Source organism: Erpetoichthys calabaricus, chromosome 1 (assembly GCF_900747795.2).
Source record: "Erpetoichthys calabaricus chromosome 1, fErpCal1.3, whole genome shotgun sequence".
Lineage (NCBI taxonomy): Eukaryota > Metazoa > Chordata > Cladistia > Polypteriformes > Polypteridae > Erpetoichthys > Erpetoichthys calabaricus.
The window spans coordinates 35,313,212-35,457,390 of record NC_041394.2 but is presented as its reverse complement, the minus strand read 5'-3'; the positions used below and the strand labels follow the sequence as shown (position 1 = coordinate 35,457,390).

Here is a 144,179-nt window from a genome sequence, read left to right as displayed (position 1 = left end):
ATAAAGCACATCCAACAGGACTCTTTCAACTTAATGAACATTAGAACACTCTAGACGAGAACAGGCCATTCAGCCCAACAAAGCTCGCCAGTCCTATCCACTTATTTCTTCCAAAAAAAACATCAAGTCAAGTTTTTTTCAAGTCCCTAAAGGTCTTACTGTCTACCACACTACTTGGTAGCTTATTCCAAGTGTCTATCATTCTTTGTGTAAAGAAAAACTTCCTAATGTTTGTGCGAAATTTCCCCTTAACAAGTTTCCAACTATCTCCCCGTGTTCTTGATGAACTCATTTTAAAATAACAGTCTCAATCCACTGAACTAATTCCCTTCATAATTTTAAACACTTCAGTCATGTCACCACTTAATCTTCTTTTGCTTAAACAGTAAAGGCTCAGCTCTTTTAATCTTTCCTCATAATTCAACCCCTGTAGCCCTGGAATCAGCCTAGTCGCTCTTCTCTGGACCTTTTCTAGTGCTGCAATGTCCATTTTGTAGCCTGGAGACCAAAACTGCACACAGTACTCCAGATGAGGCTTCACCAGTGCATTATAAAGGTTGAGCAGAACCTCCTGTGACTTGTACTCCACACATCAAGGCACTATATAACCTAACATTCTATTTGCCTTCTTAATGGCTTCTGCACACTGTCGGGAAGTCGATAGCTTAGAGTCCACTATGACTCCTAAATCCTTCTCATAAGGTGTACTCTCGATTTTCTGACCGCCCATTGTGTATTCAAACCTAACATTTTTACTTCCTATGTGTAATACTTTACATTTACTGACATTAAATTTCATCTGCCACAAATCTGCCCAAGCCTGTATGCTATCCAAGTCCTTCTGTAATGATATAACGGATTCCAAATTATCTGCTAATCCACCTATCTTGGTATCATCTGTAAACTTAACTAGCTTGTTACTTATATTCCTATCTAAATCATTTGTATATATTACAAATAGCAGTGACCCTAGCACTGACCCCTTCTGGTCACCACTCTTAACATCAGCCAGTTCTGATGAGGTTCCTCACACCATCACCCTCTGCTTCCTGTGTCTGTGCCAATTCTGCACCCATCTAAAAACATCACCCTGAACTCCCACTAATTTTAATTTGATACCCAACTTCTCATGTGGCACCTTATCAAATGCTTTCTGAAAGTCCAGATAAATAATATCATATGCTCCACTTTGATCATATCCTTTTGTTGCCTCCTCATAGAATTCCAGCATGTTAGTAAAACACGACCTCCCTCTTCTGAACCCATGTTGACTGTTCAGAATAACTCCTGTCCTTGCCAGGTGTTGCTCAATCGTATCCTTAATAATTCCTTCTATTAATTTTCCTGTGATGCATGTTAAGCTTACTGGCCTGTAGTTGCTTGGATCTGCCCTGTCATCCTTTTTATATAATGGGATGATATTTGCCATTTTCCAGTCCTTCGGAATCTCTCCAGTGCGCAGTGACTTCCTAAAAATATGTGTCAAGGGTTTATATATGTACTCGCTAGCCTCCTTAAGAACTCGAGGGTAAATATTATCTGGTCCTGGTGATTTGTTTGATTCAGCTTAATTAATCTCAGCAGCACTTCTACAATTTCCAAATCCCTCAGTACCTCCTTAGTAGTCCCTGTTACCTCTGGGAGGTTATCCACTTGTTCAGTTGTAAACACCTCAGAAAAAATTAAGTTTAGGGCATCCGCTATTTCACTGTCTGTATCTCTTAATTCCCCTTTACTATTTCTAATGCACTTGACCTCATCCTTGACTGTTCTTTTACTACTAAAATACTGAAACAATCTCTGCTATATTCCTCTCCAACTGTCTTTTAGCCTCCCTGATATCCTTCTTAATGGTTGTCCTCATGTTCTCATATGCTCTACGATTCACTTTGCGGTCATTAGTCTTATATGCCTTGTAAGCAGTTTTTTCCTTTGCAACTTCTTTTTTAAATCTTTCTTAATCCACCATGGAGTTTTTTTTAGTTTCCTATTAATTCCAAATTTAGCTATGCATCTGTCCTGCATTACATTTAACACATTTTTAAACCTGTTCCACTGCTCCTCGACTGTCTCCACACTTAAAAGCTTATCCCAGTGTAGCCTACTTAGACTTTGTCGCATCTGCTCAAAATTAGCCCAACCAAAGTTCAACTTAACAATTTTAGTCTTTGCATCTGCACTCTTACAAAATACTGAGAATTGTATTACATTATGGTCACTTGACCCGAGTGGTTCAATCACCTCTACACCCTCAATTCTATCCTGATTATTACAAAATACTAAATCCAGACAGGCTTAACCCCTTGTTGGTGCTTTAACATGCTGTGTTAAAAAACAGTCACTGATTACTTCTAAAAACTCCTCCATCTGCAAGGTTATCCCAGTTAATATTTGGATAATTAAAGTCCCCCATGACTATAATATCTCCCTGTAAACTTGCCTTTTTGATATTACTAGAATGGTGAATCACATACAGTACTTGAGGACACCAGTGGACATTAATGGGAGGTACATTTAGGACTGAAGCCAGGAAGCACTTTGTTACTCAAAGAGTTATAGAAGTCTGGAACAAACTACAATCATGTAGTTGCAGAAGAAACCTTAAGAACCTTTAAGAAGTACCTGAATGTGATACTGAGACAGCTCAGCTATTAGCTGAACAAATGAGCGACAAATGGAGGGAATGGTCTCCTCTCGTTTGTCAAATTTCTTATGTTCTTATGTTCAGTGTCATGCAAGGGTGAGCTAGCAGAGTCAGGAAAGCTCTCCATCTGCAGAATTTGCAAATTCACCTCCCTGACCATCTGGTTTGTACAGCAGGATTGGGGGACACATGTAAGGTATGAAAAACAAGTGGAGTCAGCAGCAATATTAACGTTAATATAGATGTTACATGGCTACAGTGTCTGGCATTGGACTTTAAGAGCTGCTTTTCATTTCCAATAATGGTTGAATTATATTTCAATAGTTCTATCCATTAACTGTGCCTGTTTAATACAATTTGGGATAGCTTATCTTGGCAACTTCAAGCCCTAGGCTGCACCCAACCCCAGAGGAGACACCAGTCACTAGTGGTGGACATTTATGCACACATCTGCATACAAAAGCATTGAGTCCTTTATTCAGTCACCATTTAACCTAAAACACATCTCTGGGACGTGGGAGCTAAACCAGAATAGACAGAATAAAATACACACATACACAGGAAGATCATGCAGACTCCACACATGGTTGGAATCAAACTCAGAACCTGTGAGTGCTAACCACTGCACCACCTTACCAGGCTGTAAAATGTGCATTTCATATATTTTATTTGAACTTTCTACAATTTTAACTGCCCATCCATAGTTGGGCAGTTATGTACCTAAATATGGCAGGATAGGCTCCAGCTTGCAGTTGTCATGATTATTCATTTTTTGCACATTAAATAATTTTCACCTGGTGAAATTCTGTTGATTTCTGATCATTTTAATGTCAGAGAAAACATTTGTGTTATTGGTTTCTTGTTTTTCGCTTCAAGGAAAAAATTAGAACTATTTGGCATTATGTTTTTTATTTTGTTTTACCTGTGAGTGCCACCATTTTGTGAAATTTGTTGCTGCGATGTGACAAGCCGTTGCTAGATGAATGGACCTGATTGAAACTGATTATGACTTAGTTATCATGCCACTTTATAAACCGGCACCAGATGGGGAACGCTTTCCAAATATGTGAATATTCCTTAAAAGTACTAAGACCATATCACACGTGACGACTTTTCCAGTGATTGTCAGTCGAAGACAGTCAATGGTGCACTCCTGTGAAGGCCAGTTGCATAGTGTTACATACCCAATGACTTGGTTCAACTAGTCAGCAACAGCCCTTAGTCATGGCATTTGATGTGCGTGCGTGAAAGCAGGCAACCAATGAATGCTCACCCAGAAGTACCATGCATTGAATGCCACAATGAGAAATAAAGAATGCTGGTATTTGGGACCTCACAAACAGAAGAGACGCTTGTCGGGCTGATGTCTCATGTTTTATTGTTCATACAACTACAAGGGGGAGAGAAGGGGGGCTGCACTCACTGTGACTATTAACCCTTCGTGCAACACCTGGGTCCATCATGAAGCATGTTATTAGCTTTCAGAAAAAGGGACGAGTAGGACTGCGCTAGAAAGTCTACACGCAGCCATTAAATTTGACATGATCAGCGATATTCAGTTGTGTGAATTGACATGGTCTGCTGACAAGATCAGGACTTTCAGTCGGCAGATCTGACATACTCTAAGACTACAAGTCACATAATGTGACACCAGTCTTAAACAATCCCATTATGTGTCAATTCTTAGTGTTTCAGTTTAACGACTTGCTCTGCTTCTTCAACTTAGATTCTTGCTTTTTGTTTTGGGTTTTGATGCATGTTGTTTAGTATTTGCAGTGTTGATCTCTGCTTGTTTCCTGATTTTGCCTCATCTCCTGATTGTCTCCAATCACCTTTTAGCCTGGCAACTACCATCTAATAGTAGAACAGCAGTGTATTCAGAAAATGTATTCACGAAAAGTATTCAATTCAATTAATTTTGGAGAAACATGCAATGCACATTTATTTAAGACAAGAACTCTTACACCCTAAACACAATCACATATCTGAGGTGGTATTAAATTAAGAAACCAACCTTGTGACTTGTGAGCTCCCTTCAAGTGCCGTTGTGGGTACCAACAAGGGTGACTGAGGAGAAGACTTACAGAAGGCCAGTAACAGCTGCTAAGGTTACCCTCACATCCTGTTACTAGGGGCAGTCAGTGTGAAAGTGGACAAGGTCTTTGGAATTCCATGACTATTTGGGTCACTAGAGGGAACTCAGTAAAGATGCCTGTAGCTCTTTCAGACTTCTCAGAGGTCTCTTGTGGTCTCCTCACTAGTATTCTTGCACAATTATTCAGATTTTGTGAACAACCTGCTATAGCAGATTTCCAGCTTTGTCATACTCTTTTCATTGGCTGATTTAAATGGACTCCAAGGGATATTCAGTGACTTGAACATTTTCTTATCTCCCCTGACTTGTGCTTCTCAGTCATTTTTCACACAATTAGTGTCTTGGAGTGTTCTTTTTGTCTTCATTGTGTAGGTTAGACCACCATACTGCATCATCACAAGCTGGTGCATTTGGTCTACAATCAAGTGTAATCTAGACAGGTGATCTCCATTAAACTAATTATGTGACTTCTAAAATGAATTGGGTGCACCAGTAATGATTTAGGTGTGTTCTTTTAAAGGGGGTGAACTCTTATGAGATCATAGACATGTTTCCAGTTTGACATAAGAGAGTATTTTCCTGCTGAAAACTTTCCTGTCTTCTTCTTCTTCTTCTTCTTCTTCTTCTTCTTCTTCTTCTTCTTCTTCTTCTTCTTCTTCTTCTTCTTCTTCTTCTTCTTCCACTTCTATGATGCGATTAATGTGATTGATCAACCTTCTCCATTCAGCTTGGTCCCTCACCTCCTCACCAATCAGGCCCTTTTCCTTCAGATCTTCTTTTACTTTATCCATCCATCTCCACATTGACCTCCCTCGCTTTCTCTTCCCCTGTCCTTCCATTCCCATCACTCTTTTGCCAACATATTCATTGTCTCTCTTCATCACATGTCCACACCTTTACCACCTACTTTTCTGTACTTTTTTAGATATCTCTCTTACTTTTGTTGTACCTTTAATTGTCTCATTTTTTATTTTGTCTTCTTTGCAATAACCACACATCCACCTCAACGTTCTCACTTCTGCTACATCAAGCTTCTCTGGCAGTTTCTCTAATGCCAATATCCGCAAATTGTTGCTTGTTTTACAACTATTTTAAAAGCTTTACCTTTATCCCTCACCTTGATTCTTTGATTTCATAATACTCGTGATAGCTCCATCCAATTGTTCCATCCACACTGCACTCTGTGGGTTATCTCTGCTTCCAATTCTTCATCTTTGGTTGCCACTGACCCTAGATATTTATCTGTTGATCAGCATCAAAAGATCAAATTAAATCCATTGTAATTCAATGTTGTATAACAATAAAATATTAATACTTATAAGGGGGTGAATACTTTTTATAGGCAAATTAGTTATCACATTTTCCAACTATTTTTTTTCAGGATACAATGACATAGGTAGGATAAAAAAAATCAAGCAGTGAATGGTTTATGCGGAACACGGGAAAGTCTAAACAATAAACCAGAATTGGTATTTCATTAAGGAAAGCCAGACCTGAACACACTACCATATACATCCAGGGATATTAGAAGAATGGCTGCACACCCTCAGATCTAAAACATGTAGAACAGAAGACATCCTCCGTGAAGGAGGCTTTACAGGTGTTGGGCAGCCTGGTGTTAACTGTTGGCTGCTGCCTGAACTTAATGGAGCCAAGAAATCATTATGGAGATTAATTGGGCTCCTCCATCTGCAGGGAGATTTCAGGTTGCAGCAGAATACTGGAAGTTCAATGCTGAACACAATGTGCTACACAAGAGTCAGATCAGCATCCCATTCACCCGCCAGACCACTAACCACATTTACATCCCACACCCTTCAGCCTTACAAGAACAAGTGAGCAAAGAAACAGTCATTGCCATTTGGCAATGCTTTCTGGATTTCTGGAAAGCAGCAGAACAGGAAGAACCCATGATACAATTTACAGCATATACTAGTCAAAAAATGGACAACAAAAGGCAAATGTATTCCATCAGGACCATGGAGTGAGGCAGGGCTCCATCATACGTTACATGCTTTTTAATGCAGTGGGTTCAGCACAGAATAAAGATCACAAGTGCCCCAATTTATCCTACCAATAGAACATTTTCTGTATGGCGTCATTTTTCCATATATCTGTGGCCAACAGGAGAACCTGAACATACTGACACAGTGGAGGAAAAACCTGGCCCTAGAAAATTCATGATTTGCCAAGAAAGAAACATCACCTCACCCAAATGATAACTCAGGAGGACAAATCTCCATATTATTGGAATGGGAGCTAACAGTCAGGACATTGATGAGCTTCCTTTTAGCTACCACATCTAACCAGGAAAAGACCTGCATAGCTTTGTATGCCAATAAGAGAAGGCCCTACCAAATAAAGCCTTATCTCTAAGAATTTGGTCAAAGATCTCACTGGCGCTCATAATATTAGTAAATTGTGGAACTCATGATTACAAGAGGTAGGTACAGCAGTTCCACGCAGAGCTAGTAGATCTACATCTAATTTAGATTTGTAAATTCCCACTCCGATTTCACTGGATCTCCAGTGAAAGCAAAATTTTACTGACTAAACCAACCAAGAGGAGTAAATTTGTATACCTGTGCCAAGTACCAAGAGTGCCTCCTGGGGCACTTTCCTAATATAGTGCAGAGAGATCATTAATAACATTTCCCAAGTGGAAAAGTTTTGGAATAAAACCAAGCTTATGATCTTCCCTGTACAAATAACGAATCTATACAAAATGTGGCTAAAATGGGTAAAATGGAGTGGATTTTATATACCCGATGGACACACATTCAGTTTTACACTTATAAGTCTTAACATTACACCCATCTGCCTAATATAATGTTGCTCCTCCTAATGCTACCAAGACAGCTCTGACTCATTTGGGCTTGGACTCTATAAGACCCCTGAATGTGTAACGTGGTATCCGATACAAGGAGATTACCAGCAGTTCATTTAACTCCTGTAAGTAGCAAGGTGAATTTGCAGTGGATCGTACTTGTTGTTCCAACACATCCCAAAAATGTTCAATTGGATTGAGATTCTGGGGAATTTGGAGGGTTGGCCAACATCTTGAATTATTGGTATTGTTTCTCAAATTGTTCCCAAACAATTTGTAGCAGGGCAAATTATCTTGCTGAAAGATACTACTTCCATCTGCAAATATCATTGCTATCAAAAGGTGTATTATTTTGCGACTATGTTACACACATCAAATTGACATTCAGACAAATGACCCAAGATTTCCTAGGAGCAGAGCATTGCCAAAAGCATCATACTCCCTTACTGGCTTGTCTTCTTCCTGTAATACATCCTGGTGCCATCTCTTTCCCATGGTAAATGACACACATGTATCTGGCTGTCCACATGATGCAACAGAAAATGGGATTCATCAAACCAGGCTACCTTCTTCCATAGATCCAAGGTCCAATTTCAACAATCTTGTGCCCATTGCAGGAGCCTTTAGCAGTGGACATGAATAGCATGGGAACTCTAACAGGTCTGTAGCTACACAGTCTCACATGCAGCAGGGACATTATTAAAATTACCTACAATTTGTGTGATAGTAGCTTCTCTATGGGTTCATACCACATGAGATAGTCTTCATTGACCTCTCACATTGATGAGTCTTGGCCACCCAACACCCTATGGGCGGCTCATGTTTTTCCCTCCTTGGACCACTGTTGGTAGGTGCTCATCATGGCTGACCATGAGCACCCCACACATCTTGCTATTTCATAAATGTCCAGTAAAATGGGGATCAAATCTTTACACCTGCCATATTTTCTGCATCCAACATGTCAATTACGAGTACTTTGTGTTAGTTTACTGTCTAATATATCTTTGATTTTGGCATGCCCCATTATTACAAGATTGTCACATTCATTTACTTCATATGGGAGTGGTCAGGATTTTTTGTTTCATCATTGTGTATATATATAAGATTTGTGATAGAATTTATACTCCAGTGTTCTAGCACTGGATGTGTCATGCCAATAAATGACATTTAATTTGATTTGCTAGCTGTAGGCAACTAACTGTCTTCCTTCCAATTTAAGTGTTGGTAACAAACAGCCAAACAAATCAATCTGCCACAAAGTCAGTTAGAGACACTTCTGTCTATCTAATACTGAACATAATGTCCCACAAATGTGTTTTTTTTATTATATAGCTCCAATCATATCTATATACATAGCTGTTTTCAGATTTTTCTGCCTAATAGTTGTAGCAGTATAAATGTTTTCACATGTGTAGAGCACAGGGAAGTTCTTACTTGCATGTTTGACCAACATGCATCACATCACCACTCTCCAGTGCCACGGTAAAAAAAAATGTTACATAACAGAGAATCTCATTTTTATTAATAGAAAATACAAATCAGCTTACCTGATAGATAGATAGATAGATAGATAGATAGATAGATAGATAGATAGATAGATAGATAGATAGATAGATAGATAGATAGATAGATAGATAGATAGATAGATAGATAGATAGATAGATAGATAGATAGATAGATAGATAGATAGATACTTTATTAATCCTGCACTCCATCTTCCTGTTTTTATGTTCCCATTCCCAGAAACTTAGTGGAAAATAAAAAAAACCTGCATCTGGACATTGAAGCAACATTTAACAGTATGACTCGTGCTCAATTACACTTTTAAACAGACCTTATTCCAGGGTGCTTCTGAGATCAGTCTTTTTGTGCTGGCGTTTTTACCTTCTGCACATCTGCATATATCCTCAGAGCAGACTTTGCCAAGAAGCCAAGTAACAGATGCTCATTTAAATAGATGATACATACTCAACATTGTTAAATGTGATAAAATAAATGAAAGTGGTCTTGAGACACAGCATGGAATTTAATGCATTTATAGTTGATTAAAGCTCTTAGTAGCCAAGATGCCATATAGTGTTCTTCAGATCTAGATACATATCTGTAAAATAGCTATTTTCTTTCTTTTCACATAATATATACTGCCCTTGAACTCTGTCTATCTACAGTATGTTTAACTTATTAGTACATTACATATATGTCTATCTATTTATTCATTACTAGCCGTCTGCTGCGGTGGGTTGGCACCCTGCCAGGGATTGGTTCCTGCCTTGTGCCCTGTGTTGGCTGGGATTGGCTCCAGCAGACCCCCGTGACCCTGTGTTTGAATTCAGCGGGTTGGAAAATGGATGGATGGATGGACTAGCCGTCTGCAGTGAAAAAGGACAAACTTTAAAAATCAATGAACAAACAGGTATCGCTAGCTAGTGAGGGAGAGGTACACTTCAACACATGGCGAGAGGTACAGCAACTCGAATGGAGGCTGGCGTGTGAGTGAGGAGGGCTCAGTGCAACTCCCCACTCCTGACATCATGCTTCCCCCTCCCCTTGGCCCGCAGCCTCTCTCTCAGATTAGCGCAAATAAAGCACTGCTGCAAGTGAACTATGATACTTAGCGCAATAAGAGAAGTCGGAAAATCAACCAGAACGTTCATGCAAATCATAGAAAAAAACTCGATCTAAATCCGTTAAGTAGTTCTATCGTGAAAAGCGGACAGATATACAGATAGACAGTTAAACGTTGGATGTTTAGAGAGATATATTGCAAACTTAATATTTCCCTATGGAACAAGCAAAGTTCTATCTATCTGTCTATCTATCTGTGATAGAGTGTCTTTCTTTATCTATCTATCTATCTATCTATCTATCTATCTATCTATCTATCTATCTATCTATCTATCTATCTATCTATCTATCTATCTATCTATCTATCTATCTATCAATCAATCATATGGTATTCTTCAAATCTATTTGTTTTATATCTAAATAGAAACAGCTATGTAAATCTATTTGTCTGAGATGAGGATAAAGAGAGTTAGGGTAATACATCTGGCTATCCATCACCTGTTCAAAAAAGCATCCATCCATTTTCTAACTCATTTAACCATTTTAGGCTCATGGTGGGCCAGTGCCAATACTTATACTATTGAACACAAGGCAACAACCAATCCTAGATGGGACACTGGTGAACTACATGGAATACTCTCCAATACTGTATATCCATATATATTCATATTTGTTTAATTAACCTCGCCTGAAGGCCTTTGAGATGATGAAGCGAAACTTAAATACCCATGCCAGCTCTACATAGGCAGCTGCTAGGCAAGGATATTGTGGCAAGATGAATTAACATTTAGAGAAACTTCATGAGATTCAGATATCTTAAAGCTCAGTTCACCTTTGAAGAGATCTGAAGCTCATTTCTAGATATCTCAAAATTCATTCCTTTCCATTTTAAGGCTTCTCCAATATATTTTGAGATATCTCAAAAGCATTTTGAAGTATCTCAAATACATTTTGAGATATCTCACATTGACCTTCAATGCATTTTAAGATATCTGAAATTCATTTTGAGATACCTTGAAAGCACACCAAGTAAAAGTTCCTATTCTTTAAATGGAACTTTCTGTCTATTTTAAAATATCTTGAAATGCATTTGAGATTTCTTAAAAAGACCACAAAGTTATTTTGAGACATCTTGAAATATATTTGTGATTTTTTTAATTGTATTGTAGATGTATAAAATGATATGCAGATACCTTGAAATCAGTTTATGTCTTTTAAAGATATCTTTGAGATATATTTGAGCTATTACGTGTGGTCGAGTAGGAGCAAGGACCAAGTCCAAAAAAAACCCATTTAATTCTGGTGTAAATAGGAATCAAAACAGGTGCCTGATGGTGCAGAATAACAGAAAACAAATTAACTTGCAGCCTTCCAGGCTCTATTTGATTAGCTCAGAGGAGCAGGTCTGGCCTGGTGGAGATCCATCTCGTGGTTGACTCAAAACCAAAATGAGATGGCTCCTTGTGCAGATGTCTAATCTTTATTACAGCTCGGACCAGAAGGGGAATGGTCAGTTGACCTCATTGGGCATCTTCTGTGGAGGAAGAAGGAGAGAGGTGGGAGGCTACAGCTCTCCCACTTGCCCCAGAGTGATATTACATATCTCTGATGAGCCTGATGAGCCTGAAAAGTGATATCTTGAAACACTTTTAATAATATCTGAAGTGGAGCAGAAAAACATTTTACAATATTATGAAATGAACAGAAAATATCTGAAAAGTTAGTCTAGATTTACATTTTCAGGTATCTTCAAATCACATCCTGAAGATCTAGAAATATATGACATGCATTTTAAGATATCTCAAAAATATTTCCAATTATATTAAAATGGCTTCATGTTCTTTTCCAGATATCTTCATTGCATTTCAAGGTATCTCAAAATAGACAGGAAGTCTCATTGAAAATATAGGGAATTTTACAGAACATCAAGATATCTACAATTGTGTCTCAAATACACAAAATGGCCAATAATATGTGAACCCCCCCTCCAGATTATTGAGTTCAGGGGTTTTAGTCACATCCATTATTAAAAGGTGCATAAACGTCTAAACTTATCCATGAAATCTCCATTGACAAACACTGACAGTAGAATTGGATGTGTTGAAGAGCTCGGTGACTTTAAATGTGGCATTGTCATATATTGCCACATATCAGTACATGAAATTTCTGCTCTGTTAGATCTAATCAACTGTAAGTGCTATTATTGTGAAATGTAATCATTGAAGATGAACAACAGCTCAGCCACAAAGTGCTAGACCATGCAAACTCACAGAGCAGGGCTAACAAGTGCTGAAAAGCATAGTACATACAAATCCCCAATCCTCTGTGGCATCACCCACAACAGAGTTCTAAACTGCCTCTGGAAACAACATCAACACAAGAACCATGAATCGAGAGCTTCAGGAGGTGGGTTTCCATGGCCAAGTAGCAGCAATCATAGCCTAAAATAACAGTACCAAGAGTTGGCTGGAGTAGTGTAAAACACATTGGACTCTGGACCAATGAAAACATGTTCTGTGGAGTGATGAATCAAACTTCACTATCTGGTAGTCTGTTGGATCAATCTAGGTTTGGGGCAGAAGGTACTAAGTGAACACTACCTTTAAGACCTCATAGTGCCTACTGTAAAGTTTGGTGAAGGAAGTATAATAGTTTGGAGCAGTGTTTCTGGGTTTCCAGGGGTTGGTCTAGGCCCCTTGGTTCCAATGAAGGGCACTATTAATGTTACAGCATACAAAGACATTTTCAACAATTGTGAGCTTCCAACTTTGTGGGCAGCAGTTCAGGCAAGACCATTTTCTGATCCAGCATGACTGAGCTCCTGTGCACAATGCCAGGTCCATAAAATCATGGAGGAACTTGAGTGGCCTGCATAGAGCCCTGATCTTAACTCTTATGAACATATTTGGATAAACTGGAATTCCAGTTGTGAACCCAACATCAGCACCTGACCTTACAAATGTTCTTTTGGCTGAATCTGTACAAACTGTACACACTTTAAGATCTTGTGGAAAGCTTTTCTAGAAGAGTGAAGGCTGTTGTAGCTACCAAAACTGTGGGTTTGACATATGGGTGGAACTCCATATTAATGCCCCTGGTTTTGGAATGGGATGTCTTTCAAGCTCACATAGGTGTGATGGTTAGGGTTTACAAAACATTGACAGCATAATGTATCTCTAAAAGTCTACAGAATTATGTTTGAGATATTTTGAATTGCAATCAATTATCTCAAAATGAACAATGTATAAATACAAGCTACCTTGTAATCAATTTCATTTATCTTTAAAAGCATTTAAAATAATGGGAAATAGGCATATTTTCAGGTACAGTATTTGTAATTCATTTAAATATATTTCGTAAATGCATTGCTAGGTATTTTAAAATTAATTTTGAGATATCTCTACATGTTAATTTGGCTTGCTTAAGGATATATAAGATGACGACTCTCAAGCTGAGTCCAAACAGCTAACTGATCTACCACCATACTACTCAATGGCCAGAGACAGCAAAACAAACCTGTTAGTCTGAGACCGGATTAGAGCCGGCTGTAGGGTTTATCGATTGAAGTTGATCAGAGACACTTATGGTCATTAATAGTGTCAATCTGGAAGACACAGGATCAGGTTATATGACAAATATATACTGTAGTGTGCAGCAAATATAATCAATAGTGATATAATCAATAATCAATCATTGGTACACCACTATGATTCATCTTTAAATGATTAAACAGACATATTTTATTTTTTCTATATGTAAATGTACAGTAGATTTCATTTGCATATATAAGAATTTCAGGATATACCAGAAGTTGTATGAACTGTAAAACAAAGGACCTGAAGTGTAAACATTCAATGAGAAATTAGGAAACAAGATTAGAGTTGAAGGCTTATGAATAACCAGAATGTATGCTTATATGGAATTATATTGTTTATTCTGTAAATGTTTCACACAGATTTTGAACAATATGATGAAAAGGAGTCAGCTACCAAAAGCTTCTACTGTCTAGTGTTACAGTGGTTTAAAATCTAAGTGCTAGATTGTTGGAAATCATCCAGTCACCCAACATTTTGAACTGTTTACATGATGCAAGTCAGACAGAGAGATAAAACATGAGCCTTAGACAAGAAACTGTCCTATGTTCCTGTTTTACCAGAGACTCTTGTTTGATGATTTTAATGCGCTCTCTTAAGTCAGAATCAGAAATCAAACTAAATGCCATTCTCCCCAGTGTTTAATAGTTTTGTGCTCCACTAGCCACCTGTTTTTAGACAGACAGACAGACAGACAGACAGACAGACAGACAGACAGACAGACAGACAGACAGACAGATAGATAGATAGATAGATAGATAGATAGATAGATAGATAGATAGATAGATAGATAGATAGATAGATAGATAGATAGATAGATAGATAGATACTGTTGCACGGAAGAAATGTAGCTTTTTACAGAAATTCAAGAAATATTCTAACAAACTATATCACTCCTCAAATACACACACAAGCATTACTGAGAAAGAACAAAATGTTTCTTTTGACTAATGATTAAAGAGCAGTCACACTGTATACAGGCATTTTGCTGTTGGTATAAAGGAGCCCCAGTCATGTTTCTTGACACACTTCTGCTGAATAATTCATTGGCCGAAAGTCCTAAGGCCTCATGTCTCAGAGAGAGGATGCACAGCATTGTTCACAATGACACTCAGTTTTGTCTTCATTCTTTTTTCTGCTATTACCTCTAGTGGGTCAAGAGTGCATCCCACATCTGAGCCTATCTTCTTCATCATCTTGTTTATTTAGTGGTTTTCTCTTGAAGTGATGTTACTGGCCCAACACACTAAACTAAAAAAATTGCACTGGTCAACACAGAGTTATAGAATATGTGAAGGATATCATTATTCTCATTAAAGGAACGCAGACTCTTAAGAAAAAATGAGACTGCTCTGTCCTTTTTTATAGTTCCTCTGTGCTACTAGGCTAGTCCGGCCTGTCACTGATGTGGAACCCCAAGTACTCGCAGCAGTCCACATGCACTCCTTAAATAGTGACCGGATGTAGAGGTTCTTTAGTGTGGTAATGGTCAATAACCGGGTCTTTGGTTTTCAGGTTGATAAGTTGCAGACAATTCTCAAAGTTCTCCACCTGACTCTGATACTTTGTCTCATCTCCCTTGTCAATACACCCCATCAATGCAGAATCACAGAGTTTCTGCAAATGGCATCACCTGGCTTTATCTTATAGTCTGAGTTGTGCAGGGTGAACAGAACAGGTGAAACAATTGTTCTTTGTGGTGCTATGTTATTGCTCACATCTACATCAGAGACACAAACTGTGGTCTGCCAAACAGATATTCCATCATTCATCAAACACCTGCATGTCCCTTAATAGGGATATGTGGATGGGACTGAAGAAAAGAAATTTGGATAATTTTGGAGAAATCCAAAAACATGATCTTAATAGTGCTTATAGAGAACCAGTTCTGCCAGATTCTTCAACAGCTTCTACCCTTTGGTGCTGCCCACCCGCCCTCAGATCTGCTCCTAGTAGCTTATTTATATGCAGTACATTTGTTACACTTATTAATACTGTTGTTTTTTATTAGTTGTATTTATTTATTTTAAATTGTTACTTTCTATTCACTTTTCTATGATGTATTAATGTCAGTCAGTCAGTCAGTCATTTTCCAGCCCGCTATTTCCTAACTACAGGGTCACGGGGGTCTGCTGGAGGCAATCCCAGCCAGCACAGGGCACAAGGCAGAAACAAACCCTGGGCAGGGCGCCAGCCCACCGCAGGATGTATTAATGTATTTATCTATTTATGGTATAGTATAGTATAGTATAGTATAGTATAGTATAGTATAGTATAGTATAGTATAGTATAGTATAGTATAGTATAGTTCTTTACCTGTCTTGCACTGTCCTGTGTTTATGTACTGCACATATTGCACCACAGTCCTGGATAATGTTATTTTGTCCCACTGTATGCTACAATACAGTGTTTAGATGATATGACAATTACGCCACTTGACTTGACTTGACTTGACTTGACTTGACTTTGTCCAGATGGAAATAAGCCTTGTGGAGCAGACAAGTAGTTGCATCTTCCATTTCAATCTTCATCCTATAAGCAAACAGCATTGGATCCAGGTGGTCTAACACACAAAGACTCACACAGTCCAGGAACAGCCTCTCAAAGTTCTTCACAGTATGGGAGGTAAGGGACATTGGTCTGTGGTTATTAGGTGAAAAGGCTCCTGTCTTCTTTGGAACAAAAACATGCAAGATGTTTTCCACAGCAGCCGCACATTCTGGAGCTGGACAGAACAGGTGACAGAGGGTACCACAATGTTCATCAGCACAGGCCTTAAGCACTCCAGGACTGACTCCACCTGGTCCTGACTGGCTTTTCCTGTGTGTGGCCTCCTCAGTTGTCTCCTCATTTGGTCATCAGTTATGGAAAGCTAAGTAGGAGCGGGTGAATTTCAGGGCTAGTATTAGACCTCAGAATAAAAGAATGTATTATTTAGAGAGTGTGTGTCCCCCCTGCCAAATACATCTACACACGGATATCTCACAATTGGAGGGCAGGCAGTGCATGTGGGGACTGAGCTGTCAGCCTTTCCTTTGAAAGTCCAGTATCCTATCCACTGCCTCATGTTTCCAGCAATTTATCGGTCAGCCGTGAGACGGTTAATATGGAGCACATCTATCTTTCTTTTCAATCGGACTGGAGAAATAAATGTACATATATTATATATATATATATATATATTTTTTTTGACAATACTTTAATCATGACTTTAAGAAATACTGATTTATAGAGGTGACAAGACTCAAATTTTGGGGACTCAGAACATGAAAATTACAAAGATTAATTCATTTTTTTTGCTGCTTTTGTTTTTTTTTTAACTTCTGTAACATTAACATCCGAGGCCATTTTAGAGGAATGTACGCTACAAATCTCCTTCTGTCTACCAATGCAGCTCCCAGTCCCCCTTGAATGAGGGATGTGCCTGGCCCTGCACGGTCACTAGACGCAGCCAGCTCATTTCCCAGAATACTTAGCAATGACTTAAACAGAGGGGGAGGGTGGTGTTGGGGAGGGGGAGACAGAGGAGCTCAGCTGAAAGCTCTGGACTTAATTCTATGCATCATTAAGCAGTCCCACTCAATGCAACATCCCCTATACATCATTCATGCTTAGTAAACACAACGATGACATTACATTAGCAACTGGAAATGAATTTTCTTTTTATAGGGAAATTGAGAATTCACACACACACGCAGAGCCTCAGCATACACACACACACTTGCACTCCACAAAATCCCAGCGCCAATTATCTCTGTGTTTATGAAGACTTTTATTTATTTTGTTTGCTTTGTTTTTTGGCCTTTCACACAGCTAATTCAGCAGAGGAAATGCAATCCTGTACATGGTGTGTCAGTGCAAACAGGTTCCCTGCCATTCGATTTTAGCCACTTGAGCAGCTTCCAGAGTATATAAATGCAGATTTGCATATATGTATTCCGGCAGGGCATTAAACCTGCACCAAGAGGTGATTGATCAAGTTTCCACTCAGAAGAGATCATTTTCTTTGTAGCGCTTGTCCATATCACCCTATAGGATATGAGATTTATTTTAAAATTCCATGCCTCACCCCCACACCCCCCCCCGCCCCCAACACCGCTACCTCTACACATCAAGCTAAACACACTGATGCCCAAACGTGAGACCACCACACGCCCTCCTAATAACACCTGCACCAATGCACCTTGGACTTTTTGTTCAAAAAACAACCAAAATGTAAGGGGATTGACCAGACACTAAGGTTTCATCCACACTACTATGTTTTCATTTTAAAATGGCATTTTGAAATAAAAACAATTTCTGTCCACTCTAGTGTTTTCACTTAATTTACAAAAGAATCTCCTGTCCACACTAATACGACCGAAAACGCATTTGGCACAAATGTTTGCCTGCACTTGGCCTGCGCATCAGCAGAGAAAGCCTTGAACAAGTAACGCTGCTGGTCACAAGATTTACTGTAATCTGAAAACTGTAGCAAGTGCTATATTATTTGTCTTTTGCACATACACGCAACATTCAAACTGTGCAAAACATAATTTACATGCATAGAGGTAAGCAACACAACAAGCTCCATAGAAAGAAACTCTTCTGTATCTGATATGGTGGAATATGGTTTTCTTCCATGAAAAGTGACCAATCAGAGAAAGAGATATTGTGATAAACAGGATCCAATCAGTGAAGGACTACACAATATGAACAAACAAATTAAGAGCTTGATTAGAGTCTGCATTTTAAAATGTCTTTACTTTCAAGAAAAGCAATCTTGACTCCTCCATTCTTTGACAATTTTAGACCAATTTCTAACCTGTCTTTAAGTAAAATTCTTGAAAAGGCAGTCATTAAACAGCTAAATGATTACTTGATTAAACATTTTATTCTTGACAGCTTTCAGTCAGGTTTTAAAACAAACCATAGTACAGAAATTGCACAGACTAAATTAGTAAATGATTTTCAAATTGGACAGAGGCCGTGAATCTGTTCTTGTTCTCTTCAACTTGAGTGCAGCATTTGACACCATACGCCATAGCATTCTTATAAATCACCTTAGACAATGGGTGGGCCTCTCCAACAGGGTCTTACATTGGTTTCAGTCTTACCTAACAGGTAGAAAATTCTTTGTTAGTTGTGGTGATTGTACTTTGGAGATATATGATATTGTATATGGTGTACCACAAGGATCTATTCTGGGTCCATTGCTCTTTTCAATCTATTTGCTTCTATTAGGTCAAATTATCGCAAAGCACAAGGTGAGCTACTACAGATATGCAGATGACACACAGCTGTATTTATCAATAGCACCTGATGACCCTGATGTTCTTGGATCTCTGGTCCAATGTCTTAGCAGTATTTCTGAATCATGTCAGGTCAGATCAAGTTGGGAGCATGCACTAGTACAGCACATTGCCACACCCGCCACACGACGAAACAGCTCAGGATCCCGGTTGGCAACCCCCGAGGCAGATACGCAGTCCAGGCCCACCCTCCAGAAATGACAATCTATCTTCCACAGCCAGGTGTTACTTAGGTGTCCCCTTGGCCTGGTCCAGCCACTCTGGTCCTAAACAGTGAGGATCCTTTCTTGCCGGGTCACCCTCAAGGAATTGCGCCACGTGGCTGTAGTGCTGTAACTGACGTCTCTCTCACAATGCAGGTAATGTGCCTCATTCGGGACTCCATGAGCAACCGCTCATTCAACAGAAAGTCAAACCAGCGATACCCAAGGATTCTCTGTAGAGACACAGTAGTGAAGGAGTCCAGTCTTTGTCTCAGGTCACTAGATAGCGTCCATGTCTCGCAACCATATAGCAAGACAGGAAGCACCAGGACTATAAAGACTTGGACCTTCATCCTTTTGCAAAGATATCGGGAGCACCACACACCCCTTTCCAGCGACCTCATGACCCCCCATGCTCTCCCAATCCGTCTACTGACTTCATCGGAAGAGTCACCAGAGACACGAATGTCACTGCCAAGGTATGTAAACCTCTCAACTCAGATGACACTCTCTGCAGACAGACACACTGCTGATGGCTGTGCCCAAGAGGTCATTAAAGGCCTGGATCTTGCTTTTTATCCAGAAACCCAGACACTCAGACTCCTTGCTCAATCTCTCGAGAGCAATGATCCAGAGCCTCCATTGACTCTGCGATGATCACAGCATTGCTGGCAAAGTCAAGATCATTTTTGGTGTTGGTAAAGAGGGTATTTCTGAATGGATGAGTAGAAAGTTTCTCAAACAAAATAAGGAATTAAACAGAAATCTTAGTGAATGACAAACATGGATATAGCAAGGGCAATAGAAATAAACTTGCTCCCTTAGGTTTAAAAATTAAGGCGGAGGTAAAGAGTTTAGGGGTAATCATTGACTCTGACCTAAACTTTAAATCACATATTAATGAAATTTTCTTTCACTCAAGGAATATACCAAAAGTTAGACCTCATATAACTTTACAAGACGCTGAAACATGAATGGGTGGCACAGTGGTGCAGTGGGTAGCGCTGCTGCCTGGCAGTTAGGAGACCCGGGTTCGCTTCCCAGGTCCTCCCTGCGTGGAGTTTGCATGTTCTTCCCGTGTCTGCGTGGGTTTCCTCCCACAGTCCAATGACATGCAGGTTAGGTGCATTGGCGATCCTAAATTGTGGATGTGTGTGCCCTGCGGTGGGCTGGTGCCCTGCCCAGGGTTTGTTTCCTGCCTTGCGCTCTGGGATTGGCTCTGTCAGACCCCCATGACCCTGTAGTTAGGATATAGTGGGTTGGATAATGGATGGATGGATGAAACATGAATTTATGCATTTGTTTTTAGTTGAATTCCTAACAGGACCATCTAACAAAGACACACATTGTTTGCAATTATTGCAAAATGCAGCAGCCAGAATTTAAACTAGACATAGAAAAAATAATCTTTCCCCACCCTATATTTTGGAATGCCTGTCCCCTTACACTCCAAGTCAAAACCTTAGATCTTCGATTGAAGGTCTGCTAATAATTTTGAGAGCCAAGCTTAAAAGAAGTGGTGAAGTGGCCTTTTGCTGTTATGCACCAGTTTTTAAAACTTGTTACTTAAATCGGGCTTTTTCATAGCTACTTTTCAGTTGTATTCTTAATAGATTATATAAGCACAGAATTGTCATATTCTTCAGGGATATGATATTTGTACGAATCCCCACTATTGTCTGCTGTTTCTTTCCAGTTCTTCTGTGGTGGCAATCTGTGCCACCACCACCTGATCAAGGCACCATGCAGTTTCCTGAGCTGATGGAATCCATATTACTAACCGAGAATGGTAAACCGGATATGGACGCAGGGACCTGCCCGTGGACGCAGGAGACATAGTGCGCAGGCGCCACACAAAGCCCCAACGCCCCAGAGTGAAACGGGAGAGAATACGAACCATCTGACATGCCACAAGCAGGATAAAGCGAGGTCAGAAATAAAACACAGAGTAGGAAAAAAGGTAAAACATCATAAAGAGGTTAAAGAACGGGGACAAACACATGGAGAGCAGGTTACAGATGATGAAAACTGGAATACAACAGCTTCAAACAAACCTAGGCACGAAACACATGCACAGCGAGATACAGAATATAAAAGCAGAAAAAACGACAGTTAAACGTCCACACCACACAGCAGAGGCAGACCCGGAAGGTGCAGGCGCCTACATCGTGCGTCGGAAGGCGCGGGAAAGTACGAAAGGCAAAGGCGCCTACACAGCATGGTAAAACCCGACATAATACAGAAGGCGCAGGCATTGCCGCCATATTGTGAGTGGCACTACTGCGTAGTGAAGGCGCAGGCGTCACCGCCATATTGTACGTGGCACTACTGCAGAGAGAAGTTAGGAATAATGTGCTGCTTGGGATCGTACAAAACGCTGAACGCGACCCACCGTCTGAAACTGCGGAAGCAAAGCAGGCACGGGTTCAAACCGAACGAGCTCGACTGACGGATATACGCCTACAACGCGCGTCTCAAACCGCAGAAGCAGGGCAAGCACGGATTCAAAACAACGCAAGCTCCTACAACGCGAGTCTGAAACTACGGCTGCCCAGCGGGCACGGGTTCAAAACACCGGGGGTAGGCGAGCGAAGCGAGCAGGGGGCGAAACCCCCTTGTGAAAGCAGAATCCTCAGCTGTCCACAAGATCAGCTTCATCAAATCCTATCATGTGAAGCATGAAAACTAAGAGGTTTGATTGAGAAATGTATATGTTAGGTAGAATGCCCAGTGGGGGCTGGGTGGTCTTTTGGCCTTGGATCCCCTGCAGATTTTTTTTTAATCCAGCCTCACTGGAGTTTTTTTTTGTTGTTGATTTTTCTATCCTCTTTGCCATTAGACCTTTCTTTGTTTTGTTGGTATTTATTCTTTAATATATATTGCCTAAACTTAAATTTCTCTTCTTGTAACCTTCTTTTGTCATCTTGTAAAGCACTTTGCTATATGACAATCTGCTATATAAATAAATGTTGTTGTTTGTTTTCATCAATCCAGCCAGTGTTATTAGAAGTATATAGCTCTGTAGATCATTTCTCCATGTCTCCATTTTTGACAATTAAAAACAGCATGGATGAACGGCAAAAAGGAGACTAATGTCTGCGTTTTCAAATGAAAATGTAATGGTGTGGAGGTAGCGTAACAGTGTGGAAGAAAACCCAGAAAGTGATGAGTTCCATTCACATCTTGGCCTCATTCTGTCTCGCCAAGCCAATAAAATTGCTTGACTATACTCTTGTTGAGAATGTGTAAGTAAAATGTATTATAATTCCAAACAAACAAGCTTTATTTATAGAGTTCCATTCTATAGAACACCACCAAAAAACAATTTACAGGCAGGTTATAGTGCAACTCTGCCCACAGCTCTACAATGTGAATCCTGGCAGATTAAGAGACGCGCTCAGAATCGCAAAGGAAGCCAGTGGTGGAGCTTTAAGTGATAACTTTTTGGTTAACTCTTCAATACCACTAGGGACCATAGTGGCAGCCACGTTTTCAGTAACATGTTCACATATTCACTTATTTCTTTCCAATAGAGGGTTTTGGGCCCAATGCACGTCCAGAGAGCATTGAATAGAAGGCACAAGGCAACTCTGGTTGGAAGGCCAGTCCATCACAACACACCCTCACTCTCACACCTACACTTATTCACAAGAGTATATTTTAGAGATGAATTTTAACCTAACTAGTGTGCCTGTGTTTGAATTTTTTCCTTGTGTCTTTTTCCATGGGTTTTTGTGCTGAGCATTTTAGTTTTCCTCCCACACCTCCAAGTTATATGGTGACTACTTCACATTGGCAAGAAAAATAATGTGAACACGTTGGAAATGGTTGCATCTGCTCTGATCTTCATCTAAGTTTCAATAATGAGCAAACAAAATCTGTTTTAACTAAATATTGTATTGTTCTTGTACATATTTAAAATATCATTCAAATATTCACAGGACGGGCGGCACGGTGGCGCAGTGGGTAGCGCTGCTGCCTCGCAGTTGGGAGATCTGGGGACCTGGGTTCGATTCCCGGGTCCTCCCTGCGTGGAGTTTGCATGTTCTCCCCGTGTCTGCGTGGGTTTCCTCCGGGCGCTCCGGTTTCCTCCCACAGTCCAAAGACATGAAGGTTAGGTGGATTGGCGATTCTAAATTGGCCCTAGTGTGTGCTTGGTGTGTGGGTGTGTTTGTGTGTGTCCTGCGGTGGGTTGGCACCCTGCCCAGGATTGTTTCCTGCCTTGTGCCCTGTGTTGGCTGGGATTGGCTCCAGCAGACCCCCGTGACCCTGTGTTCGGATTCAGCGGGTTGGAAAATGGATGGATGAAATATTCACAGGTATAGGTTGAAAAATGTATGTGAACCCCTAGGCTGATGACTTCAAAAACAGGTAAATGGAGTCAGCAGTTAGCAAAGCTGGAGTCTAACCACTGAAACAATATTGGAGTTGTGTTTTAGATAATACTTTGACCTATAAAAGAGGCTCAAACATTTTGAGTTTTCATTTCACAAAAAGCACCTGCTGATGTGAAGCACGCTTTGCAAAAAATCTAATCTTGGAAGATCAGTGATCAAGAACTGTCAGCTAGCATAATGATCAAAAGGGTTACAGAGTAATTTCAAAGAGTTTGGATATTCTTCAGTCCACAGTTAGACGTATTGTGTGTAAATGGAGACTATTTAGTATTGTGGCTGCTTTCCCTAGAAATGGGCACCAGCTAAAATTATTCAAAAGGCACCATCTAGAATGCTCAGGGAGGTAAAAGCGAACTCTAGAGTAACAGCTAAAGGATTGAAGGAATCATTGCAACAGGATAACATCTCTATTCATGAGTCTACCATAAGCAAGACATTGAACAGACTTAGTGTCGCTGCACACCTAAAGTTTGCCAATGACCATCTTGACACTCCTCAATGCCATTGGAAAAATGTTTGGTGGACTAATGAAACAGAACTGGCGCTATGTAAATAAAATGCTTTATTATTATTATTATTATTATTATTATTATTATTATTATTATTATTATTATTATTATTATTATTATAACTGTTCAGTAAGAACAAGTAACAATACATATGGTGGAAAAAAGGCTGCAAATACCAGCATGAAATCATCACCCCAACAATGAAGTATGGTGGTGGGACCATTATGGTTTGGGGCTGCTTTGCTGACTTAGGGCCTGTACAGTTTGCTGTCATAGATGGGAAAATTAATTCCTAAGTTTATCAAGGTATCTTAAACACTAAAAATCAAAATAAATCTACAACAGAATGGCTTGAAAAAAAAAACAAATCTGCCTTTTGAAGTGACCCGGTCAGAGTCCAGACCTTAACCGAATGGAGATGCTGTGGAATAGCCTCAAGAGAACCATTAACAATGAGCATCATAAGAATATGGTTAAGCTGAAGCAGTTCTGCAATAAAAAAATGGTCCATAATTCTCCCTGAACATTGTGCAGATCTGATCTGTAGCTACCAGAAGTGCTTATTAGAGGCTATTGCAGCCTAAGGAGATTTGACCAGTTCATTAATCCAAGGGTTCACTTACTTTTTCCACAGCACACTATGTTTGATGTATAGGTTCAATAAATACATGAAACATTATGTGTTATTAGCTTAAACATGTTGTGTTTGTCTGTACTTGTGACTTAGCAGACAATCAGATCACATTTTATGACCAAATAATATAGAAAGCAGGGTTATTCTTAAGGGTTCACGTATTTTCTACCCACTGTGTATCCTAGGTGGGCTAAATTTTGTTTTTACAAATGAACATCCTTGCTGAATGTTTGTACCCTATCCAAATGATCCTCATGCTGTTCTCTAAAAATATGTTGGAAAGCTTAAATAGTCAGTTTTGTTCTTTTATGTAGCAAGGTGGGAGATCTAGAAATAATATTTCCCAATGTCAACAGAAGCTGAACTTTCTTAAATTAAAAAAATACCAATAAGTGCCCATCTTCAGTTTTAGCTGGTTTCACATTGGAGCCTCACAATCAAAATTTCCTTCTCAAAATGTACTTTTCCTTCGAAAATTAACTCTTTCGAGGCGGGTGTCGGCTTACAACGACATATATTAGTCTCTTCCTAAGACTTTATGAACTTCTTCAATGAGAAAATTAAAAATATAAGATCCCAGATCTCTGCATCACACTACAAACCACATACTAGCTTAGCAGACCCTGTCTCACATTGCATTCAGCACTTTAGTAATTTTAATCCTGTAACTGAGCAGGAAGTCTTAACTTTACTTTCTAAAATGAAGTCCACTACTTGTTCCCTAGATCCAGTGCCAACAAAACTAGTAAAAAGTGCAATGAATGTTCTTGCAGCGCCTATTCTAAACATTTTTAGTAGCTCATTATTGCATGGCACAGTACCTGATACACTAAAAGTGTCAGTCATTAAACCATTACTTAAAAAGTCAGACCTAGACCCACACATACTAAATAATTATAGGCCTATTTCAAATCTACCGTTTCTCTCTAAAATACTAGAAAAAGTAGTCGCCAGTCAGCTTCAGTCACACCTTACGCATTACAATTTATTTGAGAAATTCCAGTCTGGTTTTCGCACTGGTCATAGTACAGAAACGGCACTAACACGGGTTGTAAACAACATTCTGATATCCTCCGATGAAGGAAACTCCACTGTAATTATGTTGTTGGACTTAAGTGCAGCATTCGACACCATCGACCATTCTATTTTACTACACAGGCTAGAAAATGATGTTGGGCTTACAGGCACCGTGCTCGCTTGGTTTAGTTCTTATTTATCAAATTGATTCCAATATGTACAGAAATGTGCTGACAGTACTCCATCATTATACACAGAAGTTCAATATGGTGTCCCGCAGGGCTCAGTACTGGGACCTCTACTGTTTTCACTTTACATGCTTCCACTGGGATCTATCATTAGGAAACATAATGTTAATTTTCACTAACACCCAGTTATACCTTTCATTTAAATCAGATGAAGTTTCTCCGATGTTGTCTTTAATTAGTTGTGTTAGTGAATTAAAGGAGTGGATGAATGAGAACTACTTGTCTTTAAATACAGATAAAACAGAGATGTTAATTGTTGGAAGGAATGACGCTGATCATAACAATATTTTGTCATCATTTAACTCAGTTGGAATCCCAATTAATTTTACTGAATCAGCCTGCAATCTAGGAGTTATCTTTGACTCTAGCATGTCATTTAAAGCGCATATTACAAAGTTGTCCAAAACATGTTTCTTCCATCTTAAAATGTTAGGAAATTAAGGCGCTTTCTAAATAAACAGGATTCTGAGAAATTAATTCATACATTTATTTCTAGTAGGATTGACTACTGCAATGCTGTGTTCACTGGATGTTCAAACTGTTCTTTATACAGCTGCCAGTTAATCCAAAATGCTGCTGCAAGAATTATTACAAGAACAAGAAAATACGAACACATAACTCCAGTTCTTAAATCCTTACACTGGCTCCCGGTTAAGTTTAGGGCAGATTTCAAAATCCTCCTTTTAACATATAAAGCATTAAATGGCCAAGATCCAGCTTACTTGTCTGAACTTATCATGGCTTACAAACCAGAGCGCACATTAAGATCTCAAGATGCTGGTCTGCTTATGGTTCCAAGGATTAATAAAATAACAGTAGGAGGTCGAGCTTTTAGTTACAGGGCCCCTAAACTGTGGAATGGTCTGCCTGCTACTATAAGAGATGCCCCTTCGGTCTCAGCTTTTAAATCCTAGCTGAAGACTCACTACTTCAGTTTAGCATATCCTGACTAGAGCTGCTGATTAACTGTACAGACAGCATCTCTGTTGTTAGTCATTAGCACTAAAACATAAGTAACATGATAGTTAGAATTGGATACTAACCCTCACCTATTCTGTTTCTCTTCTCGGTACTCAAATGTGGCACTTGGTGCCATGGCCTACCTGCCAAGTTGTTTTGCCTGCCTAAGGTAAAGTCATCCCTGATGGAGGATCGCAGGAATCGTGAGAAAGAGGGGTCCTTTCATCGGATTGGCTGGCCCAACACTGTTTCAGCCGTGGAATGGCCAAATGGGGGAGGCAGCTTGATGGATGAGGTCTCCAGGAGTCTAAAATTATCTAAATCTTATTATGTGATATCATCTACTGTTAAATTCTGCTCCGTACTACTAAAAATTTTTTAATTTTTTACTGAGGATTTGTTCTGTTCTGTGTATTGAATTGACCCCCTTCTTTTGACACCCACTGCACGCCCAGCCTACCTGGAAAGGGGTCTCTCTTTGAACTGCCTTTCCCAAGGTTTCTTCCATTTTTTTCCCTACTAGTTTTTTTTTTTGGGAGTTTTTCCTTGTCTTCTTAGAGAGTCAAGGCTGGGGGGCTGTCAAGAGGCAGGGCCTGTTAAAGCCAATTGCGGCACTTCCTGTGTGATTTTGGGCTATACAAAAATAAACTGTATTGTATTGTATTGTATTCCTGCTACACGAACACACTCGGCACTTCAATCAGCTGGGGACCGATTAGCTGATGCTGCTACATCTCTTTCGTTTTTGATCTCCAGATCACTTGCCTCAAATTTGGAGCGCAATAAGTCACAGTCCGATTCAGCAATAATACACAAAACGTTTTCTACAGAGTATTTTGCTTTGCGTATTCGCTTCGCTCTCTCGCCAGATCTGTCTTTAGCTCCGTACCTGCCTGAAGACAACTCAGGTGACCGGCAACTGCTCTGCTGTGTGTTCCTGCCAGCTGCCCGAAAAAATATTCAGCCCTCAAAGTGTTAAAATTAGTCAGAGATACTTTGCTGTATTGCTAGTTCATGTCTGATCTTCCTCAACTTGAAGTATCAGTTTAATGAGGACACCACTAAGCCCTTGAAGCTTGTTTAGATAGCTAATAACTAAGTTGTCCCTGCATCTCATCAAGATACTCCTTAAACGTTGTGAAGGTATCATCCCCAGCTACATGACTCTGTAATAGTATCCCGATTCTGACAAAAAGTGCTTCCTGAATTCCATCATGCACTTCCTGTTAATTTTCAATGGTGTCCTCAAGCACGGAAAGGAACTCTCATGGACATGAGAAGAATGTGCCTCTTCAATACAGGCAGAGGGAATATAAACCCAGAACTATGGACCACCAACTACAGCACCATTAGTTATGACTTATGCATTTCTGGATCTGTCATTCCAGAGTTAAACTACTGAAATGCAATCTGCACTGCTTTACTGTGCTACATTGTCTCTAGCGATAGCTGGTCTCCCTGATTCGGCAGTCTGTTCTTCTTTGGAGGAGTATAAAAGCATTCCTATCTTTTCTCATTGCTACCAGAACTCTTACTTTTGTTTCAATCTACTCCAATATTTGGCAATTTCAATATAGTAGTCTTGCTTACTTGTTTAGTCACCTTGCAGTGCTGCATGAGGTTAATTGCACATTTAAAATAGTAACTAACTCTTATAAACTGCTATGTCTGCCTCACACAGGCAAGAAAGAATTTTGATTTGATGGAATTAATTGTAAACAAAAAACAGGCCAAAAGGTAAAAACTAGTAGATCAGTCTATCTATCTATCTCTGTCTCTGTTAAGGGATTGAGGCACACGCTAAACTGTCATCGTCTATTTGCTTATATGTCTGTTTTGGGTTTATTTTGGTTTTGAATTACAAATGAACTGCTTCCCATGGTTTATTTTTGGATTCAAAATAAATTAAAAAAAAATATTTTCTGTTACTCTCTTCCTGTCTATAGTCATGTGAGGTTGAGCAGCAGGGCCATTGCATCATCAGGCGAGATGTATAAATAAGACTGCAGTTCATTTAGTCTTCACCCCTCAGTGGATTCTACGTTCTGAAGTTCATTGGTGTACTGTAGTTGGCCAGAGCTTTAGGATTGATTTTTGCTTTTCTTCTTCACTTCATAAAAATGCACTAGTAACTCAATAATTGCTCCTGACTGACTCTACAGCACTGATGGTAATCCCAGAAAACAAAATGGTGCCACAATGCAAACGAATCATAACATTATCAAAAATTGTTGTAGTTCAAAATTAATACATTGCACAAAATAATGATCCATTCTGAATATACAGGGTGCAAAACACGTGAAAAGTACTTCAGAGCATGAATTTAAAAAAAAGTTAAGGAAGTTGAGGGGAACGTACTCACGATTTTTTTTCTTTTTATTCCAAAATTACAAACTGCTTATGGTAAAAATCTACGGAGCATGAACTCACGTTTGTTAGAAAACAAAAAGAATGAACTTTAACCTGTTTAACATTTTCTTCTTCTTTAACATTCTGTTTCTTTAAGCCATCATTTACAAATAAGCACACAAGTGGGTAACACTGAAACAGTGGCCGTCCTTCAACATTTAACAGTTTGCTTACAACCGCGTCTTCTCCATGACACATTATTTATTAGTGTTTTGGACACAAGAAAGTGAACATCACAGAAAAAACTAAATTAAAAAGAAAACTACAAAACAGAGTTAAGTATTTAAACAAATGGTAAAAAATAAATGGGTTGTATTGTCAGATGTAAATCAACACAAATGCACTTTTCTAAATGCAAAATAATAGAAGATGGATTATGAAATTGGTTGAATCAAAAATCTGTATCCACAGGGAATTTTGAGAACTAAACTTGGGAACACCTGCTGTAGTCCTCTGAGACTTGGGGACATTGAGCCCCTGTTGTGCCATGCATATTACTGTATACTATACTCAGTCAATGGCACACAGACACATTATATCACATCACAGATAGATTCACAGGAAAACATGTAACCTGTCACACTCTGTATACTGACTCAAATGGACCCTTGGACCCACTGACACCCTGCCATGTTCCATAAACTAAGTTGTAGGGACACAAAAATGTAACTAACATACATGACCCTGCTGCACTCCATTGTCCAAGTCAGAGGGACACAATGACAAACTTTTAGGATAGACACACAATCTATACTATTGTCATAAATCAGTGTTTCCCAAACTGAGTCTTGAGGACCCCCTGTAGCTGCAGGTTTTTGTTCTGTTTTTAATTGAACTCCTGGGCTAATTAAATGAACTGTTATTTCCCAAATTCTGTGTTTTGGGAACAATATAGAAATTAGAAAACTAAGTTTGCTAAAAATATATATTAAAATGTACCAGTTATATGGGAATAATGTATTTTTTTTATTTTTAACTGTATTTTCATCTTGATTTTCCTTCTACTTTTCAAGGTCATCTAATTGTTTAATTAATCCATTGTTTACTAATTAGTGGGTCTTGCGCTAAAGTAGTTGCAGCCTTTGATTATTCAGTGCTGTTTTCCTGGGTGTCTGCTCTTTAGTTGTCATTAATAAGATACAATGAAGTGGGAAAACTACACAAAGAAGGGGCAAAATACAGTATAATGAAATAAAAGAGAGTTAAGCATTTAAATCTATAGAAAAAGCAGAAATATTTCTAAATGTCTTATAAATGGAAAAATCATGCTGCTGTGCTTTTCTGAATGTCGAATAAAAGAAAAATAATACCAGCTAATTAAATGAGATCAGTGTTATCAGGTGTTGTCACTGATAAGGAATCTGGTTGGAACAAAAACCTGCAGCCACAGTTGGTCCCCAGGACCGAGTTTGGGAAACACTGTCATAAATCAATGTCATTCCTTTTGTGTTTTGGGCTGGATAACAATTTGTTTTTGATGGAGAATCCATTTTGTGGTGTTTTAAGCTACTTTTTATGTATTTGGACAAAGTTTCATTTCTATTTTGCCATTACAATCTTTGTTTATGAAACACATAGCTAAGTGTCACCTGACCACGAGCGGTGCTTCAGTGATGTATGCAGAAGTTCTTCTGTAAATACGGTGTTTCCACAAAGTAGCTTTACTCTTCATTGGATAATATCTACCTAAAAACCTTCTGGAGTAGTTATTTTATTTATCGAGTAGTCTTAGCACTAGGTTTCATTTCAGTGGTTTTGTTCCTTCTGTTCCTAACTTCTCTTTGAATTTGCCTTTGTGTTTCGTTTGCTAAATATTGCAATCTATTTAGTTCAGACCTTTGCCCTCATTACAACTCTGCCTGGCTTGATATCTCCTGGTGTCCATTTCTGGTGACACTGTTCTTACAACTGCATTAGACAGACACACATGTTGTACTGCCTCAAAGGGACAGACAATTGTTTTTTTTATGAGAGAGGAACAGGAGATAAGCATTATCTAATAACAGGCAAAAGCAGTAACTAAGAAGTCTAATGTAACCAAGACTTTAAGCAAGAAAGAAATGTTGAGAAACATTAAATTTTAACCAAAACTGAAACCAAAATACACACAAAGTTTATCCACTCTTAATAATTATGGAAGGTGCATGCACAGTCTATCTGATTAAGACCCACAAAGGGCATTCCCAGATTCTTCAGGGAAAGGTTCCCATGAGTACAACCCACACAAAAATGCACAAAATGGTGGCACCCACAACAAAACAAAATGGCAAACTGAAATAATTTATACAATAAAACGCTAATGTGTGTATGTGTGTGTGTGTCCGGTTCCCCCAAGCAATCTGATTGCTCAAATGGTTAGTTTTGTTGTAGTTACTCAGGCAAATGCAATCGAGACAGAAAGTGCTGGGAAGTAAAGATAGGAAGATCGCTGAAAGTTGTCTTTCAGACACCGGACATATTTGCAAGAATTTTAATGATGTTTTCACAGTGCCCAGTGGGGGCCCATCTAATTGGTAGTAGTCAAAAAGTGGACAGGAACCAAGCAGTGCGCCTCAAAATCAGAGTCTGAGAAGAAGGCTTTACAGGAATGTGACAGCGAGGCAAAAGAGGTTGAGACATATGAGGTGTAATAAAGCACAGAAACAATCATAAAGATTTGAGGAATTCCACCCCGTATATTTGAAAATAAGTGACTTTTTTTTGTTAATTTTGTTACTCAATTAAGTAGGGACAGCCAAGCTGGTGCCCCATAATTTACTTGTGGGAACCTGCATTGCTTTATTCGACTGCAACCTTTAACAAAATGGTTTCTGAATAATGAATAAAAAATGAAAAAATCTCAAAACACACATGTCTGGTCACACTTCATATTATTATGATTTGTGCGCTGTCAAAATGGCAAAAAAATGTGAGGCCTCTAAAAGACCCATAAACCTGACCAGGGCATTCCCTAGCATGCCTGGAATAGAACTCACCCCAAGCAGTCTGAACCCATACTGCACAAGGAGGCTTTGACCTATTCAGGCCCCAAAAAAGAGGATCTGGCTTCAAATATTTACTTTAAACTTTCCAAAATATGCATGAATACCCAACAAAGGAGAGGAACTTAAAAAATAAACTCTGTCTTGAGAGAGAAATCCAATACACAATCTTTAGAAACATTTATTTTTTTTAATTAAACAAAACAAGAACAACCCAGCCACAGAGGATGCACAAACCAGTGTGTTTCTTTGTGCCGGTCCCAAGCCCGGATAAATGTGGAGGGTTACATCAGGAAGGGCATCTGGTGTAAAATTTTGCCAAATCCATATGCGGACAAATGATCCGCTGTGGCAACTCCTAATGGGAGCAGATGAAAGAAGAAGAAACAAAACAAGAACAAAAAATAGCACAAACGCAAAAATGAAAAGGCATAAAGGGTTTGCCTAACAAGGTAAACCACAGCAAAAAATCTAAATTTGCAAACCAGAGCTCAGAATCCAAGTATAGAAGCAAAATATCAAAGAAGCTAGAAGATTAATACTCATAAAAAACAACACTCTCCAAACATAAATGAACCACTGAATGATCCACTCCTCAGCCTCACAATATATAAGTGAGGGTGGTCCTTCAGCTGTGATGTCAGGATGGCCCCCACTCTTGGCATTTCACCTACAAAACACAAGGAACATAGAAGAACATGTAGTGCATAGATAGTAAATAAACATATCATTAGTAACAACAATACATAAAATATAACAAACAAACTAAAAATAATATGTTAAAATAAACAATAAAAACATAGAATAGGAAAATAAACATAAGCCAGGAAACACACCCTCACTGAAACATGCCAGATATACAGTCATCCTGCGGTTCACTATGTTGTTGACGTTGTTAAAATTGGAACTGGCAGCCATGTTCTTATCCAAGTTTTACAGATAATCCCTGTGTTACTGTTAGCAATTCTTTTGCTGATAATTAACTTTCTGGCTTTAGAACTCTGCTCTTGTTATGGCACCTCGATTTTTAATTAGTAACTTAAATTTGATGACTGATCAGCTTGACGTTTGGTTCTGATTTTGGCTTGTTCCTCAGCTGCGTTTCATCTCCTGATCCTTATCATTAAAACTTTTAGTGTCTAGCACTGAGCCGGTACAATATACTGAATAAAAGGAACACAGTGGCACCCTCATATATAATATCTCAGGTACGCAAATAACCTGTAGGCCACAATCTGCCAGGCACAGAAAAATCAAAGCCATGCAAACACTTTACCAAGTCAGGGTAAAATACATTAAACCAGAGGAGCACACTGAGATGGTGGAGCTTACACTGTGCTCTGAATTAGAAGAACACAATGAAATCCTGCCAGGTTTAACAGACACAATTTAACTAACAATATGGAATCTGCAGTACTGTAACACCCTGCCAGGAATCACATGCAGAATCAGAGGGACACAATGAGGCCATGTTAGCATAAACACTACAGTGCATCCAGAAAGTATTCACAGCGCATCACTTTTTCCACATTTTGTTACGTTACAGCCTTATTCCAAAATGGATTAAATTCATTTTTTCCTCAGAATTCTACACACAACACCCCATAATGACAATGTGAAAAAAGTTTACTTGAGGTTTTTGCAAATTTATTAAAAATAAAAAAACTGAGAAATCCCATAAGTATAAGTACATAAGTATTCACAGCCTTTGCTCAATACTTTGTCGATGCCCCTTTGGCAGCAATTAGAGCCTCAAGTCTTGTTGAATATGATGCCACAAGATTGGCACACCTATCCTTGGCCAGTTTCGCCCATTCCTCTTTGCAGCACCTCTTAAGCTCCATCAGGTTGGATGGGAAGCGTCAGTGCACAGCCATTTTAAGATCTCTCCAGAGATGTTCAATCGGATTCAAGTCTGGGCTCTGGCTGGGCCACTCAAGGACATTCACAGAGTTGTCCTGAAGCCACTCCTTTGATATCTTGGCTGTGTGCTTAGGGTCGTTGTCCTGCTGAAAGATGAACCATCGCCCCAGTCTGAAGTCAAGAGCGCTCTGGAGCAGGTTTTCATCCAGAATATCTCTGTACATTGCTGCAGTCATCTTTCCCTTTATCCTGACTAGTCTCCCAGTTCCTGCCACTGAAAAACATCCCCACAGCATGATTCTGCTACCACCATGCTTCACTGTAGGGATGGTGCCAGGTTTCCTCCAAACATGACGCCTGGCATTCACACCAAAGAGTTCAATCTTTGTCTCATCAGACCAGAAAATTTTCTTTCTCATGGTCTGAGAGTCCTTCAGGTGCCTTTTGGCAAACTCCAGGCGGGCTGCCATGTGCCTTTTACTAAGGAGTGGCTTCCGTCTGGCCACTCTACCATACAGGCCTGATTGGTGGATTGCTGCAGAGATGCTTGTCCTTCTGGGAGGTTCTTCTCTCTCCACAGAGGACCTCTGGAGCTCTGACAGAGTGACCATCGGGTTCTTGGTCACCTCCCTGACTAAGGCCCTTCTCCCCCGATCGCTCAGTTTAGATGGCTGGCCAGCTCTAGGAAGAGTCCTGGTGGTTTCGAACTTCTTCCACTTACGGAAGATGGAGGCCATTGTGCTCATTGGGACCTTCAAAGCAGCAGAAATTTTTCTGTATCCTTCCCCAGATATGTGCCTCGAGACAATCCTGTCTCGGAGGTCTACAGACAATTCCTTTGACTTCATGCTTGGTTTGTGCTCTGACATGAACTGTCAACTGTGGGACCTTATATAGACAGGTGTGTGCCTTTACAAATCATGTCCAGTCAACTGAATTTACCACAGGTGGACTCCAATTAAGCTGCAGAAACATCTCAAGGATGATCAGGGGAAACAGGATGCACCTGAGCTCAATTTTGAGCTTCATGGCAAAGGCTGTGAATACTTATGTACATGTGCTTTCTCAATTTTTTTATTTTTAATAAATTTGCAAAAACCTCAAGTAAACTTTTTTCACTTTGTCATTATGGGGTGTTGTGTGTAGAATTCTGAGGAAAAAAATGAATTTAATCCATTTTGGAATAAGGCTGTAACATAACAAAATGTGGAAAAAGTGATGTGCTGTGAATACTTTCCGGATGCACTGTATATACTTACTGGACAAACTGACATATTCCCTATCATTCTTCATGTATGGAGTCAGAAGAACACCTGCAGTCAACCTGCTTTGCTCTGCAGAATGTGATAGAGAAATATCCATACCCTGGCACAGTCCTTCTGAAGCAGGAGTGGGCAACAACGGTCCTGGAGGGCCACAGTGGCTGCAGGTTTTCGTTAACTAGAAGCCAATCTTTCCCAGTCTCAGACCTTATTTAATTTTATGGCTTGTTAGTCTGCAGTGTTAGGTTCTTATATTGTAGTTTTTGTCCTTCCAAGGATATCATCCAAATGATTTGAAGCCTAAAACGGATAATATTCAGTCACATTTTTTTGTTAAGTGCTTTATTAAAAGACACAGTGCAGGATGAATCCACACAGGTGTAAATAGGAACAAGTTAGACGAAGAAATGCTGGCTATTTTATCATTTGCATCTTATTGCTAATAAGGAGCCATTAAAAACATGTAATGCAGCTGTTTAAAACTAAAATATGCAATTAAGGGTGGGGAACCTTATCAAGCGAGACCACTAAGATGAAGCATCTAAACAATCAATTGAGCAATAAGCCCTTCATCAACAATAATTTGACTTCTCATTAAGAAACAGGGTTGGAATAAAAACCTGCAGGACCCTCCTGGACTGAAGATGCCCACCCCTGTTTTAAAGAATCATAGGAAGACACTGGGATTCTGATACACTATACTATGTAATCCATTTAAAAACCTTGTACATGATATGCATATGATGCAAATATAATATATAATATACATTTGCAAACCTTTCTGAAAACATGTTTCACTGTCATTATGAGTTATTGAGTGTCTATTGATGGGCAGAAATGGCAAACATATCCATTTAAAATGAAATCTACACCACAGTAAAGTGTGCAGAAAGTGGAGGGCTCTGAATACTTTCTGAATACACTGTACAAGTACACTGAGCCAAAACTATACAAACAACTCTCCAGGGCAGATACAGTACAGAATACAGTGGATCAGGGGAGCATATTGACTTCATACCTCCCTAAATATATGAGCTAAAGTGACAAACACACTCTGCCAGGCCTCACATACTGTATATAATGCAGCATGAGAAGATTGCACTGAGCCATCCCCCATATACTAAGCCTAAGGGGTGCACAGACAAGTTGAACCCCCCCCCCCCCCCCCATTTCTCTGTCTTCTCTCACCCCCTCTCTGCAGAACACATCTCCAGCCCACTTTCTCAAAAGCAAAGATAAACTCAGTCATCCCTCCCTTCCTAAAGCACAGCGACAAGGCCATTCATCTTACACAATCCCGGCATGGCTCTGACATTTCGCACACCAGTGTCCATGTCTCTGCTCAGCTGGGACTCCAAGGCAGCCTGTAAGAGTGGACAGGTCACACCATGGCTCTGCCCCAGTGCCGTCTCATCCAGCCCGGTGGGTACGCCGCTGGCCCTCACCTCTAATTGTAGCGTTAACTCTTTATTTAACCTGCCCTCCTGCCCTACAAAAGCCTGGCACCCCGCTGGCTTTACAAGGCTCCAGATTCATTAGCTATTGATCAGGAGTTGAGACGCTGATAAGCACCCCTGACCTGAACAGCAGGCCATCAGGATGAAAGGTGACTCTGCTAATTGATAAATAAACAATCAGAGAGCAGACTAAAGAAATGCAAAGGAAAGGAAGCTCTCTTAATTAAATGACCAACTTTCCCACTCACATGGAAGTGCGGAATCAAGCCTCTGTGGTCAGAGTGCCACTTGACAGTCCTGATTTACAGCCAAGGAGGCCCTGGGTTGAAAGAATGTTTCTCTAAGCAAATCTAGCAGTGTGTGTGAGTGTAGGTGTCACTTGATGCCATTTTATTCCCACCTTGCTCAGTAGTGAACTACAGCAGTGCAGACGTACACGAAGACAGTGTCATACTGAGGTCAAGTTTGTGCCCGTGCAATCCATTTTTTTTGTTTATCTGGAAATTGAACAAGGATGGACACCGTGGATAGCACTCTGCAATGTGTATCAGTTGTTTAAATGTTCATCATGTCCATCCAGTTTCTAAACCCTACCTATTCAAGTAAAAATAAACATCCAATCATCTATTTATTTTCAGACCCATTTAGCTCAATTCAAGGCTGTCAATCAAAATCAAATTAAGATAATATTATTAAATTACTTTTCCAGCGGTTTTTAGTTGAATATTTCATTTACATAATCTTAGTGATTCAGAGGCACTCGGTGGCACACTCCTATGAAGGGCAGCCATCTAGTCTGACATATCCAGCAACTCATAACAGCTAGTCTGCGACTCACTCCGATAAAATCAAACATTTTCTCTTTAGTCATAGTGCCGAGCTCTGTGTGCATTACAGGTGGCAACCAACGAATGCTCATCCGAAAGTACAATGCATATAATGCAGCGACAAGGAATAAGAAACACAGGTTTCATCTGTGAAGAAAAGTTTAGCCGTCTGATGTCTCATGTTTTACATACCAAGACAGAATGGAAAAAAAAAAACAAAAGGCAGAGATCATGCCTCAACTAGCCATACCTGCTAACTCTTTGTGTGGCACCGGCTCCGTCAGGCAGCACACTGTTGACTGTCAGAAAAGCAGGCGACCTCGGCTCTACTGGAAAGTCATGACTTGCCAAATTTAACATGCCGAGTAATTTTCAGTTGATGTGGTCTGACGAGGGGTTTAGCAACTGCCGTCGACAGGTCTGATATACCCAAGGACTAGAAAACGTGTAATGTGACATCAGCTTTAGTATGTAAGTTAAGGTCCAACAGCATACATTTAACAATAACAAGAATTACTTCCCATTCACTTCTTTTCAGCCAGATCTCTTCAAACTTCAGATAGAATATGAGTCTTCTTCTTCATTCAGCTGCTCCCGTTAGGGGTTGCCACAGTAGATCATCTTGTTTCATATCTTTCTGTCCTCGTCATCTTGTTCTGTCACACCCATCACCTGCATGTCCTCTCTCACCACATCCATAAACCTCCTATTAGGCCTTCCTCTTTTTCTCTTGCCTGGCAGCTCTATCTTTAACATCCTTCCCCCAATATTCCCAGCATCTCTCCTCTGCACATGTCCAAACCAACACAATCTCACCTCTCTGACTTTGTTTCCCAGCCGTCCAACCTGAGCTGACCCTCTGATGTAATGTACAAGGAGCCTTTCAGTTAAAAGGTCAGAGGGGGCCTCACAAAAATGAAACCAATTTCGCCTCGGAAGCTGATCCCAACGCAAATTATTGCTCTGTAAATGATAAAGTATGTGACATCTACTCAGCTGGTATAATAAAGTTATTAGATTTGATATCCTATAAATATAAGTAAACATCACAATTTGATTGTTTAACACACTTTTATTTGAAGTGTCTGTAGGCTGATTCTGGCTGACAGCAGGAGTTGTAGAATTGGGGCCCCATGTCACATTAGATCCAGGGCCTGTGGACTTGGCATCCATAAAGTAGTTTAACTGGAAAATCTAAAATGGCTCAGTAGGAATGAATTAGTGTGACTTGCAATGAACAGACTTCCAGGTCAGAGCTGATTTGTGCAGTTGCTGCCAGAGTAGGCTCTGGATCCTTAAGATCCTTTAGTTATTTAAATTGCCTTCAACTCTGTCCTCAAGTAATGCTAAGTCCAAATCTTAAATCTGACATGCAGTTTATATGGACCTCATACAGAGAAAGCTAATCTCTCCTCTGTATACACGTTCTGAACCTCCTGTCCCTGAGACACACTAGCATTGAGGACTTTTAGCCAACTCATTATTCAGCAGAAGTGTACTGGGGCTCTTCATACCTCCGGTAATTCACCGTTATTGTGCCTCACGGTGACTGCTCTCATATCTTTAGCCAAGTCAGAAGTTCTTTTTCTTCTTTTTTGAAATTCGTGTGTGTGTCTGAGGGCTTGAGCTTCTGTAAAATCTGCATTTCCACTTGGGACAAATTAAGCTCTATCTATCTGTTGTGATGGACGACCGGCTATGGACTCCGGTCGCCACCCCCAGGCCGCTAGGAGGAGCCCTCCGGATAGCATATTTGTGCCCCGAGTTCCAGCAGGGCCTCATGGACTTTGTAGTGTTGTGACACAGCCCTGCTGGATACCTTGGGGGCCGCCAGGAGTCGCTGTAGGGGGGCTAGTGGGCTCTTGCATGCCCTATAACCCGGGAGTGCGTCACAGTCACGTGACTGGAGGAAGCAGCGTGCTCCCGGGATGAAAAGGACTGTTTGCCCTGACCCGGAAGGAAATGGACTTGTGGGTTGTGCTTAGAACCACTTCCGGGTCAGGAGCTATAAAAGGACTATGGGTAAGCCCAGACATTTGAGCTGAGCTGGGAGGAAGGGTGGCAAAGTGTCTGGGAGTGTGGAGGATTGATTATTGATTGTTTGTTTATTATTGAGTATTGTGGAGAGGAGGGTGCTTTGTGCACTTATTTATATTAATAAATATTATATTTGGACTTTTACCTGGTGTCTGACATCTGATCTGAGGGTTCAAGGGGTCACGGAGACCTTAATCTATCTATCTATCTATCTATCTATCTATCTATCTATCTATCTATCTATCTATCTATCTATCTATCTATCTATCTATCTATCTATCTATCTATCTATCTATCTATCTATCTATCTATCTATCTATCTATCTGTCTATTGTGACACCCAGTCGGGGCTCACGCCCGGCCGGGACGCCCAGGAAGACAGGAGGAGGGCTCATTCCTCCTCCAGACCGCGAGGGGGCGTCCGCCCTGGTTGTATTGGGGGCCACGGGTACAGAGCTTGGAAGCTATACCCTGTAGGGGCCCGTGGCCACCGCCAGGGGGTGCCCTGATGCCTTGGGGACCCTGGACCCCAGCGCTTCTGCCACACCCGGAAGTGCTGGGGGGAAGAAAAGAGGGAACACCCGGAGTGCTTCCGGGTACGCAGCCGGCACTTCCGCCACACTGGGGAGTGCCAGTGGAAGATTGCTGGGGAGCACTTGAAGCACACCCAGGTGTGTATAAAAGGGGCCACCTCCCTCCAGTCATTGACAAGAGTCAGGAGGAAGTTGGATGATGTCGGGAGGAAGGCAAGGAGGCGGCCTGAAGAGAGAGAAGGCATCGTTGCGTGGCTAGGACTTTGGGGTCTGTGGGCACTTGGAATTTGTAAATATTGTAAATAAATGTGTGTTGGGTGACATGTGTGTGTCTGCCTGTCTGTGTCCGAGCCAGTCTCCACACTATCTATCTATCTATCTATCTATCTATCTATCTATCTATCTATCTATCTATCTATCTATCTATCTATCTATCTATCTATCTATCTATCTATCTATCTATCTATCACATCTTGGCCTGTCCAGTATCAGACCCATAGAACAAATCCAGGCTAAAATGTTTTATACCCTTTCAACCTTGCTGCGAAATCTGATGCCAGCTTTACCATTCCTACTGTGCTCCAAAACTTCAGTCCATGACATCCACAGTCCCCTTGTTCTTCCCATAACTTGCCATATAGATGTGGAAAGGAACAGGTGCACCTGCCACCCAAATTTTATAGTACACCTGTCCCTAAATTGCCCAATCATCTGCCAGCTTGCCCAGTTCCAAATTCTGCCAAAACCCACACCATAATGTCTGCACCCCCACCTCCATAATCTTTCAATAACTTGGACTTCCGCCTGTTCTATAACACCTCTATAGCAAAAGTTTGATCCAAATCTTATTCTGTCTTTGCTAATAGAGTGCCAAGTGTTTGGCCATTTCCACTTTATTCCATAAATCAACATCATACAATCACTAGTCCTCTGGTTTTTCTCAAGTCTTGCAGTTTACAGAGTCATTCCCACCCTAATTTGATTCTACACTTGCTGCCAATCTGCCCAGTCCTATGCAAGCTTGCTAGGCTTACCTCACCTGATCAGATATTCACATTGTAAGATCCACAGAACCCCACATCATAAAACATAACTCGCCTGTCTTGTACTACACCCACAGGACAAGTCCAACCTAAACCTTATTCTGTCTTTACAATCAGGATGCCTAGCATTCCTTGAACAAAAATGTTGCCCTTCTTTCCTACAGGCCTGATCATTTCTCAGTTACTTTCTGATTAAGTTGAATCATTACTCTAAGTCTGCCAAAGAAAATGAGACGCTTTCTATTGTCTAGAGCAATGTTTCCAGACCTTTTTTTCTGTAGTAGCACACATTTTGTGGTCAAAATCATCCCGTGGTATACCACTATCTTACTTACCATAAACACATTATATCTCATACAACTGCTCAAAAGTCCAAAGAGTGGGATTACCGGAGAAGCCAGTAAAAAAGGAGCCCTGAGATTAGAAATTCACAGACACGGCACTTAGTGAGCACTTTGGTGACAGCCAGGAGACAAGTCTGAAGTGCTCTAATATGGCGACTGCAGAGCTGGATTTATGTCAGCTTCTCCAGGTAGTCATGTCCTTGTCAGGCTTCGACCATCTGAGGAGGTTGTCTCTCTCAGGTTCAGACCCAGGTGCACCTGGGTAGTTCTCTCAGCGTTTCACTGTGCCGCAGCACACTGGTTGAAAAACACTTTTTTCATAGTTTGTTTAAAGTCTCGTACCGCCATTGTTGTTCACAACACTTCGACAAAGCAAATATTGAAAGCAGAAATAGGCATTTCTTACACCGCATCCATTAAGTAGTTCTTTGCATTTATATAGTGCTTTTCTCACTACTCAAAGCGCTCAGCAATTGTAGGTTAAGGGCCTTGCTTAAGGGCCCAACAGTGCAGAGTCCCTTTTTGGCATTTATGGGATTCGAACCAGCAACCATCTGATTGCCAGTGCAGATCTCTAGCCTCAAAGCCACCACTCCACCAATATTAATATATTAAGCCAATATTGTTTGTCATAACAAGAGTGGAAAAAGTCCGTGTGTAAGCTCGTCCTCAATCAATTGTTTCCTGCTGAATTCTTAAGTTATGCTGGGCTAGTCCAAGCTCCTTTTATTTTCTTTTTTTTTCTTTAAGTGAATGATTTATGAAGGGGTATTTAATTAAAGAATTAACCAAATTTTCTTTGATTTCTGAAGTTCCACTTGAAGATGCCATCTCCCTAAAGTCATGCTCACTCATCTGTATTTACGTTACTGACGAGTGTGAACTGTGAACCATTGACAGGAACATGAAAGAGTGTGTCAACGATTGTCCAATCGTTTTAGATTAAAAAACCTTAAATAATGCTAATTTATTGGCAGTAAATATAAGAATGTCCAGAGAGAGCTGCATCCCCAAAATTATCTGAAAGCAACCAATTAAAGAGCAGCCTCAGGTTACCTGCTTGCCAAAAGATCAAGGACTTGCATACACTCTCATTTGCCTGGCACCCTTCACTCAGGAAATATACGTATTGACTCAGAGATTAAACAAATAGGGGTCTAAACCAATTTTTAATGCATGTTGTGCAAATAAACAAATTTATTTCATGATTATTTTATATTTCATAAATAATTTAAGTAGAATTTTTTAAATATATGAAGGGAGGCGGTGCCCCAGCGCCCCACATTACAAACCACCACTAATCCTGAGGGATAACCCTTGGGTGCTTCATAAGGCTTCCACGTAACTCAGAAGTGCTTCTGCCATTCAGTGCTATGGCACCAGAAGAACACCCAAGTCCAACATAAAAGAAGCCGCTTGACCTCATCTGGATGAGTCAGAGTCAGGAGGCAGAGGGTGAAGCTCACCTGGAGGAGTAGAAGGAGTTACTGTGATTGGAGTGTGTGATGTGGACTTTGAAAAGGTATTTGTAAATAAAAAATGTTTATTTGCACCTGGGACTGTTTTGGTGTGGTTGTGTCTGGTGTTTGGGAGCTCGGTGATGCCCCCTGGAGATCACATGACCCAACCGAGGATCAAGCCTTATCTTGTGCCTATGTGGCACACTACACCCCACTTCTCCTGTCTTTAACTAAAGTTCTTTGTAGAGAAAAGCCAAGCAAAATGACACCTTTTATTGGCTAACTAAAAAGATTACAATATGCAAGCTTTTGAGGCAACTCGGGCCCCTTCTTCAGGCAAGATGTAATCATTACATCTTGCCTGAAGAAGGGGCATTACATCTTGCCTGAAGAAGGGGCCTGAGTTGCCTCGAAAGCTTGCATATTGTAATCTTTTTAGTTAGCCAATAAAAGGTGTCATTTTGCTTGGCTTTTCTCTACATTCATAATGGCTAACACGATACAACACCCTAGTACTACTTAAGTTCTTTCTAATGCCTCCATGCTGCTCTTAATGGCTCTTGCCCGGCTTACCTCTGTGATGGCCTCCATAGGCCCTACACTCTTAAAAATACTAGTTCTGAAATGTTTACTGGGTTTAAAGGTTCCTCATTGTTCAATTGCTTCAGAAAGACTGATTTCATTCTGGAAAGGGTGCTTTGCATATGAGGTTGACTCTTAGGGCTTTGAAAAGGTTCCTCAAATGTGGACAGAGCAAATCTTTAATGTAGATCCTAGCAGGATGCTAACAGATCAAGAAAACCTGAAATTAGCCTGTGCAATTGTATGCAGTGAGAATCCTTTTAAATCAGGTTCTGGAAGGTTTATGTGGACAGATGTTTTGGAAACCAAAAATGGTTCCTGTATGGTATCACTCTGAAGAATCACTTTGGCATCTTTATACCACTACTGTCAATTACCTTGTCCTCTTCCTCTGCCTCTGGTAGACATCAGTCATTTTCTCGTATTTTGCTTTTAGAACATTGTGACAAAAACAGGCCATTCAGCCCAACAAGTTCATCCATCCTATTCACCTATGATCGTAACCAGGGGTGTCACACTCGGATCCTGGAGGGCTGCAGTAACTTCAGGTTTTCATTCTTAACACTTTCTTAATTAGTAGCCAATTATTGCTGATTATTTTTTGTCTTCGTTGTAACTTGTGGCCACCAGGGGGCACACCAGCTCCCCAAAACCTGACACAGACAGACTCTAGGCACAAGTCTTTCCAACACAAACATTTTATTTAGCTGTGGGAAATGCTTTCCTATTGTTTCAGTACAAGTAACAGTACCAAGCACAGTCGATAACAGAAGTACACAGCAATGTCTTCTCTTCTTTCTTGTCCTTCCGCCTCCACTCCTCCTCCTCTGGCAAGCTTTGTCTCTCTCCCAAATCTGGCTTCTCAAGTAGTGGCAGGCAGCTCTTTTTATGTGATTCTCGAAATGCTTGACCCAAGAGCACTTCTGGGTAAGGCTGCAGCCCCACAAAATAGGGCACCCCAGTCCCCACAGCACCCTCTGGTGGCACCCACCGCACCCAACAGAGCTGAGTCACAGAACTCCAATTCCCAAGAAGCCCTGTAGGAAACGGTGGTGCTGCTGACTCCCAGGGGGACTGCCATTAAGAGGCACGAGGGAGGTACTGTCCTGTATATATTCTCTCCTCAAGTCCTTCCAGTTCACTGGGGTCACAGCTGGGTAAGTGCCACAGCCATCGCCACAATCTGTATAACTTTTTAAAATTCAGAACAATGAATTGTCTTTTTTCTTAATCAATACCAAACAATAAAGAAACGAAAGCAAGCCAATAGATAGCCAGCTAACTTCACCATGTATGCACTTTTGTGTCCATGCAATGTCTGTTTCAGTAAAACATTTGATATGAAAAAAGTGAAGGCCCACAAAATATTTGGACTCTGCTTTCAGAGAAAATGGTCATCAACAGTTCTGGAAATGTCTAGTGTACACTGACAATCTATATCCTTAAATAATGTGTGAACAGCAAGAGTTGGCCACTAATTAAGAAACTGGTGGGAGAGACATGATCACCTTTCAAGAACGGTGTTTGCGTCTCTGAGTTGGTTGGTTATTTTTTGGTTCATTTTGCAAGTCTTCGTGGTTTGGCTATTGGTTAAGGGAAAACTGAAACAACATGGAGTTATGAATGTTAAAAAGCAAGGCAATTAAAATTAAGACAAAATAAGTATTGCACCATCAGCAGCAGTAAATGGTTACTAATTAAGAAAATGGCTGGAATGAAAACTTGCAGCCTCACCATTGATCTTAACAATACTGGTTCTCTAATGGCACTTTACTGGGTTGTGTGGTTCCTCATAAAGCCTTTGCTTGACGAAGAACAATATCATTCTGGGAAGGGCTTGTTGCATATGGAAAGAGTTTTTTTGGCTTTGAAAAGTGTCCTATGTGTGGACAAAACAGAAACCTTTAATGTATAGTAGGCTATCTAGCAGGACACTGACAGAGCAAGGAAACCCAAACTTAGCCTGTGTGATTGCATGTTAAATCAGGAACCCACTGGTATTTCACAAATCTGTTATCATCTATTCATAGTTATTTATGGCATTGGTTACAGATTGAAATAAACAGAGGGTCTTTGTGGAACCTCCATGTTCTTTTGGGATGTAAACACAGTTCTCCTATGGTGTCGCTCTGCAGAACCACATTGGCACCTTTAATTTAAAGAGTGAAGATTGTCCAGACTAAGATCAAGTGGAGATTTAAAAGTCTTGCTCTCCACCACACTACTTAGTAATTCATTTCATGTGCCTATGGATCTCAGTGTGATAAAATCTAATATTTTTGTGATTTCTGTCCCTAACTTTCAAACCATGCCCTCATGTTCTTATGCTTTGTTTCTCTCCTGGGTCTCTTATGTCCTCTCCTCCCAAGGAACAGTGAGCTCAACCAGGATGAAGTGTTTCATGGCCTCAGAATCAAGAATAATATCTGATCTCAGCATTGTCCCGATTATGTGAGATGGTACATTCAGTTGCCTTTCGAGGTCAACTGACATCATCCAGTCTCATGCTGTATGCAACAAGCCCACAGACAACCCATTGTCTGCCTTGATTCCAACCCCTGCCTCCATGACAAAAACAACTCGGGGTCTTGGCTTGGTCATCATAGTGGTTAATGTTTCTGCTACACACAGCTCAGGTGACAGAGCTCATCTGGGCCCAGCATTGCCCCATCTGTGTGAGGTTTGCAGCTTTTTTCCCACATCCCAAACACGTGCAGCTTATGTTAATTAGTGACTTTAAATGGCTCCAGTATGAGTAACATTGGGTATTTGCCTAAGTGTGCTCTATGATGGACTGACATTCCAGAATCAGATATCTTTGAACTCTGAACTGGAATAGCAGGTCATGAAAATGGAGCAAAGGTTGGATTGTCTGACTGTAGGTTTAGTGACAGCTTTCTTTCACTGTGTAAAAGGAGTGTAAAGTATGTGGAAAAAATAGCCACTATAAAAGATGTGGAAAAAACAGCCACTATAAAAGATCCGCAGAATTTAAAGACTGACTGATTACATGGTGTATGATCACTTCATGTGTCTTGTAGCCATGCCTCTAAGCCCCCACCTAAGATCACGTAACAAATTCACCTCCTAGACAAGCAAGCCCTTTGTCAGCACTTAATCCTGCCTGCTCCTTTACTCATTGGTCAATGCGTGGTCATATGTGCGACCTGCAGGCATTCATCATTAAACGCGAGAGCAAATATCCTGCTGACTGTTCAAAGCCATCAGCGCGTCATTAGCAAGCCGAGGTGATGGCGCCATCTTGTGGAGAAAGAGTGGAATGTAACAAGTGCTTTTCCTCTGCTTACACTCGTTAAGCAACTTAAGAGCTGTAAGCCTCTTACAGAAACGTAATCTTATTATACATGTTACGTAAATATGACCACCTTAGTATTTGGCTTTCATGTTGATATTGACCGTTTGTATTTTCTCATTATTAAGTTATTGTTCCGACACAGTACGTATGCTCTCTGAATTTGACAATCTGATGGATTGAAAAGGATGCAGCAATTGCCCTCTCTCGAAAAATCACTGGAAATGGAGGTATAACTTGACTCCACAACATAAAGATATCCATTGTAATACAAAAAAAGCACTTTGATGTTCATCCAAAGGGTGAATCCCAACATTTGGAAGAAGGTCGTAACATTTGGTTACAGTTCAAGGAGCTGTAATGCAATGGAGGCGAATTCTGTGCTGTCAGCCAGCAATGGGCTCCAACTCTCAACAAACAATAAATACTTCCATCTATACATATCCTTAAAACGTCTATCCAGGGCAGGATCAGAGCAGGGGTCTACAGGGCCGCTGCTGGCCAAATGGGTGCCCTAAGCAGAAATTTACTTTTGTGCCCCCTCCCCCAAATATTAGGCAGCCGTAACAGAGGTGAGGGCGCACGCGTCATCACGTGTGCTTAGCCTACTCTGCGTTCACCGTAAAATGCAATATATACGTTTATATTTTTGTTTATTTGTATATGTATATTATTAATATTAATTGATTATTATAATATATAAAAACGATTTTTTTTTTTTGAGCAGCTGGGATGGTGCCCCCCTGGGAGTTGGTGCCCTACGCAGGCTGCGTACTCTGCGTATAGGGAGCGGCGGTACTGGGGGTCTACAGTATTCCATGTACAAACGACACCTGGACTGGGCGCCAGTTCATCACATGTTTAGCACACACATTCCAGGAGCCAAAAGAACAGCATCGCCCATTCACCGCAGGGAACACCCGGCACGGGGACTCCAGTCTCCTTATTTCGAGAGAGCAGAGCCAGCACTTGGCCAAAAAATATAAAAATGGTATATAAAAATGGTGGTCGGTTTAAATATAAGTGCAAAAAGAAATAGAAAAAGTCCTCATTTTAAAGAGGTTTGAGTCAAACAGTTTTAAATTTCTGTGCAAAACATTGACAAAAGGCTATAACACAAGCGATATACTGTAAATTCTTGGGTACTCAGACGTGATGTGTAGGCAGCTTGGACGCTGAGCGGTAAAGATCCCGTCACCCCAACCCCAAAACACACACGCACACACAACACACACACCTACACTAAAAGAATGATGAAGGACTTAAATGTCCCTGCATTGGTATCTTGTAGCGTTCCCTAAATGTCGCTCGTTAAGTTTTCGTCTGACTGCAGGAGTTTAAATAATGTCCCCTCACAAAGAGAGATGCGTCCATTTATAGAGCAGTAACACCACATTTGACCAGTCGTTTCTGGACGGACGTATACAGAGGGGTTTTTGACTTCTAATTGGTTTGTCCTACCGTATGTCTAAACTGATCTGTATTTTTATGTATAGATATGAATGTATAATTAGTAATTTCTCATGTCATTTTCTATCCTGCTATTCCATATCAATTTACGTAGGAACAAACCCTGCACAGGGCACTAGTCCATGGCGGGACGAACACACACACCAACCACACACCAGGGTCAATTTAGTGTCACCAATTGACTTAACCTGCATGTGTTTGAACAGTAGGAGGAAACCGGAGCATCCAAAGGAAAACATTCAATCTCCACGCATGCAGGAAGGACCCAGGATGTAAACCCTGGCTTACTTACTGCAAGACAGCAGCTGTACCTCTGTGCCATTCAATTCATAATTTGTAAAGTTTCTAACTGTATATAGCCTGTGAACATCATGCTGCGATCAAAGCCTGAGCTCAGTGCAGAGAACTATACAAAAATAAATGGAATTCAAAACGAACTGAATAATCAAGAAACTTTGAGGAAGGGAAAAAGCAGGAGGGGTTTTGGGGAGCTGGAGTCTCTCCTGAAAGCAAAGGGTACAATGGTGAAATCAAATCTGGACGGGATGGTATTCCATAAGTGACACTGGCCAATTCATGACTTTGAATAATGAATAAATGAAGCAGAATAAATACAGTAAATACTTCCCTCAAGTTGACTCTCATAAGCTTTCAGGTGTGTCTTACTGTCAATCCATCCTTTGTCTTTGTTCACTTTATTGGACTTTTGGAGTTTTTTCTGGTGTTCATTTAGGTCTGCTTTTACTGTGGTGCTGTTTGCTGTACGGCTGACCTGAATTATATTCTTGTGTGCTTTGGAAAGAAACTTGTGCTATATGAAAGATGCTATAAGATGTATGATTACATGATGGCAGGTTATTGCCCAAACCACTTTGTCCACTCCCCTGTGTGACTTTCTAACAGGGGCCAGTGAGCATGACACCCTGCTGTTAGTACACCCTAAATGTATTTTTCCTTACAGCGCAAGTCCCATGGGAACCGCTAGCAAAGCTCTCCTTAATTTGGTTTGCTGCTGCACGACACAATTACATTTTTATGAGGCATACATACTGTTAAGAATGAATTAAGTCCTTAATATATTTCGTTACGCACCAGCTATGACTAGTCTACAAGTGCTGGCCTAGACCTGCAGTGACACGTGGTGCTACAGCTCTTCAACTGGATCATGCAAAGGTCCCAAATGACCTCAAAATGCTGCAATATAGCCTCCTAGAACATCATTGTGGATGGCTCCTTACATGTAACTTGAGACATTTTTGTGACCAGGGCCTGAAGCAGAACTAAATTCCTCGTGGTACTCTGTTTATGGCAATACAATGACTACAATCAAATACAGTATTTGGATTGGGGAAAAAGGATCCCCTCTGAAGATTTCTGAAGGCCGGTACATAATGTCGATAATGGTGTGCGGAGTTTAGTTTTGGAGGGTTGCTACAAGAAGATTCCCATGTAATGGATGGTATGCAGAGACTGCCATCATGGCCAGGACTGAGCAAAAATTCTTACCCGGCCGGGAGGCCAGTATAAAGGAAGGACAGGGGAAGACAACTTATTCGGTGTATTTTCTTCTCCAAAGCACTAGGTGGCAGCATCCCTGGGTTACAGTACCTCTACTGATACCCACATGGCTAATTGGGAACTATAGTCCCATAGAACAGCCCTGTTGTGTTCTGTGGGTGCCACCAGGGTGCGGTGAATGGATTAATGAGCCCTGTTTTATGGGGCTTCAGCCTTACACAGAAGTGTTTATGACAGACAATCTTGTGACACCAAAAGTATTCCCGGGTTCTGTATTAAAGAAGTAGCTCCACTTCAGTACAGGGAACCAGTCAGGTGGGGGTGGATGAAATTTGCTTTGAGGAGAGGAGAAAACAAAGGAAAAGAGACTGAAGAAGTATAGCGTGTTGGCTTGTGCCTTCATGAAACCCTTGTACAAGGTAGAGATATAAGATTAAACCTTTTATTTAAATTTGCACTTGTGTCTCTGCAATTGTGTGGGGTTTGGGGTACTGCAACTTCCCCTGGTGGTCACACCTGGTATTCAGTGGTACGGTAAAAACAGGTGCCGGTACTCTGTGTTGAAACTTGAAGAGGTGCCAGAATTACATACCGGTGAGTACCGGCCAGTGGCGTTGGTTTGGGGCTTCTCAGGGCTTTAGCTCCTCATCTTCGACGGCCCAGCCTTTCTTCCTCCCATTTGGCGTTCTGAAATGCATGGATGACTGCGTGAAAAGACCTTTCTTTGACAGTGCGAAAACTTGAAGGGAACCCCACTTTTCCATCTGATAACAGATGCTAAAGTAACAGTATTATTTGGGGATAGATAGATAGATAGATAGATAGATAGATAGATAGATAGATAGATAGATAGATAGATAGATAGATAGATAGATAGATAGATAGATAGATAGATAGATAGATAGATAGATAGATAGATAGATAGATAGATAGATAGATAGATAGATAGATAGATAGATAGATAGATACTTTATTAATCCAAAGGGGAAATTCTAACCCCTAATAAATGTTAGAGCTAGCAATGGTCCTGATGCTGACCCACTTCAAGGACTGTGTGCAATGTTTTCAAACCCAATAACGTCAGGTGGTTCCTACAGAACACCACAGAGAACTGTCTCTCAAGGTCAGTTTGCAATGTTTGTATGTTGACCGTTAAAAATGTCACTAAACGTGGTAGAAGGTCTCCAACAAGTTATCTTAAGGCAAATTCAAACTTCGGTGATCACTTCAGGTGGATAGCAGAAAGCTGCCCTCTTCGCAAGCCACACCAAAAAGATAACTTAATCCCTTGAAAAGCTAATCATGTTTCAGACTGTGAGGTGGTGGTCTTGTCCCCACTTGAGCATTGCTACAATACTGCTGTATTCAAAACTGAACGATATAAGGGCCTGCAAAAAAAAAATAATAAAGCGGTTTATGCACTTTGATTCTCTGCCTTCAGACCCACTTGGGAACCCAATCCCTCAAGTGAGGAATCATTTTGCAGGATGTAATGTTCCAGTTTACACCTCCCAAAACTTAATAGGCTGGCTTAATTCGAGCAGCCTTTAAAAGTACAATATTATCATCCTTCTGCTCCTGAGAGGTATTGGTCAGCCCGCAACAGGTATGACGTAGGTCACATAACACCTACAACATCATGGAATGCCCACAACATCAGTCATAAAACGTTCATCGATCCCTCAAAGCAGCGATTCTCAAACTGTGGGGCGTGCCCCCCAAAGTAACAAAAAGGGGGGCGCGAATGTTGCCATATGTACCGTAATTTCACTATTCGTAGGAAGATTTTTAACTCGTAGCAGTGTATCGGCACCAAAAAATATGGGAATAAATTTTATTAGGGTTTCAAAAAAACATTAGGGGGGTGCGATTAAAACTGTTATGAAAACTCGGGTCGCAAATATTTAAAGGTTGAGAAACGCTGCCTCAGAGCAAGATAACCCTCCCACAATCTTATTCTAAACCGAAGTGTAACTGGGCATCCGATCGTGACTGACGTTGTAGGCATTATGTGATGTTGTGGACTGACCTCATTGGTAATGTGGGCTGCTGTTACACTCGATTGAAGTGGCCTGCTGTTACCCTGAAAGGAGCAAATCATGGTTGCCAGGTTTTTCAGTTAAAATCCCCAACCCCCCCCCCCCCCCCCCCCCCCCCCCATCCAACTGTAAGCCTGTTTTTGCTCTATTTTGTATTCTGAAAATCTAAAAATCTTAAGTATTGCTTACACATGTCTAATACAGGCTATTAAAAAAAAAGAAATATTGATCTATTGTAAAAAAAGGCCCTTCAATTGTACAAGTGCATTAAGTTAACTAACTTACTCAGGCAACCGTTATCTTCTTATATAATACACTACGCTACCATGGCTGTTTGTTTGTCTGTCCAGGATTTTAAATCACCTGTACCTGACATGAGTCTACTATCTGCTTTCGTGGCAATGATTGACCTCCAAGGTCAAAGGTCAACCCTGGAAGTTCAAATAATCTGTAGCCTGAAATTTGGACCACATATACTATGCTGAAACTCTGCACTACAGCTTTATATTAAAAGCGAAGAGTTCTGGAATTATGACTTTTTATTTTTATTTTTTTTATTGTAGAATCAACTCTCGGACAGTAGTGCTGCGCATGTGTATGGACACTGTTCTCATCGCTACCACCTTCGCCGTCACTTCCCCTACTTCTTCAAATCTTAAATCATTCTTGAGGCAGATTGAAGATGCAAGTGCCAGCTTAAGTGAAAAATTAAGGAAAACATACTAAGTAGGGAATCCATTCCCGGATGGGTTTATCCATTCACTGGAATTTGGGAATCCATGCATGTCATTCCCGGGAATTCCGGGTCCCGGGGATGACACAGTGCACAGGCATCTCACATGTGAATGGTTTTAGAACGACTGACACTTATTTTTAATAAAACTACTGCAATATGTTGACACAAATAAAAGACTAACCTTAACTACAAGCAGTTCATGCTGTCATATAAGTACATGTATCTTTAGTTACGGTAATATGAGTGTAGAAAGCACAACGTGTCCAGCGTGCGGTCGTCCAGGGGAGAGCGTACCTTCATGCAGAGTATGCCAGCCACAGAGAAAGCATACTCTGCCTCCACTGAAGTAGGCGGCACAATCATCAGATACCAATACACTTGTTCTAAACAACGCCCGTACTTGCCGTTGCTCTGAAACACCGCCATTTCAGCTTTTACTGATGCATCCAGTTTCTTGTCATCATTCTGTGATGGCAAGTTTCTTGCACAGATAATGCGGATGCAACAGACTGACGCATTGCAATTTCAAGTTGCTGTTCAAAGCTGTCAACAGCACAGACGTCAATGAACTCTGCCCCGTCCTGGCATTTGTGAGCTGCAAAGTGCGGACACCTCCCAGTCCACTGTGCTCAGTGTGCTTATTGGGAGCCGGGAGACTGACTGCTGCTGGTCTGTTGTTGAATGAATTAATGAGCAACACACTACACCGTGGGCCAAAAAACCGTGCCACTTAATTATTTTCAACTATAACACTGTTATTTCTTGATCGATTTTTACACTGTCACACACGTGTGCATGGGAGTCAGCTAAAGGGCTCGAGGGAAGGCAGTTCTGAGGCATGCCGGGATGTGGCAGAGTGCACTGATTCTTTTTTTCCCTTGCCTGTAGACCATTCCCGGGAGATCTCACCTGGCTCTCATGACGTCACTTCCGGGACCGAGCCAATGGAAGAAGACCTTATCGGCTCCGGCCCCTGTGATGTCATCTTCGGGCTTGAACCTATGGCAGATGATCCTGAGCCAGACCCATATGACCTCACTTCCTGTCTTCCCCTTTAAAAGTCTAACCGTTTCCCCTATGTGTCAGTCTTGTTGTGGACTCTGTTGTAAGCACATCAGTGCTCTATATTTTGCAATTACGACTTTGCAGCCAGGATACCTCATTATACGGGTGGCTGCCCCAAACCTTTATCTGTGTGATGTCCCGTTATTGCGACAACACTTTTACACACTATATATGCAAGCTTAGCCGTTCCCGTTTTCCCAGGAATTACAGCAGTTTCATTCCCAGGAATGCGGGGATAAAAAATGTCAGAGAATCCCGGGCTTCCGGTAATCGGGAGCCCAGGAATGGATTCCCTAGTAATAAATAATTGCAACACAAAACTGCATTAATCAGTTTTAACGCGAAAAGAAGAGAAGAAGCGGGCCGCTAGGGTGGAGAAAACAAGAGCTGCTCAGGAAGCAGCAAGCGCATCAACCTCTGAGCAAATGAATGCTAAACGTACAGAGAAAGAAAGTCAAGTGTATTCACTGCACGTTATTATGCAGTCCGTCATTACTGGTACTAAAATATTTCAAAACATTTTTAAAATTGTGGAAACCAGGGTTGTTTCAGCTGCCCCAACCCCGACACAGACAGGCACAGCAAGTTCAAGTTCAAGCACAGCACACGTTTATTTAAAAGTGGGGAAGTGCTTTTCCCTCTCCCCCCATAGCAGCACAGTACAACACAGAAAACACAATACACAGTCGTTCCTTTCTTTTCCGTGTTCCACCTCCATTCCTCCACAGTGAAGCTTTGTCCCTCTTCCTCCCGACTCTGGCTCCCCAAAGTAAGTGAGGAGGCTCCTTTTATTTTACACATGGGAGTGCTCCAGGTGGCTCATCAGGATTAACTGGAACTACTCCCTAGTATCATGGAAACCCAAAGTAGGGTTCTGCAGCTCCTTCTGGCGGCCCTCACAGAACCCAACAGGGCTGTACCAAACTCCAACTCCCAGTGTGCCCTGCAGGAATCTGTCGTGCCACAGCCGCTCAGGAGGGCTGCCCTATATAGTCCCAGGGAAGGTTATGCCTTGTGGATGCTCTCTCCCCAAGTCCTTCCATCCCTCTGCAATAGACTGCCATGTTTTTGTACTATATGAAAGATGTTCACAAATGATGGCCACCTTTTGTTACCCAAAACAAGTTGAAAATGTCACTTGTTAAAAAATCATGCTAAAGAAAAAACGCATTGAATGTGCTCTTTAATTATATTAAAGTTTAATTAAATTATTGCATATGAATTTCTCATAGCACACAGTCCAAAGATATGCGTTTCAGGTGGATTGGGGTTACTGAATTTGCCCTTGACTCCAGTCCTGGTGGGCCACAGTGGCTTCAGGTTTTCATTCTGACCCTTTTCCTAATCAGCAAGCAGTTTTCACTGCTAATTAACTCCTTTTCTCTTCATTTTAATAGCCCTGTTTTGAAGGATTCAGTCCTCTGACTTGATTTATTTCTTCATTAAATGGCAGCCAAGCAGAAATGAGATGTGAAACAAGCCAACAGATGACCAGCAAAATTGGAACATCAAACCAGCCAAATCCAGCCAATTTCACTCCAACCAGTTTCTTAATGAGAAGCCAATTCTTGCTGTTAATTAAAGCCGTTATTGAATATCATGACTTGTTGCTGCTCTCATTCTGCCACATCAGACTGTTGATTTTCTGGTTTTTATTAAGACCACCATTAAAATGTTTTGGTGATCTGAGCACACCAACATGACTGAGACCTTCACCCTTCTTTAATTTCGGGTGAGCTGGTCATGAGGCGGCTTGTTTTGTGTCTCATTATTGTTTGGCTGTTCATTAAGGAAAAAGAAAGAATCAAGGTGTTTGAGTCACGTCAATTAAAACTAAGGCAAAACAAGTTAATTGGCAGTAAAAACGGCTCACTAATTAAGAAGATGGTTAGAATGAAAACCTGCAGCCACTGCGGCCCACCAGTACCAGAGTTGGACACCCCTGATCTACATGAAAGGTCCCGAAACAACAGTTATTTAATCCATAAAAAGCCATGAACAAATAATAACAGATTTGTGATATTCCAGTGGGTTTATGAGTTTAAAGGACTGTTCTTGCACACAATCACACAGGCTATGTTCAGGTTTTCATGATCTGTAAGTACAAGTAACCTGATGGGTAGCCCACTAAAGGAACCACATAACCCTATTAAGTGCCATTTTACGAACAATAATTTTTAAGAGCAAGTGTAATATAATTTTCACCGCAATGTAGGCCACCAAAGCACAAAATAACAATATCTAATGTGTATTTAATGATATATTTTGCATGAATGTAAATCATTTTTCATATACAAGAACAAAGGGAGGCTAAAATTAAAATTCATGAAAGCTCCAAGGACATCCCCTCATAGCTGGGACATCACTTAAACTGTCCAGGCTCCAATTGTAATGTATCTTGATGGTATAAGTCACCTTGGGAAAGGATGTGTGCCAAAACTCTAATAAAATGATAACTTACACTGTCTGTTCTTGTAACAAGCCTAGGCCTGAGTCTCCGCTGACTGCAGGTCATTCTCCAGTCACGAGAGATTCTGCATACTGCAGATGTTCAGAATTGTGCCCTTGTCTGGCTGGATGAGTGGTGTTTCTGCATCAAGAGGCAGTGAAGCACCTGATATTGTACAAAATAACTAAAGATTCAATCAGTAGTTTAACATATTATTAAAATGTTCACAACCTCCTCATAGTCTTATTTAGCATTGTTTCTCCAATCTCTTATCATATGTTCAATGCAATTTGTTATCCAGAAAAACATTGCTTCTTGTAGTATACAAAACTGTATTTATGCTGAGGGTTGCAAGCCTATTTCTGGTTTCAAGGCTGGACCAACTGGCCTTGCAGTGTTCCATATACCCTTTGTTGTGTGTGTGTGTGTGCAACCTGAACCTTCTAGTCTAGCAATGGATCTTGAAGGCTTTGGTCCTAGATTCCCCACATTAAAATGAGAACCACCCTTTTTTGTTTTAAATTACAAGTCTGTCCAGTACACGCCACCGAAGGAGCGGGAAAAGTCCAGTACTATTTGCTTCCTTAAAGGTAGCCGCTATACTTTTTTTTTTTTTTAATGGAAGTAGTTATAAAAAATATTCCAAAAATGGATGGATGGGAATCCTTCAGGCTGCATGGTGGCACCACTCATTGTGTTTGCATCTCATGGTGCCTGGACCTGGAGATGTGCTCCCAAAATACAAAGAGATGCTTTCAAGTTCATTTGTCATTTTATATTGTTCTGGAGCAGGGTCAGCAGGTGGGGTGAGGCGACGAGGCGATTGCCTCAAATGGCTCTTTGGTAAGGGCAACATTTTCATGCAACAATATATTTTTTTTTTTTTTAACATCACAAAATAAGAACACAAACAAATTAGACTTAGGTATGAACCTTGAGAATTTAATTCATATTCAGCTCCTAATTTATATACCACCTTTAAAATAGATAAATATTTTCATTATAAAAGTTTCAAATTTTAGTTAGGATCTTGCAGGCTTTTTAGTTTCTAAGTGGCACATGTGAATTTTAAAGCAATATAATATCCGCACATAATATTGGAATTCAGTCTACTGATTTTCAGATTTCATATCAGGTATGTCTTAATTATATCATTTTGTAAAATTTTGTTAATTTCTGGAATGTTATTAAGGTGTTAGTCACACGTATATGTAAATGTCATAAATGTCTTTTGTATTTGCACCGTGAACATTTGATTAAAACAACATTTATTTACTGTATATAGCACCTTTCATACAAAACTTAAACCAAGGTCCTTTACAAATGGTAGTAAGTGGAAACAAAGAAAAACAACAATCAAATAAACTAATTATACTAAGAAGGGTCAGTGGGAAAAGGAGAAAACAAACCACTGGGGTTCCACAACCAATAGCCCACCCAGGCCCAGCTGAGTATTAGAACAATAGAACAATCTGGACAAGAACAGGCCATTCAGCCCAACAAAGTGTGCCAGTCCTATCCACTTAATTCTTCCAAAATAACATCAAGTCGAGTTTGAAAGTCTTTAGAGTCCTACTGTCTACCACACTACTTGGTAGCTTATTCCACGTGTTTGTGGTTCTCTGTGTAAAAAAAAAAACAAAAAAAAAAAACTTATTGATAACCTCATTTTAAAATAACAGTCTTGATCCACTGGACTAATTTCCTTCGGAATTTTAAATACTTCAGTCATTCCTCCTCTTCATCTTCTTTTCCTTAAACTGTAAAGGCTCCGCTCTTTTAATGTTTCCTCATAAATCATCCCCTGTAGCCCTGGAATCAGCCTAGTTAATCTTCTCTGGACTGGTTCCAGCTCTGCTATGTCCTTGTTGTAGCCTGGAGACTAAAAATGTACACAGTACTCCAGATGAGGCCTCACCAGCATGTTATAAAGCTTCACCAGAACCTCCTGTGACTTGTACTTCACACATCAGGGCGCTATATAACCTGACAGTCTGTTTGCCTTCTTAATGGCTTCTGATCACTATCTGAAATTCGATAGCTTAGAGTCCACTATGACTCCTAAAACCTTCTCATAAGGTGTACTCTTGATTTTCCGCCCGCCCATTGTGTATTCAAACCTAACCTTTTTATTTCCTATGTGTAATACTTTACATTTACTGACATTAAATCTACCCAATCTATCCACAAATCTACCCAAATTTATATGCTGTCCAAGTCCCTCTGTAATGATTCAATGGATTCAAGATTATCTGCCAATCCACCTAGCTTGGTATCATCTGCAAACTTAACCTGCCTGTTATTTAAACTCCTACCCAAATCATTTATACAGTATATATTTAAAAAATAACATCAGGCCTAGCACTGACCCCTGTGGGACACCACTTCTAAGATCAGCCAATTCTCTGCTTCCTGTGTCTGTCGTAATTTTGCACCAATCTACACACAACACCACAAACTGCCACTTCTTTCTTTTTCTATCATATCTAAGATACCAAAAAAGAATAAAAGAGAGAGTCAGCCAACGCAGACGTCATCATGGATAGGACCTCAGTGTTCTTTTTCCTTCCATCAGCCTCAGGGAATTTCATCCAGATGGCAGAGATACCATGAAGAGAAAACAAAAGCCAAACAATTCTGTAACAAAAAGTAAGATTTAGAAAGTAAGTCTTAAGAAGTGATTTAAACAACTCTACTGTGCCAACCTGACATCTCTATAGATAGATTATTCCATATTTTTGGAGCATAGAAACTAAACACAGTCTCCCCTATTCTTTTATGTTTTACTTTTGGAAAAGCAAGCAAAGCAGACTTTGAGAATCTAAGGTTACAATTGGGAGGGTGAAGGCAGGTGTTTTTTTAGGTTACAGGATAATTTGAAACTGCCAGGGCATTTGGAGAAACGTGCAGGATAAGCAAAACAACTGAGATTCATCTCATATTCAGTTCACAATTGCAAAACTAAAAGAAAAGAAAAAACATTTTTTGGGGGAAGGACGAGGTTAAACAGAAGCAGTGAAGAATTTATACATTAGTATTTGGATTTAGGAGAGGAAGATCCTACCAAAAAAAACTTTTACATTTTTTGAATGGGCAACTGGGATAGCTGACAAAAACAAAGCATATGACATATTTATTAGACTTTCAAAAAGCCTTTGATGAAGTTCCACACCGAAGATTAATTTTGAAACCAGAAGGCATCAGAGGTAACTTACAAAACTGGATGTCAAGCTGGTTAACTGACAGAAGACAAAAAGTTCAGATAAGAAGAGAATGAGGGGTCATCATTAGAGTCCCTCAAGGGTCTGCCATTGGGCCATTACTTTTTCTAAATTATATCAAAGACATTGATTCTGGTATAGTTAGTAAACTCGTGAAATTCGCAAATGATGCTAAAATTGGAGGAACAGCAGACACTGAGGAGGCAGCAAAAAGAGTTCAAAAAAGACTTACACAAGCTTCAGAACTGGACAAACGCTTAGAAAATACTGTTTTGTGTAGAAATGTGCAAAGTTTTACATGTGGGCAAAACGAATATCAACTACAAATACAAGATGGGAGACACTATCACACAGGAAGCAACCTCTGAAAAGGACTGTGGGGTTTATGTTGACAGTGTTTTCATTGTCTAAGGGATGTGCAGAAGCAATTGAAAAGGCAAATAAAATGTCTAGTTATATCATAAAAACTGAATATAAATCAGTGGATGTTATACTTGGACTGTATAATGCACTAGTGATACTGCATCTGGTGTATTGTGTACAGTTCTGGTCACCACGCTACAAAAAAGACAAAGCAGCACTTGAAGCCTTGCAGAGGAGAACAACCAGGAGCATCCCGGGACTTAAGGACATGTCCAACTATGACAAGCTCAGAGAATTAACCCTGTTTAGATCAGAGGAGACCGAGTGTGGACCTATTCCAGGTCTTTAAAATCCTGAAAAGCATTGATAAAGTACATCTTGGAGATAATGAATCACTTACTCAAGGACATCAGTGGAAATTAAGGGGAACTGCATTTAAGACTGAAGCCAGGAAGCACCTGTTTACGCAAAGAGTTGTGAGAGTCTGAAACAAACTACCGAGTCATGTAGTTGTAGCAGAAGCCTTCACAGCCTTTAAGAAGTATCTAGATGAGATATTGGAACAGCTCAGCTATTGTCTGAACAAATGAGTGACAAATGGACTGAATGGTCTCCTCTGCTCTCGTCAGATTTATTATGTTCTATTGTTTTTAATGTTAGTTTTGGGGGGCTTTATTGTTTTAAAGCTAATCTTTTTCATTTTCCCATATATTTTCCAAAAATAATATATATTTTTTCCATTGTATCAAGGGAATCTTGAATGATGAAGCCTGAAACGCAATATGGATTGCATCTGAATGAAGTGGAGTTATTTCAAGCCTATGCCAGTGTCCATCTCCAAAGGAAAAAAAGTTTAATCTTTAACTTTTTTCCTCTGAATTAAGTGTATCATCTCAAGGCAAGTAAGGTTGTACAGTCAGAGGCATAGCAATAAAACATGCAAGGCAGGCAATTGCCAGGGGCCATAAACTGGGTGGGGGCCCCGAAGACAAGTGCTTATTGCAATGTCAGATCTTCAGGAACCCCCCCCCCCCCCCTTGAAGTGTAGGATGGACACACTAGAATGACACAATCAAACCCCCCCTAAAAGGAGCTCCAATCCCTGTTGTGAGAGTGTTTTTGATTAACATTACTTTTTTAGTAACGTTAATTGTAATCAGCATAATTTTCATAAATCATGAAGATTATTACATGCCTGTAAGATAAAATTGAATTGACTTGGTTTGGTTAAACAATTCGGTCATTTCTGATTTCGCTTCAGTCAGTCTCTCCAGGCCCCACTGTCATCAGTGTGTGGGCAAAAATTAGCAGCACCATTCCAGCCACAGGGTGAGTGGGTGACAAAATTTAGCAGTCATTACTCTTCCTATCACTGTTGTCTTTAAAGCTGATTAAAACTTCCTTGAGATCTACAATGTGGCAGGAAAGGCTTTGAGCTCTAGCTCTAATTTAAGTAAAGCACAATGTTTAAAAGCCTTTGGCCCTAGTGGACACAGTGGCTGCATTTGCTGTAGCCAAACCTGCAAATAGCAATATTGAAAGTTATAGTAATACATTCACAAATTTTTTTGTTGTTGTTTGTTCCTATTATGTGCACTTTATTTTTTAAATATTATACTGTGCACTTTTTACTTTTTTTAATTTGCTTTATTGTTTTTCTGTTTTCTATACAAATGTATTTATTGTTTTGTTTATACAATGTCTTTCACAAAATCAAAATAAAGGATTTGGGTTTATTAATTTCTGCCTGTTAATTTTATTCATTTAGACAGTGCTATTAATAAAGTATATCAAATAAAGAAAGAAATAAAATAATGGTAACAAACTTTACCACATCTGGACTTGCAGGAGAGTGAGTTGGCGGGCCCCATGGAGTTTTTTGCCTATGATCCCCAGAGACCCTAGGACCGCCACTGTATCCTGTAAGTAGGAAGGCATCAAAAATGTGTATGATCTCAAGCATTAGTATTTAACGCTCTGGCCCTGATCTGGACTGAGCAACTGGAACTCCACTGTACCTGCTGAGGGAAGATTTGTCTCCCAGCGACTCTGGAAAAATCTATTATTCATTTCAAACTCCTGTTAAAAACACATATTTTCAATGAGTATTATTAATTTTCTTGTATGTAATTTCTACTGTCTTATTAATGTGTTTATTGAATTGTAAAGTGTCCTTGAGTATGTGAAAGGCACTACATAAATATAACTTATTATTATAACTATTATTATTATTATTATACAACGAGCGGATGTTCGATTAAAGATGTAAATGGAGCGCACGGTAAGAAATGAGTTTTTGCGCACCCAAAGAGGACATTAACATTAGGGACCTATAGGTAACTATGCTTCACCCCCACTAACTTTAACGTTAGTATTTGTGGTTGGGGTACGCCAGTTTAGTAATTTAAAACAGTGGGGGCCCACAGATTTGCGTCACGATAATAGAAAAGTACTGTGCCGGTTTTTTTTTTTTGTTACCTTGGCGCATTTCAGCAGGAAAAAGTCCTCAAGGAAGTAAATTCTCCCCAGTCATAGCAGTTTCAAGCCATTCTTAAAGGGTCACTCGACTCTTGTGTGCTCTAAATGCCGCTGACGTGTACCCACTACCTCAATTATTTATTCATTTACCTATCCTGGAAAATTCCATCGTGCAACTCGAATCACGTTTCGCAGGTAAACAAAGGAAAGCAGAACTGCCTCTGTCACCACTCTCACTGTTGGGCGTTAGCGCGTCTACGCCTGTCCAATAGGGGCGCTAGAGAGCGCCTGTTTACCTTGACGTCACGGCCTCCATGACTACGGAGGACTCAGCCGCTTGAGAGGGGTGGTGGTGGTGGTTATCGCTAGTGTGTACCGGGATCTGGCGTCATGGTGAGTGGGGTTTGAGTCGTTCCTCTGTTGGGAGGTTTTCATAACGCAAGCGGTTTTTCAGAGTTAAGCCGAAAGACTGAGAGGACTTCTGGGGTGTAAGGGGCTTGCGTCTGGTTCAACTTGTGGTGTGTGTGTGTGTGGAAAGCTGGGCCTAGGTCTGCGAAAGCGTGAGGTTGGGGGTCTTACAGGCCTGACGCTTAGCAGTCAGCCCAATGGGAATGTGGTTTTGAGAAAGTCACCGGCTTGGTATATTGAGCGGGACGTGTGTGTTAAACGGGCTTCTGGCGTGAGCATGACAGTCCGGAATGAATTAAGGGTTGTAGCGACGGTCAGCGGCTTATGATATTCACCCATAAAAGCCTGGCCTTCCAGCCACAGCAAGTGGGACTAATTCCCTGACTGATACCCGTTTTTCCTTTCCGGTTTGAGGGCACACATCATCCTGTAATTCGTAACGAGATGACCGTACTTGCTTCTAGTTATCCAGCACGAGACAATAAGACCCTGTCGTCGTTAGGCGCAGGGCGGACGGTGGTGATCCGGATTTAAGAAACGGCGCTGTGAGTAAGGTGGACGTGTCATCAGACAGAGATGTCCCACATATTGTTGTGCTCTCTAAAATGTAAGCTAAAGTGCGGAGGAAATCTGAGATGATACCGCCGCGTCATTAATTCCAAAGAATGAGGAGCAGACAATAGCGCATGCTAGTCATCTTTTGATGATAAGTGAAAGGGCAAAATATTGAAACGGCAGGTAAGGACATATATTTGACACGTAAATAGAGAATAGTGAACAAATATCCGCTCAAATATGTAATTTTCAATATATAATTGTATTCTATTATTTAACATAATTATGCATTGTTCCCACGCAGCTTTAATAAGTGTTTTATTTAATGGTCCCCTTAGTAGTCAAGGTCACCTTACAAAGAATAAAACAACAGTAATAAAGATAAAAGCAGATAGAACAATAAAATTAAAAAGCAATAAGGGTACAAATGTAGTAACAAACATAAAAGGCCACTGGCTATAACTGTGGTAAAATCATAGCTGGTATGTCAGTTTGGAAAAATGTTTTGAGAGCAGTTTTGAACTGTATTATTGATTCCAGCTAACGGATGTGAAAGGGAAAAGAATTCCACAGTTGAAAGGTACTATGAGAGAATGCTCCAGCTCCCATTGAACAGTCTGATGTGTGGTACAGAAAGTAAAGCTTCAGATAAGGATCTGAGGGAGTGTAAGTCCGTAGGAGACCTTTGAGGTATGGAGGAGCAAGATTGTGGAGAGCTTTAAATGTTAAGAGCAGTATTTTGAATTGTATTCAATAGTAGACAGGGAGCCCGTGAAGTATGGGAGAGAACAGGGGTGATATGTTCAGTGGACGTTTGAGCAGCAGCAGTTTTGTACAAGTCGAAGACAATGGATAAGTTTTGGGGAGTTTAGGGATGTCGGATAGAATGGTGTTGCAGTAATGTAGATGTAAAGCAACTAAGGCATTAACCGATACTTCAGTACTATGTTGTGTAAGAGCAGGAGGACAGAGTCTAAAAATGTTTTGAAGATGAAAGATGGCAGTCCACAAAACATTATTTATATGGGAAGAAAAGGTGAGAGTACTGTCTATAAAGACACCCAGGCTCTTGACCTGGGAAGAGATGTTTGTGAGTGTTGCTAATTAAAATGGAAGAACTGCTAACCTTATCAAGTGTAGATTTAGAACCATTGTGGAGTATCTCAGTTTTACTGCTATTTAGTTAGAGAAAATTATGAGTCATCCATGACTTAAGTGTTGGAGACGAGCCGTAAGAGTATTTGGAGGGATGACAGGAGTACTGTAGATTTAGTGGATAGATAAAGCTGTGTGTGGTCAGCATAACAGTGAAATTTAAAGGCATGGTGTCAAAAGGTATTGCCTAATGAGAGGATGCAGATGAGAAAAAGAAGTGGCCCTAAAACACAGCCCTGCGGAACCCCCATGAGTAACTAATAATAATAATAATAATACATTTTATTTAATATGCGCCTTTCTTAGCACTCAAGGCCACCTTACAATAAAACTAAACAACATTAGTAAAATAAAAGCAAGAGAATGATAAATCACAAAGCAATAATTAGCAAACAAACAAAGATAACAGGGAGTAACAGTGTAGAATTCACAATTGGTATGCCAGTTTGAAAAGATAAGTTTTGAGGGCAGTTTTAAAATTGTGTTATTGAATCGAGCTGACGTATATGAGAGGGAAGAGAATTCCAGAGTTGAGCACTATGAGAGACGCTCGAGCTCCCATAGAACTGAGTTTGATGTGCGGTACAGAAAGTAGAGCTGCAGATCAGGATCTGAGTGAGCGAGAGGGAGTGTAAGTCTGGAGGAAATCAGTGAGGTAGGGGGGAGCAAGGTGGTGGAGAGCTTTAAATGTTAGGAGCAGTATTTTGTATTGTATTCTGTAGTTAACAGGGAGCCAGTGAAGTTGAGAGAGAAGAGGTGTAATATGTTCAGTGGATTTAGAACAGCAGGTTATTATTCTGGCAGCAGAATTTTGAACAAGTTGTAAGCGATGGATAAGTTTTTGTGGGATGCCAGATAGAATAGCATTACAGTAATCTATACATGAGGTGACTAGGGCATTAACCAACACTTCAGTACTGTATTGCATAAGAACAGGACGAAGTCTAGAAATGTTTCGGAGATGGAAGAAGGCAGTCCGAGAAATGTTACTTATATGGGAAGAAAAAGAGAGAGTACTGTCAAGAATAACGCCCAGGCTCTTATCTTGGGAAGAGATGTTTGTGTTGATATTGTTAATTAAAATTGAAGAATGGTTAACCTTAGCAAGTGTAGATTTAGAGCCAATGAGGAGAACCTTCATTTCATTGCTGTTTAGTTGGAGAAAATTGTGAGTCTTCCATGTCTTGGCGACATGCCATAAGAGTATCTGGAGGGAAAACAGAAGTGGATTTATTGGATAGATATAGCTGAGTGTCATCAGCGTAACAATGAAACTTAATACCATGGCGCCGGAAGATATTACCTATTGGGAAGATATAAATGAGAAAAAGAAATGGCCCCAAAACAGAACCCTGCGGAACTCCCTGAGTAACGACTGCGTTCTCAGATTTAAAGCCCTTTATTTGAACAAATTTCTTCCTATCCGTGACCACTGGAGGACAAGGCCACAGACTCCAAAACTAGCTAGACGTTTCAAAAGTATCTGACGAGATATGGTATCAAATGCAGAGCTGAGGTCAAGAAGCACAAGAAGTGATAAATGTCCCATGTCAGCTGCCCAGAGAAGATCATTTGTGATTTTGACCAGGGCAGTTTCTGTGCTGTGTTTAGGGCAAAACCCAGATTGAAACTGTTCAAAAAGGTTATTTTTTGAAAGATGGGACTGGAGTTGGGAGGCAACTATCTTTTCGAGAACTTTAGATATAAATGGAACATTTGAAATAGGCCGATAATTGTACTACCATATCCTCTGACTTAAACCCCTTCGCTTGAACAAACTGCCTCTTGTCAGTGAGGTATTAAGAAAACCATTGGTGGAGAAGACTATAGACTCCTACAAGTTTCAAAAGTATCTGATGGGATATGGTGTCAAATGTGGAACTGAGGTCAAGAAGTACATGAATTGTTAAGAGTCCCATATCCGCTGCCTGGAGAAGATCATTTGTAATTTTAACCTGCACAGTGTATGTGCTGTGTTTAGGATGGAAGCCAGATTGAAACTGTTCAAAGAGGTTATTTTTTGAAAGATGGGACTGAAGTTGGGAGGCAGCTGTCTTTTCGAGAATTTTTGATATACATGGAAGATTTGAAATAGGCTGATAATTATTAAGGGTATCAGGGTCTAAGCCAGGTATTTTCAGAACTGGAGTAATTGAGGCTGTTTTTAATGACAGGGGGCCATGCCAGTGGGAAAGGAAGAGTTAACTATAGTAATTATCATGAGGGAGATATGTGGCAAATAGGACTTAACAAGGATTGTAGGTATTGGATCCAATTGGAAAGTGGAAAAATTAGATTTTGTTATGAGGTCAGAGATATCATGTTCAGCTGGTAAACTGAACCCTGAGAATGCGAAGGTTGGTAAGGGAATATGGGTGATAGTGGAAAGTATGTCATTTTCTACAGGGACAGAAGAAGCAAGTTGCTAGTGGATTTTTACAATTATTGATTTGAAGAAATCCATAAAAAAACACATCAATGCATAACAGTAAAGTTACAGTGAATAATATTTTTTGGTGGTATAATTAGCCTATTCACTGTGGGGGGGAAAAAAAGAGCTCTAATATTTCTCCTTCCTGTATTAATGATGTCAGAGTATTATACAGTTTTTGCAGCGAAGAGAGCATTTTTGTATTGTAACATATGACCTGTATACATTTTCTTATGTACAACAAGACCCATTTTCTTAGCTAGACACTCCAACTGCCAGTGCTTGATTTAAATGAATATAATCTGTTGCCAAGTCTCTGTAAGATATAAACAGTCCATCCTAGTGTCTGTAATAAAATCACCAATCAGCAGAGCTTTGTTAGAAATAGATTGAGTGTTAAATAATCCAAACTTCAAAGTGTCTGTGGACATATATTCCAATGACATTACCAAAGGAATCAGCATGTCAAGATCTACATGTCGTCCAGAAATATGTGGACGGTATTGTCTTTCAGATCAAAATGAAGGAATAGACCCACTGTTGTTCTTGCTGAAATAGAAACAACGACAAGATCCCCAGTGATTGTATTTTTGGATACCGAAGAATGCCACAGTGTAGCAGGCAGATCATGATTTTCAAACTTTAATGTTTAGAATAGCCCACCCCCACGCCCCCAAAACATTCTAGTATCTGTTCAGAACCCTTCAATATGAAGCAAATGTTGCAAAATACACTGCATGATTTATACAATAGTTGACCTATTAGTAGAGCAGATTATTGACACATATGTAATCAAATGTTGTGTGATATCTCAAGGCCAGGGGTGCTTAATCTTTTTTTCTTGGAGTACCCCTTCCAAGAACTGAATGTTTCGAAATAACACAATTTTGTGGTCTTAAAATTGTTAAGTGTTAAACTCTCATTAGGTACAAACAACTAAAGGTGGTGTTTCTTCAGTTCCTCACCCCATATGTGGCTTTTTGGGATTTTAACAAATGATTGTTGATAGTTTTCTTGAGTGTCTTTTTATTTTTTCTTATGTAAGACAAATTCCTTTTTAAATTATTTTTTAATGTAAGAATAGTACAGTACACCCCCAAAATTTACGGAGGGGTTACATTCCTAGAGTACCTGCGAATTGGGAAAAACCGCAAATTATGGATGTGGTTAAAAAAAAAAACGCCTATTTTTATAGTTTAAACCCTAAATATGCCCCCAAAGCACTTTAATTTCATTTCAACCTCAGTTTAATACATTACCTAAAAAAAGAATGTAAAGGTAAATCCGTATTCTGTACAGTACTGTTCTGGTATGTGAACCGCAGTGCTAGAATGTAAAATATCGATGTTACCGCTATATGTACTGTAATTCATGCAAGCGCGTTTTCATTGCCAGAAGCCTTAGAAGGTGCAGGGCGTTTTGGCGGCATCTTAAAGTGCCACATACTTGGGGGTTAATGCATCCCAGGACGCCAAATACTTTTTTGCTGCACTTTTTAAGTAGACGTCACAATTCACAAAGAAAAAGTGAAATTTTACTGGAACACATTTTTTTTCATGCAAAGAGCATCACAATTACTGCAACACTGATCATTTTACACACTGCCAATGAACTGTAAAAACTATTTTAAAAACTATTGGAACAATATATACAGGGTGCAACTGACACCATTGATGAAATTCAGTAAATCACCAAGCCAACTGACGCTTGAACTGGCTGCACGCAAGCACACAGAGGTAAATGCTGATGCCAACAGGCAAGTCTAGTGCAGCGGCTGAATCCCAGAGACAGTGAGGCTGCAGGGGCCGGCAGTGGTCATGAGCTGGCTGCTCAACAAATGTACAGCACTGACTGATTACCTCTGCCGTGCTGGGTTGCGGCTAGTTTTGGCGTTCAATGATTGTACGTCACCAAATATACTCGGCTGCTACGTGCTGGCAAATGGCACTGGGAAACGACTATAGCCGGTTTCAGTGGTTTAAGGATTAAGAAGAACAATGGAAAACACGATAACACTCAGCTGGAGATGCGTCACAGGGCAGCAGTCAATCAGCAGCAAGGAGAAATGAATAACACTGTAGCGGTCCGGTGCCAATAAGATTCACACCGTCGAGAAGACGGTGATTTATTTATTTTTTGGTGTAGATTCCAGAGATGCACCCAGCCTTGACCCGACCCGCACGCACTCATAGAGACAAAAACAAAGCAAACCAGTAATCAAACAGCAAATAAAGAATGTAATGAAAACGATGATACCACCCCTGTTCCCCTTACGGGGATTCTACATTAAATACCACAAAGCACCAACAAAACAAACACAGTAAAGTCCATGAAAAACGGCATTGGATGAAATGTAATGATGAAGATGGATAGACCAGAGATCTGCACGTTGAATGGGAATGTAAAGATAGTCCTACCAGTAGTTCATGAAATGGTGAAGACTGGTGGACAGGTTCAGGAGTGCTCCTTTCTTCGCAGGATGGCAATGAATCCACTTACAGTCCTCATGTACACAGGCAAACGATCCAGACCCCAACCAAGAAACAATCCAGGACAAAATGAATAAGTACATGTAACCCAACAGAAAGCAGGCAGAGAGACAGGAACTTGAAACTCAAATTAAGAAAAAACTTTTTTTTTTCTTTTGATCACCGGCCCCCCTTTTAAAAGCCGCGCTGACATCCTTTGACCCAACAGCCCCTGCACCCTTAGTAGAAGACCAATCAGAGCCACTGCTGGGAGTTCCAGTTTCAAATTCCAGTAGAGTACGCTCTCGGATTGGCTACTTTCACCATCCCAAGCCATGTTTTCCTCTGTGGTTGCTTCCTGTTCTCTCTACAGTGCAGTATTGCCACGAAAAAAGCCATAAAAAATTGCGGAGGATATTTGCGGTTTCTGCTAACAATTATTAGTTAGGTTCTAAGGAAAAATCTGTGAATGACTGAGGCCGCGAACCCTGAACCACATCTTCGCGGAGGTCTACTGTGTTAAGCAATATGGAAAATAGAAAGCCTAAAATTTATATACTTTTAAATTGCAAAAAATTTAACATTACATGTGAATTGAAATCGTAAGAGATATTCAAAAGTTACCTACTACTTCAGGTCAAAAAACAGCAAAATAACTCAAAAGTCAATGTGAAGCCTGCTTCTAGGTTCTCTCTGTTCCTGTACTTATTTTTAAAGGATGGATGAAGGTTCCTGAACATTGACAACACTGTCCAAAACAAATCTTCCAGTGTTGATTAATATTAGTAAACACTAAAATGAAATGTTAGATATGCCTATTTTGTTACTAATGTTTAACACTTATCTTTGTTCCTCATTGTATATTCTCCTGCATTAGTCTGACAGCTTTCTCCGCTGTTATGAAAATGATGGTGCGTTAAAAACCTTTACCAAAATTAAAAAACATTGTAATGTTTTGTAACAAGAGAAAAAGACGCATACAGTGTAAACCTTTGCCTGTCAAGGTGCTCTTTTTCACAAAAATCCCCCAGTTTTGACACATGGTCTCATTTCTAGTGTGGATGATCTCAAAAAGGTGGGGCGCGAACAGGAGTGAAATCTCAAAACAAGAACCCAGTGAGATAGAGCAGAGCAGTGGGCTTGAAGTGAAGCCAAGCATGGAGACATGGGTTCAGGCACTATGTGTGTTGTATTTTAAGGGCTACATTCTCCCCTTTTGGTTTGTTTGTCAATCTGTGTTCCCTGCAATATCACCTGAGATCTGCTCATGTATTGCACAGCTTGCGAGCCCGTAGCTCTAGTCAATAAATACATTGATACAGGGCTACTTTAAAGCAACAATTGAAGAACATTTTAAGTTATACTCTGTGACGATGCGGGTTCGCTCCACGCTCCCATCTTCCTTCCCGGAGCCCTGAACCAGACACCGTCAGTAATGTCACCGATGAGCTTGGCAGTGAAACATAACAATGAAACAATGGGATGGTACAAAAAGTGCAAAGCGCTTTTATTAAAACCAACAACAATCAAAAACAAAGTGTCCAAATAAAGTGCAGTGTATCAAAATCTTTTAAATAAATAATCCAATAAAAACAGAGGTGAAAAGTGGAGGTTAAAATTCAATAGAAAAAATCCTTTAAAAAAACGACGACGAAGTTAAAACAATGGCTGGAAGCAGTCTCTTTAAAAACACAAAGCCCGGTGCCTTCTATTACTGGTGACTCCCCTGTTCCTCCCATCCAGGCTATGCACCAGGGGAGTCACCCTACATGCAGCAGACCTTCTTTGCACTACTCGTCTGGTGGCCTTCCGATCCCTGGCTCCAGTTCTGCTCACCTAGACCGAGACTTGGGCTCTCCAGCAACCAGGATGCTCACACTGGGGCTTCAATTCCAAATCTCCGACTCTCTCTGCCTTCGCTGCGGCAACCCACCCTTCTCCTGGTCACTCCTGCTCCAAACAATTGCTCAGCAGGAGCAACCACTTCCGTCGGCCTTCGGGTGCCGGCCAAACACCCCACTCGGGCTCGCCTCTCCCAGCTGCTTGTTATCAGCGCGAGCCTGCACTCGCTCGTTCTCCTTCTCTCCTGCACCTGCTTTCTCCCTCCTGCTTCCTGCCGTCTTCTCCTCCTTAACCCCCATCCATCTTTTCTTTCTTTATCTCCCTACTAGCCACCTCGCGCTTCTATATATCGTGGGGTTGTGGATCAGCTGTGGCAATCAGCAGCTCCCGGGAACAATTATGGATGCGGACGACTCCTCACCTGTGCACTTAAATGAGAACCGCCCGCATCACGAACTCCCCGGGAACCGCTCGGCCACACTCATGCCACGCCTCCTCGCTAAGCAGCGATTATTTATTTTAAAAACTGGCCCTTTTGACATGAGCTGTGGATCCACTATATCACATACTCATTTTAAAACTATTTGAGATAATTAAAGACAATCTTTAAAATGTTACCTATTTTTATTTTTTATAAGAACATCAGCCTTGGCAGGGTTGCTGTGGATCCCCATGTGCATCATGGCGCCTTCCATTTTCAAAAACCCCTGCTCTAAAACAAAAAATAATAGCCAGGTAATGTAGTTGGATATTAAATTCTTATTTAATGTCTTGACAGATCCTTTGCATTAAATAAGAATTAAAAGCAGTGAGCTAAATTTTCAGAGGTCAGCTATTCCTAAAAGCTCATGGCACAGCAAATTCAAAATCCAGAAAACACAATAATTGTTAATACTGGTCAAATTTAAAAATAAATGTATATTTTTGATAGGATCCTTAGGCATGAAATTAAGCAGCATGAAATTAAGCAACATGGAAAGCATTTTTGGAAAAACGTGTAGTGAACAATTCAGTAAGTTGGTGCATTTCAAAAGACACTATGTAGTGGCAAATGGAAAAGTAATGCGCTGCAAAATGTACTTAAGCTGATATTTCAATGTATTGTAGAATTTAAACGTGTTGTTGGTTGACAGACAGACAATTACATTTTTTTTACATCTTGCTTTTTAGTTGTTACAGTGATCACATACTGATTTGAAAAAACTAGTCATTTATGTTTTACATCAGCTTTAAGTAGAGATTCTCAGGCTTGTATACATCATTATTACAAGTCAACAAGGTCGGCATGATTGTACACTGTCTTGCATGGCTGTGCTCAGGGCCTAATTTGGGATCCAGAAGTGGTTTGTTGTGTTGTGGGTGCAGCAACACACTGTATCAGTGCATGCTCCCAAATTCTAGTGGCCACCTCACTGATAAAGCCTCGCAGGATCAAATCCAGCCCCTGGTCATTGCATGTCTGAATTGTGTTTGTTTTTCCATGACCACGTTTCCTGCCTGATCCTCATAGATGTGCTTTTAGGATAAATTGAGATTCTAAACCAGCCCAGAGTCAGGGTGAGTGTGGATTCCAGAGTTACGGGTTTGAATCCCATAGCTGTTAAAGTTTTGTAGGAAAAACGCATGGTGAGTATCAAGGTCAGTCAGTGCATTTCAAAGCACTTTTCCATTCACTTCTATGTATTAAGCGTAACTTGCTTCAAAAGATATTTTAATGCAGTATTTAGAATTTAATATTAATGTTTTTGGCTTGTCAATAATCCAAACCCATTGCTACTTCACATGTTGTTGCTTCACATGGAGAATTAAATTTTTTTTTTTGTACCTCTTTTCAGTTATTACAGTGATCATATACTGTTTTGGAAAGACAAATCACTTATCTTTTACATCAGTGTTAAGAAGAGACCATCAGTCTCGTATACTTCATTAATATAAGTCAGCACGGTTGGCATCGTTGCACGCTGTCTAGTTGCAGCCTCACTGATACAGCATCCTGAGATCAATTCCAGCCCCTGGTCATTGTTGGATTGTTTGATTTCCTCGTGTCCATTTTTCCTCACAAATCTCCAAAGATTGTTAGAATTGATAGACTGTTAAAATAATTGGAGATTCTAAAGCAGCTGGGTGTGAGTGAGAGTGTGCCCAGTGACGAACTAGAGTTAGTTAGTATCTTGTGCCCAGTGCTACCATAGATATGCTTTGCTCTCAAACCCCCACCCTTACCACCCAAAAGAACCTTGAATTGGTGTAAGCAGGTTTTAGAATGTTATGTTAAACAAAACCAATACAGATGTGATCTGAAAAGTTGCCGATGTGAAGTTTGAAGAAACTGGCCTGATCATCATTTCAAGTGATACCCATTAATTAAAAAGGCATAAATGAGACTTTGAAAGAGGAAGCAGTCAAATCTAAAATTATAAGTATTCTTGAATGAACGTTCAAGTACCTCTTCAGTGTACACATGTATTTTAAAATGAATGATGCCTCAATGCTGATCACTGGCAGATGCTACATAGCTGAAAGGCTAAATTTAAAAAGATTATACATTTTGCTGTGGGTGCTTATGGGTAAACTTTAAGAAATTAACTGCAAACAGAATGCACTGTATTGATTTCAGTTCAAAGAATAGTTGTTTAACGCATGCAGTATAGCTGGAATGTTAAAGGGAAATAGAAATGCAGATAAACATGCAAAATGCATTCTTGTGTATAGAACCGTTAAAAAAGAAATGAGATGCTAACATGTTAAACCGTAGAACAATAGTGCCAAACAAACGTGACTGGAATAACTGGCTTTTCTTGTAAACTGAGACCACTTGACTTGTCCTTAATGACTAAACTTTAAATGCCAGTAGGTTTTCCTCTCCTACATTCTTAGATCCCAAAATTCATACTAAAACTAAATGTTTGCTGAAGTCTTCAGTCGGGATTCTGACAGCTACAAGGACTTGCCAGGGCCTTTATTTGCATTTAGATCTGTTGGTAATTGTTTCATATGCTATTCACACTTAGAATTATTTTTAATATATCTTTCTTGACTTAGGGTTTGCTGTCAATCCTGCGCAAACTGAAGAGTGCACCTGACCAAGAGGTGCGTATTTTACTTCTTGGACTAGACAATGCTGGCAAAACAACACTTCTCAAACAGCTTGCCTCTGAAGACATCAGTCATATCACCCCTACCCAGGTACGAAACCCCTTTAAACCAGATATGTAATTTAATTTCAATTTATTTATTTTCCTTGGCATTACAGGTTAGTCTGTAGTTTAAAATATAGCTGTCACATTTGTTGTCTGGTGTCTTTGGAAACTCCGGTTTGAATCTGAGCCATAATGCCTTCTATGGGATGTAATGTTCAGTGTTATACATGGGTTTCTCAGGCTGAGATTAAATTAATTTTATCATGCAGGCCATTATTTTAAATTGGTCAGTTTATGGAAAAAAAATGCTGTATAGTACATACTGCATTTATTCAATTCAGTTTGGTTATAGTCCCCTTCAGAGTACACTGGCTGAATGTTATCCTTAGACTGTCAAATGCCAAGTAACAACAATTAACTGAAAAAAAAAAAGATCCATTAATGTAAAAAAATCTCAATGGGGCACTGCGTCACTTGAAACCACCAGGGTATAGTTTTTGTGTCTTGACATAAGGATGGTATTAGAGGAATGCAACACCATTCTTCCATTAGAAGTTGTATCATTGTTTATTTTAATGATTGTAATGGAAAATCTTGTCTCGGGAGTTTCTTCAGTATCACCTGTAAGTGCTCATTTGTACATCTTGATCTAGTCCTGTCATGTCCAAAAGATTCTACTACCATCGGGACAGAAGCGTTTTACTGCTGGATAAATGATTCAGAATTTCTTTGTGTATATTTGTATTTATCTTTCCTGTGATAGGATACATTGCATCTAAACAGTTGCAAGAAAATGTGCCACAAACTGCGGGAAATACACATATTAAACAGTACTTTTAATGGACCCACTGCTCCTGCATGATCCAATGGTAGTAGCTGTACTTGTACTAAATTCTTTGATCTAAATTGAGTAATCCAGGAGATGGGTTCAACATATAGTACAGGTACATAAGGTGATGATTTTCAGTTTAACCCCCCTAGTTTTCTACAGAAACAGTAATTCATAAGAATAGACTTTTTAATTGTCAAAGAGTTTTAAGTTTGGCTCACTAAGAATTGGCATTATACTTTACAGAATTTTCTATTTTGTCTTGGTGTTTGTATTGTGAACAAATGAAAGTAAATTAAAAGGGAAAAATCAAATGGGCAAACCTTTAGTGTTAATAAATTAAATTAGATACTGTTTACTATTAAGAAAGAAAAAAGTCTTTTTCCTCTAAACATGAAGATATTGAAAACTGAAATCATCTATTTACACAGTAGAAAAATCTGAAGCTGACTTTGTGATGCATAGTGTTAGGCCCCTGATTTCTGAGACTTGGAGCTCCATACAATAAATGAAGAGAATGTACAAATAAGGACAATTGTAATTAATGATCCTGCATTTCCCATAGATTAGCAATGCACCTTACTCTGAAATTCAAAACGGAGAGAAAATGTGCTCCCTTTTCTTAGAAAACATCATAAACCCACGAACTTCTTGCTTTATTTTCCCTTGATTATTGATTACGTACATTTAGGGAGAACACCAGAGTATTCTGAAACCATTACCAAAACGGAGAGTTTAAGGTGCATTGGGCTGAAGCAGATACAAAATAGACGAAATAAGATGATAGCCACACTTAACATCAAAACCAATCTTTTTTTTTGGTCTCTACATTAAATATTTGTCAAACATAATTATTTTGTCCATTACAGTGATCCCTCGCTATATCGCGCTTCGCCTTTCGCGGCTTCACTCCATCGTGGATTTTATATGTAAGCATATTTAAATATATATCGTGGATTTTTTGCTGGTTCGCGGATTTCTACGGACAGTGGGTCTTTTAATTTCTGGTACATGCTTCCTCAGTTGGTTTGCCCAGTTGATTTCATACAAGGGACGCTATTGGCAGATGGCTGAGAAGCTACCCAACTTACCTTTCTCTGTCTCTCTTGCGCTGACTTTCTCTGATCCTGACGTAGGAGGATTGAGCAGGGGGGCTGTTCGCACGCCTAGACGATACGGACGCTCGTCTAAAAATGCTGAAAGATTATCTTCACGTTGCTATCTTTTGTGCAGCTGCTTCCTGAAACGACATGCTGAACGGTGCTTCGCATACTTAAAAGCTCGAAGGGCACGTATTGATTTTTAACTGAAAAACAAACTCTGTCTCTCTCTCTCTCTCTCTCTCTCCCTCCCTGCTCCTGACGGAGGGGGTGTGAGCTGCCTCCTTCAACAGCTTTGTGCCGCGGTGCTTCGCATACTTAAAAGCCAAACAGCCCTATTGATTTGTTTGCTAGAGATTGTTTTCTCTATCTATGTGACATTCTGTGCTCCTGACACGCACTCCTTTGAAGAGGAAGATATGTTTGCATTCTTTTAATTGTGAGATGGAACTGTCATCTCTGTCTTGTCATGGAGCACAGTTTAAACTTTTGAAAAAGAGACAAATGTTTGTTTGCAGTGTTTGAATAACGTTCCTGTCTCTCTACAACCTCCTGTGTTTCTGCGCAAATCTGTGACCCAAGCATGACAATATAAAAATAACCATATAAACATATGGTTTCTACTTCGCGGATTTTCTTATTTCGCGGGTGGCTCTGGAACGCAACCCCCGTGATGGAGGAGGGATTACTGTATAACTAGAAGGGTCATCCACACATTTTAGTATCTGCTGTGAATGACTGTCCATAGTAGTATGTTTATACAATGGTGCTTTGACACCTCTATTTTGTATTATGCATATTGAGATCATTTCTTGACATCTAAAAACACTTACACAGCATACAAATGTTTTCTGAAGTAGTTTAACAAACTGATAGAAAATATTTTATCCAGGTGAAGATCTTTCCCCTAAATATAACAAGTACTTTTCAATTGTTAGTTGTGTTTAGATCTTAAAATATTAATAAAATTAGCACAGATGACTGAGTATACATAAATAAAACAGGAATTTACAACGTAGGTGAACCTCAGTTGTGCTCAACGTATGCCAGTAAAATACTGTATATAATATAGTTGTTAAACAGCATGTCTTAAATACTGATACTATATGTATATGTATATGTATGTATGTATAATATATATATATATATATATATATATATATATATATATATATATATATATATATATATATATATATATATATATATATATATATATAATATATATGTGTGTGTGTGTGTGTGCATTTGCCACACAAAATTGTGTGGATAAAGCAGAGGCTAATAAGGCAAAGGGCACCACCTAAAAATTAAAGTCTAAAAACTTACAGATGAAGTGGCAAAAGTTTTGAAATAAGAAAACAATTTTGTGGTTCTTTTTTTTCTCATTGTACAGGTACATTTTCTATATGCATGTGCGAGTTCCCACATAAATACAGAAGTTAAAAACATAAAAAACCAGGTGGCATGAAAAGTTTACTGTGTTTTGGTCTTTCAAAATGAAATCAACCCTCAAGGTAGTGAAAGATTATTGCAGAAGAAGAGAAATTCTGAGATGGTGTGCACACAGATGCTCTTTTAAAATCGCTGAATCTCATAATATGTGCATTTTTTCATTTAAAAATGACATGCATAAACTATTTTACAATGTGCGTGTGTGTAATTGCAAGACACTGATCAATACTAAACAATGGTTTTTGACATATTTGGTAATATTTTAACCTTTTGTGTTCTGATGAAGCCCCATGCCTCATTAGCTTCCATTGTAAACCACAGGTGAGAGCAAGATATATATATTTTTTTAATTTATAAAAAATGATTAACTGCAGAAACACAATTTTCCATGCCAAATGTATATATACCATGTTTGTGAAGAAACAACCTCATTTTGAAAAATATGAACTTATCCTTTAAACACTGGGAAAGAGAGTAGTTTGTTCATAGAGTAGTTGGAGTCTTTTATAATCTACTGAGTCAGCAGTAGATCTCTTAACTTGTGTTAAGTCAGATCCTGTATTTTTTATCTGAACACACTGAATTACCCTTTTGTCTTGTTTCCTTCCGGTAATGCGCCTGGTCAGGAAACAATAATTACTTAAAAGTGTTATTTAATTCATCCTATGTTTCCTCTGGAAATGCCCAGAAAATTCTCTTAATCTTTTTCTCACAATGACCTCAGTCACTTCAAGTTGTTGAATATCTGCAATTACAGGAATCTGAAATGGCCAACATTTACTAAATAGGATGTGGCTTTGTGTGGTCTCCTAAAGTCCATAATGAGAAAATTTGACTTAGTAGTAGTCAGGGCCAGGTGTTTTTTTTTTTTTTCCTTTTTCACTACTCGATTGTATGTCAAATCTGCCATCTGAATTTCTGTATGAAGGCTCATTGTCGATGCTGGTCAGATCAATCACTACGTAGCACGTTTTTGTTATACTTTGCTACACAGTGTTGGATGAGGATTATAAGACCTGTATATTTCCGGAATAGTTTATAAGAAACAATAAATATGTAATTTCCTAAAACATTTTAATATATAGCTAGTTTATTTGAAGGTCAGTAGGAACAAGACAGAAAATAATTATGTGTAAATGAGAGGGAGGTCAGTGGAATGGTGAGGATGCAAGGAGTAGAGTTGGTGAAGGTGGATGAGTTTAAATACTTGTGATCAACAGTACAGAGTAATGGGGATTGTGGAAGAGAAGGGAAAAAGAGAGTGCAGGCAGGGTGGAGTGGGTGGAGAAGAGTGTCAGGAGTGATTTGTGACAGACGGGTATCAGCAAGAGTGAAAGGGAAGGTCTACAGGACGGTAGTGAGACCAGCTATGTTACATGGGTTGGAGACGGTGGAACTGACCAGAAAGCAGGAGACAGAGCTGGAGGTAGCAGAGTTAAAGATGTTAAGATTTGAAAATTCACATAACAAAGCTTATAGACAGCATTTATTAGCTCACAATTAATGAGTGGTGACACCCATTTAACACTTTAGTCCGGGAATCAAAGAATACCTTTACTTTAATGGACTTTGCTAGGAGTTGAAACCATCGATACTGACAATCAGTAAAAGCAAAAAATGTGATGCATCCTCAGCATCTACTTGGCTTTCACTCTTTTGGCCGTTTTTTAGCCATAGACTGTCACAGCCTTAACATTAACATTTGCCTTAAACAAGCAGCTCACTCCATTATTTGTAAATGAATCTCAGTACATCATCTGCATTCATAAAACTGTAGAACAAATTGCATGCTACAATTTATCGAAATTGTTTAATTTAAATGATTTTTGTATAGTGCTGTGATCAGGTGGATGCATGGACTGCCATGGAATGAGATTTGATGTTGTGCTGAGGTGAAACGGACAAAGGTTGTTTTGGTAGTTTTGAGTAGCTGGAGCAAAAGCCAGAGGATGAACATGTGCACCAAGTTGGAGGTATAGAGGATGTGCCCCCGATGGAGGCCTAGTTGAAGGTGGTGTCAGATGATATGAAAAAATCTTTCCCTAAAGGATGTCTTAGACCCTGGGAGTGAAGAATAAAGATGTGGGGGCCTCTAGCTAATCTGGGTAAACCCAGAATAGGGCTGTAAAACTGGTGATGACTATGGTTCTGAGTGCTTTTCATGGAGAGCAAGACCAAGGTATCTTTGCATATTTGCAGTCGTAATGCATTAACAGAATTACAAAATAGTACAACAATTACATGCAGACTGTATACACAGAACATTCCTATTGCATAAACACATTGCAAAATGATGAATGTCACGACAATTTAAAGTAGATGAACATTGTATTTGAGGTCTGACTAAAAATTGAGGAGACTAAAAACAAAAAGTAGGAGAAAATAAACCTCTGTCTTGGGAGTTTATGGTCAAAAAGTCAGTTCTGCTGACCTGGGCCAACTGGTGCCCACAGCTCAGACACTGATGCACGTAATTTATTTTGTATATGTCCACCAAGACAAATCTGAGGTGTACAAGGCTGCTTGAAGAAGAGAAAAAAAATCAAGGACATTATTCTCTAAATAAGTGCCCATTCACATCTATTCTCACACATCCTCTCCAAACTCCCTAAAAGAAAGGCACACTGCAAGAAGCGTATGGAGATATTTTAACAACAAAGGTTAGGTGGATTGGCCACACCAAATTGGCTCTGGTGGGTGAGCAGTGGGTTAATGAGTGTAGTCCTCTGTGTTGGACTGGCACCTTTTCCAGGTGATTGTTCCTTCCTTGCACCCTATGCTTGCTGGGACAGTCTCTAGCATCCCACAACTCTGCTCAGGATTAAGCAGGAAAGTTAAAAAGTGGTTTTGTCTTTTCCCTGTTGTAATACCCCTGTGAGTTTCAGCTCCTAGTCAAAATGATAGTTGCCTAAACATTTGTATGTCTGTTTTGCCGATTCTAGGCTATAAATGTCAATATCAATTTATTTATGTTACTTAAATATCTTGACATATATTTGTCAAAGAAGTTCTAGCTTTCAACCATGGTTAAATGCTGGTACTTTTATTGCAGGGTTTTAACATTAAAAGTGTGCAATCTCAAGGCTTTAAATTGAATGTTTGGGACATTGGAGGTCAGAGGAAGATCAGACCCTACTGGCGAAACTATTTTGAAAACACAGATGTTCTGGTAAGAAAATGTCTTTCTACTTTAATAAAAAAAAGTTAAGATTATTAATAAAAAAAGCATATTTGAAGAATGCAAAACTGACACAGTGGTTAATCCCATTGTCTGTTACTGAAGATGAATAGATAAATGAATATATTTGAGGAATGTGTTATAATGGGAGGAGCCAGAACTATGTTTTTATTACAGGCAAAATATCCGATCTTTTAAGATATAATGTGAAATTGTGCTTGTAATTGTTCTGAAGCAAGTTTCTCTCATTAAATCCTTGATCAATTGATGAAAAATATTTAAGGTAAGTCATATTTCAGGTCAACACTCTGTTTTTTTTCTTAATATATGTAATGCTTGGAAAAATAAACATATACTGTAGTTGCCTTTTTATAATCCATTTCATACTGTACATATATTGCCTTTTGTTTAATAGTTTGTGTCACCCCTGTTTGCAGCAAAGAGAAAATTCATTCAAATGAGCCTATGCAGGTTTTTAAACAATAGAAATTAAAGTGAAACATTTTAATTTTCTTTAAGTTGTTTTATGTGCATGTTCTGAAAATAATGTAACCATTACTGAGAAGAATGTACATGTGTGTCATTTAAATCTGTTCACTAGTATTCCCCTTCTCCACAGATTTATGTCATTGACAGTGCAGACAGAAAACGATTTGAAGAAACTGGCCAGGTAAAGTTGTTTAACTGACTTCAATGTTCTCATTTCTGCAGTCGTAACATGATTACTGTTAAGTGTGTGAGAGTTGAAAAATCAGAAGGCAAGGCTCCTCTCTGTGATTGCTAGGTATTTAGATATAGTGATATCACAATACCAGAATTTTTGTATTTGATATCAATACCAAAAACAGAAATCCCCTTCTTCAGCCTTTTCATTTAAAATAACTCTGTTGTTCAAGTGGATAATTTTCTGCCTGTTTGCTTTTTTCTGTAATATAATATAAAATATATAAATACTGATAATTGCAGCAAATTTAAAATAATGGTATATCATTTAAATAGTCATCCATCTGTAATGCAAGACTTGAATTTAACGTGTGATAGAAATGGAGATTCTCCCAATTAAACAATAGGTGTGGAGGGTGTTGTTATTTTGGGGAGATTTCAGCACAGGGTTTATATAGAATGATGTTGTCATGGAAGACCTGATTTATCTTACAATGTGCAAATTCTAATTTAATTCTCTGACATTTCACGACCTGTAAGTGAAAAATACTCGATCGATACTAAAAATAAAATTTCAAACATTATTATATCCGTATTGTTGTATTTGTGAATTCTGAGATTATTCAAGATATTTCCATTTAAACAAGCTCTTTATAGCTTTTTTTGTAACAGCATGCATTTAAAATCTGGTTTGTCAGTGAATCTCTGTGTTAGGAAACTTAACATTTTCTGTTGCAAGATTTATATTTTCATTATTAGCTGGTAAAAAAAAGAAGAGTGGTAGTAGTGAATTAGTGAATTAATTGGTGAATTAGTGAATTTCCCCCTAAGATTAATAAAGTATCTATCTATCTATCTATCTATCTATCTATCTATCTATCTATCTATCTATCTATCTATCTATCTATCTATCTATCTATCTATCTATCTATCTATCTATCTATCTATCAATCATACAGATACCTGCAACAGTGAAAGGGAGGGTCTTTAAAACAGTAGTGAGACCAGATATATTCTATGGTTTGGTGATGGCACACTGACAAAAACACAGGAGAAACAGTTGAAGATACTACGATTTTTGCCCAGGATAACGAGATATTAGATATGTTTACAAATTAATATATTAGAGGGGCATCAGAGATACTGCAGTTTGGTGACCAAGTGATTGATGCTAAACCGAGATGGTTTGGGCACAGGCAGAGGGGTACATCGGAAAAAGAATGTTGAGGGTGGAAGGCCAAAGAGGAGGTTTATGGATGCTGTGTGGGAAGACATGACGGCAGTCATTGTGGCAGAAAATGCTGAAAAATGCAGGGATAGATGGAAACGGATGATCTGCTATGGCGAACCTTAAATTGGAGCAGCCAAAATAAGAAGAGGACGAATCCTATTAATTACATTTTCAGAATCTCACAAACTCCTGCTGCTTTATTTTCTAAGTCTCACCCTTTTTATATGTTTGCCCCAACAACTTCCTGTGTGAAATCATACTTGTCGGTTTTAAATCAATCCATTATTCAAGAATTCTTGTTAAAACGACCTTTGTTGTACTGTTTTTTTAAGCACCTATGAGTTATCAGACTTTGTTATGGCTTACTGTGTACAAATCAACAATTAGAAAATTTACTTGACTAGCATTTAATTGTAATTAAAAGACTGTATTACATTCACCAATGTACCATTCAGATATGTGTTATATTGTATGTACTTTCACTACGTTTGTCACATGTTGGGGTTATTCTAACGAACATCGATTTGCCTTAACAACCACCCTAGCGTTTGTAGATTCATATACAGCATGCCATTTTATCTGTACTATTGTAACTCTGTGTCTGTGACTTGGTTCTCTTAATGCAGTACATGTCATATTACTAGAGAGACATGCTTTGTGGTTTGAAGCATCGATACACTAAAAAGATTTCAATTCAATTCTTTATTGTCATGTGTACAAGTACCATGTACAATGAAATTCTTGCTTGCATGTGCCCCCACAGACAGTGAACATAGACAAAAAAAACCCCACACACAGTAAATAAATGAATATAAATAAGTAAATAAATAAAACCAGAATCCAAGGAATAAATAGACAGTAGCAGAAGTATATGTGCAGGTAGCAGTTGAGGTGACACAAGGTTACTGATTGTTCATGAGTCTGATTGCAGTCTGACGTGGGCATGCCAAATAGCTGCATCATTTGAAAGTTGCCTCGATTTTTACTTGCTGCAACTGTTATTAGCACTGCCTGTGTGCAGTTTCCTCTGACATCCTACAGTCCTATATGAATGACCCTCACACCTCAGACGGATAACTATAGATAAACAATTGAAGAACTGCAAGGTAAACAATTACAACCCACACCTAATCAAAGTATGCACAAATCTATGTCTGCACAAACTCCATTATAGGATGTGCCCCCCCTTTTATTTTTAAATGATAAATGACATGACATGTGTTGCTTTGACTTTTCAAGATGTGTTAATGCAGTGCTTGTAGCACTATGACCCATTTCATATGTAGTTTTTACTCACACTTCATCATGTATTATTGTACTTTCCAAAGTAATACCTCTACTTGCAGTCACTCATCAGTGTGTTACCAACTTTCGCTTTGATACAGATACTGTTAAAAAAAAAAAAAAAAAAAAAAAAAAGCTAATATATTTACATTTTTCGCATTTTGGTATCAGCTTAGTAACAAGGTATTGGTTTATTTGACACTCTTTCTTGTGTACTAGCTGACCTTCCTCACTTTCTGTTTTGGTGTATGCCATTAATTTTGTGGAGTTCTTCATTATTTACATATAGGAATTGGCTGAACTTCTGGAAGAAGAAAAACTGAGTGGGGTTCCAGTTTTGATATTTGCAAACAAGCAGGATTTGATGACCGCAGCACCAGCTTCAGAAATTGCAGAGGGCCTGAATCTTCACATTATCCGGGATCGAATCTGGCAAATCCAAGCTTGCTCAGCAATGACTGGAGAAGGGGTACAGGTATGGATAATAAAATTATTATAAATGTTGGAAGGGTTTCCTCATTTATCTTTGCTAGCTTTTACATCTAAACTTATGTGCAGGGTGGCAGTCTTTCGAACTTTTGAGCTTGCATCCCGCACCAGGTCACTGAACCTATAGAATCTGCACATTTTTCCCATGTCTGAGTTGACTTTCCTTCAGATACTACTGTTTTCTTCCCACATCCTCAAAGACATGCCTGTTTGGTTATTTAGAACCTAAGAAATCTAACAGCCAAGAGGAGACTATTCAGTCCATCAGACTTGTTTGTTTTGCTAATAGTTAAGCTATCCCAATGTCTCATCCAGGCACTTCTTACAAGTTGTCAAGGTTTCGGCTTCAACTGCATGATTTGTAGTTTGTACAGATTCCCACATCCCTGTGTAAAGAAGTGCTTCCTGGCTTGAGTACTAAATGCACTTCCACTTAATTTTCACCAAGTATGCAATTCACCCTTAAGCTGAAACAATTCTGCTGGATCTACTTTATTAATGTCTTGGAGAATTTTGAAGATTTGGATTGGGTCCCTTGGCAGTCTCCTCTGCTTAAGACTAACAGGTTTAATTCTCTGCATCTGTCAGAGTACGACATGTTGTTAAGTCCTGGAATGCACCTGCTTGGTCTCCACTCCACAGCTTGAAGTGCTGCTATTTCTATATTGGTAGCGATGTGACCAGAACTGCACACGGTACTCTAGATGCAGGGTCATAGTGCATTGTATAGTCTAAGCATAGTATGATATAATGTTTTATTCGCCTTTTAATTGTTTTTGCTCATTGCTTAGAAGATAAAAATGTGTCAACATACAACCCCTAAATCCTTTTGCTTCCTTTAGGACAGTGTATCCCATCTTGTATTTATATTTCATGTTCCTTTTGCCCACATTTACAACTTGGTACATCTGTACATTAAAATGCATTTTCCAAATGTTTGCCCAGTTCTGAAGCATATCCAAGTCTTGAATTGTTTTTGCTACCTCCTCAGTGTCTTCCATTCCTCCAGTTTTAGTTTTTTCTGCAAATTAGCAATTTCAGATCGGTAACACAAGCCTTGCCATTTCAAAAATACTCTGACCCAGTTGTCTGGCCATTTGCACTGTCACTGTGGTCTTTTCACCTTCTTTTGTCTTCTGCTTTCAACATGTCGAAATGCCCTGTTGGTATGAAATAGTTGACATCAGTCACTTGGTATTGTAGTGGTCATAATGTTTTAGCTCACCTGTGGTATATCAAGAGAAGTAAAGTTTTGAAAGCCTTGTGGCTAAGGCAGTAGACTGTAACTTGGTGTTGGATCAGTACTAAACGTTTTATTTTATTATCTGCTTATGCACCTCAGTACTGGTACCAAATCTGTTTATTAAAAAACTAGTCATTTAGCCCGTTACAATAACGGGCGCTAGAACAGTAGTGCATAAACATTAGTAGGAACAGTCTATATTAAATGGCAAGGGACTTTGACCTCATTCTTTTTGTTGGTCGTATTTTTCTTTCTTTCAGCCTTTCTTTTGTTGATGTTTACTTGCTGAGCTGACCGTTCTTCGTGGGCTGCCGCCGTGTATTGTGTGTCTAATTTTCTGTGACAGTAATACTGTCTTGTACGGCTCTATTCAATAAGGGCACGCACAAAAAGACGAGCTTCAAAAGGGCAACTTCAATTGAGCGCGGCGAATAAAGGCGTTCGTAGATAATTTAGTTCAAATGGCTCTGGAATATGTGAAGAGCAACAAAGGTGCAGATCTTTATTTACGCGCGCCTTTATTCGCTGCGCCCAATTGAGGTTGCCCTTTTGAGGCTCGCCTTTTTGTGTGCGCCCTTATTGAAGGATGCCTGTGCGCGCCCTTATTGAAGGATACCGTCTTGTACGTCCGCTGGCTTGTACGTCCGTAATATACCTTTAATTTTCTCTGGCGGTAATACAGGCGTGCGCGTCAGTAATATGCCTTTAATCTCCTCTGACAGTAATACTGGCTTGTATGTGACTGTAATATGCGTCACTGTATTGTGTACCTTTAATTTCCTCTCGCAGTAATACTGGTTTGTATTTCCGTAAAACGCCTCTAACTTTCTCTGACAGTAATATCGCGAGTCGCACCGTGCCCCGCGCATGTGCACTTCACCAGAAGACACCCACACACGGACACCTGGACGCACATAGGGATTTTATATATATATATATATAGATAAATAAAAACACACCCATCTCACACCAGCCTTCCTGGTTGCACTACTGACTTCTTCTCTCTTGTTAGCAGTGAAGTCCTGATTGTGTTGAAGCAATAAAGGGGGGTTGTCCCACCATGAAGTCCAGATAGCATTGAAGCAATATGGATGGAGTGGTGGGAGGCATACCTTGAAATTCATATCACGTCAAAGCCTGTAGTTTTGTTCCATGAAGTTTATGAAACTGGTGTTTTTTCCACAACTGTAGTAGCGATTGTCCAGGTGGGGGTGGCAGGGGGAATTGAGAGGAACTCTGGTGTTTATTTCCAGTACTGAAAATTATGAAATGCTGGTACTGTACACTTTTAAAATTTGGGTATACCACACAACCTGTTCATTTGATCCTCACCCCTGAAAAACTGTGTGACCCTTAGCAAGTTGTTATCTGTCCAGTGATCTTGTTTTAGAACTATGGAAACAGTTCTACCTTTATTTGAAATTGTAAGTTGCAAAATATATGAAATGTAACTTCAGAAATACTGTAGGCAATTCTACTTTTTTTTTTTTTTTTTTAACGTACCATTTTATTTATTTATTTATTTATTTATTTTTTAACAGGATGGGATGTCTTGGGTCTGCAAGAACATAGCAACAAAGAAAAAATAGCCAGAACGAGAGAGAGAGCGAGCGAGCAAGCAGCACCAACAGGCAGGGAACTCTTCTGACGATTTTCTGACAAAAGGCAGCACAGTTGTATGATCACTGATGGTACTGGGAAGGCAGCATTGACTTATGTGGTGACTTTTAAATGCTGCTGGATAGACTATTGGTATTTCCAAGTTTAAAAAAAAAGCTCATCACAGATGCAGATTTGTAACTTTCTAGAATTAGAACTTTATTCCAAAAGAAGACCAGTGAATGACATTAAGTAGAGTGAGTACAGCTTCTGTCTGGATCCTACGACTGGCCCTCTCTGACAAATTAGGCAAATTTGTAACAGTAGACTTCAGGACTGAACATGCACTTGTCTGCATACCTCTAAGTATAAGGGGTCTACGGTGTAACTTAATCCATGACTACTGGATGTCCATTTCGTAGTCTTAAAAACACAAACAATGTGATCATATATAGTCTTCGGTTTAGTCAGTATTTAGGAGTGGCAGACTTTTTTTTAATTTTTTTTATTTGGGAATCTGTGTGCACAGTGGGTTGGGTAATGCTATGGACTTGGTCACATTTTTCAAATCTTTTTGAGTCTCTTGTGCATATCAGATGTCCCACTGCAGGCAAGTACACAGTTTTTCCTTCAGTCAGCCTCTGCTTCATGGCTGGAATGGCCAAACTTTGTAGAAACCAAAGCATGCTGAAGGGGAGCTATGAAACATTCCATATGGAATACTGTGCGTAATGAAATGTATAGTAGATGTCGCCACTTACAATAAGATTAGTACAAGGCCATGTGTGTATTACTGATCCTTTTTCAGAAACTTGTTAGTAAATCATCATGGTTAAGCATCTTGTGGCTAAAAGAGACATGAATATCTGTGACTCGGAAAGTGCAAGACACTTTACAGATGTTTTGTTTCCATGTAAAATTACTTTCCAGCTATAAAGGGCACCTTATTGTTGATGCTTGATTCAGTTTGTTTAAAAAATGTATTTATGTTTCATGTTCTGACCCAGAATTTGACATTAAAGATTTTTTTAGTAATCAGTATTAAATGTGTACTTTGATAGTGTCTTGTAAATTCAGATTATAATTAACTTAGCAGATATAAATAATGCCTTTTTTGTCAAATGCTACAATTCTATGAGGTGAGCACTGATAATGAAATATGGGCACACTTGTATCATCTTTATTTAAAGTGCATTACCTGCGCACTCTCATTCTTCACCTGCACTTAGTATGAAAGTCATAAACATTCATCATTGCTTAAGTCAGACCAGTGTTTTACTTAATCATTTTGCACACAGCAGTATGATTTATAAAATGACTATACAAAAAATCAACATCAAGTAATGTGTTCTGACTTCACTAAACTAGGGTTACAAACAGCAAATCCTGGACAAGTCAAAGTGCAGTTGGCAAGAGCCATATATGCATTTACAACATGCTTTCTTTGTTTCATCCACATGTAATAGCAGTAATATTGACACATATACAGAGTTCGGTAATATTCCTACCTACGTGCCTGACCAACATGTAATATATGTCCACTCTCTATAAACATTTCCAGAATGTTTGGACAGGATGTAAAAAGGCAAATAAAAACATAAAGGAATGATTTGTTAAATGCTCTTTTACTCATGTTTAATTAAAAACAGTATGAAGATGTATATCTATATTTTTTAGGTCAGTAGAGAGTTCTTTAGAGGTTCCCATGTTGCTACTCTCTAAGTGGGAACCAAGAACAAGCACAACTAGCATTTACCTATCTTAAATAACCTTTTTCATCTGTCTTTGTAGTTTAAGGTCTAATGAGCCGATCAAAGCAATTTTGTGCTGCAGCCTGTCAGCGTTAAATGACTACAGGTCTTATTTAAAAGGGTGCCCAAACTTTTACAAACCCCATTTTTTACATTTTGATTTATTTCATACAACTCAATAATGCTACACTGAGAATTTTGGTCTGATAAACATCCCCTTGTCTACATTTCTCTAGTAAAAAAATTGCTGTGATCTTCTCTTATGAAGACAGAGCAAATTATCATGCAACCTCAGAGGAGTGTCCAAACTTTTACATAGCACTGTATGTGTGTGTATATGTATATATGTATGTGTGTGTGTGTGTGTGTGTGTATGTATATATATATATATATATATATATTATATATATATATATATATATATATATATAATGTGTATTATTTTTTTTTTTATTATAAAGTCATTCTAAATGTGATGCCTGAAGCACGTCCCAAAAAAGTTAGGGCAGCAGCATGTTTACCATTGTGTTACATCACTTTTAGGGACTGAACAAACTAACCGTTTGGGAACTGAAAACACTAATTGTTGCAATGTTAAAAGTTGCTGAAATAAGCAGGGATGTCTCTGAAAAAGGCATTGTTTACATGGCACCATATTTTGCTCCAAAATGTGTATGTACTCTTCAGTGCTGATTGGGCTCTCACTGATGTGCAGATTTCCCATCCCATGTACCCTAGCACACCCCCATAACATGACAGGAGCTGGCTTTTGAACGTGGCATGGGTAATATTCAGTATGATCTTTTTGCTTTTTGGCTCAAAGAACATGATGTCTATTTTCTGCAAAAACAGGTTGAAAGATGGACTTGTTGGATCACAGCACACATTTCCACTTTACATCCGGCCATCTCAGGTGAGCTTTTAACCCGAAGATTTTGCTGGCATTTTTGAGTGGTGTTGATGTATGGCTGCCACTTTGCGTAGTGTTGTTTCACCTTAAACTTTTTAGATGTGTTCACTGACAACAGTTTGGACTCCAGAGCCCATGTAATTACATTCATTACAGAAGAATGGTGGAGTTTTATGCAGTACCATCTGAGGACTTCACAAGCATTCATATTGGTTTGCATCCTTGCCCTTTTAGGCAGACCAATTTCCTCAGATTTACTGAATCTTTTAATGATATTATTATTTACCAGTAATGGCGCACTGCAGGATAGTGTGCAGTGAATACACTTGACTTATAGTTTCCATTCTATTTCTCTATACATTTAGCATTTGTTTGCTCAGAGGTTGATGCGCTTGCTGCTACCTGAGCAGCTCTTCTGTTCTTCACCCTAGCGGCCCGCTTCTTCTCTTCTTTCATCGGCTTCTTTTCTCGTTAAAACTGATTAAGTCGGTGTTTGTGTTGCAATTACTTAGTATGTTTTCTTTAATTTTTCACTTAAGCTGGCACTTAAGTCTTCAATCTGCCTCAAGTATGATTTAAAATATGAAGAGGTAGGGGAATTGAAGGCGAAGGTGTCAGGGATGAGAACGGTGCCCATAAGCATGAGCCGCATGGCCACTCTACTGGCTGCTGCTGAGAGTTGATTCTACAATAAAATAAATACAAAAAGAGGAATAAACATCATCACCCCAAAAGCGAACAGTAGACGTCACGTAGTATATGTGTACCAAATTTCAGGTCAATAGTTCAAACGGTTTGCGAGCTACAGGTGATTTAAAATCCAGGACAGACAAACGAGCAGCCACGGTGGCGTATTATATAAGATGATTACCTCAACCCATCCTTGCCTTAAAATGGCAGAGCCTTTTTTCGATGCTCCAGTCTTAATAGTGTCACTTGTTATCTGATCATATGTTTAACTGTAAAAAGTTCCTAACAGATTTTTGGACACATTCCATAGGTAAATAGGCACCTGTCTCAACTTTTGTGGAAAGCATTGGAAAATTGGATTTATATTTACACATTTATTATTAGTTTACAAATTAATCTATTTAAATATCTAGCCTTTGTACTGTTGTCATTTAAATATGGGTAAACAAACCTTTTCATATTACTGCTTTCTGTTTTTATTTGCATTTTACATTCTGTTCCTTTTTTTTTTTTCTTTTAATATATAAAACATAGCATCATTTATATTATGAACACATGCTCTTGAGTGTTATATTTTTTCTTGTTTATCAGAGGGTGATACCTGCTGAAATTTTCCAAAGGCTCAGTACGGAAGTGAAAACAGCATGACTCAGTGAAAAGATTATGAATGGGTAGAAAGGTTTAAAGCAGGGAGAGCAAGGGTAACCGATGAAACTCAGTCTGATCGGCCAGTAACGTTGTGCACACAAGCCCACATCGACATTGAGAGTGCCTTCATCAGAAAAGACCAACAGATTGCGCTGTCCGCTGTTGCTGCACATTTGGATATCCGCTATGAATCTGCACGTGTTGTAGCGCATGATGGCTTGGGGGTACCATAAATTTTGCACAGGAAGGCTACCCATCCAGCTTATTGAGCTACACAAGCCAACATCATTTGGTGAATTTCAGCAGGTTTCACTCTGTCTATCCAAAGACATTTCACTATGGTGTATTGTTCAACAGTGGTGCAATCCTGCAGCGGAACATCCATGTTCATGTGACCTTGGCCCCAACTAGACTAATGGCAGGGCACTGCACTTTGTGTGTGTGTGTGTGTGTGTGTGTGTGTGTGTGTTCGAAGTACCCATAAGCCGTCGCAAACATGTTTATTGTGTCAGCTTCTATCCATTGCAAAATTATCTTTTTGCTTTACCATCGTACAGAATGTATTAATATTTGATCCCAAGCAAATGTCCCCTTTCTGGGTATCTCTAATTCATTCATGACGGAAAACCTACTGCAACAGGTTAGTATGTCATTTACCTACACATTTCTGCATTTTTATATGTAACTAGCAAAATACCCGCGCTTCGCAGCAGCGAAGTACTGCTTTAAAATTTTTATTAAGAAGAAAAGTAAACCTATTTAAACTGAGGGAAAATATACCGATAATTATTTAAGGATCTCTTTGTATACCACGTTGTCAGTTCGGCCCTCCGGTTGTAATATGACCAAGCTGTGCACTGAGCTCACTCTTGAGCATGCAACGTATAGTTGGCCATGTGAAAAGCAATCTCGCCTCAAATCAATGCCAACCTTTTGTAGGGTCTGTCCCTGAGACTTATTAATTGTCATTGTGAAGCAGAACCTTACTGGAAATTGGAGGCATTTGAATTGAAATGGGTTTCATCGATAACTTCGCATCCAGCTTTTGAGAGTTTAAACATTCATAAACATCAAAGTGTCCACTACTCAAATCGTCACCTGTGAATCTAAGATGTTTAAGAGGCATTGGCGGTTGTCCAAAGGTGTAAAATATTTGGCCATTTCGGTACACTTGAAAGCGACAACCGAACAATTCAGCGGCAGCCATCAACTCACATGCAGAACCATAGGTGAAGGGCTTAAGCATTTCACTCTTCTAGTGCCACTGTGTAGTATAATTATCTCCTGTACCATCATCAGTCCACACCTTGAACCTGTCCCAGTTATTCAATACATAAGACACAATGTTCCTCCGGATATCAAGAGTGAGCCTGATATGGCTGTGCAATATGTAACGCAGAGAATGGAAAAGGCAGTCGCCATCTCCGGGCATGGAAACCACTCTGTAAGTGACAGTTCTTTGATCGATGGTGATCACCTCGATAGACATGTTAATGGGGGTACGGTTGGAACGATAAAGGAAATGGGTACCTGAACAATGTAAACTAAATCTAAAATACCTATACAATAACTATAATTGTAATAAACGAACAATAAAACGGCGGAGAAGCCGTGGATTAAATAAAAAGGCTGCAGTTAGCAGCAGGTAGACGTGAATACCGTGGCGAAGCAAGGCAGGGAATGAAGAGACCGGAGCGACGGACGGCCTTATATAGGCAGGCAGCCAACTACGTGGGAGGCGTGGGGATGGGGGACCCAACGCCGCCTCACACGGCGACCGAGCTGCAGGCTATGGACGTATATATGTACGTAAGTAGGATTCAGTTAGCGTTGTGAACCCTCATACCAATTTTCTTGAAGTTTGTCCCATAAGTAACAAAGACCGTTGGAAAGTTCAATGTGGCGGCCGACAGTGGCGTCATACCACCGAAATAAGTACGTACATCGGTTTCGGTTAGCGCAGGGAAGCCGCCTACCAAATTTCGTGAAGATGGGGCCATAAATAAGAAAGTTTAACATGGCGGACGTTGTCAATCGTTATGACCGTTACATGTAGAATTTCGAAATGGAACCTGCTTAACTTTTGTAAGTAAGCTGTAAGGAATGAGCCTGCCAATAATTTCAGCCTCCTACCTACACGGGAAGTTGGAGAATTTGTGAGGAGTGAGTCAGTGAGGGCTTTGCGTTTTATTAGTATAGATTATTGAAGTCCTGTCTGACTGCACATGGTCTCAAAGTTAATGATGCAAACTATAGAATTATTAAATAATAAAGAAGGAGCTGTATAGCCAACAAAGGGTGCTTAATTTAGTAAGGGCCTTAATATTTTAAAGTAACGGAGAATAAACTATGGATTTTCAGAAATGGTGAATTCCACACTGTCCTGTTGGGGTGGAAGAACAAAAACTGATGCCCATGCTGTGAAAGTATCTATAAAAAAGTACCACAGTACCAATTTTTTAAAATGAATACTATACAAGTTTTTTTTTTTTTTTTTTTTTTTTTTGCTAACTCTGGTACTACATGAAAATCTGCATGAAATGGCTTTACGTTGCATTCATTGAAACTCAAGCACTGTGTCTTTGTGTCAATTCTCACCATGCTACACTGCACTTGTGTCACCAGCGGAAATCGGGCCAGCTAGCGTTTTGTTAACATGCTCATCAAGTCAGTCTGCAGAAGGAGAGATGGAAACTATTGATAGCATAATATCAAATGTTAGTTGTCCCCAGGGCAGCCAAGATGAGATATGGCAATAACTTACAAGTGAAATGGAAAAGAAGAACCTGACGATATTAAAGTGCCAGTTTGCAAAGGCCAGTTGGGAGGTTTGTCTTGCTAAATGAGGTAGCACATTGAATCGAGCCAAGCATTTATCCTTTGCTCATCCTGATGTGTTCCAGGAGTACAGAACCCTACGGGTATGAGGTGATACTTACAATAAAAGCAGGAAATGTTCAGATGTATTTCAATAGATTAGTAAGTGTAGCAATTTGACACAGGGAAATTTCACAAAGACCGTTTTCCTGAGGAACAGACACAAACACAATCCATTTTAAGCCTGATCAATGTGATTCTATAAAACCAAATAATGTAATAAATAGTGTTAACTCCCCACATAGTCTATGCATTGCACATACTGTCAAATGTTTTTAAAAAATTTCAACAGTTTTTATTATGGTTTAATGTATTGGTTTAACTATATATTTCACTAAAATATGGACAGTAATAACGTTCACACTGTTTGGATGCCCATGATTGACATTTATGTGTCCTTTCACCTTCCACAGATGAGCTCAGACAGCAAAACACAAAAAGCGGCCGTGGCTTTAGCTAGTCAGTCTTACTAACCAAAGAAAATCTGAAAACAGTTCTGAAAATGCACAAATATTCTAAGGCAGGGGTTCTCACACTCAGTCCTGGGGACCCTCTTTGTCTGCAGGCTTTTGTTCCAACCAGGTTCGCAATCATTGATAATAACTGATCTCATTTAATTACCGTAAATATTCGCGTTTAAATTCTCCCGCGTATGAGTCAGGGCTTGATTTTACCATATAATTTCTAGTATTTTATAATGTCGGTCGTATAAGTCAAATGCGGAAAACTCACGCTATTGGTCCAAGAGATTATGATATGCTAACGACCACCTGAGAGAGTAACCACGGAGCACACTGCCTTTTTTCTATTTATTGTTTCTACGTGACCACACGGTAATATCCAAACTTTTCCGAAGCGACATTTGCACTGTTTTGTGTTTTCTTTTTTTGTATCTCACACCCTCATACACCTTTCTCGTAAGAACATCCCTTATCTACAATGGAGCATTTGATCAGAGGAAAATATGAAGCTGGCTTTAAATTAAAATTTGTTGAAGTGGCGAAAGAAATTGGTAACTGCACTGCTGCAACAAAATTCGATGTGTCTGAGAAACTGATGCGAGACTGGAGGAGGCAAGAAGATGTAGAAAAAAAAAAATGTGTCGTATTTTTGAACGGGCGTACAAGTTGGGATCTGATTTTACGATCGATTTTTCAGATTTCAAGACCCAATTTATACGCGACTATATACGGTAGTCTTTTTCTTTCTCTTCTCCTACATTAAGAAAAGCACGATGGTATAATTTTTACATTTATAAAATGTTTAGAAAGTATTTGTTTTTTCAATATCTTTAAAAGCTTAACTCATTTGTTTTCTATTATGTTGGCCTTTTTAGTGTTGTTTGCTTCTTCCGTTGTATCCTAATAATGACAATTAAAAAGAAGCACATCAGACACTTGGGAATACAACACTGAATGCCGAAAGGCTGCAACTACTTTCCATCAGACGCACTATTTAAATGATGGATTAAATAACCAGAAAACCTGGAAAATCAAGATGAAAATATTGTTAAAAAGTAAAAACTACATATAACTGCTTAATACTGTACATTGTAGTAAAAATTTACCAAACTCAGTTGCGTAATTTTTACATTGACTCCAAAACACAGGAACTGGGTAATAACAAATCACGTCATTAGGCTAGCAGTCCAGTTAAAAGCAGACGTTGGTTTGAACAGTAATCAACAACCACAGTGGGTCCCCAGGACTGACACTGAGAACCACTGCTGTAAGGACTACTCCCACCATAAAGACCCACCTCCTGTCTTCACGTTTATATTCATAGCGGTTCACAGCTGGAGTGCCTCAAGATTGTTTAGCGGCCGGCTGTGAAACTACATGGGTGGATTCACCTTCTTCTTGTTGAAGCATCTCGTATATGCACAAGTACGAGGCATATTCTTTTCCAGATTGTGTTCTACTCGCTCTTCTTTAGCTTCAGAACACACTTTTTATTGATATTACATGAAGCGTAATGGTAGCCAATGGATAAGGTGTGGTAGAAATAAGTGGTGCTTGAAAGTTAGTGCACTCTTCCAAGTTTTCCGTATTCCTGCATAAATACAGTGGGGGGAAATGTATATTTGATCCCCTGATGAACTTGTAAGTTTGCTCACATACAAATAAATGAACAACCTCTAATTTTTATGGTATAGTTTCATTTTAATGGAGAGAGATAGAATATCAACCAAAAATTCAGAAAACACATGACATAAAAGTTATAAATTGATTTGCATGTCATTGAGTGAAATAAATATTTGATCCCCTACAACCCAACCAAAATTCTGGCTCCCACAGATTGGCTGTGTGCCACTCAGATTATAGTCAATCAATCACAGATAATCTTGATCTCAATTTATGTGTATAAAGCACACCTGTCCACAGAATCAATTTCTTCCATTCCAACCTCTCCACCACCATGGGCAAGACAGAAGAGCTGTCACAGGACGTGGGGGACAAGATTGTAGACCTGCATAAGGCTGGAATGTGCTACAAGACCATCAGCAATAAGCTTGGTGAGAAGGTAACAACTGTTGGTGAGATTATTCTGAAATGGAAGAAATATAAAATGACCATCAATCCCCCTTGGTCTGGAGCTCCATGCAAGATCTTGCCTGATGGGATGAGGATGATCATGAGAAAGGTGAGGGATACAATACAATACAATACAATGCAATTTATTTTTGTATAGCACAAAATCACACAAGAAGTGCTGCAATGGGCTTGAACAGGCCCTGCCTCTTGACAGCCCCCCAGCCTTGACTCGCTAAGAAGACAAGGAAAAAGTCCCCAAAAAAAAACCCTAGTAGGGGAAAAACAAATGGGAGAAACCATGGCAAAGGCAGTTCAGAGAGAGACCCCTTTCCAGGTAGGTTGGGTGTGCAGCCCAAAACTACATGGGAGGAGCTTGTTAATAATCTGATGACAGTTGGGACCACAGTCACCAAGAACATCATTGGTAATGCACTACACTGTAATAGATTGAAATCTTGCAGCATCCACAAGGTTCCCCTGCTCAAGAAGACACATGTACAGGTCTGTCTTAAGTTTGCCAGTGAACATCGGGGCCTGTACATGTACATACCAGTCTGATGAGAGGACCCTTCTACCTGATGATTCCAGTGCTCCTTTATCTGAGATGACTTTTCCATAGGCAAGCAAACAACTTGTAGAGCAGTAGCACCAAATGCCACATGTGAGTACCATGAAGAGAAACAGAGTAGATGAGTGTCAGTAACAGATTATAATATAATCATATTACTTATATTTTAGTACTAATGACTGACAACAGAGATGCAGTATGCACAGATAATTGGCAGCTCTACTCAGGGTATGCTAAACTGAAGTAGTGAGTCTTCAGCTGGGCTTTAAAAAAAAAAGGTAATACACTCTTCCAGACGCTTTCTCCTTTTGCCTCCTCACAGATGCCACCCAGCAATACTTCGCATCACTCATCCAAGATTGTACGCACCCCATATACCACGTTGTTCCCTCAGCTGAGACAAGCCCAGAGTCGAAATACGCAGCATACCAGTGGCAACACATCTGAAGCCATGGACTCTAGCAGCCGAGAGACACATCCAAAATGTTCTCTAAAGGCTGTCTCTGCACTCCTCCCTTACATGCTGCTCACGTGGCTGCTGTATGGCTAACTTCTGCAGGCATTCCCATGCCATTGGATAGTCCATGGCCACCTGTGAAGCATGACCATTACATTGCCTCCTTCTTTAAAGCCCTCGTCCCACAGGTAGCATGAACTCCATCTGCTGGGACATTCAAGGGGTAAAATGTGATCTGGTCTGGCCTGCCTGAGGCGAGTCATCGTAAGCATGATTGAAGGGTCCACCAGCATTAGTGCTAAACCAGTCCTCCACCTCAGAGCTGTTAGTCTGTTCTTATCCCACTCGTACCACCAGTTTAACAATCAGGGGAGCTGGAGACAAAGGAATGGAACTGGCTTCTTTGTGCCAATTGCTGGTGAGTGGCCCTAAAAAAAAGACTGAATGGCTTCTTTGACACTGATTTCTCGATGCTGCTCAGATCATCAGCGGCAACACACATTACCAGCCACTTTGTCCGCACATAAACGCTGCCCGGCTCCACCTCACTCTGCTCACCTGGAGACAGAATCAATTAGGATTGAGCTGATAGTTGATGATTTGCTGGACACATTATCTGTATAAATAAACATTTCCAACTGGCTCCAAACATTTGCAGATATTTCCTCAAAGTGCCAACCTGCAGCTGCCATTTTCTCATTTTTTTTATCTTGTGTGCCTCTCAAGAAAGCTGTCAGGCACTCGTATTTGCAGCAGGAGGTGTGTGAGATTCAAGTGCTTAACTAGTTTAGCAGGAGTGCGCTGCAGTTGAGGGATGACAGCCTGATCACTATGTCACACACAAAGTTTGAATGGGATGAGTGCAGGTACATTTGTAGCACCACGCTGCTGTGACGATCGCTGACTCTGAGTGCTCCGATTGCTTGAAGTGAGTCAGTACCAGCAGCACTTGAAGCTTAAAGGGGACCCACCCTTCCTTTGACATCGTATTCTAATATACACACACGTTGACCACCAAGGGGGCTCCCCCATCCCCATCGTGTAAAACTAATGATAAATTGGTAGAAGGAACAAGACGCTGACTAAACAAGAGTACTGCCAGCAATTTGGATCCACTTCAGGCACTGTAGTGCAGTGTCTTGGCTGTGAAGTGGCGCATCTATAGGCTTAAGTGACTTACTCAGCATTGTTTTTGGCATTTGTCAGCCGACTTGACCCTATGCAAATTAAACCAACTGAAAGAAACTGAGGGCCGAGTTCGCATCCAATAATGCTCACAGGAGTGGACCCCATGCGGCTTTCTATGCAGAGATACAAAATGGCTAAAAACAGGATCTGCAGCAGACTGGGGGAGTTGGAAGGGTCACCAAATAACAAATAGGACTCAAAGGAGCAAAAGTGCACAAATCACAATAGTTAATGGAGTTCTTTGGGGTGAATGAAAGAGCAGAGTATCAGTCGGCATTTTTTTATGGCCATTAACAATGAAGATGTGGCAGTCAGGGATGTAAATATCCATCCATCCATTTTCCAACCTGCTGAATCCAAACACAGGGTCACGGGGGTCTGCTAGAGCCAATCCCAGCCAACACGGGGCACAAGGCAGGAACCAGTCCCGGGCAGGGCACCAACCCACCACAGGACACACACCCACTCACCAAGCACACACAAGGGCCAATTTAGAATCGCCAATGCACCTAACCTGCATGTCTTTGGACTGTGGGAGGAAACCCACGCAGACATGGGGAGAACCCAGGAAGCGAACTCGGGTCTCCTTACTGCGAGGCATCAGTGCTACTACTGCACTTTTCTTACTGTAACATCACTTAAAGACACAATTCCATTTCTCATCCTTATTGTAACCTTAAAGAAGAATAATTCTTTCTTTTTTTATTATTTCCACAATCCGTATTGCCCTCCTTTTTCCTCTATCCACGCAGAATGCTCATTGAATGGCCAGTTACACTATGGGCAAGATTAGGTTTGTGTAGGGTTATCTGACTTGGGGGGCATTTGGTGACTGATGTTGTGGGCGTTACATGACCTGTGTCATACCACTAGTGGGCTGCAGTTAGACCCATCTCAAACAGAGCCTCGCAGAAGACGAAGGCAATCATGGAGAGAGTCACATGGCTCCGGAAGATGATCAGTCTCACGTTTCATCCAGAGTTTCTCCTCTGGCTGGAGTTCACATGCCATTTTTGTTCATTTATATTCCTTTATTTATTTTAATAATGTTGTCCATTTAGTTTCTATGTATTTGTGTATCTTCCTTAATGTTCCTTGTGTTTTGTGGTTGGCCCCCCAAGAAGCAGGGCTACCTGCCCATCGCTGTCAACAGACAGCCTTTAGTCCCTTGTGGTTCATTCTGAATGTGCTTGTGGTGTGGTGAGTTTCTTCAGTGATTATCTGTTTTTTGTGAACTTGTGGATTTTTTGACCTGTGTTCTCTGTACTTCGACTGCTGTTTGGATGTGGGGTTAGGACATTGTTTGTCTTGGACTACCTTTGTCAGTTCAGGCATTCCCTGCCTTTTGTGCTCTTCGGAGATTCACTGCTTATCGGATATTTTTCTGAAAATAAATCTTTCATTAATAAAAACTGGGTGGCACAGTGGGTAGCGCTGCTGCCTCGCAGTTGGGAGACCTGGGGACCTGGGTTCGCTTCCTGGGTCCTCCCTGCGTGGAGTTTGCATGTTCTCCCCGTGTCTGCGTTGGTTTCTTCCGGGCGCTCCGGTTTCCTCCCACAGTCCAAAGACATGCTGGTTAGGTGGATTGGCGATTCTAAATTGGCCCTAGTGTGTGCTTGGTTTGTGTGTGTCCTGCGGTGGGTTGGCACCCTGCGCGGGATTGTTTCCTGCCTTGTGCCCTGTGTTGGCTGGGATTGGCTCCAGCAGACCCCCGTGACCCTGTGTTCGGATTCAGCAGGTTGAATAATGGATGGATGGATTAATAAAGATTCTTTATTGCCCTTTGTGTGACTAGCCAGGTTGTTGATGTTATTTCCCCCTCTACAGGGCATTTTGAATATTTTTGTGACTTTCATGCTTAGGAAATCTGGAGTTCACAATAATCTGAAACATTGGAAAAGGGAACACAACTTCAGAAAGAAGAATAGTCATGGCGGGTTTCAGTATGTGTTACTTTACAAGCCATTTCCCAAGGTCATGACAGTGGGAAGGAGATTCTTCATTAAGTACAGCTGTGGATCTTTCATTGTTAAACAAATGCACCCGTTATCGGGCTTTACTCTCATTCAGTCTTTCCATCTTGGTGCTCATTATGGTATTATTCTTGATGTTGTGGCAAAGTGGAAATAATTACCTGCAGCCAGTGCTAGTGCTAGGTTATTTTGCACCCTATGCCAAGCTTATTAGTGTGCCAACCAACTGTTTGGTAGTTAACCTGTGTGGCTGGGTTTTTCCCCCACTTATGATCTGCACCCTAGGCAAATCCCTAATTCACTTTAATGGTGGCACTGGCCCTGCCTGCAGCTTAGCACAATAACCTATTGTACCTTCTTATGTTTTCCTTCTTCTACTTCTCTTACTACCTTGAACACACTCGTCCCTCAGTATCCACAGGGGACTAGTTCCAGGACCCCCTGATGAATACCAAAATCCACGGATGCTCAAGTTCCTTATATAAAATGATGTAGTATTTCTATATATATGATGCTGCCTCGGCATCATCTATTGCAGATTCTTCCAGGATCTTTAATTTCTTGAGGCTGTATTTGTTTTACATACAGTAGCTCACAAAAGTGAGTACACCCCTCACATTTTTGTAAATATTTTATTATATCTTTTCGTGGGACAACACTGAAGATATGACACTTTGATCCAATGTAAAGTAGTCCGTGTACAGCTTGTATAACAGTGTAAATTTGCTGTCCCCTCAAAATAACTCAACACACAGCCATTAATGTCTAAACCGCTGGCAACAAAAGTCAGTACACCCCTAAGTGAAAAATGTCCAAATTGTGCCCAATTAGCCATTTTCCCTTCCCGGTGTCATGTGGCTCGTTAGTGTTACAAGGTCTCAGGTGTGAATGGCGAGCAGGTGTGTTAAATTTGGTGTTATCGATCTCTCACACTCTCTCATACTGGTCACTGGAAGTTCAACATGGCACCTCATGGCAAAGAACTCTGAGATTCTGAAAAAAAGAATTGTTGCTCTACATAAAGATGGCCTCGGCGATAAGAAGATTGCCAACACCCTGAAACTGAGCTGCAGCACGGTGACCATACAGCGGTTTAACAGGACAGGTTCCACTCAGAACAGGCCTCATCATGGTCGACCAAAGAAGTTGAGTGCACATGTTCAGCGTCATATCCAGAGATTGTCTTTTGAAAATAGACGTATGAGTGCTGCCAGCATTGCTGCAGAGGTTGAAGGGGTGGGGGGTCAGCCTGTCAGTGCTCAGACCGTACGCCCGCCGCACACTACATCAAATTGGTCTGCATGGCTGTCGTCCCAGAAGAAAGCCGCTTCTAAAGATGATGCACAAGAAAAGCCCACAAACAGTTTGCTGAAGACAAGCAGACTAAAGACATGGATTACTGGAGGCATGTCCTGTGGTCTGATGAGACCAAGATAAACTTATTTGGTTCAGATGGTGTCAAGCATGTGTGGTGGCAACCAGGTGAGGAGTACAAAGACCAGTGTGTCTTGCCTACAGTCAAGCATGGTGGTGGGAGTGTCATGGTTTGGGGCTGCATGAGTGCTGCCAGCACTGGGGAGCTACAGTTCATTGAGGGAACCATGAATACCAACATGTACTGTGACATACTGAAGCAGAGTATGATCCCCTCTCTTCGGAAGCTGGGCCGCAGGGTGGTATTCCAACATGATAACGACCCCAAACACACCTCCAAGACGACCACTGCCTTGCTAAAGAAACTGAGGGTAAAGGTGCTGGACTGGCCAAGCATGTCTCCAGACCTAAACCCTATTGAGCATCTGTGGGGCATCCTCAAATGGAAGGTGGAAGAGCACACGGTCTCAAACATCCACCAGCTCCGTGATGTCATCATGGAGGAGTGGAAGAGGATTCCAGTGGCAACCTGTGAAGCTCTAGTGAACTCCATGCCCATGAGAGTTAAGGCAGTGCTGGAAAATAATGGTGGCCACACAAAATATCGACACTTTGGGCACAATTTGGACATTTATCACTTAGGGGTGTACTCACTTTTGTTGCCAGCGGTTTAGACATTAATGGTTGTGTTGAGTTATTTTGAGGGGACAGCAAATTTACACTTTTATACAAGCTGTACACTGACTACTTTACATTGTATCAAAGTGTCATATCTTCAGTGTTGTCCCATGAAAAGATATAATAACATATTTACAAAAATGTGACGGGTGTAGTCACTTTTGTGAGATACTGTAGCTAGCCAATTATACCTTTCTAGCCTTAAGTACCTTCCTCTCACTCGCCTGAACCCCCTCACAGTAGTACTCTTAGAGGCTAAGTACCTTTTCACACATAGTTTTGCCGTAAATAGGGATACTCTTCAGTGACATGTCCACTAACCACACACTTAATGCTTTCTCAGCCTTTGCAAACACTTTATCCCAAATCAGAGAGACCTCTTTTTTTCTGTTGTAGGGCAGCATTAACACATCCCTGAATTTCAGCTTCTTTCACCTTTATTGTGTGAATGCTCAATTTGTTCTTACCAACCTTCGGGAAGCAACATGCCAGTTTTCAAATGATCAAAGATTTTTATTTTCTCGTCAAGAGAAACCACTTTATTGCTGCCTCTTAGTTCTTTGAGGGATTGCTTTGACTACAGAAATAAAGGGCACACATAACACAAGTAGTGAAGGAATGAGACACGAGGTGAATACCGTTCAATCAACAAGTCCTAGAGAGACACTTAGGATCCGTGAAATGGTGGGAGGCTACAGCGCCACTACATTCTCAAAGATTTGGCGTAGTGTTAGAGGGAGAGAGAGGTTGGGAGCATGTACCATTAGTACGTTGCCGCACCCATCACATGCCAAACCACCTGGATTGGGACCCGAGCTCAGTGGGTGACACCTCAGCACCACACCAGAACAATGTGAGGTTTTTTTACACTGGCTGGAGTGCCAATCCTGCCACCAACCCCCAAGTCTTTCCTGTAAGTTGGAGTACCTGCTTGCAGGGGTAATGCTTGGCACGTGACAAATTCAAGTTTTGCTTTTTTGCCACTTTCATCTATGTTTTTTTATTCAAAATATTTTTGATTCGCAGTTGGTTGATTTTGCAGATGTAGATCCCAGAGATATGGAGGACCGACTGTATCATTATTATCATTGTGGTGAAACCTTAGCATTAGTATCATAAAATCACAAAACGCCTTCATATGTGCCATTTTTCAGCTCAGGAACAGTAAAATCGTGATGTCATTCAATCTCAGTCATGAACCCCGACTCCTAGCTGGGAATGCATGTGGGACACTTCATAGCTACTTCTCATGTCCTACTCTGGGGGTAGGAGAGATTATTATCCTAGTCAGACTTTTACAGCAATTCACAGGAGTAATTCTGAGACATGGCACTATTTTCACTTTGACATTAAAGAAACTTTTTTTGTTGGTCAATGTCAAAAGAACCACATTAAATCCATGGTGTATAACAATAATAAAACATTTTATTTGTATAGTGTCTTTCCCACAATTAAGGAGTGTAGATGCCACACAGGCTGGACAGACATCTCGGCCAGGAAAGGATGCGGACCCAGAAGGAAGAGATGAACGGACAGCCCCTATAAAAGTAAAGATGTTACTAGGGAATTGTTAGTTCCCCAACGCGCTAGATGGCAGCAGTCCCAGGTATCCACACTCAGTGGGAAACCAGCAGGGCATGCCGGGAAATGTACTCTGGCAAGGCAGCCCTGCTGGGGTCACAGGGTGCCACTGGAGGGCATTGCAGGGAAACAAGCTCCCTACTCGAATAATAGACTTCCATCGGGCAATCGCCATGGCACCAGAAGTACTCCCGGGTCTGTAATAAAATGGACTGCGCTCCCTTATTGCAGGAGAGTTGGAGCTGGGTGGTATAGCGCCAACACTTGACTGGAGGATGGCAACACAGTGGTGAGAGAGTACAGGTGCTGGTCATAAAATTAGAATATCATGACAAAGTTGATTTATTTCAGTAATTCCATTCAAAAAGTGAAACTTGTATATTAGATTCATTCATTACACGCAGACTGATGTATTTCAGATGTTTATTTCTTTTAATGTTGATGATTATAACTGACAACTAATGAAAGTCCCAAATTCAGTATCTCAGAAAATTAGAATATCAATTAAGACCAATGCAAAAAAAGGATTTTTAGAAATGTTGGCCAACTGAAAGGTATGAACATGAAAAGTGTGAGCACGTACAGCACTCAATATTTAGTTGGGACTCCTTTGGCCTGGATTACTGCAGCAATGCGGCATGGCATGGAGTTGATCAGTCTGTGGCACTGCTCAAGTGTTATGAGAGCCCATGTTGCTCTGATAGTGGCCTTCAGCTCTTATGAATTGTTGGGTCTGGCATATTGCATCTTCCTCTTCACAATACCCCATAGATTTTCTATGGGGTTAAGGTCAGGCGAGTTTGCTGGCCAATCAAGAACAGGGATACCATGGTCCTTAAACCAGGTACTGGTAGCTTTGGCACTGTGTGCAGGTGCCAGGTCCTGTTGGAAAATGAAATCTGCATCTCCATAAAGTTCGTCAGCAGCAGGAAGCATGAAGTGCTCTAAAACTTCCTGGTAGATGGCTGTGTTGACCTTGGACCTCAGAAAACACAATGGACCAACACCAGCAGATGACAAGGCACCCCAAACCATCACTGACTGTGGAAACTTTACACTGGACCTCGCACAACGTGGATTCTGGGACCTTGATTTCCAAAGGAAATGCAAAATTTAATTTCATCAGAGAACATAACTTTGGACCACTCAGCAGCAGTCCAAAGGCGAGACGCTTCTGACGCTGTCTCTTGTTCAAGAGTGGCTTGACACAAGGAATGCGACAGCTGAAACCCATGTCTTGCATATGTCTGTGCGTGGTGGTTCTTGAAGCACTGACTCCAGCTGCAGTCCACTCTTTGTGAATCTCCCCCACATTTTTGAATGGGTTTTGTTTTACAATCCTCTCCAGGGTGCGGTTATCCCTATTGCTTGTACACTTTTTTCTACCACATCTTGTCCTTCCCTTCGCCTCTCTATTAATGTGCTTGGACACAGAGCTCTGTGAACAGCCAGCCTCTTTAGCAATGACCTTTTGTGTCTTGCCCTCCTTGTGCAAGGTGTCAATGGTCGTCTTTTGGACAACTGTCAAGTCAGCAGTCTTCCCCCTGATTGTGTAGCCTACAGAACTAGACTGAGAGACCATTTAAAGGCTTTTGCAGGTGTTTTGAGTTAATTAGCTGATTAGAGTGTGGCACCAGGTGTCTTCAATATTGAACCTTTTCACAATATTCTAATTTTCTGAGATACTGAATTTGGGACTTTCATTAGTTGTCAGTTATAATCATCAACATTAAAAGAAATAAACATTTGAAATACATCAGTCTGTGTGTAATGAATGTATCTAATATACAAGTTTCACTTTTTGAATGGAATTTCTGAAATAAATCAACTTTGTCATGATATTCTAATTTTATGACCAGCACCTGTATATTGTGGAGAGAGAAAGAGAGAGACCAGTGTTTAGTGCTTTTTGTAATACTTTTGGAGGTATTTTAAATAAAACCTTCATTTATTTGGATTTGGAACTGTGCTTCTCTGATCGTGTTAGGGTTTGGGCAGGCTGACGCCTGGGTGTCCATCACAGGAGACAGAACATTCCCAGCTCCTAGATCTCTAAGGAGCAGAGAAAAAAAAAAACGGCAGTGGTCTCCCCTAGACTTTCTTCATATACTCAGATATGGATTGGGGATGGATATTTGAGGAGTAAACCGCAAGGCAATAATTATATTTTTATGTTATGTACAGTACACTCAAAAAATCAACAACAAATCAAATTAATAATATATTGAACAATTATTATAAAAAATAAGGTTGAATAAATCGGACTATGCAGCTGCAGGAATAAAAAGTACTGCTTCTGGTTAGCGGCAATAGTTCAAAATTTAATGGAAATCTACGTTTTGTACCTAATACTTACATGGGAAATTTGGTTGACCTAAGTGAAAGCGTACTCAAGGTATCGTGTTTACATACACACACACACACAATTCCAACAATTGTATTTTCGGATGTCTAAAACGTCGAGATTCATCAAAATCTCGAGGTCGAATGTTTGAACGACGACGACATTTATTTGTATAGCACGTTTTCATACAAATGATGTAGCTCAAAGTGCTTTACACGATGAAGAAAAAAATGTAAAAATTAGGGAATACTAATTAACAAAGAATTAAGTAAAGTCCAATGGCCAGGGATAACAAAAAAAAAACCAGACGATTATAATACTTTCCCTATACTTTGTGTAGGAGAAAGTAAAAATGTTCGTAGATCAATCATCAGGCACGATGATCGCCCAGTGAACCACAAAAAGATTCAGTTGTCCCCAGTCAAGGCAAAGTCCATAAAAACAAATCCAAAATCAATGCCATTCGAGTCGATTGCACCAATGAACTATACATACAATAAAAGAAAATGGAAAAAGTGTAAGTCAGTCATTATCCATCCATCCATCCATTTTCCAACCCGCTGAATCCGAACACAGGGTCACGGGGGTCTGCTGGAGCCAATCCCAGCCAACACAGGGCAAAAGGCAGGAACCAATCCCGGGCAGAGTGCCAACCCACCGCAGGACACACACTAGGGTCAATTTAGAAACGCCAATCCACCTAACCTGCATGTCTTTGGACTGTGGGAGGAAACCGGAGCGCCCGGAGGAAACCCACGCAGACATGGGGAGAACATGTAAACTCCACGCAGGGAGGACCCGGGAAGCCAACCCGGGTCCCCAGGTCTCCCAACTGCGAGGCAGCAGCGCTCAGTCATTATCCAACCCACTATATCCTAACACAAGGTCACGGGGGTCTGCTGGAGCCAATCCCAGCCAACACAGGGCGCAAGGCAGGAACAAATCCCATAAAAAGTGTAAGGTTAATGCGAATTTTAAAGATTACTGTTAACAGGGAGCGGCGGCAGCAACACTTGTGCGCCAACGTTCCCTCACCTGTTGTATGACAATAAACATGTGAAACCTTCCAACGGATTGAATACTTTTCATAGATAACTGTAATTATCACACAAGCTGACTTTGCCATCCATGCTCTGGGTGAGGTTTAGGTCTTCTTTAAAGGTTCATCACTTTCTCTGCTGTACCTGCTGCTGTTTCTCAGTTCTGAGAAAGTATTAACAATTGTAACTACTTTCATTAAGCGCATCTTCACTTGAGAAACATTTAGCGATCTAATAAAAAGTTTCATCCAATGTGAAGTACGGCTGCCCCGTCTCGGCAAGTTACGTGGGAGCGCCATGGCTACATCCGTCAGTCCGTGCAGGCAGGGGAGAAGCAAACTCCGCGATTGTGTTTGTTTGTTTGCGCGCGCGCCTCGCCCGTAGGAGTGTTGCAAAACGAACGGGTGTGTCTTGAGCTCCCTTTTCTGTCTCATTCGGGTAGACGAATACTGCCCTCTATCGTCGGCACAATGCGGCCTCGAGTCGCGTTCCGCCTAATTAAATATGGCAAAAAAAACAGGACTTCATAACAATTGAATACCGACTAGGAGATTCTAGATACTAGCGTTTGATTCTCACAGTTTTGTATGCGATATTCTGCGGGACGCCTTCTAGCCAAGAAGGATGAGTCGGGCTGGCGTGGGCTCTCTCTTCTACCTGCTTTACTCAGGGACCTGTTTGGCGCAGGTAAGCCGGGAGAAGGGATACTGTGCTGGGCTCTTTGCACAGGGTATGCCGAGGATGGCAGGCGCAGAAGGCCTCACTGGTTTGTAATGTGTTTTTATTGTTATTTTTTTAGTATTTGGCAAAACAAGATTAACTGACTATTTTCAAATAGCATTCAGTTATAGGCCCATGATATATGAGACACTTTGTGAAGGTGTTACGTGCCGCTGAGTAAACAGATGCATTTGACTATCGACAGGTTACGTGTGTATCGGTTTTTATTCCTTACGTATGGCTCAATAAACGGAGTCTGGTGCTTGATGTCTCATATTAATGGACGTAGTTAGTTAAACTTTTGGGTAAGAAAACATTTTTTAAATTAAATTAGCTGTGCAAATAAAATGACGTGTTTGTTAATGATCAGTAATCAATAAAAATGTTGACAATGATTTTATAGCATTCTGCTTACGTCTTTCATGATACAAAAAGCCGAGTCGTATGTGCCACCAGAATTATACTTCAGCATGTTTGAGGCCTCGCCGGTGACAAGGCTCGTGTGTGTGTATGCGTGTCTTGACAAGTTTTAAGCGTATATATAGCGCCTTTCAAATGACTTCATCAAGTTATGAGAATTTGAAACCTCAGTTATGGGTGGCACAGCGGTTAGTGTATTAACCTCACACTCTCGGGGATTTAGATTTATTATTTAATATCTGGCCGATGTCTTTATCCAAGGCACGTTATACGGTAAAATCAGGATACATAACACACTATTGACAGGCCTATTTTTAACATGCAGAGTGCAAGAAGGCACACGCAGTGAGGCAAAGGCAGAAACTGAACTGGAAATTTTAAACAGCAATGTCCAGTGCCTTAGCCAGTAACTACCATATCATATAACACGATTTAAGTTTAATTTCATTCCAGTTGCAGCCCAAGTGATGTTGACATGGCACTGTTGGGTTTCTCCAGGGTAGTTTGACTGAGGACTCAATAAATCTGTGAGGTGTGAATGAGACTTAATGTCTCCTGTGATGGACTGGCATCCACTTCCATAGTGACTTGTAGCTTGTTGCCTGAATATTCTGTGAAAAGGTGGATTGAGGAAATTAATTGATAACTGTCACTCCCTTTTGTATTGTCTTTAAAAAAAGTCCCTGAAATAATGCAGAGGTTCCCGAGTTCAGTCCTGATCTGTCACTTTGGCCACAGGCTTTCATTCCAACCAGTTTCACAAATCAGTGGGCCACTCCTATGACTCCTCAGTCTAAGTGTTGGGCTTTTTTTTTTCTTTTTTGTTCTGTATTCAGGATGATATTTGCATGTAGAAGAAATTCAGGAATATTTTCTTTGTCGTGGTTTAAATACATAACTCTCTTTTTACTGTTTTTATTTTAATTCATCATATTTCTGTGGGGTTTGCTACTTAAATTGTATCCAGATACTGACAATCAGTGATGAACAGCGCAGACACAAGTGTAAATGACACTGAATGTTAAAGCATGGCCGCTGCTTCAATTTTACATTCAATTGTGTGCTAATTAGTAATAAAATAATTAACTAAGCGGTCCTCAAGTTCAGTCTTGCTGACCACCTTAACTGCAGGGGCCTCATGTATAAACGGTACGTACGCACAGAAATGTTGCGTAAGAATGTTTCCACGTTCAAATCGCAATGTATAAAACCTACACATGGCGTAAAGCCACGCACTTTTCCACGGTATCTCATACCGTGTCGTACGCAAGTTCTCCATTAGGTTTTGCAGACTGGCGGCACCCTGAACAGTGCTACTGTTCCTGTGTGGTTACCCTTTCTTAGATCCACATCCACGACGATGGCTCAAGTGCTCCTTGTGGAACTGTTTGTACTTCCAAGTTACCGTGAGGTAATTGTACTTATGATACAGTTATAATATTGCACAACCTGAGCCACTTTATAAAGCGCGTATTTACATATGATGACGATATCATTTTTAAGATGAAATGCAGCAAAACATGTTGATTATATTATACAGATAAAACTTTAACTACACGGTGCCGCAGCGCTAGCGAGCTTGAGCTTCGTTAACGGTTTGTTCCTGCCTCGCTCTGTTTTCATGCTGTGGCTGGCGTGACACTGGAAGGGTAGATGGATAGAATAATCAAAAATTACGAAGATATTTCGATGTTCCTTAAAAGTTTAGAAGAATCTGCGTTCTAAGCTTACAGATGGCTTAACATCTGTTACATAGCTGATTGTGTGGCGATTGGGTATTTGGAGAAAGAAAAGTAAGGACACGAATTGGGGGTTAGTAAGTTTGAAAAAGACAGTACTTCTGTAATAAAGCATTTCATTGAAGGTCGCGCATGGCGCAGCAAGCATCTTGCTGTAAGACATGAACAATCACTGCGCCACCGTGTTCCCATGTTTAATAACATGCTTTAACTCATATCATCATGAAAATGATATAACGTATACTTCTCAGTATTTTAATTACTCGGAGAGCTGTAATATAACGGAACGTAATGGATTCTGTGTCCTGTCGGAGGAAGAGCACGTAGTGATTCAGGCACATAGAGCACATATAAGATCAAATACAAAACAAAGCATTTAACATGCTACTTTAGTTACGATGGGATTTGAGAAACTAGTAAATTAAACGATTTTAAGATTAAGTTTATGATGTTCTACTTTAATGACAAAATAAACTGTGATTAAAGTGGAAATTTCAAGATTAAAGTTGACATTTCGTGCTTTTTTCGCACTGTGTGCCTTTTTTTTCACTGTACCCTAATAAGCTTTCATATGACACTCAGACGGTGGGCTACGAGTCGCCTTTTCATGCCGACTGATATGTGACAACTTTTTTATTTCGGGCACTGTGCGACTTTGTGAACTTGAGCTTTCGAGTTTCTCCGACACGCTATGTCACTCGATCAACTTCCTTTTGTTGCTTATATAACTGTTTAAACCAACAAATAGCACGTTTTTCTTTGCCTCCATTTGGTATTCGCCGAAATTCCTCTATTTTTTATCGTACTTTTGCCATTGCCTTTTCACAGAACGCTGGGCTTAAGCGCTATTTATATTGATTTGTATATTCAAAGAGGCGTAATTCTGGGAGGAGTTGGGGCGGGACAGCAGGCACGTGCATTTATTTCCACGCTGAGCGGGATTTATGTAGCGGAAGAATGCGGAAGTTGGAGAACGCACAGATTCCTGCATCTGGATTTTTCTGTGCATAAGCACATTTCGGCTTTTGTACTTACGTCATGTTATAGTGCGAATTCTACGCACGGCGTTATGCATGAGGCCCCAGGTGTTCGTTCCATCCACCTTCTGTTTTTAACAGAACTCCTGCTGATATGAGACAAGCTGTTATTTCCCAATTTGTTTTATAACTCCGCCACTCATCCCAGATAGCTCTTCTCCATTCACTCCCTGTCACAGATGGAGAACTAAGTTCAACGGCGATGACCCTTTCGATTTTATACTGTCATTAGAAACCTCGCGACATAAGTAATGTTTCAAAAGTAATTAAAAATCTAATTTTATGTATTCTTGTTTTTGTTTTGTAAATAAACAAATTTTTTTAAAAAATGAAGTTTTTCTCTTGCTTGTGCCTGTGGTGGGATTATAACACAGAAGGACCATCTGCTTCTGCCTTTTTATGTCAATCCAGAAATTACAAAATTTGATTGCTGAATTTTTAGGGGAGTGTAGCAAGCATTTTAGTGTATAATGTTATTTTTTTTTTTTCTCTCTTGCTTTTTGAGATTTTGCTCTTTTTATGTTATGATCATTTAAACCTTTTCTTACTAATTTAACTCATAAGTGAATTTTATTCTGTAGTAGCTGCTTCTCTTTAACACTCCGTGTCAGTCATATGAGTCATTTCAGTTCATTACTAATTGTCAGTATTTGAAAGTTAAAGGGGTAAACAACACAGGAAATGGTTGAATTAAAAAGAATATGTTAAAAAAAAGTTAATTTAAATATATGAAAAAAATGCACATTTCCGAATTTTGTTTACATGTAAATATACTAGCACATATTTCTGAATGCAAAATAAGAGAAGCAGAACAATAATTGGTACTTTTCTATTATCATGACGTAAAGAGTGGCCTACCCCAACTGTAAATACTAACCTTAAAGTTAGTGGGGGTAGAGCATAGTTACATGTAGGTCCCTAATGTTAATGTCCCCTTTGGGTGCCTAATCTTAAAATTCCTATTAGGGGCCTAATTGTAAGTTTTCTGTCTTGCATCACAATAATAGAAAAGTACCCAATAATTAAACATTTAAATCAATTTGAAGTAAAAACCAAACCATTTATTTGTGTGACTGGTTCGGGTTGGAAACCCACAGCCACAGCAGTACCCTAGGGCTGAAGTTGGGTACTCCTGGAATAATGCAAAGTGTCCTTCCTCCATATTACAGGAATTGTTTATGTTGCCCATAGAGCATTCCAGTCCTAGAGCTTTGACTACATTGTTTTATTGCAGTCAGCATTACAGGTACTGGGAAAGCCTGTGATGAAATTAATCTCCTTGCTGTTAACCCATGCTCAGAATTCTTTGTAAATGCACTTAAGTCCTGGTCAGACTCTATGATGATGTGTAATGACTCTATTTATTAAATTTTATTTTTTTATTTTATTTCTTGTATAGCCCATAATAAATAAAAACGTGTCACACGAAAAATCTGCATCACTACAGTAGCAGACACTAAACACATGTTTCTTACAGTGATTATGTTGACATTTTGGTTTATACATGTTCATGTTAAATACAATATTTGTTGTTGTTGAAAAAAGATGACACTTTTGGCTCTTTTTTTCCTGGGATAATATATAATGTTAAGGAGGTTCAAGAAATCACAGAATTTAGGTATTTGGTCACTTGGTTACTAATGAAGTCCCTGGATTTTAAACACCATGGTAGCTGCCATGCACTGCCCAAATGGCTACTGAGCAGGTGACACCAGTTAGGAAGAGTATGGCCAGCTACAGTACTGTTAGAAAGTATACAGACTAATTTCCTTTTTACATACTTTGAGTACTGAGAAAAGCACTATATAAATGTAATGAATTATTTATTATTATTATTATTATTATTATATTTTGTTATGTTGTATCTTTATGCTAGAATTCTTTAAATTAACTGTTTTCCTTCATCCAGTAACATTAAATTCCCCAGACTGACAAAGTTAAAACAGGATTTCAGATACTGTTGAAGGTTTGTTAAAAATAAAAGCTGACTCCTATACATTGACATAAGTCTTTAGACCCTTCACTCAGTACTTCATTAAAGCCCATTTGGCAGCCACTACAGCCTGGAGTCTTCATGGGTATGATGTGACCTACAGATGGATTTGGGAATTTTCTACCATTCTTTTCTGCAGATCTCTCACTTTCTCTCAGATTAGATGTAGACTGTCGATTGGCAGCTATGAGTTTCAGGTTTTTCCAGAGATTTTCAACTGGGATCAAGTTTGGGCTCTGGATGGACAACTCAAGGACATTTTCAGAGTTGACACTAAGCTACTCTGTGTTGCCTTTACCTTTTGCATAGGATTATTGTCCTGTTGGAAGGTGACCCAGTCTAAGTTCAAGAGGACTCTGGAGCAGGTTTTCATTGTACTTTGTACCATTCAGCTTTCCATCAAACCTGACTAGTCTCCCAATTCCTGCTACTGAAAAACAGCCATACAGAATCATGCTGCCACCACCATGCTTCTCCATTAGAATGGTATTGTGCCGGTGTTAAGAAGTCTCCTCCAAACATGACACTTAGAACTGAGGTCAAACAGTTCAGTCCTGGTTTCACAAGACCAAAGAATCTTGTTTCTCATAGTCTTGAGAGTGCTTTGGAGGCTTTTTGCAATCTCCAAGCTGTCTTTTATGTGTCAATGCTCATCATCAAATAGCAAGTCCTTGGTGAGAACTGAACCATCATCCTTGTGGCTAACAGTCCAGCACATTAGCGCTTTGCATTGCTGCATGCTGTTGTAATATGTAAAAATAAAGCTGTGTTGATATCTGTTTGTATGTATAACTGTTTCACTATCACACAAAAACAGCTGCAACATTGTGATGAAAACTGGGGTATGACTCAGACATAGTCCAACTTAGAATTCAGGCTTGATGCTTACTGGGGCAGTGGAACTAGTGTGGTAGTGTATCAACAGAGAAACAGCACTGGACAGATTGCAACGGTGATGTAATGGTTAGTGCACTTGTCTTCAAAGCAGTTCATTGATTCCCTGCCATTCCACTTTTCATTTATTTGATCAAAGATTTCCCTTACTATTTTTTGCCATATCCCCATATAACCCTGGAAGGGACCATCTTGTATCTGAAGTTATATATTGAAGTTGTAAAAGGAATCTGTCAATTACATCACCATGGCAACCTGCTCAGTGCTGTTTCTCAGTGGTACATGAAGCCATGCTCTGTTAATCAGTTCAAATAGTCGTAACCCAACTGCTGAGCCATATATCATAACAAATTAGGATATATTGGCTAAAGAGAATTACATTTTCCAACTTTAAATTTACAGCTTTTAAATAATAACCTGGGTAAAGCCAAATAATGCAGCTAGTAATAAATACTTTTTTATCGTAATTAAACAATATTGTATGAGGAAAGTGATAAAATAGAGCCCTTTATACTAATTCACAAAGTAAATACTGATAGCACACACAATCCATCCAGGACAGCATACATTTAACCATTCATAAACCCACTTAATCCACATTATCTCATTGGATTCACATGTAGAGTGCAATTCAGGAACCAGTTTACTGAAAGGCACACACCCACCCAAAAAAACGCATACAAGACCCATTTAGAAGTGCCAGTTAATCTTATAAGCGTGTTTTTGGGATGGATTAGAAGAACCAAGAAAAACTTGTATAAGCTGTAGGGAGAATTTGCAGGCTGCACACAATCATTGTCATAAAGTTCAGAACCAGTCAACTAGGTCATTGCAAACATTGGACCACCTAGACTGACTATACTAAATAATTTATACAGTAGCCCCTTTTAGAAAAATGGAAAATAATGTATAATAATCTTCAGACTTGTATTCGGCATGCTGCAAATAGATTCAGGTAGCTGCAGCTCATGGATGTTGTCACTTTGTAGGGGCCCACCATGTGTCCTAGTTTTTTTGTAGATGTGGAAGCTATAACATATAATACAATGCTTCCCTTTGGGATTTATGTGATTCACAGTATGATTGGCTCAGCATGTTTCTGTTGTCAAGGTCTGGTTTGCTGTGAATCTTTTATTTCTGAGATGGACTTACACTCCTAGGTTTTAAAATGAACAGTTACTATGTTCCTTCTGTTGAAGTAAATAAATCAAGAAGATCTTTTTTGGTCAATGCTGGATTGACAAGTACTCTGGATCACCTGAAGAATCACTTATCCTGATGGCACTGATTTAGACATCCATATGTCAGCTTCTTCCTGTCTGATCTCATCTGTGCCTCATTTAACGTAGTACAAGGTAAATAGCTAGTCAGTCAGTTTTTGTGTTCTTCTTTGTTGTTTTTTGTAAAGTTCCCTATTTAATGTACATGACATTTTGTGCTGATGAAATATGTTCTTTTTTGGGATTGTTTTTTACGGTTTCAGTTGTTCTGTAAAAATGTAATCTTCCCACAAATGACAGCTTTTCAGCTTTTTTGTAGCTTAGGGTCATTATGAAATGTCTGATGCTGACCTCAGTGTCTAACTATGTGTTTGGTTTTTCCCCTTTCTTTTAGGCCAAAGAGTTCTGCTTTGGGGTGAATAATGAGCCATACCGCTGTGAGATGGGGTACTGCTGTGGTGAGACAGAATGCTGCACCTACTACTATGAGCTCTGGTGTATGTTTATTTGCTTTTCTCTTGCTTGTCTCAGTTTCAAGTCTCAAGACTCTGATGTGTTGAGTCCTACTGCGTATATGAATGTTGTTCAGTGTACCCTTAAATCATATAGTTTGAATGAAACAACAATCACAAAGCATGCAATTACAGCAAAATATTATGAGCAGATGCCATGGTAGTTAGGAGTTTTCTTGAATGTCTGTATTTACCAACAAACAGTTGTTAGTGTTCATTTGGCTTTAGGCCAGTGATTTTCATTATGTGCACATCCGTCAACCCCAGCTATGTCCCAGTAAGCCTAGGTCTATTTATGTTAAGTAGCTTTGTATTGATCATCCCTTATCAATAGTTATGAAATGTAGTTTTATTTATAAATTGTTCCTAGGCCCTAAGCTGAAGAATGATCTCAAAAAAAGATGTGTAAACTATGAGATGCAAAGTTTAGCCGGCCCAAGGCCTCGGCCTCTATTCAATCTATTGCGCGAGAAATTATCAGTTCTGGCTACAGCAGTAGTGGACATTCTTTCTTGCTGTTGCTTTTCAGGGTTTTGGCTTGTGTGGAGTGTCATCATCATGCTCAGCTGCTGTTGTGCCTATAGGCACAGACGAGTCAAAATGCGTCTGCAACAAGAACAGCGGCAGAGGGAAATCAGCTTGATGGCATACCAGAGTGCCTCTAGCACATTTATTTCTCCACCACCCATCAACTTCAGTGAGTATGCCAAGAGTGAAAACTTGATGTTAATACTCATTATACACTGATGGCTGTAAAAAATGGAAAAGTTTCTTTTAAATTTAAAGGTTAACATTGAAAGAAGGACATTTTTTAAAAGGTGTCATTTTATTGGTCAGGTGTAAATGTTTCATTAGAAAAATAATGATTTTACATGATGCCACTTTGAGCAAAATGTAATTAAGGAAAATTATTTTTAATTTTTCATGTTACCAGTATGGTTTGGCCAATTTAAATTGCAATCAATTTTTTGTAGTGTAAATTTAAGGTCTCAGGGTGGACATAGCCTATTCCAGATATCCAAGATCCAGTCCTAGACAGAGCACCAGTCTATTGTCAGGCTCACCTGCACACTGGCATTTATGCTATCCCCTACCCACCCATCTCAAATATGTGAATTTTCAGTTAATCACCATTTTAATTACTGCTTGGTAAGTGTTTAGTTGTAGGGAATGCTTGCAGAGACTATACCCCACTAAGGCAAAGCATTGAAGAGAATAACAGACCAATAAATTAAATCACAAGTATGGGAGTGCGACATATAAGTGCTGGTAATCAAACTCAGTTCTCTGATGTTGGACACAACAGCCCTAACTACTGTACAACTAGCTCATCATAGCAAAGGTGCGGAGTACCCAGACAACCTACTAAACATATCAATAAAATCCTTAAATAGTGTGAAGCACATGAGGACCTAAAAACTGTCTGGCTAAACAGCATTCCATTCCTTCACTAAGTACCCAGCCCCATAAAGTGTAATTTTTTAAATGTGTCTATCCATTTGTTTGTCTATCCAAACCCCTTGTTCCATTTATTGACTTTCATTGTTACTTGTAAGACCCTGCCCTGCTTTATTTTCTGTAAAATGTACATATAGAAATACACAGAGCATAATTTTAGTATTTAGAAAAAAGGCAATGTAGAAATATATAAAATTATCCAAGAAAATTAAATGTGCATACCATAAATAACTGTCAACAGGTGCTAAAAAATCTGTGAAACTGCCAGTTTTTGCATATAGGATAGAAAAGATGTAATTCCTTTGAATCCTCCTTTGACACATAAGGAAAGGGATGATGCCTTCAGTATGAATTTTTGTATGGTTGGATCATGTCTACATGGCTCCAGTCGAGGGGAATCTAGATTAATTGATGAATCAAATTGCCTTGGTGTGACAGTGATAGAGGCCTTTTGATTCTATCATATACTCTGGGATCCACAGCAATAAAGTGGGAACGTGATTGTAAAAGATGAAGCATATCAAGACAGAACATAACATTTGAATTTGAATTTTGAAAGATGAAGCATATCAAGACAGAACATAACAACATTTGAATGTTATCATTTAAACCAGTTCTTTGGTTTTTATGACATTATCCTTTTTAGCGTTAGACCCAAGCGTTACTCATGCTGTAAAAACCATGGTTAAAGCATTAGTCCCGAGTGTCACTTGAGCAACTGTACGGATGTATCTTGCGTAAGCGGTAAATCCGAGAATCACTTGAGCTGTAAAAGTGCTGTCAGTGCTGCTGTTCTTAGGAGAAATTATGTCTTAAGTGCAGGTTTTCACTAATTATGAATTATGAAATATCTGTGCTTTACCAACAATGAAGACTTTGATAAGAATACCCATCCAGCTCCCAGACTGAGGAAAAGTTGGGAAATATACCAGGCCATTGTAGCAAAATTTTGGAGGGTTTAGATTCCTGACCATGATATCAGCATTGATGAAAGTTTCATGGCTTATAAAGGCAAACTGTCATGAATACAGTACATCGCGTCTTTAAGAACAAGATTTGGCCTAGATGTATGAGCTTTGTGAATCTAAAACGGGATACATTTCGAATTCAGTTCTGTACGTAGGGAAAGGGACAATGTTTGATCCGAAATCCTATCAGTGCAGCGTTGCTATGTGATTGGTGCTGGATCAAGGTTACTGTGTAGCCATGGACAATTTTTATACTTTGCCAGAACTATTTGAAATCTTGCTGCAAAGAAAGACTGACACATATGGAACAGTGCATTCCAACCATGCAAGCATGACTGAAAGCTTTGGCAGAGCTAAATTACTGTGAAGTGCGTTAGTAGCTTGGCAAAAGGTTAAAAGTGCTTGTGCTGAATTGGAAAGACAAGAACAGTGTTTATCTTCCTAGCACCATACATAGTGCAGGTACAGTCACTGTACAAGCAAAAGGCAGCAAGCAGGTTACGAAACTTTGTTCTGTGGTCGACTACAATAGCATGATGGGTGTCTTAGATCGTGTGGATCAAGAATTGACTTTCTATGCCGTTATACAGAGGCAACAAAAGAAATACTACCAAGAGACATTTTGTCATCTGGTGTAACAGTGCATTTGGAGTGCATTCGTCTTATACAAACAAAAAGCTGGCAAAACTGTATTTCATGCAAACTTTACATGCCAGCTTGTTCAACAAATCATTGCCGCACATCCACTGTCCACATTACCACTAAAGAGACACAGTCAACCCAGCACATCGCGGATCAATCAAGAGTGTCTTATTGCTAGACATTTTATTGATTATTATACCTCTTAACAGAAAAAAAAAAAACAATAATCCATCTCGTACCTGTTCAGCATGATGTTCAAAAACTGATAAATCTAGAAAGAAAATCCAAAAAGAAACACGCTATTATTGTCCCAACTGTGATATTGGATTGTGTCTTTCACCATGCTTTAAGATTTACCACACAAATGACTCATTTTGAGATTATATACTGTTTTAGCATCATTACCAGTATTATTATTACTGTTATTAACTTTATTATTCATGTCATTTTATTATTTTTATTCATCATTATCATTACACTGAAAGCATCATTAAATATCATGAGGAGTTACTACATACACTCATGTGCGCTGACTTGTCATAAACATTTGGGTGGTGGGTGGGGTGTGGTGGTTAGGGGGTTTTTATCAAAAGATTCAGCAGGAAAGGACCACAGTATCAGTTTTATTTAAACAAAGCACTAAAATCTCTTAATGAGATTGATTTGCTTAAAAACTTGTATGGGTGGCACGGTGGCGCAGCTGTAGCTCTGCTACCTTGCAGTTAAGAGACCTGAGTTCACTTCCCGGGTCCTCCCTGGGTGGAGTTTGCATGTTCTCCCCGTGTCTGTGTGGGTTTCCTCCCATAGTCCAAAGACATGCAGGTTAGGTGCATTGGCGATCCTAAATTGTCCCTAGTGTGTGTGTGTGTGTGTGTGCCTTGCGGTGGGCTGGCGCCCTGCCCGGGGTTTGTTTCCTGCCTTGCGCCCTGTGCTGGCTGGGATTGGCTCCAGCAGACCCCCGTGACCCTGTAGTTAGGATATAGCGGGTTGGATAATGGATGAAAAAACTTGTATTTGTAGAGTTTACATTTTTTATTAAACAACAAAAAACAACTACAGCAATAATAATAGTCTCTGACCAGAGTAGCATAGGAGACACACATGTAACAAAATAATTTATTAGCATAACTGTATCACAGGCTTTGAGTACATTTCTTAAGGTTTAATTCAGAGTCTAAATATAAACACCTCATGCTTACATTAACACATCATTGCCTTATTTTTCACTGCCATTGTTGGTTTGATTGATGACACTATTCACATTTGCTCTGAACTTGCCAAAAAGTTTCTGTAGTCACTTCTTGACAAACTCTCTGTTATTCTGCATTAAGTGGGTGGTGATATTGTGTATTCTACATACATTGCAGTGAATATACTTAATAGGAGTCATGAGTTAAAGTTTAAAGGTGATTGCAATATTTCATTGTAATTGTCTTTTGGAATACATTGGGCTAGTCTGTTAATTTCAGAGCCCTACGGTAAATTAAATTTTTGTATTTATGGGGCTGTTTGGGTAAGATTATGATTTTGCTGTCACCGTCACGTTGATTGGACGCCAGTCCATTGTAGGACACACTCATGCACATATAGCCATTTGCTCACTCATGAAGTCAAGATGAGGATGTATACACTCCACACAGGCATTGTCTAGGCTGTTATATCTCTGGCACTTGAAATTGTAAACCATAGCAAAATAAATCTTTTAAGGTCTTGAAATGTATTAGGAACATTAGGTAGTTGAGTAAAAATCCTAAGAATTTTTGATAATGTACTTGAGCTAATGGAAAGAAATTTGCTGTTTCTGTCATACATCTCATATCCCAAATTTGATTCTGATCTCATGGTGCTATTTTCACCATGCTCCAAGAAGCATTCTACTATATTTTTAAATGGTTTGGAGTCAGACAGCTTCTTCTAGTCAAAGAATTGTGTCCTGTGACTTTTAAATGCTTTTTTGAAATAAGTAGCACCTAGTTGTGGGTTTATGGAGGGGGGTGATCTTCTTTTTTTAAATTGTCATTTTTACATCCGTGCAAGTCAGCTTTTGACTTAAAATAGCATGTATTAATAAAGGAGATTTAGTATCCAGATGGCCTTCAGTATAATTAAAAATTTATTATGTGCAAATCTGAGAGAGGATGGCACTGCGGTTAACAATACTGCCTCATAGTTTTATGAATCTGGGCTGCGTTTCTGGTTCACTGTTGGCATTGATTTTACTCATTCTCTGTATGTCTGTACTGCCCTCCTGTGTTCCAACAACATATATGCTTTAAGGGGATGCTTGATGTGTTGTGTTTGATTACTCAGTGCTGGGCCACCGAAGCTTTATACTACAAAAAGCTAGTTTATAAAAATGGATGTCTGAATAATATACAGTGCATTAATGTTTTTTTATGAGTTAAGTAATTACTTTCATACCTTTTTAGATTCCTGATTTAAGCAATTTTATATTGTACTCCACAGTCTACATAAAATTTGCCATCTTTATTTTTCTGTTTTGAAGGATTCTGGACAAACTGCAAGCTTCCCGCTTATGAGGAAATAGCAGGTCATCCACCAACCCCTCCTCCCCCCTACTCCGAAACAGATGGCAGCCCTGGTCCACTTGCTGATATTCTCCTAAGCCCGCCAAGCTCAGTGCTACTGATGGTGAATTCACCAGCACAAGCACAAGAAGAGGAGCCTACCAGCTGCAGCCATGACATTACAGCCCCTGGAAATGAGGAGTCTAATTTAAACTCGCCAAACTCTCCCTCTGCTTCTTTAGGAGAGGAGGTAAATGATTTGGAGGGAGCACTGGATCGGCATGTCCAAGAAGAAAGCGCCCCAGAGTCTCCAGGTTCAGAGCCCCTCGGTGTAGAGGGTTTGGAGGATCCAAGCACGCGCAGGAGACATGTGACTGGTGACTCAGGCATTGAGGTGTGCATCTGTCACATGGATGACAACTCCGGCTCAGAGGATGATGATGGAGAATGCTGCCAGGCTAGGATCCCAAAAACTGCTGACCAGGAAGCCAGTAAGCAGACACAATCTGTTGCTAAGGCAACAGAGAGAAGTCACCTGGTATAGACAAGTTATGGCTTTCATCCCAATGTCACGTCCTTAGATCAGATATTCTTTGAGAGGTAATGTGACGATGAAAAGTAGTCTTGATCAGATGATTTATTTCATGGTCAGAAGTCTCATGAAAACTGGTTAAACGGCAGGTCTTTTGGATGTGAGCGTGACTAGTGTGTGGAAAGCTTAAGCAAATGCAGCCATTGTTTTTCTTTTCCTTAATTGAGCCATCTATATTGTTTCACTAAATAAGAGCATCTAGGAAAGATGACTACCAATATGTTGACTTGGCACCTGATTGAGCTGGTCAAGCAAATTTGGATTATGCTTGCACTATTTCATTCCCTCCCCTCGCAGACCACGTCTACTGGAACTGTTCAGAAGGATGCCAATACGGTGAAAAAGCTTACATATTTTTTTTTCTTTTTTTACTATGTAGGCATTTTCAGCAAGTTCTGCAGCACTGATGGTTTGAAAGCTGTTTTGTTGCCAGACAGAAAGTAGCCAATGTGTTATATCCAGTCACACTAGTCACTCAAAGAAGGAATATTTGCAAGGTTGAATGCTAAATACTGGGATAGGTTATGCAATACCACACACAATTTTTACACACCTTCCTTTATATCCGAGTGCTTTATCTGTTTGTAATGGCCAATACTCTCTTGGAGTAGCTCTGAGGTATACATGTTTTTTTTTTCTTTTTTATTAATTTGCTGTGATCCTGCTTAAAAAGAGAGCTTTTTTTTCTGTCATTTCAAGTACTAGAGTGTACTTTAGAGAATTAACATCTATTTATCTTTAGCAAGCTATCATCTTATTCAGACAGAAACTCTGGTCTCTGATTGTTGAGGGCTTTCATGAGTCTCCATAATCTCTTCATCTTAATTAATTTTGCTAGCCTCCTGTAGCTTGTCACGGCACTTGGAGGATAAGTGACTGACCCTCGAATGGAGTTTCCACTCACTTCAATGGGTAACGTGCACTGTAAATTGAAAGCGATCTGGCAGCCCTTCAACTGCCGAGAGGCGTAGGTGCCCTTGTATGTTTTGTAGAGTCTAGTGAAACATTTCTTTCTGGTGCTATTTTGCACAACTTTTGACTGTTATTTCTTAGGCTGTGGGGAAATGCTCTGACTTGGAAAAGCACCAGAATTTAAACACTGCATGGCCTGGCTTGTCCATGTAGAGCGGCTTCCCTCATGCCACAAGTTTAAGATGTCTCTTTGATTCCTTAAAGCCAGTGGGTGCCTGCATTCTTCATGGTTGCCTGGCAATGGCATGTCCATGATTAAGAAAGGGCTATTTCAATTTTTTTAGTGTGTGTATTAGTGTATTTTTTCGAATAGCACAGGAGCAATTGAGACAGTTTTGCTTCTTTTGTGCCATGAAACAAACCAGAGATTTTTTTTTTTTTTTTTTTTTTTTTTTTTAATGAAGCAGGCAGGCATGGTGCTATGACGATGCCAGCCACATACGTCTATGCACCTTTATATTGAGGTGAGCTAGAGTGATAAAGGGACATGCTACTGGTCACCTCAGGTTCCTGGTGTGCAGTTCACAGCCTCTGGTCTCAATTTGCACTGAAAAGCAGGGGTGCACCATGTCAGCCCTGGAGAACCTCATGTGGTTGCTGTTTATTTCTTAGTCAGTCTTTATTATCTAGTTACAGTACTTATAACAGATACTGGAGAAACCTTTTTAAAAAAAAAATCCAATTTGTTTAACCAGAAGTCATTTCCTGCCTTTTACTTGGATTCCTGGTTTAAGTAGTCAACTTGTCCAAGTCTTTAAGTAGACGAAAATGCAGACAGGTAATGTTTTTCTGAGGACTGCATTTTGTAAAGAGAAGTTAACTTCTACATTTGTGTGTGTTTTTAAAAAAAAGAGCCTATTTTTGATGAGCGTATTACTAGCGCAAAAATCTCTGAGCAAGTCCTCAGACCCTATCATTTGTGCCTGTGTTTGCTCATCGGCTGCTACTTTAAATAAAAAAGCTTTTAAGAATAAGAAATGAACAGAATTGTTTGGTAAAAGAAGACATTTGAGAAAATGAAAAGGACATTTTTGAGAAAACAGACCTGCGTTTTGATTTAGCATGAGTTCAGTTAAAAGCAGGAATTGACTTCCAGTGCAGGGATTTGTTGGAATAAACCACAGCATTTGTGTTGGGTCATTTACTGAGTTTGAGGACCACTGTTGTGAAGGATTTCCCCCTTTTCCATCACAAGAAGGCACTTGCAGAGTTGCTTGTTTTAGTCTAGGAATTTAGGATAGATACTTTACAGTGATGCTGAACTGGTGTCTTAGGAACAACTTGTCTCATCTTGTATTGGTCATATAATCAAACCCTACAGGTTTATATTTTTTGCAGTGATGTGTAATTGCACCGCTGGCTGGGACTGTTCCACTACTGCTTTCAGATTTGCTTTGACTTCTGCACTGCGAAATTCTCAAAAAGTAATTATTACTCATTAGACTGCCAGCGGACTCCACTGTGGTCCCTAAAGGCACTTTTAGTTTGGGGTGCACTGAATTACTATAATCAGACCACTAGCACTTGTTTCAAATTATGCGAAGGGTTAAGCAATATGTAGCATATCAGTAACACTTTCAGGTCAGACAATCAGCCTTCCAGTCGTATAAAGCAGAGATCATTCTGGGGCGCTCTTGTATGAAGCCGCTGTGTACAGTGAACCAGCCCAAGGGAGGGCTGAGCTTTCAGTGACTCAGATTTGGTTTTCCTGGATTAAAAAAAAGAATAAATAACCTGGCCCGTTGAACTGCATGTGTAACCACTAAAGACTATAGTCTTAAGAAAACTGGAGCTTCTAGAAGTCCGTTAGTAGATAACCAATGTCTTGTATATCCATATGCGATTGTGTCAAGGGCATCGGCATAGGTAAAAGGAGTTTACTGGAGGCTGCAGATTTTCAGAAGGATCAGTTTAAAATTAAAGTACAGGCAGAGGAAAAAACAAATGCCTCCCTGTCAGCTTGGCTATGCAGTTATCTATGCTGATGCTCTAAAGAGGTGCTTCTGTGTCGTTGACACCAGTAGAGTCACAATTTGAAATAAATGCAACCCAGAAAAAGAAGCACCTATACTTGATACCAAACATTGAAGTTCCAGGAGGTTCTTTTGCAATCGGAAGACTCAATGATGAGTGTCTCTGCATACTGGGCAATACTGTGGGGATTACCAATCTGGAATGATGTCAGTGTAATAAAATATTTATCATTTTGGCAGAAAACTGGATTCAGTTTTTTATCAAAATAAAACTTAAGATAATGCACATTGCTGTGATTTGTGTAAGTTTGTCTGCTCCCATTTAACCAACCAGTCTAAAAGTAGAATTCTTCAATGGTCATCTGATTTTTCAATTGAATTAAAACTCTACATATAATGAGAAACGTGTTTTAAATTGATACATAGCAATATTCACCATTTCTTGTTAATCAAGGTTGTTGAGCTTGATTGAACGTTTGTTTTCTGAACTGAATCATTTAGAGAGAAGTGACTGTTTTAAATGTTGGTAATTTAATGTCCAACTCTGCCTTACTTGCATTGCCCTCGGGAAGTATTCCGATCCCTTCATTCTTTCACATTTTGTTATGTAGCAGCCTTGTGCTGAAATCAGTTTAAATTACTTTTTCCATACATCATGCAGCACTCAATACCTCAGAATGACAGTGTGAAAATGGGACATTAGGTATTTTTGAAGCTTTATTAAAAATAAAACACAGAAATCTCGCAGTGACACAAGTAGTCAGACCCTTTACTTGGTGTTTCATTGAAGCAGCTTTGGGAGCAGGTCTGACCTGACAAGCTTTTTCTGCCATTCCTCGCTGCAGATCCTCTCAAGCTGTGTGAGATAGAAGGAGACCATCAGTGGACAGCGGTCTTCAGGTCTCTCCAGAAGTGTTTGATTGGGTTTAAGTCTGGGCTCTGGCTGGGCCACTCGAGAACATGCCCAGAGTTAACCCCAAGTCACTCCTGTAATGTCTCTTATTTGTGTTTAGGGTCATTGCCCTGTTGGAGGCTGAACCATAGGTCAAGTCTCAAGTTAGAACATTCCAGAGCAGTTCTCATTAAGAATATCTCTGTACTTCTCTTGTTTCAGCTCTCCCTCAACTCTGACCTGAAAAACAACCCCACAGCATGATGTTGCCACCACCATGTTTCGGTTTCACTATTGGAATGGTGTGGCACAGGTGATGAGCAGAGCCCAGTTTCCTCCAGCTGTGAGGATGAACAATTCAAACTTGGTTTCATCAGACCAGTCATTTAGGTGCCTCTTTTTTTTTTTTTTTTTTGCAAACTTCAAGTGGGCTTTCATGTGTCTTTTACTGAGGAGAGACTCCCATCTGGCCACTCTGTCATAAAGCCCAGGTCAGTGTTGGGGTGATGGTCATCCTTCTGGAAGTTTCTGCCGTTTCCACACAGGTTCTTTGGAGCTCAGCCAGAAAAACCATTGGGTTTTTGGTCACCTCTCTTTATCATGGTCCTTCTCCTTTAATTGCCCGGTTTGGCTGAGCAGCCCGCTCTAGGAAAGGTTGTAATTGTTTCCTCCATTTGAGAATAACAGAGGCCACTGTGTTCTTAGGAACCTTCAATGCTACAGCCGTTTTTTCTTAGCGTTTTCCCAGATCTGTGCCTTGACCCAATCCTTCTTTTAAGTTCTTCAGGCAGTCCCTTTGATCTCATGGCGTGGTTTTTGCTCAACTATGGGACAGTTCATTGACAGCTGCGTGCCTTTCCTAATGACCAGTCAATTGAATTAACCATAGGAGGACTCCAGGCAAGATGTAAAAATAACACAATGATCAATAGAACGGGATTTCAAATGTCGCAGCAAAGGGTTTGAATACTGGTGTCAATGTGAGATATCGGCTTTATGTTTGATAAATATGCAGACATGTCTAAAATCCTGTTTTCACGTTGTCATTCCTATGTGTTGAGTGTTGCTTGAGGAGGGGAAAAATGTGAAGGAGTCTGTATACTTTCTGTATTTAATAAATGTTTTGAGATAATGGACTTGGTTGTCAGTGGCACAGTGGTAGCACTGGTGTTTCGCAACAAAGAGACCACAGTTTGTGACCTGCATGGAGTTGACACGTTCTCCCTGGAGTTTCCTCCAAAGGTCCAAAGTGATACAGGTTGGAAGGATAGTCAACGCTAAATTGTCCCTGTGTGTGTTCACTCTGTGATGGGATTGCTCCCGCCATGTGCCCGATGCTTGCTGGTTTAGGCTCATCGCTTCCTCACAACCCTGCTCAGGATAAAGTAGAATTAGAAAATGGATGAAAGGGTGGGCTCTGTTATCAGTCATCCATTCCTCTTCTGAGTCTGCTATTCTGGAAGTACTGAGTGAATGGCAGGACAGACTGTGGCCCAGCAGACCAGTCCATCACAGGACACACTCACTCCAGCCACTTCTGAGTGGTCAAACAACCAAACTTGTACATCTTTGGAATATGAAGGAAAACCTTCACAAAAAACGAGGATGGATGATATCTATACAGGGGTGGGCAAAAGTAGATTTACAGTTGTTAGTATAGAGAAAGACATGCAGGTTATGATTATTACAATAGCTTTATTAACTCCAAAGAATAGCACAATGCCCTTTGGTACCCTCACGCAAGTACTCAGATGGCTGGCCTTGTGTGCTCACAACTGTAAACTTACTTAGCGACTTTACGCCTGTGGCTGTGTGGCGGCAGCATTAACCGCTCTGCAGCCTTCCCTGGCACCACAAAGCCTGAACATTCTTTGCCTGATGTGGACCTGAATGCAGTGGCATGACGCCAGAGTGCTCTGCTCTGCTGTTTGAAAGGTCCATGGACCCAGACTCAGGTTTTGTCCTGGTTGGAATCGCTTGACACATTTTCACCCTTTTAGTTTGGGTTTCCTCCCAAATCCCACTGACCTGCACATTTGGTTAGTTTACAGATGACTTGTCCCAGTATGAGGCGGTGCGCCATCCAGTACGGGTTGCTGCCCTGTGCCCAGTGCTACCTTAGCACGGATCTGAATGGGGTCATCACCACTTGGCTTCATTATGCAAGGAACACGCTCCAGTTCAGAGCTTTGCAGAGCTGTCTGGTTTTGCCGTCTTTCATTTATGACAAAAATAATTTTGCCTTGCAGGAGATGGGAACACGTGATTTAAGGTGAGTGATAAGGTAAATAAAATAAAAACGTTTAGTTGACTGTGTTCATGCTAACAGAATCCACAACTGAGAAGGTTTAGGATTGTTATTTAAAAACACGGGGGCTCTGCCCCCTGCTCACTTTGCTCACCAGCCCCCATATGCGCTAGTCATTTCCCAGATCCGACGCTTGCAACGTATTGTGCTGTGCTTTTGGATAAACACGAATATCAACTCTGTCTTTGATATCTCCATCTATCGAAACTATTATCACTGACAATTCGTCACATGTTGGTTTATTATATATGCGACTGTGATTTTTTCGGATTCATATAGAAATCCAAGAAAACGTCTCTGTCCGTGTTTTTCAGATAAATACTTTTGGACGTATTCATTTGAATCCATTATTGGCTATAGAATTTCTAATCCATCCGATCGTTTAACTCTTTCGATTCAATGTTGCATTGCTTCTCCGTGATCATAAATATAAACCTGACCGAATTGTGGTTTCTTTGAAATTAAAATTGTAGTAGCTCTGTCATATCACCTACGTCCATATATTCGATCTCTTTTCGCTGTTCCGTTATTTCGCCGAGTAATAATTTCTGTTAGTAAAGATCACATTGGCTCTAACAAACAGTTTTTTGAGACTTTTGAATTGTAGTACTTTCATAATCTGTAACCTGCTCTGCATGTGTATCGCGCCAACGTTTTTGAACCTCTTTATGACGTTCTACTTTGTCTTCTACTCTTTGTCTTTTATTTCTGCCCCCGCTTGGACCTGTTAGGTTTTCAATTCATCTCTTGACACAAAGTCTCATCTCGCGGGTCCCAAAATTATCTCTCTGAAAATGTCTCGTCTCGTCCCAAGATTTTTTTATATAATATTTACTGCCCTCCAGTGTTTTATTTATGGAGAGATCAAAGATGGCAGTAGCACCATTACTGCAAGAGTTGGATGCAATGGAGTGAGTTGCTTTTGTGACTAAAATCTTTACTGATAGCGCCTATTGAAAGTATTCGCCCTTTGTCAGTTTTCACCTTTTATTGAATCCCAGTGGAGTTCATCCACAGAAAAATAGTCTTTAAAGTCAAAGTGACAACAGACCTTTGCAAAGCAGTGTAAATTAATTATAAATATAAAACACAGTCATTAATGGCATACGCATTCACCTCCTTTATTATGACATCCCTAGATTCTCACTGGGGCAGCCAGATGCCTTTAGAAGTCACAGAATTACTGTAATGGAGACCACCCGTCTGGGGCTTTCAGTTATTTGTAGTCTAAACTAGGGGTCCTCAATCACAGTCCTGGAGGGCCGCAGTGGCTCCAGGTTTTTCTTCTAACCCGGTTGCTTAATTAGAAAGCAATTCTTGCCAATAATTTCATTTCATGGCTTGTTAGTGCTTTAACTCTGCTATGTCAGCTCATTCTCATATCCGAGATCATCATCCAAATGATTTGAAGGCTAAAATGGACGAGTACTTCTCAGTCCTTCACTTTTTTCTCTTCATATTCTTTCCAAGTATTTAATTAAACCCAGTAGTGCATGATAAATACACACGAGTGTAAATGGTAACAGGCTAAATGAAGAAATGCTGCTTTCTTTAGTCATTTGCATGTTATTGCTAATTAGGAGCCATTAAAAACCAGGAATACAGCAGATGAAGACTAAAATAAGCAATGAGGGTTCAAAATCTTAACGAGCGAGACCACTAAAGTGAAGCAGAAGTCTTACTTGAGCAATAAGGGCTTCTTATTAAGCAATTGGGTTGGAACAAAAAACCCACAGCCACTGCGGCCCTCCAGGACCGAGATTGAGGACCCCTGGTGTAAACACACCTAAATGTAGAAGTCAGTGAGTCACTATGGTGCTGTACCCTACATAATGAAGACAAAAGAACACTTCGAGCAACTCTGTGAAACGGGGATTGAAAAGCGCAAATCAGGGGATGGAGACAAGAAAATTTCCCAAGTCACTGAATATCCCCCCAGAGTCCAGCTAAATCAGACATCGAGAAAAGGAAAAAGTATAGCAGAGCTGTCCAGAAACGTGAGGAAGACCATCAAGAGACCTCTGACAACACTGAAGGAGGGACAAGCTGCAGTGAGGGAGACATATGGGGGACTCTGACGTCAGCTGGACAAGGGTCCTATGGTCTGATGGGGGACATAGTTGAGCTTTCTGGCCAGCAGACTAAACAGCAAACTAACACTGCACTGCAAAAAATGAAATTTAAGTAAGTGATAGAATTTATATTAAGACATTAAATCTTCTTTTCCTTATTGTAAGAATTATTGACTTATCAAAAAATCTGTATTTACATTTTTTTTTAGCTTACATTAAGAAATCTTGCCAAGTAAATTTTGCTTACCCCATTAGCAGATATTTTTGCTAAATAAAAGGAAAACAACTCCCATTTAAAGTGTTTTCTGAATATTATTTTTTGCAGTGTGCATTGTAAAAGTCCGCCTTGACAGTGACGGCTGTAGGACACGGGTTCAAAGCACACAAGTGGTTTTTATTTTCTTTCCGCTCATGGAGAACGTCTTCCGTGTTCCCGTGAGCCCACAACACAGTCCCAAGCACAAACACGATACTAATACTCTTACTCTCCTCCTCCTCCTTAGAGAGGTGGCTGCGGACTCATTTCATAGCCCACCCAGAGGTGTCCAGGTGCTTGATGACTTAATTCTGGCAGCACCTCTGGCTGTGGTGGAAGAGCTGCTCTGTAGGAGCTACAGCACCCCCTGGTGGTGCCCACGGATCCCAACAGGGCTGCACCAAACTCCAACTCCCATGAAGCCCTGCGGGAGTCCTAGGCACCGCTGCAACCCAGGGGGGCTGCCCTGACCAGGCTTACTCCCCCATCCCATACAAGGGAGAGGTGTCCTGGCCAGACAAGGGCCCCAGCAGTCCGCCATAGCACGTTTTCAGAAACACACACTCCCTACCGTGACGCTTCTCTGCAGCAACCTTGGAAAGACTGTGAGGGTACAATCCATGTGGCAAACTACTGGAAAATCCTGGTGGAAAACCCAAGCCCTGGGAGAAGAGTTGTTTTCGAGCAACATGGCAGCCCCAAGCATGAAGTCAAAGCTACACCGATAAGCATTACCATCTCAGCTTGTAGAAGTTTCTTAAATGGCAAAACAAAAAATGAGCAACTGAGACACCCGGCATGAGCTTCAAACCTCACACCTAAGTTACAGTGCACTTGCAAAAAGTACTGGAACTGCAAGGCCAATGAATTTATCTTCTGCTGTGCATTGAAGACATTTGTGTGTGAGATCAAAACAAGAAAATGAGAAGCGAGGCCAGAGTTTCAGCTTTTATTCCCTGGTTACGTTAAAACAGCACAGAACGAGAGCCCATGTTGTATCAAACCAGCCAGTTATTCAAGTGAGCAAAAGTATTGGAACTGAACGTTTTCAGCTAAATTCAAGTCAAGAGTACGTCACGTTTGGTTACTTTACTCGCGACAACTGACTGCATCGAGCCTACGAGCCATCGACTCCACCAGATGTCTTGTTTCTGCCTCTCCGTCTTTTAGTTGTTGTCTGGTGGGGTTTCTCTTCTCTTCGGCAGGTGACAGACACGTTCAATTGGTGACCAACTTGGCCAGTCCAACACCTTCCATTTCCCAAAATGATGAAGTCCTTTAATAATAATAATAATTCATTACATTTATATAGCACTTTTCTCAGTACTCAAAGCGCTCTCCACACAGGGAGGAACCGGGAAACGAACCCCCAATCTTCCACAGTCTCCTTACTGCAAAGCAGCAGCACTACCACTGTGCCACCTGTGCTGAGGTGGCAGTGTGTTTTGCTGCACATAATTAAAGTTCCTTCCTGATTGGTTTGGATGCAATTCTCCTTAAACTGGTGAGAGATGAAGTTTCTGTAGACTTCGGAGATCATTCTGCTGCTACCATCGTGAGTTACATCATCAATAAAGATGCTTGAGCCTGTCCAGAAGCAGCCATGACACGACGTCCAGCATGCTTCACAGATGAGCTTGTATGTTCAGGATCGTGAGCAGATCTCTTCTTTCTCCATATTTTGGCCACTAGAGGTTAATTCAGGGTCCTGGAGGGCCGCAGTGGCTGCAGGTTGTCATTCTAACCCTTTTCTTAACTGGTTACCAGTTTTTGCTGCTTTTCCTTTCATTTTAATTGACTTGTTTTTTAAGATTTGTTCCCCTGAATTTCTTCATCGTTCCTCTGAGTTGCTTCATTTCTTTCCTTAAGTGGCACCCAAACAGAAATGAAATGTGAAGTGAGTGAGAACACAACAGAAGACCAACTAAGTCAGGACCTCCAACTCTTGTTCATTAAACCCGTTCTTTAACTCCATGGCTTGTTGCTGCTCTCATTGTGTAATAGCAGACATTTCTGAAACTGTTGATTTTCTCTTTACCAAGAGCTCTGTGAAAATGTTTTGTGGACCTGAGCGGATCGACATTCCTGAGACCTCCACTCTTTTTATTTTCAGATATTGTATGATGGACACAGTCTGCTGGTCCTGTTTTGGCTCATTTTGTATCTCATTATTGTTTTCAGTCGACTAGATTACTGTAACTCACTCCTCACAGGACGACCCAAGAAAGACATCAATCGATCGCAACGAGTGCAGAACGCAGCTGCTAGAATCTTAACTAGAAAAAGAAAATCTGAGCACATCTCTGCAGTTCTGATGTCACTACATTGGTTACCTGTGTCATTTAGAATTGACTTTAAAATACTGATTATGGTTTACAAAGCCTTAAATTATCTCACTCCATCCTATATTTCACAATGCCTTTCACTTTACACTCCAAATCGTAACCTTAGATCTTCAAATGAGTGTCTGCTTAGAATTCCAAGAGCTAAACTTAAAAGAAGTGGTGAGGCGGCCTTCTGCTGTTATGCACCTAAAATCTGGAATAGCAGACCGATAGAAATGTGCCAGGCTAATACAGAGGAGCATTTTAAAACACGCTGAAACACATTACTGTAACATGGCCTTCTCGTAGCTTCATCTTAGTATAACCCTGAAATTCTGAATATGCATTCTGTGACAGTCCCGGTCCCCTCCAGGTTCCCCTTTCCATACGGGTGCCTCCAGAACTCAACACTGTCAATAGTTAAAACTTGACAAATGAGGACAAGTCTCAGATGAAGCGAGGCGATGGTGGAAGTGCGCCGGCACTTTAACTAAAAACAAAACCAAAAAGTGTCCACAGTGCAGTGCATGAATCCATAAAACCAGGTGAAAAGTGAGGGGATAAAAACCATAATAAATCCATTAAAATCATTGGTCCTTACGATCTCAGCCCACCTCACTCATCACTCACATAGCCGGCAGAGACTCAGGACCCCCGACCTCCAAACTGCGCAGCCAGACCATCCAAGGTCGGCTCTACTCCCCTTCTCGCTCACTCAGTCGCACCTCAGATGCCTTGGGAGGTCATCTGCTTTGCTCACCCCATTCCACCCGAATATTCAGTGAGGTGAGCCAGCCCCTCGAGCGCCACAGCCTACGCTCCTTCACTGGGCCGCAGCTCGTGCTGCCTTCTCCTTCCAGGTGGCCAGATCATCCTCCCAAGACTGCCTTTCACGTCTTTCACCCTCCTTCTCTTTCAATCTTCTTTCTTTTCTTTTCCTTCCTGATCCCCCTGTGCCGGCCCGTACATACAGTAAAGGGCACCGTGGGCGCAGCGCCATAATCAAACCCCACAACTGTGAATGATGACACCCACACGTGTAGGTACGACTTGCCCCAACTACCTCATTAACTCCCCGCGGTCGTGTAATCGCGCCCACAGAGACTGACACGGCTGTCTGGATTTAAAACTGGCCATTTTTTGAAGCCGCTATACCAGGGGTCGCCAACTCCAGTCCTGGACGCATATTACAAAGTTGTCCAAAACATGTTTCTTCCATCTTAAAAATGTTAGGAAATTAAGGCGCTTTCTAAATAAACAGGATTCTGAGAAATTAATTCATGCATTTATCTCTAGTAGGATTGACTACTGCATTGCGGTGTTCACTGGATGTTCAAACTGTTCTTTATACAGCCTCCAGTTAATCCAAAATGCAGCTGCAAGAATTATTACAAGAACAAGAAAATACGAACACATAACTCCAGTTCTTAAATCCTTACACTGGCTCCCGGTTAGGTTTAGGGCGGATTTCAAAATCCTCCTTTTAACATATAAAGCATTAAATGGCCGAGGTTCAGCTTACTTGTCTGAACTTATCATGACTTACAAACCAGAGCGCACATTAAGATCTCAAGATGCCGGTCTGCTTATGATTCCAAGGATTAATAAAATAACAATGGGAGGTCGAGCTTTTAGTTACAGGGCCCCTAAACTGTGGAATGGTCTGCCTGCTACTATAAGAGATGCCCCTTCGGTCTCAGCTTTTAAATTCCAGCTGAAGACTCACTACTTCAGTTTAGCACACCTTGACTAGAGCTGCTGATTAACTGTACAGACTGCATCTCTGTTGTTAGTCATTAGCACTAAAACATAAGTAACATGATATTTAGAATTGGATACTAACCCTCACTCATTCTGTTTGTCTTCTCGGTACTCAAATGTGGCACTTGGTGCCACGGCCCACCTGCCAAGTTGTTTTGCCTGCCTAAGGAAAAGTCATCTCTGATGGAGGATCACAGGAATCGTGGGGCAGAGGGGTCCTTTTATCGGATTGGCTGGCCCAGTGCTGTCTCAGCTGTGGAATGGCCAAATAGGGGAGGCAGCTTGATAGCTGAGGTCTCCAGGACTCTACACAAATCCAAATCATATTATGTGATATCATCTACTGTTAAATTCTGCTCCGTACTTCTAAAAAAATTTTTTTTTATTTTTTTTTTATTGAGAATTTGTTCTGTTCTGTGTATTGTATTGTATTGTATTGACCCCCTTCTGTTTGACACCCACTGCACTGCACCCCTGGAAAGGGGTCTCTCTTTGAACTGCCTTTCCCAAGGTTTCTTCCATTTTTTCCCTACAAGGTTTTTTTTTGGGGGAGTTTTTCCTTGTCTTCTTAGAGAGTCAAGGCTGGGGGGCTGTCAAGAGGCAGGGCTTGTTAAAGCCCATTGCGGCACTTCCTGTGTGATTTTGGGCTATACAAAAATAAACTGTATTGTAAACTGTACCTTGGCTGCAGGTTTTCATACTAACCCTTTTCTTAATTCACTTCTTTTGAATTCTTTTTAATTGACTTGCCCTTGAAGACTCAGACCCCTTAGTTGTTTCTTTTTGCTTCATTAGCAGCCAAACAATAATGAGATACAAAATGAGCCAAAACAACTGGTGTCCATCAAACGATATCTGGTAATAAAGAACGCTGAAGGTCTCATGAATGTCGATCTGCTCAGGTCCCCAGTGCTCTTAGAAAGAAAAAAATCAACAATTTCAGAAATGTCTGCTATTACACAATGAGAGTAGCAACAAGCCATGGAATTAAAGAACGGGTTTAATTAATGACAAGAATCGGCACTGGGCAGCAAACATACAAGCCATAAAAACCTGGACACAAATAAATGCACATACACAGGCTTGGTCCGCAATAGAAGTAAAATCCTGTAGTACTTCTTTATACTCCCTGCTCTGCTCTCCAATAAATGAAAGTTATCGCAAATATACTAATAACCCAATTGTGCTTTACTCACTCAGAATATGGAACCAAATTAGGAAGCATTTTAAGATGGAAAATCTTTTATCAGTGGCACCTCTGCAAGAGAACCACCTCTTTCAACCTTCGCAAGTATATCCAGTTTTTAATACCTGGAAAAGTTTTGGGATTAAAATGCTCAGAGATCTTTATATAGACAACATATTTACATCTTTTGAACAATTACGTTCAAAATTTAACCTCCCAGCTACACATTTCTTTCACTATCTTCAAATTAGAAATTTTGTTAAACAGAAATTGCCCGAATTCCCCCACCTTGCATCCTCCACAATGCTGGAAAAAATACTGCTAAATTTCGAGGAAATAAACACTATTTCCGCAATATATAAAATCTTATTAGAGTCCCTACCTTTCAAAGACCCAAGAGGACATTGGGAAGAAGATCTCTTAATCAATATATCAGAAAAGGAGTGGAAGGTAGCAAAGCAGAGAATTCACTCGAGCTCCATATGCGCAAAGCATAGAATTATTCAACTAAAAATTATATATCGAGCTCATCTGTCTCGCTTAAAACTGTCCAAAATGTTTCCAGGCCAGGATCCAACCTGTGAACGCTGCAACCAAGCTCCTGCCTCACTGGGTCACGTGTTTTGGGTCTGCACCAAACTAACATCATTTTGGACAAAAATTTTTAAGTGCCTCTCAGACAGCCTTGGGGTCACAACCCCTCCTAACCCATTAACAGCTGTGTTTGGTGTCCTTCCAGATGGACTGGAATTGGAGAAGGACAAGCAAACGGTGATTGCATTCACTACACTCTTGGCACGCACACTTATTTTGTTAAATTGGAAGAATCCTAATTCTCCTCTGATAAGTCAGTGGGAAACCGAGGTTTTATATTATTTGAAATTGGAAAAAATCAAATTCTCAGTTAGAGGATCTGTACAAAATTTTTTCAAAACCTGGCAGGATTTAATCAATATTATTTTAGATTAAGAAGAAATAATTATTATTGCATTTAACTCCCTTCTCCATCTCTTATTTATATAGATATTTACTTCTCCCTTTCTTTTGTTTAATGTTGCCTTATTAAAAAGCCTTAAGCAATTTTCCTTTAGCTAAGCTCTCCTTCTCAGGGGTGGAGTTTGATTTGTCTTCATATTTGTTGGGTTATAAATTGATCTGTTTGTATGAATGATTACAATGAAAATTAATAAAATAAAAATATTAAAAAAAAAAGAATCTGCACTTAATTAAGCAACTGGTTGGAGTGAAATTGGAGTTTGAGGCCCTGACTTAGTTGGTCTTCTGTTGTGTTCTCACTCACTTCACGTTTCATTTCTGTTTGGTTGTGTGGAAGATGAATGTTCTCTTCGTTCCCTTGTACTAATCCATGTCTGAGAAGTTAAGCAGAAGTAAGCTTTATGAAACCATACATTATGTAAAAGCATGCTTTGATGAGCAAACAGAAAAATATTTGTCCAAGGGACTCAAGGTCTAAGCATTCCACACATGAGTCTGCCTTATCCCGTTTCCTCTATTTACATCTGAACGCCATAACAAAAGGGCCAAGAAGTAACGTCGCATAAGGGGCATTGAACTTGTGGTGAAGATAGAAAAAGGAACTCTGGGGTCTGAGATAATACTTGGCTCAAGGATTGTGTAAGATAAAAGTGTCGACTGTTGCATTCCATAATGATATTAAATCACGCGTTCTAGGGGTATAAAACTTTGCCCCCACCGACAGACGGGGTTCAGAAGAGCCCTGACGCTATCAAGTAATATTGATTGCCTGCTTTCTGAAACTCTGCTCATTGTGACGCTGTAGAATAAAGCTGCTATATAACCACACCTGCTGTCTTGTCTGAGTCTTCATCCACAGTTGCCATTTAAGGTAAGACATGAAGCAACTCAGAGGAACGATGAAGAAATTCAGGGGAACAAATCTTAAAAATCAAGTCAATTAAAATGAATTCACAAGAAGTTAATTAGCAGCACAAACGGGGCACTCATTAAAAAAAAAGGGTTAGAATGAAAACCTGCAGCCAAGGTGGTCCTCCAGGACCGGACTTGGCGACCCCTGCGCTATGCCACACATTTAATTCTCATTATTATTCATGGTGGCTCCACAATCCATACTAACCCCTACTTTCTCTGCTGTTCTTTTTCTGGTTTTCTGCGATGGCGATCTGCGCCACCACCACCTGATCAAAGCACCGTGATGTCCCTACATTAATGGACTGAAGGCCAGAGGTCCACATCATCAAAGTTCTTCCAAGTGAAGCCTGAATAACAGGACTGATAGGATGCCTAGAGGGTGCTGGGTGGTCTTGTGGCCTTGGAGCCCCTGCAGATTTTGTTTTATTGTCGAGCTGTCAAGTTTTTTCTGTCCTGGCCATCAGACCGTACTTTATTCTTTGTTAGTTAGCATTGCCTCATTTTTATATTTTGTCTTTTTTCTCTTTCTTCATCCTGTAAAGCACTTGGAGATTCATCATTAGTATGAAAACGTGCTATAGAACTAAATAAATAAATCAATAAATCATGTGGTTTGGCTGCTAATTAAGGAAAAAGAAACAATTGAGGGGTTGGAGTCTTCAAGAGCAGTCAATTAAAATGAATTCAAAAGACGGGTCACAGAGTAAAAAAACCTGCAGCCACTGCGGCCCACCAGGACTGGAGTCTGAGACCACTGGGTTAATCTTTGTCTCTCGAACACTCTTTCTGATGTTCGCTGCTGATGAGTGGTTTGTGTCTCACAGTATGGCCTCCACATTGTTCTCCTCCGAGTCTCCTTCAAACAGTCGACTGCCACGTGTCCACCCCTGCTCTGTGGAGGTTGTTCATGACTGTTGTTTTGGGGTCTGTCATCAGTTGTTGTCTGCTGTCCCCTTGGGTGACCAGTGTGATGCCTGCTGCTCAGTACACCGCTGGTTTCTTTCTTTTCCAGGACATTCCAACTAGTGGTACCGGCTCTGCCCAATGTTTCTGAAATATCTCTGATGGATTTTTCTCTCTCGGCTTCGAATGGCTGCTTTTCCCCCATAGACCGCTCTCTGCTCTTCATGTTGGTCCAGCCTTCTTCACTACAAATGCAGTCACCACAGCAAGAGGGGAGAGAGGTGGGGTGCATGCGCCGATTATGACACACCACCCGGATTGGGATCCGGGTGCAGCCAAGCAATGAGTGCCACCTCAGCGCCACACTGACCAGTGTAAGGTTTTTGTTTATGGCAGCTGGAGTGCCAATCCTGCCACCAAGCCCCGAGTCTTCCCTGTATGTTGGAGGGCTGGATGCAGATTAACGTCATACTCAGGATGGAGCGCATGCAGGTTAAGGGCCCAACAGAGTAGAGTCACTTCTAGTGTTTATGGGATTCAAACTGGCAACCTTCTGATTGCCAGCACAGACCCCTACCCAAAGCTTAAACTGAGAGTAGTTAGTGAATAGTCAATTATTGATCTCCTTCAGACAGTTGACCAAAGATGACAACTGGTGCAATTGTTTCAGCATAAAAGAACAATAGAGCGGAATATCGTCAGCATAAAACTGGCAGGAGATACCATTGAAAGAACTGATCATCTCTAGATATTGGGAGAGACAGCTGGCTGGGACGCCCCAGAGATGGAAGGATGGGGGGGAAGGCAGCTATTTGTGGACACTGCCTCCCCCAAAACGCTAGATGCAATGCAGCAGTGCCCCAGATTCCCACAGGGCATCCTGGGACTTGGAGTTCGGTTTCTCAGCCCTGTTGGGTGCCACCAGGGGGAGCTGTGAAAGGACCTGGGGAGTCACCCGGAAAAACAAATGGATTACGACGATGGAAGCCCCAAAGTCCTTCCGGGCTGATTAACACCTGAATTCTACATCTGACCCGGGAAATCACGCGGGAGGGAGAGCAGAAGCACTTCCAGGTCAAGAAGTATATAAAGACCCAGCAAGTGAGCCGGAGTCGGGAGGCAGAGGACAGAACAGAGCTTGCTGGGAGGTGCGGAGGAGACAATTGAGAATAGTATTGTGCCTATTTAATTGTCTGATTGGTGGCTGTGGTGCCTGGAGAGCACCATTTAGAGAAAAGAAGAAAATAAATGACTTCTTGGTGTTTTTAACCCGTGTCCTGAGTCTGTCTGTTGGGATTAAAAGGGGCAACAGTGACCCCTAGTGTTGTGATGCCAGATTTTGCATATAAGTTGATAAATATTTTGTATGTCTTTATATGTAATTTAGGCAAAGCAATGTAATATTAGTGTTACATTAGTGAGAAGCATTCATGTTTACAACATCCCCCCCCCCCCTCACACACACACACCCCCATGAATGGGTCTCTTTGAATTTTACGACAGAGTTGTTGAGGGGAGAAAGTGCCTTAAACCAGTCTGGTGAGTGTTTCTCTGCTAAAGTCTCTCGTTCAACCCCCCGCAAGAAAGCCAGGCTGCCTAACTGCTAAGCTTTACCTTAACATATGGTCTGGGGGGTGGCAGGTGTTAAGATGTTCTATTCCCCCATTAGTCTGAAGTATGGCTGTTTGGAACTGGCTTGGATCAGAAGATTTTAAGTACAGTGGAACCTCGAGATACGATCACCTCTGTATACGAGAAATTCAAAATACGAGGAAAGTATGAGCGAAAAATTCAGATCTAAATGCGAGCATTGGCTCGCGTAACAAGCCACGAGCCAGGCTGTGGGTATAGCTCGCGGCTTAGCGAGGGGGCGTGGTAGCAGTTGCGAGCCGCGATCTGCGGTGTCTGCGTTTCTCACTTAAGTGCACAGGTGGGAAACTGCCCACATCCATGATTGTTCCTGTGGCTGATGGGCTGCAGCTGCCATGTCCTCCCCGCATATATAGAGAAGCGCGAGCCGGTTAAGGGGGAGAAGAAGTAAAATAAAAGAGAGAGAGAGAGAGCGCGAGCGCAGGCAGGCAGGCAGACGGTGCGGGAGAGCGAGCGAGCGAGTGCAGGCTCGTGTGTAGCTGAACAGTGAGCTGAACAGGCGAGCCAAACAGCTGAAGCAGGACGGTGTAGAGAAGGTCCGCTGCATTAAGAGTGTCTCGCCTGTTGCAGAGCCCGCATGGGAGAAGCAGGTGAGACGCTAACAGAGAAGAAGCACCGGGGATTGTCATCTGTTTTTTAAAGACGGCATCCTTTTGACGTTTTAACCTCGTGTTAAAGGATTGTTATTCTTGTGTATTTTAAACCTCCACTTCACAACTGTTTTAAGGATTATTTATTTAAAGATTTATTGAATGCTCTACTGCACTTTGGACACCTGTTTTGATTCTTTTAATAATCAGTTATATTATTTACCAGTGTTATTTATTAAAGGTAGACTACAGTATATATAATTTATCAGTGTTATTTGTTAGGAAAATTGATTTTTATGTTAATATATTTGGGGTGCGGAACGGATTAACTGGATTTCCATTATTTTCAATGGGGAAGTTTGTTCTAGATACGAGAAATTCGCTATACAAGCTCAGTGCTGGAACGAATTAAACTCGTATCTAGAGGTTCCACTGTACCATGACGTCCTATTGGCTCTAGGGGTTGGACAGAAAATCTAGAAATTTACTTGCTTAACCTCACACTCTCTCTGTTACTAACATCTGATGAAGGAGCATCGCTCTCTCTTACCAAACTGATGAACTGAAAGGACAACACAATGGAGAGCACAGCTCGGCAGCCATATTGGAACAGGCATGCACCAATGATGCCTTAACTAGAGACATTTTAAATAACTACAAGTCTGTGTACCACCTGAAACTACACATCAGCATTTGTCAGGTTGTATGGTTGCCAATATTCAAATGTACTTTGCATATTGTTATTATTTATGAATATTACCAATAATACATTGTTTAAATTGTAACTTAACCCCTGCTTGTCTTTTACTACACCTATTTGCCTGAAGTTATAGATGTAGACGGGAATGTGGGGAGAAGTTATATACTATAATAACTTATAAACAGTCGTAAGTCTGTGGGATTTGAGGTGTTCTGACAGAGGCTACATATTAATAATACAAAACGGGAAAGTAGAGCAACATACAGTTAGATCCATACATATTTGGACAGAGACATTTTTTTTCTAATTTTGGTTCTGTACATTACCACAATGAATTTTAAATGAAACAACTCCGATGCAGTTGAAGTGCAGACTTTCAGCTTTCATTCAGTGGGGTGAACAAAACAATTGCATAAAAATGTGAGGCAACTAAAGCATTTTTTTAACACAATCCCTTCATTTCAGGGGCTCAAAAGTAATTGGACAACTGACTCAAAGGCTATTTCATGGGCAGGTGTGGGCAAGTCCGTCGTTACGTCATTATCAATTAAGCAGATAAAAGGCCTGGAGTTGATTTGAGGTGTGGTGCTTGCATGTGGAAGATTTTGCTGTGAACAGACAACATGCGGTCAAAGGAGCTCTCCAAACTAAGAGGGGGACAGAAAGTTTGAACTAAAGGAAGCATATACTGTACAACGAAAAACAAGATCAGTTCAAGGACAGACCCTTTTAACAATTTTAACAAATTTGGCCAAGTCGAGAGCCATTGTTACAAGGGCAATGAGATGGAAATGCTTATCCATGCTTTCCTCTCATCCCGTCTGGATTATCGCAATTCCCTCTTTACCTGTTTAAGTCATTCTGGTTTGTCTCATCTTCAGACTGCCCACAATGCAGCTGCCGGGCTTTTAAGATATTTATACAAATGGACCCACAATTCCCCAGTTTTACATGCTCTACATTGGATTCCGGTGGTATTTAGGATCCAGTTCAAAATTCTGGTTCTTACTTACTGAGCTCTGCAAGGTCAAGCCCCCTAATATATTATGAACCTCACCCTGCGCTCTAAGATCTGCTCATTTAGATCAGGTGTCGCCAACTCCAGTCCTGGAGGACCACCGTGGCTGCAGGTTAACCCTTTTTTTAACGAGTGCCCACTTTGTGCTAATTCACCTCTTGTGAATTAACTTGAATTGAATTGCTGTTTTAAGATTTGTTCCCCTGAATTGCTTTATTTCTTTCCTTAAATGGCACCCAAACTGAAATGAAATGTGAAGTCAGGGAGCCAACAGAAGACCAACTAACTCAGGGCCTCAAACTCCAACCAATTTCAATTCCAACCAGCTGCTTAATGAGGTGCCAATTCCTGTCATTAATTAAACCCGTTCTTTAATTCTGTGGCTTGTTGCTGCTCTCATTGTGCAATAGCAGACATTTCTGAAATTGCTGATTTTCTCTTTTCTAAGAGCAGGGTGAAAATGTTCTGGGGACCTGAGCAGATCAACATTCCTGAGACCTTCATCATTCTTTATTTTCAGATATTGTATGATGGACACCAGTTGTTTTGGCTCATTTTGTATCTCATTATTGTTTCGCTGCTAATTAAGGAAAAAGAAACAATTATGGAGTCTGAGTCTTTAAGAGCAAGTCAATTAAAATTAGTTCAAACAGAAGTTAATTAGCAGCAAAAATAGGTCACTCATTAAGAGAAGGGTTAGGATGAAAACCTGCAGCCACGGTGGTCCTCCAGGACTGGAGCTGGTGACCCCTGATTTAGATCTCCTTTCGGTTCCTCGTACCAAATTAAAGACATGTGGGGATCACGCATTTCAAGTTTGCTCC

General features: G+C 40.2%; 2 protein-coding genes across 2 annotated transcripts; both read left to right on the top strand.

The window, feature by feature from the left end:
• The first annotated feature begins 62,712 nt into the window (after window positions 1-62,712).
• On the top strand, window positions 62,713-88,549 carry LOC114648577 (ADP-ribosylation factor-like protein 3). The gene is made up of 6 exons (XM_028797693.2): window positions 62,713-62,826; window positions 74,335-74,478; window positions 80,869-80,985; window positions 81,614-81,664; window positions 84,462-84,647; window positions 87,446-88,549. Exons 1-6 carry the CDS (start codon window positions 62,824-62,826, stop codon window positions 87,491-87,493), a joined length of 549 nt encoding a protein of 182 aa, XP_028653526.1. The 5' UTR covers window positions 62,713-62,823; the 3' UTR covers window positions 87,494-88,549.
• A 19,976-nt stretch (window positions 88,550-108,525) lies between these two features.
• Window positions 108,526-126,072, top strand: wbp1 (WW domain binding protein 1). Its single transcript, XM_028797681.2, has 4 exons — window positions 108,526-108,803; window positions 116,534-116,636; window positions 117,181-117,348; window positions 122,226-126,072. Exons 1-4 carry the CDS (start codon window positions 108,741-108,743, stop codon window positions 122,789-122,791), a joined length of 900 nt encoding a protein of 299 aa, XP_028653514.2. The 5' UTR covers window positions 108,526-108,740; the 3' UTR covers window positions 122,792-126,072.
• Window positions 126,073-144,179: the final 18,107 nt, after the last annotated feature.

Bases quoted from the DNA above. Each gene is read 5' to 3' on its own strand.
- LOC114648577 (XM_028797693.2), top strand. The intron at 74,479-80,868 runs GTACGAAACCCC...CTTTTATTGCAG, and splicing joins GTCATATCACCCCTACCCAG to GGTTTTAACATTAAAAGTGT. The intron at 80,986-81,613 runs GTAAGAAAATGT...CCTTCTCCACAG, and splicing joins TTGAAAACACAGATGTTCTG to ATTTATGTCATTGACAGTGC.
- wbp1 (XM_028797681.2), top strand. From the start codon at position 108,741: ATGAGTCGGGCTGGCGTGGGCTCTCTCTTCTACCTGCTTTACTCAGGG. The intron at 108,804-116,533 runs GTAAGCCGGGAG...CCTTTCTTTTAG, and splicing joins CAGGGACCTGTTTGGCGCAG to GCCAAAGAGTTCTGCTTTGG. The intron at 116,637-117,180 runs GTATGTTTATTT...GTTGCTTTTCAG, and splicing joins CTACTACTATGAGCTCTGGT to GGTTTTGGCTTGTGTGGAGT.